Consider the following 115,918-nt stretch of genomic DNA (forward strand, 5'->3'; position numbering starts at 1 on the left):
GCGTCATTAATTGGCAATTAATTAATGCACCAACAGAATGTGATGTGAACAATCACGTAGGAGAATGCAGCACTTTGGCTTTCGCCTTTCACCACTTTAGCCGCTAAAGTTCCTCGTAATTTTAAATTAACATGTACTGACATCGAAAGTAAAGGCGCCTCTAGCATTTAAATAAACTGGTTTTTCGTCTCCATCGAAATGCGACCATGGCGGCCAGGATCGAACCCGCGCATTGGGGTCGAACCCGCGCATAACCACTGAGTCTCCACTGTGTCGTCATGGTGCCCACAAAAATGTGAGGCAATTAATGCGCCTTTCTTTTTGTTAAAGTTGGTTTTTGAGGGAAGGAAATGGCGCAGTACCTGTCTCACATATCTCGGCGCACACCTCAACCGCGCCGTAAGGGAAGGTAGGAAGGTGGGAGTGAAAGAAGAAAGAGAGAAAGAGGTGGCGCAGTGGAGGTCTCCGGAATAATTTCGAGCACCTGGGGATCTTTAACGTGCACTGACATGGTGGTGGTGGTGAAAACTTTTAATTTCTGAAATAGAGTTTGGGAGCCACAGAGTGGCCACGCTACATGGTCGGCGTCCCTAGTCCGGGACACCGCATGACAATGCCCCGTCTCTAGCCCGTTTCACCAGAGCCCTTTGGGACTCAAGCGAGGAGCAGTTGAGAAGGGCAGTCTCCCATGCCTCTCTGGAAGGGCTAGGGGAAGGGGGGAGGTGGGGATTTTGAGTACATGCCCACACCATGTGGAAGATATCACAGGTCTCCCCACAGTGTGGGCATCGCCCATCCGTGTTAGGATCGTAATGCTTTAAGATTGCAGGACAGAGTAGAGTACCTGTCTGCAGGCGCCTTAAAGTTCGCTCCTCCGTCTTACTCAGCCCCTTTGCAGGGGCCGGGAAACGGCGGTGGATGTCGCTATAATGCGTTATAATTTCCTTGAATCGCAGCAGCGGCTGGTTAGTCTCCGAGCCAGAAGAGCTGGGATTAGGAGCCCGGTGAGTAAGCGCTCGGGCAGCCGCGTCAGCGGCCTCATTACCTCGTAAGCCCTGGTGGCCAGGAGCCCAAATGATTCTTTTGGGTGTTCGATCAGTGGCAGTCCGTCTTAGAATGCAAGCAGCTAAGGGGGAGATCTCCCCTGCCAAGTAATGATCACATGCTTTTCGGGAGTCCGTAATGATGATTCTCGAATTGGCGTGGGCGGCAGCAAGCGCTATCGCTACTTCCTCGGCTCGCATTGAATTCGGGGCTCGAAAAGAGAGTCCATCAACGTGGATTTCCTGGTGAACGACAGCGGCCGTGTAAAATCCCGTGGGCGATGGGCCTGCTACGTCTACATAATATACACCGGGTCGGGAGCCGTGTTGTCTCTCAAGAGCCCGAGCCCGCGCTTGTCGCCTGTTTACGTGCATGTCGGTGTCCATGTTACGGGGGAGCGGGGAGACCCAGAGCATATGGCGCCACAGTACTGGGATACGCTCCGCCTCCTCTGGAGTGCAGTCGTGTTGGATGTGTAAGCGGTTTAGCAGGCGGCGCCCAGGGGCCGTCTGCATGAGCCGCGTGTATTGGTTCACGAGGTGGGCCTCCCGCAGCTCCTGGTAGGAGTTTAGCACCCCCAATGCCTTGAGTTTGGCATTAGAGGTAGCCACCGGGAGATCCAGGGCTCGCTTAGTTGCCTTGCGGATGACGGCGTCTATTCGCGCCTCGTCTTGCTTAGTAGTGCGGAGATATGGCACGGCGTAGAGGATCCGGCTAGTCACGAAGGCATAGACGAGCCGAAGCGCGTCCATGCCCCGCAGACCGCCCCGCTTGTTGGAAACGCGGCGGATCATGCGCCCTACCTGTTCGCCTACTCTCTTGAGTTTCAGAATTGTGGAGTCCGGTCTGAGTCTGTGGTGAATGAAAAGGCCCAGAATACGGAGCTCCTCCACCTCTCTAATAGGACCTCCTGACAGAGAGATGTGAATTGCTGTCCTATCCTTTGGGTTCGCTCTGACATGCAAAAGCTCTGATTTCGCTGGAGCACATTGGAGCCCACAGTCAATGGCATACGCATCGACTATGGAAGCGGCCTGCTGAAGGCGGGCCTCCATGTCCCCAAGGCTCCCCTCAGTGGTCCAAATTGTAATGTCATCTGCATACAACGCGTGTTGAATGCCTTCCACCCGGGCCAGTTGGCTTGGGAGGTGCATCATAGCTATGTAGAACAGGAGCGGTGATAACACCGCTCCCTGAGGGGTACCCCGTGTTCCCATCATGTAAGGGCCGTATTCCTCGCCTTCAATCCGAAGAAAGGCTTGGCGATTAGTCAAGAAATCTCTTACATACGCGTAGGCCCTAGCCCCACAATCGGTAGAACTCATTTTGGCCAGGATGCTTCCGTGTTTAACATTGTCGAAAGCTCCTTTCAGATCAAGGGCGAGGATGGCTTTGTCATTGTGTTGCATAGTTGTGGGTCGTATTACATCCCTGTGCAGCTGGAGAAGGACATCCTGTGCAGACATGCGGGGGCGAAACCCGAACATGGTAACTGCAAAGAAGCCCTTACTCTCCAGGTATGGAGAGAGGCGATCCCGAACCATCGTCTCCATAAGCTTGCCCGCACATGAGGTCAGTGATATGGGCCTCAGGTTGTCCGTATTCACGGCCTTACCTGTTTTAGGGATAAACGTCACAAGTGACGTTTTCCACTCGGGAGGGAGTGGACGCCCGTCCCAGATCTGGTTGATGTATTCTAATAAATGGAGGTAGGCTGAGTCCGGTAGGTTCGCCAACAGGTTCACTGTTATGTGATCCCGTCCCGGAGCCGTACCCCGGCGCATTTTTGCTAAGGCCGCCTTAAGGTCGTGCAACTCAAAAGGGGCATCAAGTGTTTCATTAGGCCTGCCAGAGTACATGTACTCAGGCCCAGGCGGGTCCTCCGTACGACAAAGATATCTGTCGCACAGAGTGTCCGCAAGTTGCGCCGTCGTACCTTGATACCCTTGCAGAGCCCGCCGGAGCTGCTTTTGCGTCTCCCCTCTCGTTTGAGAGGGGTCGATTAGACTGCGAAAGAGACGCCACGTCCCCTTCGAGCTCATCTGATGAGCTGCGGCGTCGCAGCGTGCTATCCAATTTGAATCTGAGAGTTCGGCAGCATACGCTGCAGCTTGCTCTGAGTTTGACTATGCGGTCGCGTAATTTGCGATTAGTTTTCTGCTTTTTCCACCGTTTAGTTAAGCTCCGGCGCGCCTCCCACAAATGCAGGAGGTGGGTGTCCACTGCGGGGATCTCTTCGGTGGTTTGTAGTGTTGTGACGTGTTGTTTCTGAATGTTGTATATGTGGTTAGCCCACTCCGCGTAGCCGCCGGAAAATAGTACGGGAGGGATAGTGTGATTTCGGAATTTGTGCCAATCGGTCAGCTTGGCCTGACCCCATTTTTTGCACGCTGCCTTCGCCATGAGTGTAATCCGGAGAAGGAGGTAATTGCTGCCTAGAGAATCTCCCAAGTTCTCCCAAGCAGCCGCTCTAGCATTTTTGACGAGAGAAAGGTCTGGACACGTGTCGCGGGTTACCGAATTCCCCACTCGGGTGGGATACGCCGGGTCCGTGAGCAACGTGAGGCTGAGGGTGGAGATGAGCTCCGCCAGCTTACGTCCTCTTGCCTGTTCGAAGTGGTAGCCCCAATGAAGGCTGGGAGCACTGAAGTCTCCAACGATCACTAGAGGCTCTTTGGCTGCCATTTTTATCGCGCGAAGGAAGATTTCATTAAAAGTTACGCCCGGCTTATGCGGAGGGCAGTATATGTTGAGGATATGTATTGACGGGTCGCGGCGTCTGAGAGGCAGTACCCGGACCATTGTATATTCTTGCTCGGTACTCAAGTCTAAGTCGACCTGAACCCCGGTGTAAGCCTTATTCACCAGGATGCACGTAGAGGGGCCCCCCTGAAAGGTGCTGTAGCCTGATAATTTAGCGTCTATGCCGGGCTCCTGCAGGGCAACGAGTGCCGGCATGTCACCTAGGGACTGCAGGTAGAGCTGGAGGTGTGACCGTTTTTTCCAAGCCCTGAAACCCCTGCAGTTCCATTGAATGATTTGGAATTTTTCAAGGTTTTTATCATTCCTATTAGATGTGCTAGCCATGTTGTTCTATTTATTTACGGGGGAGCGGTCTAGCTCTGGCCGGGAGCCAGCGCAACCCCAGCGAGAGGCCGCACCGACCCAACAGCTGCCGAGCCTGAACCGTGTTCCTTCGCTGCCTGGCGGGAGGCTGTCTTACGTTTGAGGTGAGGGGAATCGGAGCTAGTGGCGTTCTGAATTTGGGTGCTGACCCAGGGCTGCACGGCTTTAAGGACCGAGTCAGTGACCTGGGCCATAAGGTCGGGAAGTGCTTGCGTTAAAGCTGCCTTGAACATGTCCTAGAAGGACTCGCGGACTGCTGACATGATTTGATTCGGGAGGGCCGCCACTTGCTCCTCCAGTTGCTCGGTTTGGCGCTGCAGTGCCTCTAGGCCGGCGACGCGACCAGCTGATCCAAATACCGTGTCCCCGCTCTGCCGCGAGACGCTAGTGAGGCAAGATGTTACGGATGATCCATCATCCTCGTCATCTGGCTCAGCTTCTTGCATTGGTTCGGATGACCCGGCCTGTTTGGCCTCTAATTCCTGAATTTTGCGCGCTAGAATTTGGTTCTGGCGCCTGAGCTCCTCTACCTGCAGCTGTAGGGCGGTTTCGGTAGGGGAGGGACGGGTAGGGGAGGGACGGGTAGGGGGCCCAGAGACTGCCCTTCTCCAACTGCTCACCTGTGATTGGACGGGTGCCAAGGGCGGGAAGTCCCTGGCGTTGAGGACCGGGGGCACCGCCTGGGTCGCGGACTTGACAGGTTTCGATGTGCCGGGTTTGGCCTTGATTTCCTGATCGGCTGGCGCTTTCTTGGCCTTGGGCGGAGGAGCCTGCTTGGGCCCCGTCTTGGTCTTCGGTTTCGATCCGGATGAGGAGCTCGGTTTGATGGCTTTCCGGAACCGCCCAGCACAGCCAGGAGCTCCGGTAGGATGGCCGCCTCCGCAGATGAGGCAGCTCGGAACACAGTCATGTTCCGCCAGGCCGTCAGGAGTGGCATCGGGAACCTGGACTCCACAGCGTTTGCAGCGTCCCGGCTGCGGTCGCGGGCACGCATCGGCCCGATGGCCCACTGTGCCACAGCGGTGGCATGCTGGCACTGTTTTCTTGTACAGGCGAACAGGGAGCCGTTCGTAGCTGTACAACACCGTCCGTGGCACCTTGGTCCCCGCGAAGGTGATCACCACAACCGGGGTTCCCCCTAGCTTGCGCACAGACACCACATTTTGTTCCGCACTGAGTTTTCTTTTAACGCTTTCAGACGTTTCGTCTGGCGAAACAGTCACGATACCTCGACAGAACGCACCGGAGAGTTTAGGGTGTCCCCGGAACGGTAGCTCGCGTTCCCCTACCGGCAGCATAATATCCCGGAGTAGCTTCTCCGCGGCGTCGACTGATTTCAGTGCACATACAAGGACGTTTTGGTCCCAAACGGGCCACACCGCAAGTCCAGCATTTGCGTCGTCCCCGAGGATGCTGCGGACTGCAGCGCCGGCTTGACCAGGACCAAACGTTGCCTTGAGGTCGACCGTGATTCTTGGTTTCAGCACAACAACGATGTCATCTTTTTCAATGCGCGGCGTGTTCTGCGGCCGCCACCGGAGTTGCTTGGAGCTCTTCGAGGCTGCGTTCAGCGCACTCCCGCCCTGCGTATGCGCAGAGCTAGCCGGTGCCTGTTGCTGGGTGGCACCAGCACCAGCGTCCCTCGATGCCGCTGCCGCGTTCTTCTTTCCGCCCCAGACGCGGATCATATCTTGTAGGTAGTCGTCCTCCGTTGGTAGAGGATCTTCGCCTTCAGTCGTATCCTCGGATTGATGGGTATCCATTGTTACGATCTGCAAGGACTGCGGGTCGTATCCGGTGACTTGATTTGGAGCCGCCAGAGCCGAGGGATCCCCGACCGGGGCCATCGCAGGCACCGGCGCCGTTAGGCTTAGCACCACCGCGGCGTGACGAAAGCTTCAAATGACCGAAAAGTGGTCGAAAATTGGCCCCACCTTAACAAACGTGGTGTAGACGGGTGCCGCTGAGGTTCCTGGAGACGATAATACCAGGCTTGCAGGGGAAAAAGTTGGTGTATCGCAATTGATTGCGATTTGTCACGGAGCCGACGCGGTATGTGACCGCTCCCGTCACCGACGCTAGCGCCCCCCTGCACTGACATCGCACAGCACACGGGCGCCTCTTGCGTTAAAAATGATTTTCTATCATTAGTTCAGATGTGCACAAAAAGGGCATCAATTTTGTCACTAAATATGAAAGAGATTTAGTTTCTTTAGATAGACTTGTCATTCAGAATAACAACACAGTGCGATTCATGATACCCGGCTTTACGCTTATCAAATTGCGGGTACAGTCAAAGGTTTATTAAGTAAGGGGGCAAAATTTACAACCGCAACTGCTGCAGCTGCGAATGTCTGAAGACAAGAGTGAGGATGGAGTGGGAAAGTTTCTCGGCTCCGCTGTCAGTCCGGACCTTGGAGAGTGTCTCTAGATGGCGGGTGCATAACAATTTCTTCTGTGCATCGGTGGCGTCAGAAGCTTTTTCAGAACTGCAGGGGCTACCGAAAAAGCAGGCCCTCATAAAACAATATATAAATATACAACTCACACTCCAAGATGTATTGCGCGTCAGGAGACTGGCAGCAAGCCGACTTTGAAGGGGTACTACGTTAAGAGAGTCAAAACGAAGGTAAAGCGGCCGTCCTAGTCACCAAAGCCATCACCGCCATCAGTCACGATACATCGCCGACACCAACATAGAGCACGCGCTTATAGAGGTCATTCCGAAAAAAGTTGGCAGTGGATTAGCTGTAGTTAAGCCTAGATATACAATCGAAATGATTCAGTTCCGCTTCGTTTGACGTCATGGCTGTCGCAGTTCGCGCACAATGCACTGGGAGCACCACGATAACGGTGGACGCGTTCGGCCGTCCACACACTGCCTGTACGGAGGCGGAGGCGGAGGTGGTGGTGGTGGTGAAAACTTTTATATTGTAAAAAAAAAGAGTTTGGGAGCCACAGAGTGGCCCCGCTACATGGTCGGCGTCCCTAGTCCGGGACACCGCACGACGAGGCCCCGTCTCTCGCCCGTTTCACCAGAGCCCTTTGGGACTCAAGCGAGGAGCAGTTGAGGAGGGCAGTCTCCCATGCCTCTCTGGAAGGGGTAGGGGAAGGGGGGAGGTGGGGATTTTGAGTACATGCCCACACCATGTGGAAGATATCACAGGTCTCCCCACAGTGTGGGCATCGCCCATCCGTGTTAGGATCGTAATGCTTTAAGATTGCAGGACAGAGTAGAGTACCTGTCTGCAGGCGCCTTAAAGTTCGCTCCTCCGTCTTACTCAGCCCTTTTGCAGGGGCCGGGAAAAGGCGGTGGTTGTCGCTATAATGTGTTAATATTTCCCTGAATCGCAGCAGCGGCTGGTTAGTCTCCGAGCCAGAAGAGCTGGGATGAGGAGCCCGGTGAATAAGCGCTCGGGCAGCCGCGTCCGCGGCCTCATTACCTCGTAAGCCCTGGTGGCCAGGAGCCCAAATGATTCGTTTGGGTGTTGGATCAGTGGCAGTCCGTCGTAGAATACAAGCAGCTAAGGGGGAGATCTCCCCTGCCAAGTAATGTTCACATGCTTTTCGGGAGTCCGTGATGATTATTCTCGAATTGGCGTGGGCGGCAGCAAGCGCTATCGCTACTTCCTCGGCCCCCATTGAATTCGGGGCTCGAAAGGAGAGTCCATCAACGTGCATTTCCTGGTGAACGACAGCGGCCGAGTAAAATCCCGTGGGCGATGGCCCTGCTACGTCTACATAATATACACCGGGTCGGGAACCGTGTTGTCTCTCAAGAGCCCGAGCCCGCGCTTGTCGTCTGTTTTCATGCATGTCGGTGTCCATGTTACGGGGGAGCGGGGAGACCCAGAGCATATGGCGCCATAGTACTGGGAGACGCTCCGCCTCCTCTGGAGTGCAGTCGTGTTGATGTGTAAGGAGGAGACGTGCGTGTAGAGAATACGGTGCTGTCTTAGAAGATTGCTTTAGAGACATGTACTGTGGTGTCTATTCCTTTCAGGTGTACACCAAGATATGAGAGACAGGCATTTCCTTCCCTTAAAACCAATTTTCAATTCATTTAATTATCCTTAAGGCTCTTACAGCACGGTACGGGTGTCCACCTAGATATGAGAGAGACAGGGGTCGTTTCTTTTTCTTAAAACCAGTTTTCTTTTCATTTTCCTTCGCTTGAGGCGCGATTCGGGTGTCCACCGAGATATGAGAGTTTCCTGGCGCACTGTCTCTTATTTGTTTTTTTTTTTGGGATATTTTATTTCTTTCATTTACTTTTTTATCGTTTCTCTGCTTATTTTTATTATTTTTTTATTACGGAGTCGGCGGCGACTTGCTCTGCGCGTGACGTCGCTCGGTTTCGCGCATGCGCAGAAGTGGCAAATCTGGCCTCCGGCCTCCGCGCGGAAGCCCGGTATATTTTAAGTGACTCTAAAACTGCGATTTTAAATTTTGCTCGAGGCCGAGTGAAGCGGTGGTCTCGGGTTCGAACCCCGGACCAGGACGAATTTTTCTTTAACTATGGAGTTTCTGAGAAAGCTGTATAACTTTTCTTCGTAGCCGTATGGCTGTGCTCTGGTGGACGTCTATGAGTAATTGCTTCCTTGTTACAAGTCAGCAATAAAATTCCAATACGGAAAGGTTTCAGGTAGGGAGACACGATCTCGCCAATGCTTTTCACCGCCTGCTTACAGGAGGTATTCCGGGGCCTGATATGGGAAGAGTTGGGGATAGGAGTTAATGGAGAATACCTAATTTGCGATTCGCTGATGACATAGCCTTGCTAAGCCACTCAGGACAAAAACTGCAAAGCATGATCAATGAGCTAGACAAGCAGAGCAGAACGGTGGGGCTAAAAATGAACATGTTGAAAACCAAAGTAATGTTCAACTGCCTAGCAAGGGAAGAGGAGTTCGCAATTGGTAGCGAGGTGCTGGAAGTAGTAAGACAATATATCTACTTAGGGCAGGTAGTGACCGCTCATCTGGATCATGAGGGGGAATAACTAGAAGAATAAGAATGGGATGGAGCGCATATGTTAGGTTTGGTTTGGTTTATGGGGTTTAACGTCCCAAAGCGACTAAGGCTATGAGAGACGCCGTAGTGGAGGGCTCTGGAAATTTCGACCACCTGGGGTTCTTTAACGTGCACTGACATCGCACAGTACACATATGTTAGGTTCTCTCAGATCATGAATGGTAGTTCACCAATATCCCTCAAGAGAAAAGTATTCAACAGCTGTATCTTACCGGTACTCACCTATGGGGCGGAAACGTGGAGGCTAACAAAGAGGGTTCAGCTTAAGTTAAGGACAACGCAGCGAGCTATGGAAAGGAAAATGATAGGTGTAACGTTAAGAGATCGGAAGAGGGCGGAGGGGATGAGGGAACAAACGCGGATTAATGACAACCTAGTTGAAATCAAGAGGAAGAAATGGGCTGGGGCAGGGCATGTAACGCGAAGGCAAGATAACCGCTGGTCTTTATGGGTAACGGAGTGGATTCCAAGAGAAGACAAACGTAGCAGGGGACGGCAGATAGTTAGATGGGCGGATCAGATTAAGAAGTTTGCGGGGATACAGTGGCCGCAACTGGCAATGGCCGCAACAGGGTTAATTGGAGAGACATGGGAGAGGCCTTTGCCCTGTAGTGGGTGTGGTCAGGCTGATGATTATGATGATGATGACTCTTCAACATAGTTATGATAGACCTAGCTCGAAAACTAGAGAAGATCGAAGAAATCAGGCATGCCATGTACGGCGACAACTTAAGTCTGGACAAACACTGGCTTCCGCGGAGAGAAGTAAGAAAGCTTACAGGACACAGCCTCCTGTGAAGAGGAATACCTCACAGAAAGAGGACTCGCATGCTCGACCGAGAAATCGGAACTGCTGCGGGTTTGGAGATGCAAGCAAAACCAGACCGTCACAACCAAAGAGGATGTGAAACTCAATGTCTATCTGGAAGGGCCGCCCATACCGGAAATGACAACAACAAGAATCTTAGGCATGTGGATTCAATCCAACCAGCGCAGTACTCACACTTTTACCCTGCTCGGAGCAACAATGCTACAAGTAGCACGCATGATCACCCGCATCACCAACAGGCCAGACGACATGCTTGAAGAGGACACACTAAAACGGGTCAGAAACCTGGCAGTTAACCGAATTACGTACAGCCTACCATACCATTGTGTCAATAAAAGCGAAATACAACAAGCAGATGCCGTACTTTGCAAAGCGTATAAGACAGCGCTCCAACTACTACGCAAGACATCTACTGAAAAACTCATGACCGTGGGATTGCAAAACACCTTCGAGATGCTACGAGAGGCGCAGCTTGAGTCGCAAAAACTCAGGCTGTTGCAGAAAACGCTGGAAGAGCGCTCTTAGAGAGGCTCGGATACCGCGAGCAGATGGGAGAAATGACTAGGACGGAAACCATACCCGACGAGCTTCGCATGTCCCTCAAGGTAGCTCCAATACCAAGGAACATGCGCCTCAGCCTCCCAGCCGAAGCAGAAGAGAAGGCCGAATTCATGGAGAAAACATACGCTCCTCAAGACACGACCGTGTATACAGAGGCGTCGTGTAGAGGAGCAGATAACAAAATCGCTGTAGCGGCGGTGGTCGATTCGTCTTTACGAGAAATGACCAGCGCGTCTATGCGAGACTGCACAGCTGCAGAGGCCGAGGAAGTAGCCGTTGCTCTAGCGCTGGCGGAGGGCTATAGAACCGGGCGGTCGCTAACAATACTCACGTACTGTCAAACAGTCTGCCGAACTTACACGAATGGCAAGATAGGTCATCACGCGCTCCGTACTCCTAGCAGCAAGCGACAAAGTTAAAAACCAGGAAGAACAAAACGACAAGATCCCGCACAAAATTGTGTGGGTACCGGGGCACAAGGGGGTGGCAGGGAACCAAGAGGCCGACAGGATAGCTCGAGGACACATTACTTTCCGAGCATCCGACGCGACCGCGAAACTCGCGCCAGCCCCCAAGGGATAATCGGCCGTACTATAAAACTATTTAGGCCGAAGAAGGCGATATCCCCCGCCCCCCAAATCTCTCAATAGAGAGGAAGCTGGTCACTTGAAGACAATTACAGACAGGCTCTTTCCCAAACCTACCTATACTAAACAAAATGCACCTTACGATATACGCGTACAAATGTCGCTGGTGCTTTGAAAAACCCACTCTATTTCACATCACACAGGCCTCCCAAAACATAGACTTGGTCCCCAAAATACAAAACCCGATTGCGGAGCAATGCGACACTCTGCTGTCCTGCTACCGCTTTGAAGACCAACAAGGTATGGTACAGCGAGGTCAACGGGCGGCAGTGGCCAGCGGAGCCCTGGAATGAGGGCAACCGACCGCTGATTAGAGGTAGACAACGTAGACAGAGAAGACTCCTGGGGATGCAACCAAAGAGAGACCGTCTCTGAAGATGCCCCAAAACCGCAGAAAAAGCACTAGAGTAAAATAAAGATTTCCCTTCCTTCCTTCCTTCCTTCCTTCCTTCCTTCCTTCCTTCCTTCCTTCCTTCCTTCCTTCCTTCCTTCCTTCCTTCCTTCCTTCCTTCCTTCCTTCCTTCCTTCCTTCCTTCCTTCCTTCCTTCCTTCCTAGGGCTCTTAAGTCTCCTGTTTTGAGGAAAGGAAAAGGCCCAGTAGCTCTGAAATCTCGGTATCTTGATGGACACCTCAACCGCGCCTTAAAGGTGCACGGAAGAGGAATCTGAACTCGTCTTTTTGCGGCGGGAACTCAATCTACACGTTCCGAGCATTCTTAGAAACTTCGATTTATTGCCCTGTGTGGCCGATTTCCCTAATTAAATCGAATTAACGTCCGGCGCTCGCCTTTTTTTTAATTCTCCCTCGTACGGTGGGCGGAGTCGACCAACACGGGGAGTGCCTTTCACCCAGTCCCATGGCGGCTTGCCGCTTTGCCATCGGCGAAGTAATACGTAGTAGTCCGTTGAATCAAATAGTCCGCGCGTATTTTTATTTTTGTGGGCTTATTTTGCGGTTATATTATCTGCAAATGAAACTATTTATTCACCGAAACCTAAAAAACAAAATGAAGCAAAAGCAAAGCCTCTACGGAGCTGGCTGAAGGGCACTCCACGCGTTGGTCGACTCCGCTCACCGTAAGAGGGAGAATAAAAAAAAAAGGCGGGAGCTGGACGTTAATTCGATTTAATTAGGGAAATCGGCCACACAGGGCCATAAGTTGCAGTTTCTAAGAATGCTAGGAACGTGTAGATCGAGTTGCCGCGGCAAAAAGACCAGTTCAGATTCCTCTTCAGTACACCTTTAAAGGATTCAACTGAATCTGCTTAGGTCATCGGTCCGAAGCCCTGTCGCAAACTAGTTTCCAAGTTCACATCTTGACATCTGGGTGGGCACCTCAACGGCTCCTTAAGGGAAAAAAAATGCAGTCTTAGGAAGCATGCTATAGATGTAAGCCATATTCAAATAGACATTCTATGACACTACCAGGAATGCTGTAGAAGGAGGGGTTGGTAAACATTTTGGTGAATGTTTCCGGGGATACTGCCACCACACTGATGTCAACTAGAGGTAACATCGAAGGAATTTCGTCTGCTCCGGCGATATTTGCTGCTCAAACCAGCGTTGTCACTTGTGGGGACACGGTTTTGCGCTACGCGTCTCTTTCCATTCTTCCTTCTCTTTAATGACTGCACGTGGCAGCGGTTGTGAATTACCTCGAGTGTAACGTCAGCACTCTCTAAATTTTATGTCATCTTGTGACACAACTTTGGTGTTACGTTATTCGGCACTAATTAGTTACGTTCATTAGCAGTAATTCAACTAACGACTTTAATTAGTACTATTTATAATAATTAGCGCTAAATAACGACATAACTTCATCATTCCTCTCCACATACTATTTCATGACTGACGTGGCTTCTGATGTCATATGACCACTGACGCCATAATGCCCAGTGACGTCACACTTCCGGCGACACATTTTGCGGACACTTCCGGCGTCAACATACCCATCTTATGGTTTCGCATTAACAACGTGAACGGTCGGTATATCAGCACATCCCAGCTCATGCGTATTTGGACGTATTTTGGAGGATTCCGGACCAGGCCGGCGAACAGTTGCTCCTTTACGCCACGCAACAGAAAGGTGAGCTTCTTTTCTTCACCTTCGTCAGGTTTGGAGCGCTTGAAAAGGAGTTTTATTTCTTCCACATACGCAGTCAAGGCCTCGTTTGGGTGTTGAATTTGGGTCTTGAACACTCATATTTGGGGACTAAAAAACCGGGATCACAAACTTCTCCAAAGAGAGGACGCATGCCACAGCTCACAAAATCCGCAGCTCCTCTCAGCAACCCCCCCTAGGCTTATTCCTATTGTATGGGTCCCCCGCACACGGGTCATAAAGACCACGAAGCCGCCCCTTACACCACTCGAACGTATCTCAACCGAGCCGGGAAAGCCGCCTAGCCAGGGAGCGCCCATGACCGAATGATCACATACCACGAAATCTGATTCCATTAGAGAGAGCAACTACTTCACCATCTTTCTCTTCACAAATCAGTCACTAAAATAGAGCAGGAGACATGGAAGCAGCTAAAATCACGCACCTTTCTCTTCCATCCCTATTTAACACTAATTGACCAAGGGCTGTTCTCACCAGAGTGTGCTCTATCTGGAGCTACCATATACTCTACATATGATCTGAGTTCCAGCCGCCATCAGAGTGGCTACTCACGCACCTCGAGCGATGGGGGGTCGTGGTGTCAAACTCCGATTCAGCTATCCAAAAAACCGCTGATGGGCTGGGCTTCGGAAGTCGCCGAGCGTAACCTACTGCCGGCCACTTCACGAAAGCAAGAGGCAACCCTAGAGTAGTGTTACGTAAATATTAACATTTATTAAAGTATACCACCACCACCGGTCTTCTGCATACTAAGCGCGTCATGAACTTGTGTAGGTTAGAAGCGTAGAAGAATGCGACCATACTACTTATACTGATAAAAATTGATGATTATGTTACAGGGCGAAAGTTTAGAGAAAATTTCCAGATACCTTAAGAAATCATTCGCTCCTTTGAAGATACTTTCAAAACTAATTGGTCGTTCAGTCAGAGGCGCATTAAACATCACTAAGGAACGATAATAGCTTGCTTTTAGACGAAAACGCGGAATCCGATTAAAATCATTCATTAAACTAAATTGAGGAGCGTATAGTGAATTATCTCTTTATGTGGCCTTCATAGGTTTCGGAAGTACATATGACTTTGTGAAAACATCAAAATTATTTCAATCCTGCCTCTAGCCTATGAGCGACGGGAACCTCATAAATGGCTTAAAGAGTGGCTAAGTGGATTAACTACATGGCATCCTTCAGAGCCTTAGCCTGGACAAACCACGTATTGCATTCAGTTCTTTTTGCACCACTACAAGGTATTTTAATACTGGAGCCTGCATCTACCAAAGCAGCATTTCCTAATCCTTTGACTTAATCGTACGCATTCCGAAGTTAAAATCCATACTCTTGTCGATCAGCTCCACGGGGGCTAAGGGGAAGCCACATTGATTAATATTCCCTCCTTTTGGATCAAACAGATGACCTCAGCAGCTGTAGCAGATTCGGTGCCAATATTCGCGACAGCGGCGCAGTCTTTGCTTGAATGGTTGTGGTGGGACAGTGCACCAGAGACGCGTGTGAGAATCTTCTTGCTCCGGCTGTTCTTCTTTACGCGCATATTAAAACTTTTTTGCTCAAGCTTAAGTTAAAAAGAGGTCAACTCAGCCGGTTTCTGGGGTACAATATAGTGAAAATGGCATTGATGTGCAGATGTGGAACGCGCCTGAGCTTGGGTTTAAGATTGTGTAAAAGGTTGCCGGTGTATGAAGCAGTCCATTGAACGTCTGTGCAATCAGCTGAGGGCAGGCGTTGGTAACAGGTTCCCACCCTACTCAATGAAGAAAGGCTTGGAGTTTCTGAATGCTGCGATAGCACGGGTGAGCCTTTATAATTGGAGCAATAATGTGCCCCATGTTATACGAGAGAAATCGAATGGTAAAGAGGTTGGTTGCACCTCGTCTGCGTTGGAGCGAGGTTTGGAGCACGAATGGATGGATATTCGCGAAAGTCAGCCTGCGCTTTTGTGCGGTGTGTCAGAGCTAATACATCGGCACAATGCCGCACTCAGAAGGAAAAATTATTTATTTATTCAAATACCCTAAAGGCTCTCCGGGGAGGGTATTACAAAGGGGTGACACTCGAAGTAATTTGATGGCGCTTTGTTCAATATCAAAGGTGCAGAAAAGAGAGAAACAGAAAATACAGACACCATTTTTTGAAGTACAAAAATGAAGTAGTTTTTGAAGTTCTTTGAATTTGAAGTACTTTGAAGCATGAATTTTGAAGTACTTTTTGAAGTACACCACAGCTGATATAGAAAAGCGTAAAAAATTCAAACAGCTGAGATTAAGATTACGAAAACAACGCAACAAAAACAAAAATCTGAAAGTAGTGGTATTCGAGGGAGCAAAAAAAAAAGAGAAGGATTATTTACTCTATAAAAATTCAGTGGTGCACAGGGACGTCACTTTCTGATGTGAGTATGCAGCATTTTGTGAAATTTGTCTTGGTGAACCTCGGTAGCAATATCTGATGGTAGATTATTCCAGTCACTTAGGGCTCTCGGTATGAATGGTTATGCGTAAAGAGATTACTGACACACTGGGCGACTGGCTTTGTAGGGATGATAAGGGCGAAGGGAAATGAGGCTAGGTAGCTGAAAGAAGTCGTCATGCAAAACGTCGTGGTGATAAAGCTTGTTAAAAAGAGATAGGCGAGCGTGTTACATATTGTGTGCATGCAAATTTTATTCGGTTCTAATGGACCTTGAGCTGCGCACCATGGTATTTAGATTAGAAGACACCCGAAAAGGCTGGCCACAAATGCTTTTTCACATTGAGAAAGCTGCGTATATTACCAAACGGAGAAAATAACAAGTCAGGGAGGCGGGATGGGCACTGATGCCCTAACACAGCCTGTGTGCAAGATTAGCGACTAGAAAGAGGCATGTTCATGAGGGGAGTGCCTACTCAACCGCAGGCGTAGAAGTCGATTTTTGACTACTCTAGTAAGATTTAATGCATAAACAGAGCTAGATTATTCGTCCTCCTCGTTGGTGTCTTGGGCCTCTGTCCATAGCCGGCTGCTAAAATTGTGCCAATGAAACTCCTCTCCTAACCGCCACGACAGCTTTAACTATTTATAGACATCGGATGGGGTACATTCTTAGCTGTACAAGTTCTTTATAAGAGGAGCGAAATCCCTGATATCTCGCCACGCGTTAAGGCGAAAGCCTATAATGGCTCATTCTCCGTCCGTCCGTCCGGTGTTACATCCAGTGCCTGGATGACGGGTGTCCACCGAGATATGTGAGGCAATTAGTGAGTAATTTTCTTTCCTGAAATGCAATTTCAATTTTCTTCATTACGGCCCCTCTTCCTCTTTCTTCTTTCAGTCCCACTACCTCCCTTTCTGTATGGTGCGGTTCGGGTGTCCACCGATATGACAGAGAATTACTGCGCCATTTCCTTTACTCAAAAAGCGTTGCATTCAAAGGGCAAGGCATCGCGCCGAACGGGTGGTGGCGTTCCGTGGCGTTCTGTGGCGTTCCTGCAAGCGCTACAACACGCTGTCGCGTTCCATTCCTACAGGCGAAGCTTAAACGTCATTAGTTATCTCTTAATTAGCATTTAGTCATTAATAAGTAATTAACCATTGATTAGTAATTTTTCACAACTTAGTAATTAGTACTTAATTATGTGTTACGTCATCCAGTAATGACGTCACCAGTGCCAAAGAGGCAGTCAAAGCGGTGCGAAAAACGCTTTCGCCTCTATGGACTTTCAACAAAGTGTCCCCTGAATTTTTCCCCCTTCATCTACCATTTTTCAGTAACTGGCTGTCGTCGGTACAGCTGAAAAACAAGACCCCCTCCCCCCCCCCCCACCCCGCCCGCTTCTTGATCAGTGATACGCAACATTCATTAGATATACAGAAATACATTTTATTTTGAGCGTGCCTCAACAACCAAGTGGCATAAACGAGCGCTCACTAAGTCAATACAAACATTGTGACGTGAACAGACGTAATACAGAAAAATGATCACAAATACAATAACAATAATAAAAAGAAAAACGAGCATAATAAATTGAACAATGAAAACAGCAAATTAGGCAAATATATCTTTGTCATAAGAAGTTCAATTATATGTTATTTGCAAACGAGTCATTGGAGAAATGGCATGCATATAAAATGTATCACAGCATCTGGCGGTGTTTGGCTGAAGCACACAGAATCGCAGCGACATCAGTAACTGATCACAATCAATGGAGCCAAGCACAACTTTATGTGGAAAATGCATGTCACGCGCGAGTCACCTGTCATAGAGTAGACATACCAAGGTCTGCTAGAAGAGAATCGTAGTCGTAGAAACGACGCCGCCTAATATATCTACCATAAAGGATGCATGCAAACTTGCGCTGAACATTTTCGATTTCATTGCCAGAGGTAACGGAGACACTATTCCAGGCTGATGATGCAAACTCGAGATGTGGCCTCACGAGAGCTCAGTAAAGAGTGCGCAGACAATCGTATCGACAAACTTTTCATGTTAAATCAGAAATAACACCCATATGTCGGAATGCGTGAGATACAATCGACGAGACATGTAAGAGAAAATTGAGCCTTGAGTCAACAATAACACCGAGGTCTCGTACATGGGCAGCATGAGATATTTGTCCGCCAAGAAGAGTATAATTAAATATATTTGTGCCGCGTTTTCGAGTAAGAGACAGAACGAAAGTTTTCTTAATGTTCAGTTTAAGCCTATTCATCAAGCAACATTTCTCGATGTTGCTAATGTTAGCTTGCAAACGGCGACAGTCTTCCAAGGTCTCAAACTTTCGGAATAATTTTAAATCATCCCCAAATAACAGAACCCTTGAGTTGACGTGTAGAGGCAAATTATTAATAAGTTCTAAAAACAACAGCGGTCCCAAGTTGGATACCTGGGGCACTCCTGACATTGAAGCAAACTCGTCAGGCACATAGCCTGAAAATCTGACCATATTAGGGCGGCTGCGAACGTAGCTTTTGAGCCATTTGCAGTACATGGGAGAAAGTACGTATTTTTCCATATTCGACAGAAGTAGTTCATGGGAAACAGTGTCAAAAGTTTTAGTCATGTTAAAGTAGATTGTGTCCACTTGACTGCGATTAAACACGTGTGACCCACTATACCCGAGAAAGTTGCATAGATTCGATTCAATGGATCGTCCTTTTTAAAAACTGTGCTGCAGAGGTGTTATCTGTTCTTTAAAATATGAACTCATGCTTTCGTACATTATCATTTCAAAAAGCAAAACAACAAATCAGCGGCACTAGTCGAAAATTATTAACATCAGAAGCATCGCCATGTTTATATACGGGAACAATTACTGGCAGTTTCCGGAGACAAGGAAAAACACCAGTGCGCAAAGATGAGTTGAACAAATACGTTAGAGGAGGACCAACAATGTCACTGCACCCTTTGATTATGAACCTGGGAATTTCATCGACTCCTGTTGAACCTTTTGGATTACAGCTTTGAGCGGTTAATACATGCTCTTCATTGTAATAGTAATGCATTCCCATATTTGCTGAATTCATGTTGACGTTGCAATGAGTGAATTTCTACGCGTTTTGTTTCTATTTTGGTTATTTTCTGCTTTAAACGTAACCAAATTTTCATCTCTTTATAATTTAAAAGCAAACATTTGGCGCAAACCATAATCAAATCGTCATTTAAAACAACGTCTTATCCCGTAATTAACCATAATCAAATCGTCATTTAAAACAACCTCTTATTTCGTAATTAATCATAATCAAATCAACATTTAAAACAACCTCTTATTCAGTAATTAACCATAATCAAATCGGCATTTAAAACAACCTAATAACCATAATCAAATCGACATTTCAAACAACGTCTTATTTCGTAATTAACAGGAAGGAGTCATTCCGAAGCGTTAATGCTGGTTGTCCAGACAACACTATATTGCTCTTTGACGCTTTTTCATTGCCACCGAAGGCCTATAATGATTAAAGTATCTCTGCACCTAATGTGAGTCGCGTATGCGCGAAATATTCACAATTCTAAACAGTTCTCGTTGTGCGTTCCTCTGCACCACCTTTTTTCAAGACTGCCTCGAAAAGAAAAAATGTGGGATTCGACAAACGCGTCAATCACCACTGAGATTCATTGTGAAGTTAACTCGCCGATAGCGCGTTAGCAATACCGTTGCTTCTTTGTTCAATACATCATTGAACAAAAGCACGACGTCGGTATGCTGCGGACAATCCCGGTTTCATCTCGCGCTTTGTTTCCCGCTTTCCTGTATATCGCGTCCTTTGGCTCATCTCTGTGCATCGCACGAATGCAACTGTATACCGCTCCACTGCATCAGAGATGTGTTACACGCTGCGCTGATGCTGTATTCTATAAGCTGTTCACTTGCCATTATACACTGCGCATCCATTTGGTCCTCCACCATTGGTCACTGAGTGGCTTTCAAGCGTCTGTGGGAAGCGACGCGAACATTGTAGAGTTGGCGGCAGCACCTCGCGATTGGTTGCATATCGCGGCCAATGGCAGCCAATGTTGAGGTCCTGTCACCAACCACCAAATGACCGGGTCACTTGTCACAAACGCTTGAAAGCAGCCGGTATATATTAGTGACCAATGTAGGAGGAAGAAATGGATGCGAAATGGACAGTGAAAAGTGAACAGCTTGCAGAATACGGTCCAAAGTCACATTAATCATTTCTTGGCAGCTAAGAGCTTTCGAGGGAGACCTCTGCAAGATACGTGAAGTATATTTTTTCCCCCATCTCTGTTTTAGCGTTGTGCCGATTTCCCCCATTGTTGACCTGTGTGGTCGATCGAACAATCAATAATTTAGTCATGAGCCTCAGAAAGTCACGTAAGATACATGGGTTGATGCTAGATATATACGTGTTCTCTCCCTTCAGTTCAAAACTACATTCGGATTGAATTAAACTTGGAAATTTATTCGTAACAACTTTTTAAACGCAGATTTAGGCGGTGATGGCTTTTCTCACGATTGGCTCTTGTTTCAAATATGCGTCGGTGCTCGAAAAGAAAACACGCGTGCGCAACGAGTATTACTTGCGAAAACACTTAAGTTGGACCTTCATTGACCCGCACTGAAGTCAACGATGGGTCAAGAAATAGTATATTGTTGGGGCCAGTAAAGCCGTAATAAATGAGAACGTTATTAGTGGTGAAGGAGTTAATTTAATGGCTGCGGGCCCAACGCGTGACCTCCGCTCTGCACCACTGCATGATTCATAGTCTAGCTAGAAAGTCTATCACAGAGACCATATCCTTTCGCTCCATTGGCTCTCTAACCCACTCTGCAATTCCCGACAGTGAGGAGGCAGACACTCTACCTAAACAGCAAGCAGGATTACAGCCCGAGCATCCCACCAAGCACGGGAATCAACAAACATGGCTGCTCAAGGCGCCTCTTAAAACGGACCCCTTTTAGCACTGTCACGGAAGTTTTTCGAAAACATGCGCTCTGAGCCCCTAATGGGTGTGGGGTTAAGTAATTAGACCTGCTACTTTCCAATGCACCTCTTCCTGAACTTTGATCAAACGCTCCAAGGTAATCAACTTATTTTGTGTGAAGCTTTGTCACTCAGCGACAGGTGCATGTCCCTAACAAAAACGCTTCAGAGAGTCAATAGAGTGTCGATAGCCTTCTGTCTATAAAGTCTATAGACTGTCTATAGACAAATCCTAGAGAACAGTCAATAGGCAATACAAATGCCATAGACAGTCTATAGACCATCTATAGATTTATGGCCATACACAGTACACATTTGTCTATAGACAGTCTATAGACCATGAATAGACAAAAAGAATATCTATAGGAAGTCAAGAGAGTCAATAAGAAGTCTATAGACTGTCTATGGACCACTTTTATAAGGGTGGCACCTCAGCTGTTACAGCGCTCACGGAAAGCCGCAAAAAAAGGTGGGTATGTCCGACTCAAGTAGAAAAAGTGTAGAAATGAGATAACGGCCTTCAGTTGGTAGTATCTGATTGATAGGGAGCAAAACTAGTATCACTCATAAACTCAGCCTACACATAAAGGCATGGTGGTCCATGCCCCTCTAGCGGCGCCAATAATTTTCATGCTTTCGCTAATGAAGCGTTTTGAATGAATAGCTATCTTGTTCCGCGAATATACATGTAAATAAGAAGGTATTACATGAAGCAAGAGCCATAAGCCGCTCTTCAATCTCTATAGCAAAACCAAAAGGCAAAGTTCGAGAATGATCTCCTTGATAAGTTTTCTCCATTCCTCAGCCTATGAGCTGACTGAAAACTCTAATCTTTGGTTGCATATCACAAGGGCTACCGAGTAAACCAGGTGTATTCAAAGAAGCCAAAGTTAGAAGCCCGACAGGCAGGGCTTAACTGGAAAAACGATCACCGGGTCATAGTCGATTGACTGGATTGCGGAAAGCGACTGAACAAGCGCGGCATCGATATTTCTTTGTGGACAAAAGGATTATGATTTGATTTTCTATCATGCTCCTCCCTCGCTGAAATACCCTTCTTCCGAAAAAATCTCTCTAGCCCTGCCTCTCCAATTTTTATGTCTTACCGTTCCTTTTTTTTGAAGGTTACATCTATATGAAATAGATATTACGTTTGCAAACATTTCGCTGTATTGCAAAGCTTAACTTTACCCTTACTCGGAATAGCTAGTGGATGTTCTTTGCAATGCATAGGCGCGTTTTGTGCTTTTTTTCATCTTTGAATAACAGGCAACGGTGTATAAGAAACTTCGTATTTGAAAGTTAAATGCTCGCATTCTCTTTCTACCCTTTAGTCTTCTTAGGAATGGCATGCTTGCATATCAGCTTCCTGCTGGGCAATCAATTTCATCTTTGCTCTTCTGCAACCACCTCTCTATGCTCTTCTCATTTTTATTTTTTCGTTCCAATCTTAGAGTAGCGTTTTTAGAACGCTTTCGCTGCTTGTTGCAAGCTGAAGCGGACATATTTGCTGGCCAGTGGAACAGTTGTGGCCGAAAAGGCGCTTGAAGATCACCATCCTGGCGTGAGGTAATATTACCTTGTCAATAAATTTAATGAAAACTGACCACTGCGAAATAAAAACGAAGCTAGAAACCTGCTGCCTTCATCTGCAGAATCCCCTATGCAAATGACTGTGGATCGAATTATGGCTGCAAAACATAATGAGAACTAAATTCCTGTTGTGACGATGTATTACTTTATAATTAATACGAGAACATAAGAAAGCCGCAGCGTGGTTTACATGCTGGCGAAAGTGTCTTTCCTGACAGAGAAATCGTTGCCCATCAAAAAAGGGGATGACTGCAACAAGTAAGGCGAACAGAATACTAAACAGGAGGGAACACTTCAGCTCCACCCTAAGTGCATGAAGCGATAGCGTCAATACATTACTGCCCACATAGACGGAATTGGTTAAACTCGACTTTACACTCGTAGATCACTGGGAGTTCTCGTACCACTCCTGGCGCAGTGGTGCAGCAGTTAAAGGTGCAGTGAAGAGGAATCTGAACTCGTCTTTTTGACGCGGGAACTCGATCTACACGTTCCCAGCATTCTTAGAAACGTCGATTTATTGCCCCGTGTGGCCGATTTCCCTAATTAAATCGGATTAAGGTCCGGCTCCCGCCTTTTTTTTTTAATTCTCCCCGTACGGTGGGCGGAATCGACCAACGCGTGGAGTGCCTTTCACCCAGTCCCGTGGCGGCTTGCCGCTCTGCTGTCAGCGGAGTAATACGTAGTAATCCGTAGTAGGAAATAGACCGCGCGTATTCTTATTTCTGCGGGCTTATTTTGTTGCTATATTATCTGCCAATGAAAATATTTATTCACGGGAACCTAAAAAAAACAAAATAAAGCGAAAGCAAAACCTCCACGGAGCTGGCTGAAAGGAACTCCACGCGTTGGTCGACTCCGCTCACCGTACGCGGAGAATTAAAAAAAAAGGGGGGGGGGGGGGGGGAGCCGGACGTTAATCTGATTTAATTAGGGAAATCGGCCGCACAGGGCAATAAGTCGAAGTTTCTAAGAATGCTCGGAACGTGTAGGTCGAGTTCCCGCGGCAGAAAGACGAGTTCAGATTACTCTTCACTGCACCCTTAAGCGATGCTCAACTACCGTACGATGGCAGGTGCTGCCACAGGTAACCCTCTCGCGATGGGTCATTAACTTCCACCTGCCACGATAGTGGGTTTGCTCACAGTCAGGTGGGCAGGTTGCAAAGACGCCAGAGGGTCACGTGACCTAGGTGGCACAACTAGGCTGTTCCCCCGGGAATGTTTCGCTCAGAACGCCTGCGAGGACGACGGCGCCAAGTTTTCTGCTGAATCAGAGCCTGAACGCTATCGCGCTAAACCTGAGTGTTTAAAGTATATCCCTACAGCTGTGACATTCTGTTCGGTATGAAAAATGGGCTTTCTTTATTGAAGAATATGTATACGTTTCAATGGGTTAGCAAATAAGATTATGGTATATTTGGTTTGGTTTTATAGATTTAACTTTATAAAAAGAAACTCAAGCCTTGAAAGACGCCCTAGTGATATGCGTTCGAGAGAATTTCGACCCAGTGGAGTTTTCTAACGTGCACGGATATCGCACAGTACACGAAAATCATGAGTCCGATGCCACCGCGACCGCGGCGGTCGCATTTCGATGGAGACGAAATGCTAGAGGCCCGTGTACTGTGCGTCATCAGCGAACGCTGAACCCCACGTGGTCGGAATTATCGAGAGCATTCTACTACGGCGTCTCTCATGGCCTCAGTCACTCTGGAAGGCTAACCCTATAGTACAAACCAATTGTTCCATATTCCTATTTGCTTACCCATTGAAACACGTACACATTTCTTAACAGGGTTTTTTATTTATTTATTTATTTACAATACCCCTAAGGGCCCTCATGCGAGTGTATTACATAGGAAGGGGGGGGGACACAAGAATGAAAATACGGCACAGGCACTTGAAACAAAATACATGTAACAACGAAGTATGAAATAAAGCTGGTAATGTGCACAAATAACGCAACAAACAACACAGACTAAAATTGTTTAAGAGCGTACGTTGTTGGGCTAGTCGGTCAATCATAGTGAATACAAGGGGGGGTACTGCGCACAAAAAGACAAGGACAAGAAGATAACACAACAAGCGCAGACTCGCGTGCCGGTAGTTTTTACCGCCCCATGCAAGTTGGCCTCATTGTGCCCTCAGGTCATGTCCGGAGGGAAGAGGAAAGCGGACTGCGAGAAGCGTCATGCCACTCGATTTGTCAGGTGCCAGACGGGTGTCGTATACCAGATTCCCCTCACCTGTGGCAGGGTATACATCGGCCAGACAGGCCGATGTCTGAATGAGCGCTTAAGAGAGCACCAGCTTTCCATGAAATCAGGGACAGGGTCGAATTTACCCCTGCATTGTGGCGCATGCCCGGATGCTACGCGCAATAACCCTTGCCTGCCTTTGCTGACAGATACAAAAGTTTTGAGGAGGAGCCGTGACCAGGTGGCGCGTGAGTTGGCGGAGGCGTTCTGTATCAAACAGAAGGATAAAGATTGCGTAAGTGACCCGTCTATCAAACTGTATCAGAATGAAGAAAGGTTTTTGGTTTCCACTTGTGTGTGATGTGACAGTTTGAAACTATAAAAGGAGTATCGTGTTTTCAAATAAAGTTAGTCGCGAGTCTGCGCTTGTTGTGTTATCTTCTTGTCCTTGTCTTTTTGTGCGCAGTACCCCCCCTTGTATTCACAGACTAAAATACTCAGTAAATGCACATAATGCAACAAAAATACAAAATCTGTTAGTCTATGGTTTGGTTTAACGATTGCTGAAACGATTGTGAGTTAACCTCAGTACCTATGTGTGATGGCAGGTTATTCCAGTCTGTTATAATGCGAGGAATGAATGATTTCGCGTAAAGCGATGAACGGCATGTTATGCGTTTTATTTTGTTATCGTGGGCGCGGCGAGGAAAGACTGCAGGGTGTGGCAAAAAGAAGTCGTCATGTAGGGTGGGATGTTGATACAGTTTGTGAAGTAAGGTTAGGCGAGCGAAATGGCGTCGACATGATAGTGGTTCCAACTCGGCAAGCTGTTTTAATGCTGCGACACTGGTGAAGCGTGAATAATCTGAAAAGATGAAGAGAACAGCACGGTTTTCCAAGGATTCAATGTTGTTTATGATGTATGCTTGTTGAGGGTCCCATATGGCAGAAGCGTACTCAACTTTCGCGCGGATTAGCGTGATGTAAGCAAGTTTTTTTAAGTGTGAAGGCGCCTTGTCTCAGCTATATACGAGGTCTGTTAGAAAAGTATCCGACCTTTGGCCGAAGAAAAAAAACTGGCATAACTGGAGCGTTAGAAACCTAATAACCTTCAAAGTAGTCTCCTTGGGGCTCCATATACATCTCCCAGCGGTGCTGCCATTGTTGGAAGTATTCCGAAAACGCCCTTTTCGGAATAAATTTAGCTCTGCTGTCGTTGCAGCCATAACGTCCTTTCTTTTCTGAAATCGTGCTCCTTTCAATGACCTCTTGATTTTAGGAAACAGCCAGAAATCGTAGGGGGACATATCAGGAGAGTAAGGAGCCTGTTGAACGACAGGAGTCTGGTTTTGCGCCAGAAAAGTCTGAATCAAATGCGAGGAATGTGCAGGAGCAATGCCGCGAGGGATGCGCCAATTTCTTGTTGACCTCAATTCCGGTCTCTTGCGCCGCACAGCACCACGTAGGCGATGGAGGACATCCCTGTAGTACTGTTTAGTCATTTTTTGACCATGTGGGGTGCGTACTCGTGGTGTGCCACACAGAGGGAGTCAAAAAAGCAGTCAGCATCACTTTGACATTGCTGCGCACTTGTCGGGCCTTCTTTGGTCTTGGTGACGTGGAATGCGTCCTCTCTGACGACTGGGATTTGGTTTCCGGGTCGTTCCCGTACACCCAAGACTCGTCACTAGTGATTACGGCGCCGGTGAAGTCAGGGTAACTGTTTGTGGAATCCAGCATCTCCTGTGAGACTTCAACACGAAGCTGCTTTTTCCCCACCGTCAGCAGCTTCGGCACGAATTTCGCCGCAACTCTCTCGATGGCCAAATCTTCGGTGATAATAGAATGTGCAGAAAAATTGCTGATGTCCACCTCTTCCGCAATTTCTCGGATAGTCACACAACAGTCCCGCATCACCACAGCGTTCACTTCGGCAATTACCTGGTCATTTCGGCATGTTGATGGCCGACCGGAGCGTGGCTCTCTCTCCACGGATGTGCGACCGTCTTTAAACCAGTTGCACCACTGCTTAATCTGTGTGCTGCTCATAGCATCATCACCGAAAGCCGTGTGAACATTTCGAATAATTTCCACTTGGCTATCGCCAAGTTTCTGGCAAAATTTGAGGTAGTAGCGCTGCTCCTCTCGCTCCGCCATTTTCCTTGCAACGAAAAACCGACGAGAGCACTGCGCACTCACTCACTCAAACGCTGCTTCCCAGCGACTGACGCTATCGGCAGGCGGGAAAAAATTCTTGCATGCGCACGAGGGTTCAAGGTCGGCTGCTGCAAGCGCGCTTGTTTCATATCCATCAGGTGTTCGCAAAAAAAAAAAATAAAGTCGGATACTTTTCTAACAGACCTCGTATTAACTTTCCCGAGAAACAATTCCAGCGAGCTCCTACTGAGAAGCACAGCTGTCCTGATAGCTTGGCACGCATTTATTTTTATTCCGCTTTTACAATTTGATGTCCGTCCAGTTACTCGTGCTGTCTACCGGGTATGACAGGTGTTTGGAGGAAACCCGGCACTAGTTATTAAAAATAGTATGTGTGAGTAGAAGGGTATTTTTTCAGCATTGTTAGAGCAGTGCTGGCGGACGCCAGAAAATAGCTGAATCATGGTAACTGTTCAGGTGGTCATCTAATTTATTATGGCTAACTTTCTAACCATCACAGTTAGGCACTAGAAGTACTTTTATTTGGGCTAGTTGGTTCATAGCCATGTTCAAAACGGAAAAGGCGCGCGTGGGACGAGGATAAGAAGTAACGTTATAATCTGTATTCTGATTGTGGATGATTGTTACTGTCGTTGAGTGCTTTACTTGTGTTTAGCTTCTGTGACACGTCTGAGTGCTACGTATAAATGCAGGGTGGGGTGCAGGAAACTTGAGTTGATAGTTGGCGCCTCTCCTGACGCTTTGCGTTCCTTCTTTTACTCGTCTTATTCGCGCTTGTTCTGATTCAAGCATGACAGTTTGGCACCTGGTTGAAACCAGAGCTTTGTAGCTCTTCCGTTAGTAATAGCCATAGCAGTAAACGCGGATACTCTTGTCGCTTTTGAAAAGCGCGTCTTTGGCGCACCTTAAGCAGCGCCCCCCAACAGGCATCACGGCGGGGCACAGTTGTCACGTGACCTCCCCCTCACGTGTGTGCTGTAGCAGCGAGCAGCGGCGAGCACTGCAAGGGGGGGGGGGGGGGGGGGGGGGAGGGGGGTTGTACGTTTGCTCCCGGCAGAAGCGCGTGTTTTCGAAAAGCGCGTCTCTTTTGGGGCAACATGGCAAAAATTTGTTCGGCCACAACGCTGAGGTTTAAAGCTTTTACGAAATTTTAAACGCTCTTATTGCTAATACTACAACCCAGCTCCAAACTACGAATGCAACCAGGCTCCAAAATGTAATACTTAAAAAGTTAGGTATCAAAAATTAGTTAGCTTTTCATCAGTTAACCTTTAAAATGTCCATTGTTTTTGGCGCATGATAGCCACAGTTGCTTATGCGCCATAAAATCCCATATAACTAACTTTATAATGTCCCCCATGAGTGGTATCACTGTGCCACAAAAATCAGAAGCGATCTTTACACCTCGAAAAGCATGTTTTTAAAATTACTTGTGGGCTACGGTGAAACACCTTGTATATGCCAATGCTTAGCATTGCAGTAGACCCAAAGTCCCTAATTTATATTGAGGTCGGTGAACAGGAAAAATAACTTTTTGTCATACAGCATTTTCGACAGCCAGAGTATATGTTCGCATTTGGTATTTCAACGCACAACGCACTGCAAGCCTGCTCTTGATCACCCCAAGATAAGATATGAGAGATCTCAATATGCCCCTACGTGGGGTATATGAAAAGGTATGTCCAGTGTCGTTATTTTGATATGAGGCACATATCGGATATTTCCTGCTTCGGTACAACGTGCGGAGCAAGGAATGGCACAAAGGACGCTTCATCTTTCGGGCCGCAGTCACGCATCACTCCTTCAGGCCCTCGAGATGGAATGGGCTGATGAGCGCCGCGTCACGTAGGAGTGGATGTCCGAACCTTGGCCGAGGCGCACCGTTCGTAAGAACGCCTGCTTGGTGGACAGAACGTCACAAGGGCTTCGTGGCGGCGAAGGCGGCGGCAAAACTTGCTTCTCCAAAAGAAGAAGTAGATTACCGGGTTTGCAAGGCTGTTCAGTGGCGCGAGGCTCTGCACGAACGTCGCAACAGCGATGGTCGCCTGAGTCTCCGGTATGACACCGTACACTTGAAGAAGGTTAAACACGAAATACGGGCTCCAACAGAGCACGAACGCTGCAAACGAGAAGGCAAGAACAGTTCAGCGCTTCTGAAAAAACTCTTTCAGACAAGCCTAGCACTGCAAGCAAGCTTGGTCTTACATTCTTCTTCTTCTTCTTTGTTGATACTGTCAGCTCTGCGAAGGGCCATTACGGGAGTGGAAACCGCAATTCCAACAAATCAAATAAGGATAACGCCCAAAGTATGGGGCTACACGTACGAATTAACACTAAATACACACAACAGCAGCAATGTATGTAATCCATACAGCACAATATGGCACACGCACACAAAAATAAAAACAAATGCGAAACTCAAGCGCCCTTACAGACACTTGAAGTACAATGCTAAACACAGCAACAAGTGAAAAGCGTAATTTGGTTAGTACACTGCACTTCCAGAATATATAACACTGTCTAAATCATTCAAGAAAGCAGTGACGGGAATCGGGAAGCATGTTCCATTCTCTTATAGCTCTAGGAAAGAAACTATACTTAAATGCATTGTTACGGGTTACTGGAGGCGGAATGTGCATGCTAGGTGTCTAGAGGTTTCATAGATAAGAATATCGAGATACAACAAGGAGAAGCTTTGGCCCAGTTGGTCTGACATAGTCTGAGTTGGTCCTCTCCAAAATATCAAGATAGTTGGCCCTGTGGATGTTTATTTCATTGTTTATGATTAGAAACATAAATTTCAGCCTGTCATGTTGGCCCTTATTTCTAAACTTATTTGCTAACACTGGGGCTTTTCGCCAAAAAATATCTATCATCCGAGCTCCTTTGTGCGGGTAGCGTGGCTTCACAAGCGACGCTGGTGTTTTAGAGATTTTATTGGCTGTGTAATAAAGAGAGTTGGGGTTTACTGCCCCAGCGGCTAGCGCCGACGAAGGAGACGAAGAAGATAGAAGACGAAGCTGACGAAACTTCTCCTTTTCCTCTAAAGCTCCTAATCATTCCAACAGTTCACCGCCTGTATCTTGGCCACTCCCCCGTAGTGGGTATGTGCCATTCTACTTGAGGCCAACCAACCAACCAATCGGGAGCGCGCTCGCGAACGCTGGCCTGCTGAGCAGCACCGCTTGAACAAAGACCGGTCGTTCACACTAATTGTGCGAGTCGTCTCATTACAGCTGTTTTACTTTTCTGTCCTGCCGTCTTTTTTCTTTCACTGCATGCACTTTGATACTTGCGGCCAGAGTATTTAGCAGGGTTACCCAAATGGCTTAGATTTCCAAAGAAAGAAAGAATCTATTCTTTAGCCTCCACATAAGCGCAGACAGAAGATGGCAAGGAAAACTAATCAAGTTTCTCAGAAACATAGTATAACAGTGCGGAAAACGAGGACTACAAAAGAACTACACAACAGGTGCCCTCACTGCGGTGCTGCACCGGACATTTGTGATGTGCGGCACCTGTTGTGGACTTGCCCAGCGACGGCCCCTATTAGAAAACGGCTCCTCAGGGAGGTCGGCCTGTGGTGGAACCGCGAAGGGGACTATGTAAGGTGGGCTATGGACAATCACTTCACCAGCAGCCTATGCGACTACCGCGCCGAAACTGGTCTACACTCCTTCTTTTAACTTTCTGTAACCTACATTCCCCTCCCCCTTTTCTCAACTGATGCCTCATGGCAGACTTCTCGAATAAAAAAAAAAGAACTGCACAATACGAGCGCTCCCTTTCAATTAAACTTTGTTACACATTTGCGTAAACTTATACCTTTCCTGCAAAAACATTGTTAGCAAAAGAAACCAACTTATCAACATTGATAATGAGCTTCATTTCCCCATTCAAATTCGCGTTTGTCAAGTGATAATGGCCATTTAGCTGACGCATGAACTGCCCTTGTAAATAAGGTATGTCTCGACTACTGCTTCATCGCCATGTGTGAAAATGACGTTTCATGGAATAAAGGGTTAGATGCGTCATTTCGTTGCCGACAATGAAAACAGATTCGTTCACGTACCGCCGTCCAAAGATTTGTGCTCGATAATGCGGATTTTTAAATAACGACCCTTCCGTCCAACGTAATGGCCACCGAAAGAAAGGGGTATCCGGTATACGACACCTTTCGCACAACCTACCATTATATCAGCATGCTTCAGGGAGCAAACTGTTTTCTCCCTCTTGCATACGGCTGCCGCCTTCTTACATTACACTTGCGTTATGGTAGCCGGTAAAGAAAAATACCTGGGATCCCGAATTTCTCCTGCTATAAAGCGTTGCGCTGTCAGGTTGGAAAGTGCATCAAGAAACTACTGTGGCATTGTGCACTGTGAGTACTCCACTGACTCGCAAACACCATCGACCCAGAGATCCGCGGCATTCGCCTAGCACTGGGTAAGCATGACGACTTCATTTTATGGCTAGCGGTCGCAGACCTCACCACCAAGTATAACTAAGTTTTTTAATGGTATCTTTTATGAGAAATAAAAAAGAACACTTTTCTTCATTGTGGCCGCGAAAGGCTGCATTTTTCTTGTGTCAACTGAGATTAAATGTGAGAACTATAGCTGCCAATAAGCACAGCACTGAAGCTTACATCTGCGCATTCCTCACAGGGAGAGAGAGAGAGAATAAACATTATTTATAGAGTCTTTGAAGAGGAAGGCTCTCTTCTGCCGCAGGCAGGCTACTGTCGCTTGGTGGCCTTGATCTCTTGGATCTCGGCGACCTTGTCAGCTCTCTCTGTGAGAAACTTGCTGCCACAGGCCCGAGCTGCGCAGCGCGGTCTCCCACTGCTCCTCTGTGGTTATTCTGCTTAAAGGACCACATTCTGCAGGCATATTCTGCAGGCCCACCCGATGCGGTTAAGGTTAGCATACTCTCCGCAGCTTTTGCATTCTTCTGAGTGTATATCTGGATGAATTTTGTCTAGTATTGCGGGGCATGGGAATGTGTGCGTTTGGAGCTGTCTGAGAGTGGTTGCTAGCTCTTACGTGAGCGTGGGGTTGGGCGGGGGATATTCCAATCTGCTCCTTTGATAGAAAGTCGTGATGTCACTAAAAGTGTAATCCGGGCAGGACCGGACACGTTCCCAAACCACGGGGCCAGCTCAGCGAGGGTTAATCACAGGGAATTGAGTCCGAATGTCGCCTCCAGTCGGTACAAAAATTGATAAGCTCCCTTTTTTTCGTCCCGACATACAAATGTAGAAGGCATGCCAACAGGTGTACATACCTAAAACTATGATTAGCGTCATCTTCACCGTCTTGACCTTGGCTTTTGGAATGACGCCGCGAGAACTTGCCCTCCTCCAGTCGCTATCTGTGCCCTGCCCGCCTGCGCAGACATACAGAATACCGCATGTGCAGGGGGTAAGAGAACATGAGAGATAATAAAAACATTTGTAGCACAAATTTCAGAGCGGCTGCTAAATTGCCGACGAATATTCTGCCTTCGTCTCAAAATGGAGCACAGAATTAGACGGATGATGGTAATAAAGGGTTAAAAGAGAAAAAGAAAGGATAATTTCAGAAAGCGCTTGGTGGTTTTTATTACTGATCGCTGTTATATTTTTAACGCTTGTGGAGTGCAGTATCATCAGCTACTCCACTAAGAATCATGCCGTGGACCGAATTTAAAATCAAGTTAAAAGCAAGAATAAAAAGTGAGGGGACAATTAAGCTCCACCTTAAGGGTATGATATGATTGCGTAATGGCTTAATTCCCATACATGCAAAAGGTCATTCACTATTTTACGTTCTTTGAAACCTTGGGAGTCTTCCTACCTCTCCTGGCGCAGTAGTGCAGCGATCAAGCGATGCTGCACAGTCCTGCGGTGGCATGTGCTCCCAGCGGCGAGTCTTGTAGGCCCAGGTTGCTCTTCCTGAGCGACCAATCATTAATTTAACGGCCACTTGCAATGGTGGGCAGTTTGCTCACTATCCGATGGGCAGGTTGTGCGGACAGCGCACGGTCACGTGACATAGGTGGCCTGCCTGGCTCCTAGGTTGCACTCTGGGTACCAGCTGCCAGAATCTTGCCCGTGATTTTTCGCTCACAAAGCCATCGCCGACAACGCCGACACCAAATTTTCTAGGTGACGGGGCCTTTATGGCTACATCGTTAAAAGGATGGTTTACTTCATGGCTATCTGCGACAATTTTTCTGGTGCATTTTTCCACGGGCAGAGTGTAAACTGCTCCTGATACGCCAGGTGCCGAGGTTCACGGAAGGCCCGCTGACGCACGTGCCTTTGCTTCCGGATGCCGCGTCAAAGACTTCGATAATCTCTCTCTGAGTTTTTTCGTGTGTTCTGCGAGGATTGTGGCTTGCATGTACTTTGAACAGCAGTTTTCTTCTTCCTGTATGAGCATTTCCAACAGTGTACAGCCAAGTTTCTCCACAATGGAATCATACCCCATGTATTGTTGTGTTGTTTTAGTCTTTTGTCTAGGCATCGGTCCCTCTGTCTTACGAATGCTTGGCCGCATGACAATGACATGTTATAGAGGGCATTAGCGATGCACGCGACAAATTTTCTTTTGTGATTGGTGCCTCACGTTCTTCCGCACCTCTTCTTCAGCTTCGTATCAGGGCTTGAGTTGTTTACCTTCGAGCCCATTCCGTTAAGTTTGTTGGTGCTGATAACAGCAGCCTTACTTCGTTCTTGCAAGCAATCTTCTTAAGCTGAGGTGATATTCTATGAATATAGTTTGCCACCAAAACCGGTCGCTTGTCTTTTTGTTCGCCTGCGTTTTCGATTTTGTTCGCAGGCCTCAAGCTTTTGTCGGCTGCTGCAATCAGAAGCTGTTTTGGGAAATAACTTTTTGCAGGCATTCTGTCAGGACGCGCAAGCTTTCTACAGCTTGCTGCGGGAAAGTCTGCTTAATGGATTGCATTAAACTACTTTTAAAGAATTCTAAGCAATATGTGTTGACGGCATGCAAGAAGAACGTTGCTTTAATTATTGAAGTGGTTCTTTTTTTTTGGTATAAGATGCCCTTATGATGATGAGTTCATGGAAGAAAGAAAAAGAGGAAATTTGTAATTTCCGTTCGAAAGGATGCATTTTACTTTTCAAATGTCTTGTCTCCTTTACTTAAGGTATTTAACGATGTGCTGAGGGTTGTTCCACTTAACACTTTAATGCGCCCAACTGTAATGGAAACGGAAAAATGGTGTAGCGCAGAGTAATATGAATGCCCTCAGGTCCAATGCAGGTACGAATTTTCAAAGCATTCTTGCCATTGCTTATCTTTAGCAGCAGCATCATTATTTTTGCTAATATCACTGTCCACCTTAAACTACAGTCATTTTTAACTAAGCACCACGTTTGCGTTAAGAGGACGCTGGCGCTGACCCAGGAGAACGTTATCTGGTGTTCAGTGGGACAGTTCCTTGTTCTGTCGGCTGAAGCTGGTGGGATAATGATGACAACGTGGTAAGTGCAAAGTGCACAAAATTCATAACTGTCCGTTCCCTCACTTGCGCAAAGAATGCAAACAAAATATCGAGGTTTATGCCCTAAGCTAGTTAAAGGGGCACCGCAATGATTTCCTCAGTACCAGTTAATATCATTAAATAGATTCATCATGCTTTCCAGAGACCAGAGCAAAAATAATTATTGAAATCGGAGCATGCAAACGAAAGTTATTCCACTCTGAAAATTCGAAATGAAAAGCTCAGACGAAAACGCACTTCACTCGCCCATTTCACTCACCCAGTACTGAGATTGGGCGCTACCAATCAGAACCGCACCTAGCGCACACGCAGCGAAAGCGTGCATGCAGTTGTTGCTTTCTCGAAGCTGTAGATAGCCGCGCATTTTGACGGCGTCTTCCCCCCGTGTACGCGACGCCGTAGTCAGGGCAGGGGTGACTAACAACAAAGGAAGCTCCCCGAAGTTTCTTTTTTAGTCGGACTGGAAGGCAGTGGGTGGGCAGTAGACCCCCTACCCCCAAACTCGACTCCCGCCTCCTGTCCGGCCTTGGTGTGTCGACTGGCTTTTTTTTTCGCTGCCGTCTTGGTATGGTCACGGCCGGTCTCGACGCGCGCGGTTTCTGGTTTGAGCCAACGTTTTTTGAACAGCGCTGGCCGCCACGAAGGTTTGAAGCGGAATGGAAAGTGTCGCCCCTAGCTGTATTCTTGTTAGTTTTCGTTCGCTTTCCCTGCTTCTTTCCAGTTTTTGTGGCATGCAAAAAGCTTTCAGTACTCAGAGACATAATATTTTAGATTCATTTCGCATGTATAAAAAAACAATATGCAAACTGGACGCCCAACCAATGAGAAAGGCAGCGCTCTATCCGGATGCCACCTCATTTCCGCTGCCGCAAATGGCCGCCGCGTTGCGACACCATCGGCTCGAAACAAGCATTTCTGGCGAAGATTAAAATATCAAATATTACGATTTCGGTGATCTCATTGCGCGTTCGGGACTCTCAGTGTCCCTTACTCTGCATACAAAGAATAAAGACCCCATGCTTTATCTACGTCGCAGGGCACATTTAATGTGATTGGTTGGACAAAAAATCACCAAAGTAACACATAAAATAAGTGAAATAAATTTGTTTCACCTTGATAACATTGGAAGATTTTTTCATGGTTGCCTTATTTAGGCTGACGGCCAATAAACAACTATAGACACCATAATTTTGCCTCGGTGTTTTCTTCTTTCCAACGATGCGTTGGACACTGTTATGCATGGCTCACTCCGCAGTATTCGGCTACGACCGTTGAATAATTTCTCTGTGAAATTTTTATTAATCATGTTTCAGTTTCATCAACCGAGCGACTGCTGCCAGTGCATTTGAATGTTAGATCACTTGGAGGACAAAAAACGGCTATATAACTACTGATACATTTTTTATTGTCGTTCTAGCTCTTGAAGCTGGCTGGATTAAATGCTGTAGGGATTTAAAACGACGTATCTGAATTTATTTCGCAGTGTTTCCGTGCCTCATATGACTTAAAATACACGTCACCGTTACCGTTTGGCTGATGAAACCGAAACCTAAACAGCAAGGGAGAGAAAATCAATTACAAATTATTTAGCGGTCGTAGGCGAATACCAAGCGGTTATCTATGTATGTCTAATGTCTAACGCATCATTTGAAAGAAAAAAAACATGCAATTAATATAGGTGCCTGTAGTATTTTAAGGCCGTTAGAGAACAATATCTCCTACTCTTCTTTCGTTTGTAACCAAGCGCTCACCTTCCATCATCTTGGCCCTTCTTGAGACGGTGTACACGATGACGCTGAAGCAAGCAGCGATCACCAAAGCGGGCACAAAGAAGATGGAGCAGGCGACGAGCGTTATGTACAGCTGCCACTGCCACAGCTCCAGGTCGATCCAGCACTGGATGCGGCCGTGTACCAACTTCTCCGCGTTGAGGAAGAATGCAGGCAGAGACATGAACACGGACGCCGCCCAGGCCAGCGTCACCAGCCAGCGGGCACGCTTCCCTGCGACGATCACGATCGGGTCCCTTGTAGATTATTTGTGTAGATTGCGGATTATGCAGATTGTAGAATGTAGATTATTTATCTCCCACAGAATCATTATTTCCCAGGCAGAAAATTATGCCACTAAATGTTCTACACGAGTTTGGGCTTTTGCACATTTCTAAATCACAGCTTCACGATCAGGCCAATCATTTACTAAATATGACTAATCTTAGCGTCAACCCAGTGCTCCGGATAACAAGACACCACGAACACTGGCGCATACCGCTTCCGAGAGCTAATTACGGTCTGCAGTCTCTACGATACCTCCTTCCTCCTCTACTGAACAAGTTTGGGCTCACTAATGCTGCCGTTTGCTCCGTAACGGTGAACTACATAAGAAATCTATTTCCTTAGTGTGTTATTTTTGCGTGTGTGTACAGCGTAGTATGCGGAATGCTTTTGTTTCCATCCATGATTAGATGTTGTTTCCCTACAAATCATTTGTAGTTAGGTTATTTGTGTCTGGCCCTATAGTTTGTGTATTTCAATGAGCCAAAAGTGCTGGCCATTGTATTTTCTGCGCAATGTCTCGTTTTCCTTTCTTTTCTTTTCTGCTTTTTTCTTTCGTTTTTTCCCCTACCCAGCTACTACTGAAGCAACATAGGGGTTGGGAGCTTAGACAAGCGCAATTGCGGCTTTTTTTTCTCTTCTCCTCAGCCATGTACCTGACTGAAAATAAACCTTGAAGTCACGTGGCTTCCGCACGACGCCAGACATTGTCCGTTTACATTGCAACAGCATTTAATACATTGTTGTTGGGGTTCTTTCAGCAATGAAAAAAAAAGTAAACTGCAACTAGCACAGTTACGGACGCAAGCGATGGAAAATGAGTTGCTGGACAGTTTATTTTCTAAATCTTCATGTTCCATACACCTGCAAGCGAACAAACAGTTAAAGCAAGTGAACTGGTAGAAATTAACTGGGAAGGTGTGTGCAACCGCATTTACATTTAGGCTTATCTTGCGAGACACAAAACTAAATATACTGAGCGGATATTGCCCGTAAAGTGATACGGGCAGTCGTAATATCGGTATTAGTAAACACTTAGCTGGGAGAGTTCGTAACGAGTTCGTAACGAAGGCTTTTTTCTAAAAAGCTTCGCGTTGAAACGTAAGGTCTTAGAGCGCAGCTTTTAGGGGCCTGTTCCTGAATTCTCGGCCGTAGTCGTCGATGTCGTCTGCGTAGTCGGCGCAACACGCCACCTGACGACTGCGACAGGTATTAGCGGAGAGCAACCGTGGCCTCGCGAAACGTCACCTGCCACGGCGGAGCGGAGGAGACTGGAACGGAAACATCCTGGAGTGTGGCTAACAGCGTAAAACGCCACCTGCTAGCGTAATCGCCTGTCATTTTTTTTTAGATGAAGTCTCAGTTGAGAGTCACCAACCGCCTCGTGTACTCTTTTTTGGGGTCTTTGCTGCTCTCCGCGGTTTGCCACTTAGCTGAGGGGACATGCTAAAGAATAGCGCAGTGATAAAGAATAAGTTATGAGTATCTCAGCGATAACACAGGTGCCTGATTTAGGCATGTCAGGGACGGCAGCTAAAACTCCACCCCGTCGCGGTGGCTCAGTGTCCTTGACGTTCAGCTGCTTGTCCAAACACGTGGCTATGTTCTGCGTAGACGAAACGCAAAAACATCCTTGTACTGTGCGATGTCAGCGCATGTTAAAAAAAAAACTTAATTGGGGTCGCTGTGGTCGGCGTCGGACATGCAGGCGTTCCCCAGAGAGCAGCCTAGGTGGCAGGTGGGCCACGTAGGTCACGTGACCTTGAGGCGTCATGGAAACCTGCGCACAGGATAGTGAGCAAACTGCCCACCACGGCAGGTGGCAGTTAAACTAATGATTGGTCACTCCGGAAGAGCAACCTGGGCCGCACAAGACCAACCGCCGAGCCCCTGCCATCACAGGGCAATAGCATATCGCTTAACAGCTACACTTCTGGGACACGAGGGCTATGAGGGCACACTAGGGATCTGTTAATGTAAAGTAGTGATTGACCTTCTGCCTATATGGGAATTAACCCCTTACACTATCGCATAATACCATTAAGGCTGAGCTTACGTGTGCCAAAATTTTTGAGTACTATCATATAGAGCCAGTACGTTTACATATTACGCACTACTCAGCAACAAGGCCTCATATGGCAGTAGCTGCCCGCATCATGCGGCCGCCATTCACAGGGAAGAGTTGAAGAAATGGCAAAGCACGTTACTTCGTAGCTAAGCGTTTGTCCGTGGGTTGTCATTTGTTCGTAACTGAATTTATAAATCGCTTAACAGGCTTCGGCAAAAATTTCTGATGGGGCCCGATGAAGCATCCTAAATGAATTCCACATCGCGGCAGCAAAAGTGGTGCTGCCTAAATCCAAGAAATTGGGGATGTGATTTAAGAGGGAGATATGTGGGAGAAAAGGAACCTGGGCAACTTTTTCTTCCTTGTAAACCAGTGCGTTATGTTCTCTCAGGAACACCCTGGCTACAGTACAGAAATATTTTAACGACAGGCAGTTACGATCTTGAAAAGTGCACATAGTGTTTTTGCGACAGTATTATTGCCGATAGAAGAGATGTGCCATAGAGATACTCACAGCTTCCGGAAAAGTTCATGGGCCTAATGATGGCGTGGAATCGGTCGATGCTCAAGGCCACCAGGACATATGTGGACGAGTAGGTCACCAGCTCCTGAGCAGTTAGCAGAGTGGAGAGGGCAAATAAGGGACGCTCCTTTTTACGCTTGCCTTCTCTTGAAATCCACTCCGTTGCCTTTAAGGAGCATCGGCATAAGCTTGTTGTTGTTGTCCTCAAAATAACACGCTTTCTCTATCCCATGACCTGCTGCCGATCACTTCATCAACTTCGTTATCCCTGGGATATGATTAACTCGCCACTTTTCCCTGAGCCACTCGACTAATTTCATTTTCCTCCGTCTATCTTCATGCTGCGGCGTGAATTTATTTTGAAGCCATTCTTAGCCTTCAAGATTTCTGCACCTGTTTAACGCACCGGTAAACAACTAATCAAAAAGAAAGTAGTCTGCCAGCGAGCACACTGAGTTGCTCACCTGTGTCTGCGCAGACTCGTCTTTCTTCTTTCCTGTTCCATTAGCGAGTTCTTCATCCAAGAGAAGCGGCACCCTAGGAAGGAGCTAATCATTGCGCGGTACGGGTGCTGTCCCGTTTCTCTTCTTTTTAGAAAGCCTAAACCTGTGCTAATTGTTTGCGCGCATAATGACCCCGCGACCAAAAAGAAATGGTGCACAACCACGTTGGTGTGTGCGTCAGGGCTGCGAGGGAATCGCACTCGGGAAGAGAACTAAACTTGAAGTAAGGTGTTTATTAAAGGGAAAAGATGCTTGCAGGACTGCTTTCACTAATCCAAAATGGGTTAGTGATCTTCCCTTTTTTCCTGCACCAGGAAAGTAAAGAGCTTCTCTTCGTGACCAAAAAAGAATGAACGCTCAAGACGAAGACACAACGCGGCCGCAGTGATATGCCAAGTGTTAGTGCAAACTAAAATTGAAATTATGTGACATCAGACTATCATTGATCACGTCCCAGACCCATGAAGCGAGCAGGCTGAGTACTTATTAACGCAAAACTGCGTTTGTGCTAAACTCTTTGCCCTATTCAAAGCGAATGAATGCGCCATGGACAGTTGGGCTTGCATCTTTGTCACCGCCTTAATGAAACGTTCCACGCCAGTTGCGCGTATCGAGTTAAGAAAATACTTTGGTTTGTTTATTTCAAATACACCTGAAGACCGTTGGTGCGGGGAATTACACGAAGCGTGGCAACGCATCTACAGGTGTTTTTGTTTTTAAGGTGAAATTCCTGAATTACTGTGCGTTGAAGTGCGGTATGGCTTCAGTGGTAAGATCATTCCAGTCTTTGTCAGGCTGAGTGTAAAACGAGAAGAGATACTCAACATTGTGAGCATGCAGCCATTAAACAATTTAGTTGTGGATGATGCGTTGGGATATCGGGTAAGAGGGAAATATGACGGAGCTGGATAGTTGTGAATGACAAATATTTTGCAATACACAAAGTCTTAAACTTACACGCCGCAAAAAAGAGAGCAGGAAGGTGAGCTCGAGACTTCAAAATGGATACACTAGTGTCTTAGCTAGAGATAGAGCAAATAGTCCGGGTAGCTGGCTATGTATTGATTCGCGAGTGTTCAAAAAGTAATTACTTAGAAGCGAATGAAATGCCGTGCTCATGTAATATAAAAACAATATCTGGTAGTCTATATGCTTCCAACATCGTTTTGGCATGCACCGTTATGCATTCAGCTTAGGACCCAAATAGTTTTCAAACGAAATTTCATTATTTATTTATTCTTTACCGACAGCGCCTGTTTGACATTACAGTGGGGTGGTTGATACACATAACATAGCATATAAATACAGCTAAATGGTTTGGTTTAGGTTTGGTTTGGTTTATGGGGTTTAACGTCACAAAGCGACTAAGGCTATGAGAGACGCCGTATTGGAGGGCTCCGGAAATTTCGACCACCTGGGGTTCTTTAACGTGCACTGACATCGCACAGTACACGGGCCTCGAATTTCTGCTCCAAAGAAATTCAGCCGCCGCGGCCGGGATCGAACCCAGCTAAATGACAAAAACCATAAAACAAAAGAGCAGCAACGTCATCCACCAAATAACAAACAACACCAAACATTGATGCAGTTCACACGTATATGCAAAATTAATGGTAAATAGAGCCTTCAACTGTGTTATTCATCCAACAATTGTACTTTAACGCAAAAATAAAACATCAACTCAGTACACATGTAATGCGATGTCACTGCTCGTTAAAGAACCCCGGGTGGTCGTCCGGAACCATTAATTACGGCGTCCCTCAACGTCCGAGTAGCTTTGGGATGTTAAAACCCCATATACCAAACCAAACCAAACTATACAACTTGAAATGTGTATTTCATGCAAGCATGCTGTTAAAAGAAACAAATTGGAATACGCTGTGACACACACGAAACACGGCAGCTCGGCATAGATAATAGCTCCGAATATAGCGGTGAAGTGCCATGAACTGACACATAGCATATATATGAGGGCATGCGGCGTCCATAGGTATTTCTACTTTTATTTTTCCTTTCCATGTCATTTGGATAAGCCATATGTAAAAGACAAGGAACTATAATAAGGAAGTAATTACTGACTGACATCCACTCGAGCGCAGCCATATGGCTACAAAGGAAAGCTGTATAGCTTTCTCAGAAACATCGTAATTAAAGAAAAATTCTTCCTGGTTCGAGGTTCGAACCCGGGACCACCGCTTCACCGGAACAGTTGCTCTACCAATTGAGCTAACCGGGACGGCAAGCATATGGTAGGGCGAGAGCGAATTGATCCATAACTCGAAGTGGGAACTGCGTTGGTCAAATATTTAGGGGAATCCCCCAAGGTGCAGTAGATTTGCAATAAGGGAGTAATTACTCATTCACATCCACCCGACCATTTGAACAACACAGTTCCACTTTGAGTTATTGACCAATTCGCTCTCGCCCTACCATTAGCTTGCCGTCCCGGTTAGCTAAATTGGTAGAGCGACTGCTCCGCTGGAGCGGTGGTCCCGGGTTCGAACCTCGGACCAGCAAGAATTTTTCTTTAACTGCGAAGTTCCTGAGAAAGCTGCATAGCTTTCCTTTGTAGCAGTATGGCTGCGCTTGGGTGGATGGAAATGAATAACTCCTCCCTTATTAGAAACCTGCTTCACCTTGGGGGGATTCCCCTAAATATTTGACCAACAAGGAACTATGGAACTCACACAAGAAATGTTTCACTACGGCGTGAGAATGCCACTTGTAAAGGAAAGCTTTCGTGTCATCTGGACAAAAATTTGCACTCATGTCCGCGCATGGCGGAAAAAGCTGCTGCGGAATTGCATGCGCTTTCCTGCTTTGTATGACTAAAATCAGTGCTCATGGAAAGCGTGCATGTCATGGGCGCACCTTCATGTGCCCACCGGTGAAGATGGATTGTTCACCTATGAACCTCCACACACTGCGCACTTTCCGCTCACCAATTTTTACCTCCCAAAAGGCCCCTCTCTCTCGTACAAAATCATTAATTTCCGGTGTCCAGCCTATACTGCTAGCGTACGCTGGTCGCATTTCATCGCGTGATATCGCTTGCGTACCTTCTTATTGTGATACTAATACTCTCATTTCGTCCTTTCTTTTGGCGTTTGGCAATTTTAGATTCTTTGAGGCTGAGACCACTGTTCTTCAGGAATGATCTTCAGTTTTTATCACTTGACGCCAGGCGCTGTGTCTTCAGACTTCATCTCTCTTATTGTTATTGTTAGTCATGTTTTTTCCGCATTATTGTATATCATCTATCTTTCTCACGCGGTTTTATCACATAGTCGTTCGAGTATTGCTTTTTTTTTCGCCTTCATCACGCGTTCCATACTTCGTTAGTGTAGACTTGTCATGCCCCAGTGCCTTGTTTTTTTGTTTTGTTTTGTTGCCTTGGTTGATGTTGTTATTGTTTCTGCTGGCCAGAAAAGAAGGTGGCATCCCAAGCTCTGTTTAGACTTTGTTGCCAGTGTTCGCATGAATTGCCGTTTGATATGTACAAATTGAATGCATTTGTTGATACGGCCTGGTTGTGGTACAAAAGGCAGGCTTGGTGCAATAAACCCCTAGTTGCAAGTTGGCGTCAGACCTGTCTTTTGTGTGCCTTCTGAGTCCCTGTTTCTTGCGCCATTACCAGTTTTTCCTTTCAACATTAACCAACTCGCCCAAACTAGAGTTTTGCTTGACCATACTAATGGAACTGTCAAGTCGGAAAAATTAGCCACAGTTCAACTCCGCTTAAACCGATGTGTGAAGTGCGAAGGCGTGGTGACATAAATGGTGACGGCAAATCATAGCATTGAAATCGAGCCAATTTCAAAATACAGAACAACTTTTTCGGCGGTGACCCGAGCGAAATTTTTAGAAACGACCCGGGTTAAATTTGGAGGTCGCCATCGTGTCTTGCACGGTCAATTATGGTTGGGCATAGATACTGGTCCAAGTCGGCCAAGGTCAAATTTCGCCTGTGGCCCTGGCCAAGTTCTGAGAAGAATATTTCGAGAAGAAAACTGAGGAAGAATTTCTGTAACGGCTTGGACAGCAGCTTGCCTATTCAGGCATAAGAAGGCAAGGATATCATGAAATTATCTTTATCGCCCACAAGTTAAAGGTCTCGTAGGGATACGCATTTCCTTGTTTACTGGAAAAACTAATCTACAGTCGTCACGCTTCAACACTGCCACTTACAAGACGAACTCGTACTTTACGCCGCCTGCATAACAATCTGAGCTCTCAAGGCGCAACACTCGCTCTTTAAGTCTTCTGCATTGCCTTGTGCTATAAACTGTTGGAATAGCCTTCCGGATCACATTGCTAATACATGTGGCTCATTAAGATTTAAAAACGGCATGAGCACCTTCCTGAAATCTGAAATCGAAATATGTCATTGTATTATGGGTTCACGATGTGCAAGTTTTGTCGGCGCATTCCCGCTAACTACAGTATACGGTCATTTTTTTGTGTTTGAATATAGTAGGTTTTTCTTACACGCTTTAATAGTTGCTTGTAGTCTAAAATGTATATGAATGCTTGATTTGTTTATTATCATACGTTGCACCATTTCCTCTCTCCAAATTACTCCACCGTTTTCCTACCAAAATGTTCCAACTTCGGAACTTTTGAGGTACTTGAATAAATAAATAAAAACTTAAAAATTTTAAAATAAAAATTTGGAGAAAGAATCTGTTGAAAAACACGTATCCTCTTGTCATCACTGCGGCGAGAGCCGCTGTTTTTCCATATCCTGCGGCAGCCCGAAAGGAGTGTGGTCTTTTGCATATCTTAACTGTAACTCAGTACAGTCACCCCTTCGAACTGCAAACACGCCTTCACATGCCTATTCGTGCCATCATGCAGTTAGTGATACAAAAAACTTGCTAATCTCTGCCGATACAATTATGTTGCCGTAGTAGTCCTAGTCGCTGTTGATCGAATATTCCTTGATGTTCAAGCACCTCGAAAATGACTGGGGGCGAAGAAGCAACTCAACCCCCCCCCCCCCCCCACGCGCAAGAAATTGCGTTTCTGTGTTTCACAAGAGCCCTCTCAACACGCACCATCATCATTATCATCACGAGCTTAACTTCGTTCCCTGCTGAACAAAGGCCTCACCCATATCTCTTATCTTACCTTTCAATCCACAATGCGCACATATGCAAACAAACGCCAATTTATCCCGCTCTGCACCATGTTCCCGCAAAACGCTCCTGCATCTAGTTGACGAGGCGTTTAATAATAAGAGGAAGCTTTCCACTGCAAGAGTCGCACTGAAAGAAAATTAATATCGATGGGAACAGTCTTTCTGCTGCTTGCTACTTCACTTCCGGGTAATGGGGAAATGCTTTAAAAATAACTGCTCCTTTCTTGGCAGTATGAAGTAAGTGTATTTTCTATGTGTATTACAAACACTGCGATGCAAGATAGGAACGCGTTACCGCTCCCTGTTTAGATTATGCAAACAGAGTATTTAGCCCACATTCCGTCATTACGCAAAAGAATGTTATTGTTTAATTACCTCAAATTAGGTAATCTCAGTCATCTGTTCGGGCAGTTGGAGTGACGTGCCACTCATACTCGCCACTGGTCTTAACCCCCCCCTCCGCAGGAAGTGTCTCACCTGTGCGAACTTCACCAGCTTGCAGCCGACGTCACCGCCGTACCAGTCGACAGTCGTCTTCCATACAATATCTGTGAGCACACTAACCAGCCCTACTCCGATGTCTGCATGTAGAAACAGAGGGAAAAGTACTAGACTGTCATGCAGGTGCTGGTTACACTATCTGGTAGAAATATAACACAGCATCAATCGGGGACCAGTCAGCCACAAAACTGTTTTTCGATGTCGTGCATCAGCACTTTTGACAATTCAAAACTTCCGACGATGTTCGTTGCCTGACCTATTGCAATAAATAAAAACGTTCCTTAAATGTGAAATGTCTTACCTTGGGGAACTGCATGCGTCTGAAGCGTGGAACTTTTATTTTTACCTTTTAGATACGCTCTCTATGCAGGTAACTATGTTTCAAAACTCTTTTCCAAGTCTCTAAGCATTACTAGGTTCAATAAATCTGGGATTTAAAGCCATTCATTCCATCACAAAGAACGCACCAGAAGTCCAGCCGCAGTTCCCCTGGTGCCTTTATTTGGGCCAGCGGCTTCTGATGCGTTCATTTCGGAAGAGGTGCGGTTTGCTAGGTAGGACAATTCTTCAGTTCCTGTTACAGGGTGATTGAAACGATTTTTTGCTCACCAATAATAGAGTGTATACACTCATACAGCACCGTGGCCGACAACCTATTTTATCCAGACGTTCAAAAGAAAGTACCTAACCAATGTATCTATTTGTCCGACGTGCACTTCAGTGGTTTCGGCCGAATGATAAGATGCAGAACATCAAATACCTGCAATGGCTTAAATACTCCTTTGGAACTGCAGTAACGCCTGTTCATTCATTGCACAGGCTGCACACATGTGATGTGCTACGTATATTACGCACTTCGGGGAAAAAAAAATCTTAGGAAAACATGAAATTAGCGACTTGCAAAGAACGCCAGAAAAATAAACAGGGAGGAACATTGTGAAGAAAGAAAACAAAAAGTAAAAATCCCCCCCCCCCCCCCCCCCCAAAAAAAAAAGCACTGCTAAACGCGGAGCCCATTGTGGGCATTTGCTCTTCATTTTCAACATAAGGGTCTCAAGAAAGCATCGTGAAATCCACAAAAGCCCTTCCTTTTGAAAGTGTAAGTTCGCATTACCCTGAGCAAATCGCGTATATATTTATAGTTGTATATTAATTCGTTGTGACGAAATATTTTGTGACGATTATTTCTTATGAGATGCAACAACAGGTATGGTTTCCGCAAGTTTGAGAATGCTCATGATGAAGCTGAAGAAAACACTCCATATACGATGAAATTTTGAGATGAAGATTTAAGCGAATCCTTCGAGACCTAGCGACAAAAACAATCAATGAAGCCAGCGCATGCTGCATGCATAGCACCTTCATATTTAGTTCATACATCTTGAAGATGCCGTATAAGAAAACAGCAAAAAAAGATGGCGCGTGTTGGATGTGGTCTTTAAAACGAGTTCCTAGAAGACTCATTGATTTCATCGTCGGTGTAGAAGCGGCACGAAGCGCTAAAAAAAATAAATAAAACAGGAACTTGTTGGCTTCTTTTTACTAGGAGAATTAAAAGTCCGTTTCGTTAAAAGACCTATGGACTATTTAGGCGCAAAATGTCTGCTTGTTCAATAATTTACATTTCTGTACAACACTGCCTTTAGTGGGAAAATAATTACTGGGAGAACTGTAGTAACCTTAATCCCAAAGAAAGTATTTTCATTGCAGAAAGCATGAATTCACCCGTCTAGCGTTGCATTTTGGCAGGCTTCTGAAACAACGGGCCTCTACATATATTTTGTTCGTGTTTCAAGCTTCACGTTCCCTAATATTGGTAACAAATGAGGGTGCCTTCTAAATGTTAACGAGATAAAAGCCATTTCCCGGGCAACTTTGTCGAAAATATGAAATAAATACTAGTTAACGAAGCCTTCTTCTTTTTGAATTTTTCTCGCTCGTCTGGCTTCGCACCGTTCTACGCTAGTGCTAGTTTGCCGAAAACCCACTTAGTGGCCTTACCTGCGATGGCAAGGTGCTGAATGAAAAAATTCATGCGTGACTTTCGCCTTTTGGGCAATGTGGCCAGTACGGCACTGTTCCCGAGCACGATGCAGACGAACAGAATCCACAGGAAGATTAGTGTCTCGACCTGCAGGAACGCATGAAGAGAAGTTTATTTGGACCCTGGAGCATACAAAGGACAGCCGTCACTCTACAAAACAAAAGAAACACTACGGCGACCGATGTCGCCCGATGCAACACACACATTTACACTCACAAGCAACGGAAGTGTCCGAAACACAGTGTCCAAAGTAAAAAGTTCAGGAGAGTCCAAACGCGCGGGGGAAGCACGCGGGAGGAAGACCGCGCACCAATTCCGCGCACAAACATCGCGCACCACACTGGCGCGCAACACTTAGTTTGGCAGGAGCCGCACTGTCACACGGCCCCTGCTTGCGTCGATGAAGCGGGTGCTCCACCGTCGCAGGAACCCTTCTTCCGGCAGCGTCACCCTGTCCAAGCACGCCTGCTGAAACAGGCGTGCTCGCACTCGCAGCAACATCAGGAACATGGCCCGCTGGGGCCGACCCTGTAAGGAAGCGGCGCCTCTCCGGCGACACAAAACAAAGGCGCCTACACACAGCAATAGCCGCACAAGCGTATCGCGCGGCCTGGTGCGGGCGTCGCGAGAAACAAAGAACATACGCGACATCAGTCGCCAAAACGTGCTTGCCACTATACACTCAAACATGGCGTGCTCGAGAGTCTCGGTCTCGCCGCACTGCGGACACCGCGAAGAGGGCGCGATGCCCCAGGCTGCGACGCGGACTCCCGTCGGCAACACCCACCAGCCGCCTCGCAGCCAGCCGAATTCACGGACGTCTGGTGGAAGCGTGTGAGACGTCAAGTCTCGCCACCGCACCCGCCTGCTCCGCTCTAGCTGTTCAGGTGTAGCCTCCTGGATGGCAAGGAGCTCGCAGAATGGAAGAGAGAATTTCTTGTAGACCTCTAATACTAGCATTATTCAAGGTCGCGTTAGTATGAGACACAAGGTCATTGAAGTGGAACCAGTGGGTGGTGCCACTGGTGCACACATTGCCTATTTGGCCTAGAATGTTCGCAGTGGTATCAAACATTCCAACGCGTCACGGAGCATAAGATTACTAGTCGAATCAAAGCGTAGCGAGCCATAGGGATTCGCAACGACGACCTTTGGTTCCCCAAACCGTGACTTGAAACTTCAGACGTTCATTACGTCCAAACAAAACGTAGGAGATTCGAACTTGTGTCAAACGATTTGTCCTCTTGTGCTGTATTCGTTGCCATGAAAAAGTAGATATCCGGATATAACGAAAAATTTGCACCTGGTATTTCGACGATGGCTAATGACGAAATATTCGTTCGATGTTGCTAACGCTCGATACTCATACGTTGCTTCAGCGTTCGGCTCTTTATGACCCGGTTTGTTTTACCCATTTGCCTAGGTGATCATGAGCTGCGTTTTCAGATGCACATTAGTCACTAACGCTGGGTACGAACGTAGCTTTCAAAATCCATGTACTGATTTCTGAAAGTGTGCTACTCCGGGAAATGAGCTCCTTGCTTCGGACGCAGTCAGCACGCCTGTAAAGGTAACTGAGGCGCTTTTTATGACACTACCAAATGCGGCAAATACTATTTCTGAATGCGTAGGACTTCACATTATCACTGAAGCATACTTTGCAAGCCCTAATGTTGCTATATTCGTGGCTTGTAGGGCCGTGCGCTACTTCAAGAAAGATTTAATTACAGCTGCAACTGATTAGCCTACAGCAGGAATGCATGCGTTCTGCTCAGTGTTTTGATCTCATATATACACAGCCAAAAAGTGGTCCCTAAACTAATCTTTATGCTCTTACTTTTTTATAATAGGGCAGTCGCCAGCACCCAGCGATGACGTAGCGTGAATGACCGATATGTTTCGTATCATCGCGTTATCGGCGTCTAAGCAGAAACAGTTGTTTTTAATTTCAATTATTTTCCCATTGTGCCACCTGTCTGCTGGTGGTGGTGAAAAGCCTTAATCTTGTCCGAAAATAGGAGAGACTTTTTAAGAGCTCCGCAAAGGCAGGAGTCCTTATTCCGGGACCCGATTGGTCGAAGCCACCAGCTGAGCCTTCCTGAACAAAGCCTTTTGGGCCTGAAGGTCCGAGCAACCAAGCAGGGCCGCCTCCCATTCCTCTCCGGTAGGGTTGGGATGGAGGGAGAGAGCTGAATTGCGCTGACAAGCCCAAACCATGTGGTAGGTGTCAGCCACCTCCCCACAGTGTTTGCACCTGGCAGTGAACGCCGGATCGAAGTGTGTTAGTACTGCCGGCCACAGCATTGTACTGGTGAATAATCACAGCAAGAACGCGTTTGTTTGCTTTCCCCAATAAATTTGCAGGGGCTGGGTACTGACGACGCCTATCCTTATAATAGGATGGGATATCGTTGAAAAAGAGTAAGTAACTACTTTCAGGTTCCAGGTGATCAGGAGCTAATGGGAACGCCCGGTGAATGAGTGCTCAGGCCGCCGCGTCTTCAGCTTCGTTTCCTGCTTGGCCCTGATGGCCCGGAGTCCAAACTATGCAGCGGGGAGCAGGATCGGTATCCCCGCTACAGTTCCTTAGCATTCGTTCAACTAGTGGAGTTATCCAGCCCGCCTCGTATTTGCGACACGATCAACGCGAGTGTGCTATGACGTATTTGGATTTTGTATCAGAGGCAGCAAGGGCGATGGCAGCCTCTTCAGCTTGCGTTGTGCCTGGGGCTCGAAAGGAGAGCCTACCCGCCTGTATTTCTTGATGTATGAGCACGGCCATGTACCACCCCCCATGGTTCTACATAATAGATGCCATGTTTGTTGCCATAGTAGCGCACCAAGGCTTGCGCTTTAGCCTGGCGACGACCACTATGTTCTTTCTTAGACATCTTAGTAGGGAGACGTTGAACTTTGCCGGCACGTCTCCGGAATTCGGGCACTCCAACCCACTACTGAATGTGAAAATCATATTGCATGTCAAGCCGGGCTCGAATTTGAGACCCGACTTCGTTTTGGCTATCCTCGTGTAACGTGCACGGACGTGGTTAAGGGATACAGATGTGGTCGGTCGGGCGGATGCAAGGAGCCAAGACACTAGCGTTGGCGCAAGCGTATTTAAACATATCATATATATACATTTTTCTATAGACAGAAAAAAAACACGTTCGAAGAGAGAAAAACTGACACAACAAGCACGAGCGAGGAATGCTGCGAATTCGTGTTCGAGCGGAACAAAGAACGCTTTGAACGGAAAGACGCCAAAAGCATAAAAAGTTGAGCTGAACCCTTTTTCACCCGCCGCGTTAGCTCAGTGGTTAAGGCAATCGTCTACCGAGCCGGAGTACCCGGGTTCAAACACGGCCGCGGCGGCCACGTTTTGATGGAGGTGATGGATGGAATGAACTTTAATGTCCAACGAATAAGGTCATCTACCCTTCCCCCGACACGCAGGTCAGGTGGCGGATTCCGCCGCCTCAGATGCAGGCTTGTAGGTCTTGGGTCCCAGCAGCCTCTTCAGCCAGTTGGACCAGCAGGAGCTGGAGCTCAGGGTCCGAGCTGTGCAGCAGGGTCTGCCAGGTGTCTCTACTGTCCATATTGTGCGTCTCCCCGGGAGAGTACAGGCATTCTCATATTATGTGGTCGTGGGTGATAAATATTAAATATTAGTGATAAATATTACATTTATCACTTCTGGCCTCGGGGAACATGTAGTTTGCCATAACCGGGCGCGGATACGCATAAGTTTGCTGTCGCCTCCACGCGAATGCTTGCCTGTTGTCTAATTTTGGGTCTGGCGGGGGTACCACTCTACGCTTCAATCTATAATGGTGCGTGATCTCCCCATATTTTAGCAAGCGCTCTCCGCTCCCTCGGTCATCGAGGGGCCCTGGGACGCAATAGGCGCCCGTGTGCTGTGCGATGTCAGTGCACGTTAAAGATCCTCAGGTGGTAGAAGTTATTTCGGAGACCTCCACTATGGCACCTCTTTCTCTCTTTCCACTTTCATTCCCACCTTCCTCCCTTCGCTTTCGGCGCGGTTCATGTGTTCACCGAGATATGTGAGACAGATACTCTTCCATTTTCTTTCCTCAAAAACCAATTTACCTGCACCGTTTTCACAGAGCATTTCTGTGGTTATCTCGTGAGGACAATGTCCATTCATAACCGCCTAAATTTACCGCTCATACGTACGGTGTCTACATATATAAATCCTTGCATTTCTTCTTTTATTCGCTGGCTACGATGTTAGAATCAGAATTATATGCGACGCTGTTGTTAATGCCACTCTAATTGCAAGCTAACTATTGCATGAGCAAGTGCCCTACGTGCACACGATTTGTGCACGGAAATTTTGCGGCGGCCCCCTTATTTTTCCAATTATTGTCTTCGCGTCTAGTTTATCAGCTTCCTTCTATTGGCTCGTAGCAGTGATTGCGGCTACCAGTTATTTTCATGTGCTATGGACGGACAGATGGATGGAGCCACAAAAATTTGCGGTCAAAGAGAGGTGGAAATGTAGTCATTTATTTATTTATTTATTCAAAGTACCTACAGCGCCCATGAGGCATTATTGTAGGGGGGTTATTACTGTATACAATAACAAATGCAAAGAAGATATTGGAAAACATGTCAGCAAGAATAACACAACGTATTAAAAGAAGACTAAATGAGTTTACAACTAGTATGAGTGATGGCACAGTGCTGGTAAACACACGAGACCTGGAAAAAACAAAAAAAAAACATCAGACTATCGCTTCAACAGCACTTTCGAAATCAGGTGCACAAACTACGTCATTCGGAAGCTTATTCCAGCCCAGGATTGTGTTAGGGAAAAACGAATACTTAAATACATTAATGCGGCATTGATAACTATTAATCTTTTTCGTGTTATCGAGTCCCTCCGAAATGTAATATGGCTGCTTTAGATAAGTGTTTTTAGCAATACCGGTACAATCATTGTAAATACTGTGCGAGAACTTCAGCCTGAAGATTTTTCTTCGGGTTGCTAAAGTCTTCCAACCAATACTGTCGCGAAGTTCGGAGCTCTTTATATGAAAATTAAAATTTCCAGTCACAAACCTTGCAGCGCGTTTCTGTACCCTTTCTAACTTGTCAATGAGTGTACCCGTGAAAGGGTCCCATGCTACACATGCATATTCTAATACTGGCCTGACATTTGTCAAATATAATGTTTCTTTTAGTACCTGGGGAGAGCTTTTGAAATTTCGTTGGAAAAAATACAAAAGACGAGAAGCTTTGGCAGTTATCATGTCAACATGAGCTGTCCAGTCGAGGGATGCTGTGAGTATAACACCAAGATATTTAACCTTATCAGTAGTTTGGATAGTGTCATGGTTTAAAAGGTACGATCCAAGAATTTTCTTGTTTTTGTTTGTAAATTGCACATGGAAACACTTAGATACATTCAATTCCATGCCCCACTTCAAGCACCACTCGCAAACTCTGTCAAGGTCAGCCTGTAATACACAAAGATCATCAAGGCACGTGACAGGGGAATACAAAACGCAATCGTCAGCATACAGTCTGACAGTGGATCTGAGGCCGACAGGTATGTCATTGATGAATATGAGGAACAGTAATGGTCCGAGCACCGAACCCTGTGGCACTCCAGATAAAACATCGACAGGCGAGGATGATGCACCATTGATTACCACCTGCTGCTGGCGTGCCCTTAAATAATCTTGTAGCCAACCGAACAGATAGTCAGGGAGACCAAGGCATGACATTTTTTTTAAAAGAAGGTGGTGCGGCACAACGTCAAAAGCCTTCTTAAAATCTAGAAAATTAGCATCTATCTGAAAACAGTCGTTCATCCCGGATGCAATGTCATGAATGAACTCAGTTAGCTGCGTTGCACATGACAGCCCTGATCGAAAGCCATGCTGCGCTGATGTGAAAAAACAGCTGTCTTGAAGGTGTTTTACAAGTCCAGAATAGATTATGTGCTCCAGGGTTTTGCAACACACAGATGTCAAAGATATGGGGCGGTAATTGGAAACCTGGCTACGATCACCCTTTTTGTGAACTGGTGTAACATTGGCTATTTTCCAGTCTATAGGTAGTTTCGCGGTCTGTAGTGACTTGTTGAATAAAGTAACCAAAAAGGGACTGATATGTTCTGCACAGTGTTTTAGAATATAGTTAGGAATGCCGTCAGGACCTGGTGCAGAATGCGCATTTAGGTTTTGTAGCAATGATTTGACACCTTGATCGGTTACAACCATATCTGGCATTGCATTAAGCTGTTCCTGCTGTTCCGTAATTGCGTCTGAGCACCAAGCTGAGAAGACGGAGTGAAAATATGCATTGAAACACTCTGCTCGGGCTATGTCGTCTTTGAACATATTGTCGCCATTCCTAATGGCCGGAATACCAACAATGCATCCTTTTTGTTGCATTTGATAAAGCGCCACACTTCTTTTGGGTTCGTTTTTAGTTTGTCTGCCAATGAGGATAGGTACAAGCTCTTTGCTGCCTTTAATTCGCTCTTAAGGTTTGCAGTCAGGATTCTGAGTCGCGCGTACATCCCTTCCTTAACAAAAAAAACAAAAAAATGCCGCCACCGTCTGGTAGATGTTGAAGTAAAGATAGCTGTTCGGAAGCGCCATCTATCGTCCATGTGATGTATTGCACGTGATTAGGCTACTTTTCCATACCTTAAGGCGCCTACCGCCTTAAGGTATGGGCCATTTTTCCTTACTTCAAGACGATAGGTGCTCGGTCGCCATGAGGTGTGAAATTGTGAGCTGCCGAGTGCTGACGACATGGCCGCCGTACTAAGCTTAACCAAAGGAAATATTAACCGAATTAGACAATACTGGTGTCTAACATGTCCTACTCATCGAGCCCGTTACGAATATTCATTAGTTAGATCATGACGTTATCGTTTAGTTAATTATAAGCAATAAAACATAAGCATCACCATAACCTGATACTAACCTCGTTAGTTGATTTTGGTGTCTAACCTGTTCTACTGATATAGAGGATTCCAAATATCTAATTCGTTTTAAGATGCCTCATTAATTACTGAGTTAAAAGCGAATAAACATACTACTGTGACTAGTTAAATATTACGTCACCAGTCACCAATTTGATATACTAATTACGTCACCAATCAATCATTTATTGGGTTGCTATATTGATTTACAATGAGGGCCGTGATCTGGAATTCCTCGGACTTAGAATTCTAATTTCACGCTGAAGGGAGGTGGTAGAATCCCCCAGAATTCCCCAGAATCCCCAAGAAATCGAGATTCGAGAAACGTGGTGTATAAGAGTTAACGCTCTAAAAAACTTAAGATCTCTCGAAGGTTCATTTCAGAAATCCTGGTGATTTGAATATGGCCATGCCTCGTCATTTGGATTATTCGTATACCCAAGTCTGAGCAAGCACAGTTTAGTTTATTTGGAGTCAGTACCAATTGTTAGCTTTCTGTAAGTATGCATACACAATACTGGGGCGCGATTACGAGTTTTTGTCTCAATTTTGAGACTCTGACGTCCAAATGACGACACCGCGAGATGCGAACGCGAAGACAACCAATCAGCGGTTGCCAGTGAAGTCCCTAGCTAGGGGCTTTAGCGGCTAGTAGCAGGGCTCCACCCAGGAAGCATTTAGTTGCGCAATAGGGGACCGTATGCAAACGTTTTGCTGTAAAGAAGCCGTTAATAAAATGAACAATGTTTTATTTTCCCAACAAACTATGTTTCAAACCTAACAACATTAAGCAAAACAAGAAGCGTTCTCAGTTCTGCAATTAAATTTGCTCTTCAGTCACTTTTGCTGCCGCGAGAGCGCACTGATGCTGGAAAAGCGTCGGCTAGGTGGCGTGAGCTGCCGCCTGATTCAAAGGATTCAGCCTTATCCCTCCACCCACATTTTCACCCATCGTAAACATGGCAGCCAGAAAAAAATCAGCTGATTCGACGGCTGTCCTCTTTTTTTACACATTACGTAGAATCAAAGTACTGCGCAGACGTCTTAAGTGCGCGGAAAAATCTGTTAAAAGGCAGTGATTGCTACGAGTCTGCCGAGATCAATTTGGAAGGAGCGCTTGGCTCGAAAACCGGCGAAGGCAGCTTCAAGGCAAGTTCACACTGGCGAGTTGCAAACGTCGCGCTAGTATTCTAGGCGACCGATTTCGGTCAATTAGTTACGGTTTCCGAAGTACATGTAAAGCGGGGAGGGAGCGTAATAAATCGATTTAAGCCTGTCGCGCGACCTCCGCGACTCGCCAGTGCGAACTCACCTAGCCTGCTATCGACGGCAAATGGGCTCAAAGGGCGATGCGTGGTTCTATTTATTTTTGTTCAGAAAATACCAGGCGACCATGAATAATCACACTGCAGCAACTGCCGACACACGGGAGCAGACCGGTGCAGCTGCTGGGAGCTTGCAATCTCACTGCGGGAAGCCGGCACGCGCCCGGTCACTGCGCCAACAATCACTCACGACGCCTCGTAACCAACTCATGCCGCCCGCTTCGGGTTAAGCACTTGACATTCGTGTTGATGTTGTTGCCGTTCCGTTCGGATGATGCTCGGATGACGCCGCCGGGGATACTGCGGTGGCGAAAGTTTATGCGAAGGAAGTCGTTCTTCGCCGCCGCCTTGTCTTGGGGGTCTCTCCGGAAAGCGCGCACCTGCTGCGACTTAACTTTGAAAGTGGTCTCCGCAACTCACCGCAAACACTTGCTCACAGTCTTGCTCACTTGCTACGCCGACGTTTACTTCATTTCCGACGGTGTCTTGAAACCCACCGGCGGCGAAGGCGCGCACAGCACTTGCCGCTCTACTGACCGCGCACTCACCCGCACACCTCCAAGTTCAACGCCGACTTCGTCGCACAGCCATTGTGCTCCTCCCTATGTCAAAACGTCGAAACAACTCGTCCGGCACGTCAAAACCGTCTTCATGCACCCTCTTACACCGTTGCTCGCGCGGCCACCGGCCATGTAAACAACCACCATTTTCTGTCTCAAGCGGTTTGAGGCCACTCGTTCCAATCCCGAAAAATCGTCTCAATCGGCTCGCATAATTAGGTAAGCAACGTCAACACTTCTGCCCGTTTTATGACGTCGGCCGGTGACGCAAAAAAACAATATGGCCGCTGGTCACGACCGACCAATAGGAACGGGGCAAATGAGACATTTTTTGAGACACTTTCCGATTAAGACGATTTCGAGCGACTCGTAATCGCGCCCCTGGTGATTTTCACGGTGTCTACGCCACGCTGCGGCTGCGCCACGAGCTATGTCAATAATGATTGACAATTGCGCAATTCGCAAAAATGAATGGTTCGCCAAAACATTGATGGTTTATGGTTAGTTTATGGGGTTTAACGTCCCAAAGCGACTAAGGCTATGAGAGACGCTGTAGTGGAGGGCTCCGGAAATTTCGACCACCTGGGGTTCTTTAACGTGTACTGACATCGCACAGTACACGGGCCTCGAATTTCTCCTCCAAAGAAATTCAACCACCGCGGCCGGGATCGAACCCGCGTCTTTCGGGACAGCAGCCGAGCACCATAACCACTGAGCCACCGGGGCGGCTAAGCCAAAACATTGAGACGCTGTTGTCAGAGCTTTGATGTAAAAATATATCTTTGGAGCGCAGTTAGATGAACGTTTGCAGGGTAGCGAGGTAGCAGAGCCATTAGTTGCATGAGGTTTGTGGTGGTAACAGTACAGAGAGCTAATGGGTTCAGTATGTTTCCAAGCTGGAGCGGAATGCTTGCAGGACCATGCAACTCATTTCCAGCCAGGGACCCAACCTATATTCCTAAAAAGGATGATTTGCATGGACTAAAAGGACAAGTTTTAGTGACAGGCGCTGCTGGCTCACACCGCCAACGCGAAGACACGAAGAGTTTTTTGTAGCGAGAGCTACACTACGCTACCCAGTCGAGCATTTCGTTGTGAGCCGAGGAGGCGGATAGTGCGCATTTGCGAAACCAGAGAGGAGCAGCCGATGCGCGGCGCATGACGTCAGAGTTCGCCTCTCCGCCGCGCGAGGAATCGCGCCGGTCCGACTACGCCCGCCGGCGGCAACCGGAGAAGGGCAGCAGAAAAGCGGCGCTGAAGCCATAGTTCGTCGGCGTTCATTGTGTTCACTGGCATTGGCGCTGACAGCGCTTTACACTCCGATCGTTTTAAGGAAAGTGCGCATAACTGGCTTCCCGGGTCAGTGGACGCCTGATTCGTGCTTTTAGGTACGTGGGGTGATGATTAACTATTATTAACATATACAGCAATCCTAAAGACAAAGGCAGAGTTATTCCGGGCATCCTGGGCTCCTTCCGTTCCTTAAAGCTCCTTGCGGTGGGTGATTTTAATGCACGTCACACGCACTGGGGATACACCTCGGATACCCCCAAATGTAACCTGATTTCTACCGCAATGGCTGATTACAACCTTAGCCTGATCACAAACCCCACCGTACCCACTTGCATTGGCACAAGCGTCACCCGCGACACCACACCCGATCTCACATGGGCCACACCGAACATAATCGTTAAATCTCACACGGTGCTCCAAGACAGCCTTGGAAGTGACCACTTTCCAGTCTGCACTATTATAGCTTATGATTCCAAGATTTTCAACCCTCGTTCGCAGCTTCTCACTGACTGGGATAAATTGCGCTTATATTTGGCAGCTGATTATACAGAACCCCGTACTGTTACTGACTGGACTGACCGTCTGGTGAAGGCCATCCAGGCGAACAGCAAAAGCATTAAAAATACCCCTGCAGATTGATCCGCATCTTGCTCATCTATGGGAGGCCCGACAGGGACTTCTCAAGCGCTGGCGTCACCAGCAACACAATCGTAATTTGAGACTCCGCATAGCCGCTCTCACTCGCGAGGCAGAAGAATATGCGAACACGCTAGCCCGCGCAAACTGGGGAACATTTTGTAACGACCTCAAGGGTACATTAAGCACTAAACGCACGTGGTCCCTCCTACGTGCTCTCTTGGATCCAACAACCACTAAATCTCAGAGACAAGTAAACACACAACGTCTAATACAACTAGAGCTCCAAAAGGGCACCGACGTAATTGGCCAACTACGGGACACTTATATACCCACATCTCTTCAGTCGGCAGATCCACCCAATCTACCTCCACCTAACCAAGAACTTGATGCCGACATCACCTTAAACGAAGTCCGCCGAGCACTCTTCAGTATTCGCCGCTCTACGGCGCCGGGGCCGGATGGCATAACGTACAAGGCACTACTCAATCTGGACGAAGTCTCCCTCCAGGAACTCACGGAGCTCTTTAATAACCACTGGCAAGCTGGGACGCTCTCATCAGCCTGGACCCATGCCAGCATGCGATTTATACCCCAACCGGGCAAACCCCTTACTCTTCAAAATTTGCGCCCCATCTCCTTAACGAGCTGTTACGGCAAGCTCTTCGAGCATGTCATTCTCATCCCCTGCAACCGTTTCTAGAAACAACAGGCTTTCTATCCAACGTTCAATTCGGCTTCCGCCCAAACATCTCGGCGCAAGACGTACTTATTTCCCTTAAAGAGTCCCTCTTTTGCACCAGGCGACGTTCAGCCAGCACGCGAGCCATACTGGCCCTGGATATTCATAAGGCTTTCGACACAATAAGCCATGACCATATCCTCACGACATTAGCCACCACGGGATGCGGCACCCGCATATGGCAATATATTCGGGCCTTCCTTCAGGAACGCACGGCAGAACTCCACCTTGGGGATATTGCCTCCCAGCCTTTCCCCCTGTCTGACCGGGATACCTCACAAGGGGCGGTTCTGTCACCTTTACTTTTTAACATTGCCCTAGCGCCACTGGCAAAGGCCCTTGCTGCTATCCCAGGGCTGCGCACAGCCATATACGCAGATGATATAACCCTCTGGACAACGGGAGGGTCCCTTGGAACAGCCCAGGATATCCTGCAATCTGCCATAGACATCATTACCACTCATTTAGCAAACACAGGCCTCCGTTGCTCTCCAAATAAGTCGGAACTCCTGCAACTGAAGCCCCTCCCCAGTGACCCCCAGATGGAACTGCACATGTACGGGAATCCAGTGCCCATTGTGCCTCAGGTGAAGATTCTCAGCCTCCTCATTAGCATCAAACTCGATGCAACCGCCACCCTTCAGCTCTTCCAAAGACAGACCAAACAGGTCGCTGCACTTATCAGGCGGGTGGCCGCACGCAATCATGGGCTGTCTGAACGGGAGCCCCTCAATATGACAAATGCACTAGTCATTAGCCGCATTATATACCACCTCCCATACCACATACTCACTCAGCGGCAAACACAACATGCAGACATCCTAATACGCACGGCTGTCACCTCCGCCCTACGTCTTCCACGGACGGTTAGCCCGAAACCTCTCCTGGCCACTGGTACCCACAACACAGTGACCGAATTAATAGAGGCTCAACGCACCAAGCAATTAGTCCGCCTGAGTCGCACAGAAACAGGACAACGCCTACTGCGACAGCTACGTCTCAATCCACCCATTCCCACCCCAACAAGTCCTACACCTTACATGATCTCTCTGCGCACTCAGGATCACATATATCAGAAGCCCCTACCGCGCAATATGAGCGCTAGTCTCCATCAGGGTAGGCGGCAGGCACGAGCGAGCTATTACACGAAAACATACAGCAACCGCTCCGATATCCTTCATGTCGACGCGGCAGAAAATTCGAAACCAGGATATATCACGGCAGTCGCAGCCTGTGAAGACGGCACAGTGGGGGCCGCCGCCACTATCCGGACTAATTCGCCTGCAGAAGCGGAAGGAGCCGCCATCGCACTTGCTCTGGCCCACTCCACCATTGAGAAAAAAGTAACCGAAATTTGCACAGATTCCCAGGCCGCGTACCGCCACTACCTAAAGAGCGTGGCGACGCCGGCAACACATCGTATTCTTGCCATAGTCACCTCTCTCGACCGAACGGTTACTCCGTCGTGGGTCCCTGAGCATGCCTCGATCCCCGGTAATGAGCGCGTTCATGCGCTGGCCCGAGAACTCTCCTCCCGGACCCCGGATGATCAGGCACCCAACCCTGCGAAGGAGGCTACATCGGTCCTGTATACATATCACCAAATTACAACATTCTACAAACTCAGCCGCATGACACTGCCACCACGCCACAGTACCTTGTCGCCCTCATTCAGCGCCACATGGCGACAATTACAGACAGGCTGTTTTATTTCCCCCCACCGTCTCTCATGCTTTCACCCCACCTTTCTTCCTGATTGTACCACCTGTGGCGTGCCCAGATCCACACTTTTCCACTACCTTTGGGAATGTCTTTCGCCAAAGGCAGTACCCCCCATCCCCAATCCCACTCATTCTTCCTGGGAGGCTGCTTTACGGACCGCTCAGCCCGCCGGCCAGAAATGGCTGGTGGATCGGGCTTTACGTGAAGCGCAAGCCCGTGGACTCCTGGACCAGTAGGGGATCACCCTGGAAGATTTTTTTTTGTGTAATAAAGTTGTTTCCATCCATAGCTGAGGTAGCTGCCATTTTTTTCTTCGAGTCTGTGTAACTGCGGGCCTTATCACACCATACGTGAAAGGTGGTGCGGTGCTTTGTTACTCACGGATATATAACAAAACGAGCGGGACCATTTATCTTTTAATGCGAAAGCAATACTGCGCAAGGTTTTGATCCTTCAGCGTCGTCCCGGCGGATCCATGTTTGGCCTTTAGCTTGACCTCTGTTGTGGCGTTCATTGATCCGTTTTGACATAGACAGCGTTGTAGACTGCGTTGATTTGGACGAAAGCAAAGGCGCCTTACCAACTCTGTGGTTTAGTGGACACCTCAACAGCACTTTAAGCTAATTGCGGCGTTCCGTGCAGCACTCAGGCTCTCGTCTTTCACTACTGTTGTCGCTAAACTTGCTGGTAATTTGCTTTCGCAACCTTCCGGGCTTAAGCAAGCTAAGCCTCTGCCAATTTTTGCTCTCACACGGAACGTTTTGATTTGTCAGACACCAATCTATTATTTGTTTCTTTTCTATTCCTTGACACCATCAAGAAAAAAGAGCTGACACTCACGAGGCTGCATCTGTCGTCGAACAAGCACAAGTTGAACGCGAGATGGCAAAATAAGCGCGATTGAACCGAGACTGAGTTCGTAAGCGATCATCCGCAATGCCACCATATTGAATAAACTGAGGTGCTCGCTCTAGGTCCTGAAAATCTGAAATAAACGTAATTTTTATCAGGGTTTCGAAGAGGCATCTGACAGAGGTACATCGTGCTGTTTCCTCGACATGTACCCAGTGAAGTTCGCGGTGCCGTATGTTGTTTGCTGCATCCGGTCGCTTTATGGGAATGCCCATTACGTTCTGTTTCTTGGGCCCTCCGCACAACCACACAGGAAGGGGTCAGTCAACCCGGCGGGAAAAGAGGGGGCGCCGAATGGCGGGGGATTACAGGAGACCTCAAACTCCCCTCATGGACTGAGTCGTTAGGCGGCATCCTGTGTGCACGTGTGTACGGCGAGGCTGACCCGCGCCACAGTGCGTGGCTCTTTGTACCATGTCTGCAGCGGCATGCTTTGACATATTGTCACGCTAGCTGCAGGCATGAGGAGCGACGACGGGAAACAGATGAGTTGAAATGGCGTTCCTCGAACTTGGCGGCAACCGGACCTTGGGAAAGCGAGTGTTCGCGAAGCTCGCAGCGGGAAAGCATAATTATCCGAAATCGTGATGGTGGAAAGTGTGCATATGTGTACAGTGTCGCGATGAGTTAGCTTCTTTCCCCAATCATTCATTGGTTGTGTTATTCTTTCCCCGACTGCTGATTTGTGGTATTTTCCTTTCCCCAATAAGTTATTGGGTGGATGTTTGTATAGTACGTGATTGGTTATTCTCCCACCGAGGGCGGGGACATTGGTTTTAAAACCAGCTGCTTCGGCAGGACCGAGGGCTGGTTTCGTCACCTAGAACTGCGAGCCAGTCAAGTGTAAATATGTTTTCTCCTTGCTTGTATCCTCCTTGGTGCTTTTAATTGTTATAAAAAGTTTAACCTCTCCAGAAGTGTCCTCTTGCAATGTGATTGAGCAAAACGAATCTGTAAGACGTCAAGAATCCTTCAATCATCATCATTAACTAAATTTCCCTCTACGAGATCAAGAGGGGGAATTCAACTGGCGCAGTCGACAGGATTTGCTACGTCTTCCTGCTCGAGGTATCTGACGGAGGGGCGGAGGATCAAGTCGGTGGACAAGCTGCAGAGCGGTACGTCCTAAAGGAGGAACGTCAGCGTCGTAGAGCGACGTTGAAAGCTTCAGAGACTGCTGGTCATTGTCAACGGGACGTAGGAGGCTCAAGTCGGCGAGGAGCTGAAGGAGCCAGGCGACCGACGTGTCGTGGAGGTGCCTAATCCGTGAGCTGCGGAAGGAACCAAGCGTCCCCGTTGAGGTTCAAGAGAAGAACCAGGAGACCAGCAAGTCAAACGAGGCAGGACAAGTCAGCGAGCTGCGGTGAGAGCCGGGGCTCAACTCAACTCATCCGCATCAAGGAGCCCGCTGTCGTCACTCAGGGCGACGAGAGTACCGTGGCAGAGGAAAGCAACCTGCGAGGTAGGATACCTTTCTGCTTCCTCCGAATTCACCATGTCGGTGTAGTGTTTTCGTGCTATAAATGATAGCACGGAAAAGGGAGATGGCTGCCGTACGGTATAGTTGGGAGGGCAAGATGCGATGTTTGGAGATTGAGGAGGCAGAAAAGCTGCTTGAAATTGAGAATTTGAACTTCAAATTGAGCAAGAAAAAACAAAACTTGCACAGATGCAGTTGAAAGTAGGGCAGGGAACGAAAGCCGATAGCGGGATGTTATTTGCAGCAGTTCAATGTTTTGACTGCATGGAATTTGGGCATCTAATGATTGACTGTCCGAAATCGAAGCGAGAACAGCATGTTCCCGTATCGAGAATGACCTGTGTGCCAGTGGCTATAGGTGTGAAAGCTGCAGCGGTTAGGCAGCAGGGCCCAACCGTGTGTGCCGTGCCAGGAGAGATGGCTGAGGGCATAGGGGCGTTAGTCGCGCCTTTGAAGCGCTGCTTGTCAGAGCAAGCTGAGACAGAGGAGACCCAGGAGGCACACGAGTGTTTTGTTTGTGAACAGGAGTTCAGCATTGAGCCAGAACAGGTTGGCGCAAACTCTGGGGCAGCTGTAACGAAAGGCGAAGGTAAGCTGGCTGTCAAAGATGAATTGGTAAGCCAGCCGGAGCTGACACCCTGCGCACTGACAGCCCATGTAGCGGAAGGTGTAGAGAAGCTGGTAACACCTGAGACGCACCCGCTGCTAGAGCAGCGAGAAAAAGAGCGGCTGCATGAAGAAACGGAGCGAGCTGATTTTGAAGAACATTTCAAAATTCGAGACAAACCTAAGACGCCGGTAGAGCTTGAGGCCAATCCGGTAGCTGCAAAAGTTTCTGCAGCAGATTGTGAGCTATCAACGAGCGATGAGGCTGCATTTGATGCCGAGAAAGGAAGGAATGCGCGTTTGTTCGCTGCAATGGTTTTCGAAGCTGATAAGGAACTGCAGGATTGGGATAATGCATCTGTCCCTGTGGGTATCAGCGTGGAGGAGACACAGTATGTTTCATTGCCAGAAGTGCGGCAGCAAGCTGGTGAAGGCAGTTGTCAGAAAAGGCGTGACGGCACGATTTTCTTTGAAGCGAACGTCTCTGGGCAGTTGTACGAAGAGCTAGGGCTACATGAATCTCGTTGCAAAACTGCATGCGAAGTAGCCAATGAGAGGCCTGAGCGAACTGTAAAATTGAAAGAAGTGGAGAATGCAGATGCGAGGGCAGCAACAATCTTCGTAGCCCTCGGGGAGCAGGTGAGCTCTATTGCTCCGACGGTGGCGGCAGCCTTTAGAACCCGTGTTTTCCCGGATAATTCGGAAGTTGGGTCCAGTCTTCTGGGCAAGGCTCAAAAGAAACAAGTGCTGTTTCGAGATGTAGGTGGCTAGAATTTATTTCTGCCAGTTTGGGGCACCGATCTGACATGGTGAATTCTGGAATGTGCAGATTGGTCTCCAGCCTTGTGTGTGCGGGTTGAAATATCCGCTGTGTGCGCGAATGTGTGCGTGCTGGTGTATTGACCGGACAGCCGGCGCATGTGTGCGTGTTGGTGGACTGACCGGACAGCCGACGTACGTGTGTGTGCGTGCGTATGTACTTTTGTTGTTGGACACCGTGGCTGAACTTTAATGTCCCACTGACAACAAGTGTCTGTGTGACATTCTTGGTTGGGAGGAGTGAAGTTCGCGGTGCCGTATGTTGTTTGCTGCATCCGGTCGCTTTATGGGAATGCCCATTACGTTCTGTTTCTTGGGCCCTCCGCACAACCACACAGGAAGGGGTCAGTCAACCCGGCGGGAAAAGAGGGGGCGCCGAATGGCGGGGGATTACAGGAGACCTCAAACTCCCCTCATGGACTGAGTCGTTAGGCGGCATCCTGTGTGCACGTGTGTACGGCGAGGCTGACCCGCGCCACAGTGCGTGGCTCTTTGTACCATGTCTGCAGCGGCATGCTTTGACATATTGTCACGCTAGCTGCAGGCATGAGGAGCGACGACGGGAAACAGATGAGTTGAAATGGCGTTCCTCGAACTTGGCGGCAACCGGACCTTGGGAAAGCGAGTGTTCGCGAAGCTCGCAGCGGGAAAGCATAATTATCCGAAATCGTGATGGTGGAAAGTGTGCATATGTGTACAGTGTCGCGATGAGTTAGCTTCTTTCCCCAATCATTCATTGGTTGTGTTATTCTTTCCCCAACTGCTGATTTGTGGTATTTTCCTTTCCCCAATAAGTTATTGGGTGGATGTTTGTATAGTACGTGATTGGTTATTCTCCCACCGAGGGCGGGGACATTGGTTTTAAAACCAGCTGCTTCGGCAGGACCGAGGGCTGGTTTCGTCACCTAGAACTGCGAGCCAGTCAAGTGTAAATATGTTTTCTCCTTGCTTGTATCCTCCTTGGTGCTTTTAATTGTTATAAAAAGTTTAACCTCTCCAGAAGTGTCCTCTTGCAATGTGATTGAGCAAAACGAATCTGTAAGACGTCAAGAATCCTTCAATCATCATCATTAACTAAATTTCCCTCTACGAGATCAAGAGGGGGAATTCAACTTACCCGATATTTCATTTTGTAGCGAGAGCTACGCTGCTGTTGTCGCCGTGTTCGCGCCGTTGTGGCCGGTGGCCACACCGCGTGCTGAGCCGTTGCCTTGCAGCCGCTGCAGCTGGCAGCGCCGCTCGCCGCGCCATCTGGCATGACGTCATAGGAGGAGCCGGTGAAACCGCATTGGAACAACAGAGGAGGAGCCGGGGTTGCATCGTATATTTAGAAGGGGAGGCTCGGTGGGATTTTTCGGCAGATATGGAATGTGAGTCGGGGAGATTGAAAGAAGCCAGGCCTCGTGTGAGTGGAGGAGACAATGGAAGAATGTGTCGCACGCCTCGAGAAGCGTCGTAAGTACAAAGCGGCCAGGCGAGTGGATTCAGGTGAGGATGGTTCGTCGTCTAGTTCGTCATGTCGTGCCAGGGCCAACGCCAGTACTGTGTCGGAGCCATTGAGACGGCTGCTTGCTACTTCACCGACCATCGGGTCATTTTTGTGGCAATTGAGAAACAATAAATAGAAATGTGTTACACTTTAACAATGTCTAGTCTTTAATGTAGGTAACAACAAAACATAAACACTAAGACGTACCAAGCAAAACGATAAAGATGCTAATCTTATTGTTTAGCTTGGTTATCTCCACGTTTTAGGTTTATGGATGTTAAACCCCAATAAACCTAAACCGTAGAGATAACCAAGCTAATCAACAAGATTAACTGTACCTCTCGCTGCGCACATTCAGGCATAAGTGAGTTAAGCCACAGGCAATTTTTCGTCCTAGTCGCAAATGAGACTAAAGTTAAACCTGGATATAACGAAGTTGAAAAAGTCAGGAATTTTTAGTTACATGAAGTTTTCGCGACGAGACCGGAGAGGGCAATGCAGAAATAATGCAGAATAAGAAATAAATGTAAGAAATGGAGAATAAGAAATAAATTTAGGGGAAATCACCTTGAAAATGTTCACAGGAAACCCCATTATTCGATGTCTGATAGCGGGACTGCCGCTTGCTGCTCCGCCGCGGTTGCGTAAGGCCGGTATACATGGAGCGTTTTTATGGCTGCAAGTCGGCGATTTTCGCCCGATGACGCGCACTTGACGCCCGGCGTCGAGATAAACGCCCGCCGTCTCCGATCTGCTTCCGGCAGATATTCACGCGCTGCGTCCGGTGAGACCGGAAGCGGCAGCGGAAGCAAGCTTTCAGCAGCTCAGAAAGCCCGTTCTCCCGGTTTGACTGCCTCTTTCCAGCCAAATTTCGTAACTCAGCACAAGCTAACATGCAGTTGGCCTAGCGAGGTCGTTACATCAAGGTCAACTGCCTCTAGGCGTTTTTACATGGAGGTCTCAAATACACGCGCTTCAATGAAGGCGGCGTTGGGGAATTGAAAAACTTCGCTATTTATTTTATTTATTTATTTTATTTTTTCCTCAGGCTCTTGCAGGCATGGCAGAGGGGATTGGGCAGAAAATATAGAGCTGGCAATGGAGAAAAAGTAAACATGTACATAAAAGAATAATCCTGTTTATACAATGTTAGGGAAGACAAAAATACATTAGTGCAGAGCAAAACCGTCACAGTTTATACAACACCAGCCAAAGCTTTGCGAACGTTATTTACGTCAGTAATAGATACAATTTCATGCATACAATAATAGATACAATTTCATATCGAGGAATTCGCTATATGGAGGTTCGTTACATCAAGGTTAAGCCGTAAATCATCATCGATAAATTCCACTGAATAAGCAGTACCATGGAACGCCCGATACGTTTCAAAGTAGCTGTTCACAGGGCCCAATTGGTAGCACATGCTTATGGACACTGTACACTTTGGAACACGAAGCGCTTTAACGAAAAAAAAAACGCATGTCGTAGGGAAAAATTGTAGGGGACATCTAGGTTTGGCTTATTGCGGTTTAACGTCCCAAAGCGACTCAAGCTATGAGAGACGCCGTAGTGGAGGGCTCGGGAAATTTTGACTAACTGGGGTTGTTTAACGTGCAGTGATATAGCACAGTACACGGGCGTTTAGAATTTCGCCTCTATCGAAATTCGACCACCGCGGCCGGGATCGAACCCGCGTCTTTCGGGCCAGCAGCCGAGCGCCGTAACCACTGAGCCACCACGGCGGGGTGTAGGGACATTTGTACGCCCTAAAGGGACAGTGAGGAGAGCTCTATTAACATTTTTTTACAGCAAAATCCGATAGTTCGTCATTTCATGGCTTTGTTGCCACTTGGCCGGCATTTATTTTTAAGAAATTTGAATTTGAAGTTGAAAAAGTTTTTCCCACCGCTCTGATTCACTTGGGATTCTCTTATGACGGCACAAGACTAAGTGACGTGAAACATGACGGAGACATGACGTAACGCAGGCTCCGTGATTTCTGGCGGCCAACAGTGCGGCCTGGCAGCAGCCGAAAAGAAAGCTACCGCCGGCCGCACGTTGAAGGCATCTATCGGTTATTGCGGCCGTCGCTACCGTCGCTTCGTTTACGTTTGCACCGGCGTTTTGCCAGCGTTACGATGTATCCCGTTCTCGAAGTCGTCAACTAAGTTCTAGGAAATAGACACCTTTAGCATAATGTGTACCTAGTTACCGTTAGCGGAATGCCGGGATACCGGGAGCCCGCCTACCGCCGGTGATCAGGCGCTGATATGTCCCGATGCTGCAGGCGCGCGCGTAGCTGCCGGGTACGTGGCGCCATCTGGCGATGTCAAGGAGATTTGCGCATGCATTGGCTGCGCCTCAGTGAGCCGTAGCTTCTCGTGTCCCAGCGTTACTAGAAGCATTGGTTCTAGCAACACTGTTTTGTCCTATGACGACATCACGCTTGTTCTTGCGAGTTTGGCCTGTGGCGGCGATACCTGTATTTTGGTTCTTGCTCTTTTCTACGTTACAAGAGCTTTGTCGCCAGTATGAGTGGCGTTTTTGTAATCAGGAGCTGGTATTGTGTCGATGCAAGCCAACTTCAATTTCTCCTCAGTGTCCCTTTAAGGGTATGACGCGATAGCGTAATGGGTCAATTTCCATGTATGCGGAAGGTCGTACTCTACGTTCACAGTTTCCTAGAAGTCCTCATAACTTTCCCTGGCACAGTGGTGCAGCGGTTAAGTGATGCTCCACTACCCTGCGATGGCAGGTGCTCGCAGCCATGGGCCTTGTATGGCCCAGGTTGCACTTCCCGAGCGACCAATCATTAATTTAACTGCCACCTGCCCCGGTGGCAAGTTTCCTCACTATCCGGTGGGCTGGTTGTGGTGACACGGCAAGGTCACGTCACCCACGTGTTCCACCTGCCTCCTAGGTTACTCTCTGGGCACCTCCTGCCAGAGTCATTCTCGTAACTTTTTGTTCACACGGTCACCGCCAACAACGCCGACACCGGATTTTCTGAGTAACGGGGCCTTTCACGCCCTCACGTTCACTTCAATTCAAGTAGGCGGAGTAAATGTTCGTGCATAAGCAACAGCAATACCTTTGGCTTTCTAAATCATCCCGAGCACTTTGTACAGGCATCTTTTGTAAATGAGCTAAAATATTCTTGGCAGCATTGCTTTTTAGCGCCTCATTTGCTTTAATTTTTCTCTTGAATTCCCTCAAACTGATTAGTGCAGTATGCACGCCAGAATAAGGCTTGTCGATACTTCTGCATATGAGGCCAGAACAAAACTTTAGCCCAGCTTGTAGATATCGCGAACTACTTCGTCTTCTTACAGTCAGCTATAAGGGAGAATTGAAATGCAGCTTCTTATGCAGATGAGTTGAGCGAAGTATATATGCACCGCTAACCCATCACTGCAGCGCACATACTCACGCTTCCAGTAAAGAAGACGCACACATTCAGGGAGGCTGCACTAGGATTTTGTTTCAGAAGGCATGCCTGGATATACACCTACTTTACCCGTGAGAGATCTGACTAGACAAACAAAAACATAAACCGCGCGCTGCACATGCTTTAACGGAGTAAAGAAAAGCAAACACGCTTATATCCGCAGCTTTAACTTTTTGACGCGATCAGTGAAAACACTTTAAAAGCAAGGTTTTGCTGCATATAAAAAGAATACACCGTTACAATCGATATTTCCATAACTGTATCTTACAATTTTGCAATTTTCAAAAATTTTGAGCCAGAATGTTGGACGTGAAACAAATCCGACAAAATGGGTAAATAACATAGCGCACAGTTCAGAGAGCTTGAACTATAATTAGGCCGCCGCGGTGGCTCAGCGGTTATGGTGCTTGGCTGCTGACCCAAAAGACGCGGGTTCGACCCCGGCCGCGGCGGCTAGAATTTCTTTGGAGGAGAAATTCTAGAGGCCCGTGTACTGTGCGATGTCAGTGCACGTTAAAGAACCCCAGGTGGTCGAAATTTCCGGAGCCCTCCACTACGGCGTCTCTCATAGCCTCAGTCGCTTTGGGACGTTAAACACCAAAAACCCAACCAAACCAGCTATAATTAGGGACTCAAAATATTCAGGGGGCACTTTGACTGTCTAAAGTGTGTAGAGGCGAAAGCGTTTTCCCCCCTTTGGCTGCGTCTGTGCCACTGGTGACGTCACCACTGGATGACGTCGCACGTTATTAATGACTAATCACTACGTAAGAAAAAATTGCTAATTAATGATTAAATATAAATGATAATTATTGATGCTTAAGCTTTGCCTTTAGGAGTGGAATGCGACAGCGTGTTGTAGCGCTGCCATGGGATCCACGGAACGCCATCATCAGTTCGGCGCGATGCTTTGCCGGTTGGAAACACCTTTAATGCAGCGCTTTTTTCAGGAAAGGAAATGGCGCAGTAATTCTCTGTCATCTCGGTGGACGTCCGAACCGCACCGTACAGGAAGGGAGGAAGAGTGAAAGAAGAAAGAGGAAGAGGGGCCGCAATGAAGAAAATGGGCATTGTATTTGTTGAAAGGAAATCACGCAGTAACTGTCTCGCATACCTCGGTGGACACCCTTAAACCGTTTGTAGAGGAAGGGAGGAAGAGGGAGTGAAATAAGAAAGAGAAAGAGGGGCCGTAATGAACAAAATGAAAATTGTATTTGAGGAAAGGAATTTACGCAGTAGCTGTCTCACATATCTCGGTGGAGACCCGTCATCCACTTGTAGAGAAAGGAAGGAATTGGGAGTGAAAGAAGAAAGAGGGGCCGTAATGAAGAAAAAGAAAATTGTATTCGAGGAAAGGAAATTACGCAGTAGCTGTCTCACATATCTCGGTGGACACCCGTCGTCGACGATGAGTCATCCCAGGGGCTGGATGTAACGCCGACGGACGACAAGGAGTATGATCCATTAAAGGCTTTCGCCTTAATCTATGGTGCGTGCAATCATATTGAACGTGAACGCGGCCAACTGCGGCTAGAAAACATTCCATTACATAACACAATTTCTTACAGACCGTCAAGCCTACATATGTGCATACGAGATGCGGAACCCGGGCCATACACCATCGGCTCGAGGGGAACACCTCAAGGCGCGGTCCTGTCTCCCTTCGTCTTCAGTTTGGCAATGCTTCATCTCCCTTCCGAATTGTCTTCTCTGCCCGGGATACATCACGCTCTTTATGCGGATGACATTACAATCTGGGCCACGAAAGGTAACCTGGGCCACATGGAGACCTGCCTGCAAGCAGCGGCAACCCTATTCGACGACTACGCGGTACCTCGGACTCCAGTGCACCCCAGCTAAATCGGAATTTGTGCACATACGTCCCTCCCCTCGTGGCACAACTCCGCTTCGCATCAATCGCCCCTCAGGACCGATTCGGGAGGCCAAGGAGATCGGCGTTCTTGGCCTCTTCATACAAAACCAACGCAGGGCCGACACCAGCCTGGCCAAACTTCGCACGCTGGGAGACCAGGTGGGCCACATGGTCGGTCGGGTCTCCAAAAAGCGGGACGGATTACGAAGCAAGAATGCACTGCGGCTTGCCCATGTGTTCGTATCGAGTAGAATCCTCTACTCCACCCTCTACTTGCACCTGCGCAAACACAATGCTCACCAACTGGAGGTCATCCACCGGAGAGTCATGAAGCGGGCTCTCGACCTCCCGATTGTCACATCCTACCAGAGACTTCTGGCCTTGGGCGTGGTGAACACATTCCAGGAGCTTCGAGAAGCCCCCATAGTCAACCAAAACATGCGTTTTGCAGAGACCACGTCCGGTCGCCGCCTCTTGGACCAGCTACACATCAAACTCGACTACCACATTGAGGAAAGGGAGAGAGTGCCAGAAGCCAGGAGACGCGCCCTCCGGCTCCGACCCCTTCCCAGAAACATGTCCAGAGAAGACCATAGCGATCGTCGCCGGGTGCGCGCGGAAGCGTTGGCGCGATACTATGGTAACCAAAAACAAGTGTATTACGTGGACGTTGCCGGCCCACACCACGGGGGGCGGGGGGGGGGGGAGGGGGTATACAGATGCAGTCGTACACAACACAAACACAGTTAACGGGCTCACTTTGAAAGCCTACAGCGCTATACACGCGGAGGAGATTGCCATCGCTCTGGCTCTCACTAAACCCAAGTCGAAACACATCCCCGACTCACTTGCGGCCTGTCGGAACTATGAGCTGGGCTGGTCTCCCCCGTTTGCCTGGCACATACTGCAATATAGCTGCCGATGCCAAGATCCAACTCCATGAAACATGATTTGGGCCCCCGGTCACCAGGGACTCCAAGGAAATGAACAGGCCGATCAGTCCGCTAACGCACTCTCGACCCGGGCTATCTCCCGGTCCTTGGAAGCCTATTGCCAATCAGGCAATCTGGCCCTTACATTCAAACCCATCCCCCATTACTACAAGTAGGAGCACTGGCGCTACCCGGTCCCTTGTAAGGGACTGTATTGTGCTGACGAGCGCCTTCTCACCAAAATTCTTACTGTACTGTGCCCGGCGGTGCTTAAACACTTCAACACATACTTTGATGGCGCGTGCATGTTCTGTGGGGAGGTGGCTGACACATTCCACATGGTTTGGGCGTGCTAATCAAACCCATCTAACCCCCCCAACCCCCACCCCACCAGAGAGGACTGGGAGGCGGCCCTGCTCGGCTGTCACGACTTAAAAACCCAAAAGGCCGTGGTTCAACTGACGCGGGCGGCGTTGCTTGCTATGGGGCTCCGGAATAGGGGCTCCACCTAGTATTGTGAGAGGGAAGGGCCAATACGGCCATATCCTAATCACCTCTCTAAAGATAGACGATAAATGTTTTTTTTACCACTACCACTTCGCAGCCTTCTTTCAACCCTGAAATTAAAAAAAAATAACTTGTACAAACAACGCAACACCTTTCTTTAATCACCATATAACCATCGGGTGCCGGCTGCGCTCGTCTAGCACTGCTACTTCAAACAGATGGCTTTCACAAGTCTTCCAATCCAGGAGAGGCAGGGATCACGCGACAACTGTGCGGACTTTCGTGTCGCCTGTAAGGCATGCCGACACACTCTCAAAACAAACAACCGAATCGTACTCCACATTCATGATGTCACAAAAAGTCGGCGATGTGAGCACAGAAATTGTAGTTCACCATAAGTAGATGACGTCATAGCGTTCATGGGTATGTGGAAGGGGTCATTCCCTACTTTGCATTCATAGATCCCTCGGAGTCCTCATACGCTTCCTGGCGCAGTAGTGTCGCAGTTAAACGATGTGCCATTGCCCTGCGATGGCAGGTGCTGTCGCCGACGGAGGCTGTACGACCCAGGCTGCTGTTCCTGAGCTAGAAATCATGAATTAAACTACCACCTGCCACAGTGGTCAATTTGCGCATAATCCGATGACCACATTGTCATGACGCCACAAGGTCAAGTGACCTACGTGGCCTCCTAGGTTTGTTCACAGGGGATTTTTCGCTCACAACACCGACGATGACGCTGGGTATTCTGCACAACGGGAGCCTTAAAGCTATCGCTGTAATATTACACTACGGATCGCCTGGGTACAAGCGAACAAAGGCGTCGCGGGTAATGACCCAGCCCACAGTGCGCAGGTTCCTGCGCTTGATGATCGTGACTTCCCGCACAGCACCGACGGCGCCCTCTACAGCATTTCCGACAACACCACACAAAGCTATTCCGGCGAAACGATAACGAAAGGAAAGCACGATAGACGGAAAATTCTACACTTCCGTCAGGATGATGCGACCCTGGCAGAGCAAGTTATTGCACCCGCCCTGTCCCCGGACCTTAACCTAAAGGAGAGCAGACGGGAATCGGCGCCGTCTTACAAATGACACGCTATGACCTGCTCTTTGCGCTACAATTTTTCGATACGACCCAGCTGGAGGACGTTGCATAACATGCCACGAACCCGCCATGGCAAAGGATCATGTTTAGAAAGGTCCAAACTGCGTTACAGCTAGGGCCAGGACACATGAGTACCACTGGCTGGTTGGTTCATTGGGTTTAACGCCCCAAATCGGCTCGGGCTATGAGAGACGCTGTAGTGGAGGGCTCCGGAAATTCCGAGAATCTGGGGTTCTTTAACGTGCCCTGACATCGCACAGTAGATACGCTTCTAGAATTTCGCCTCCATCGAAATTCAACCGCCGCGGCCGGGATCGAACCCGCGTCCTTCGGGTCAGCAGCCGAGCACCAATACCACTGAGCCACGGTGGCAGGACTACTCCTGGGAGCATATTAGACAAATCTCGAACAGCGCCTGGCTAATTCCCCAAACAAAAACACACAGAGACATTGACTTCTTGTAGATGTCATTATAACAATTTTAGTCATGGATAACGGCCCCAGAAAGGTATACCTTCTGGAGTTCCGGCCTCCCGCCAGACAATCCAAGGATGATGATGATGATGTCTTCAAGCTAAATGGCACATACCTACGGCGGGGGATTGGATGGGTATGTGCCATTAAGCCTGAGGACTTCAATCCAAGGCCTATGCGTGTTCTTCATCCTCAACGTCCAGCTGATGCAGAAATAAAGAGCCGCTGTCTATTCTTTCTTTTCGTGCAAATAAAGACGTTAGCAGCAACCACCACAGATAGGCAAGTATTGAGACAGATGCACTTTAATGCACCCAACTCATCTAATGCCGTCCTCAGTATGTGATTTGAGGGCAAACTTCTGAGATGCTCGTTTTCATAATGCGTGCTTTCTTCCAATGTGACCAGAAATTGCGCCTCACTTATTCCGTGAGAGTGATGAATATGCAACGATGACGCGCATGCACTGAAGTTTCTCGTGTTGGTCGCAAACTTTCCGCACAGTAGCGGAAACGTCGCACTTACGTTGCCTCGAGGCGATTGTATTCAGTGTCTATACATGGGAGTTGCAAGCCGCGGTCCGCGCGTGTATAGGCCATACAGAACAAAGGCGAATGAGCACACGTGCACTTTCGCTAACATTGGGCTCTTCCTGAAGGTGGGGGAAAGAGAGAAAGAGAGAGAGAGAAAACTTTATTTGAAGAGGAATTTGTGGCACGCCTGACTGCTCAACGGCCTAGAACATTTTCCCCCAACGCGCACGGCGGAAATTAGGAGTTACAGCGAATTCTGACACCCACGCACTAACCATGGTATCAGCTTGACCAACTTGATGTGTAGGAGGTGCACACAATTTGAAACTGAACGCTTAGTTGTCATGAGACAGATAAATTGTTTTTACTTCAGCGTTAAACATGGAAGCGCAGACCGAAGGGGCTATTCGCCCTCGGACAAAAAAAAATTAAGATATCTCCCCTCTCTTCCTGAGGCACGGAAAATGAACAGGGAATTATATCTCAACCATTCCTTCGCGCCAAAAATTTGTCCACTCAGGCTCTTGCATGCGGTGACTGATTTTACTGTCGACATATCGAGAACATATTAAGGCGCAATTTACAATATGCTTTGAAATATTGCGGATATTTTTTTATGAAGTGCATGCGCTCAAACGCAAACGGACGTCTATTCTTGTAACCACCGACAAGACAGGAGAAAGCCAGATCTATTTGCTTGCCTTAGAAAGCATCAATGCTTTCGGAGCGTAATTTTTGTTATGTTTAATTACAGCATAATGTGATGTGCACACGAAACCGTCGGGGGATTTTCGAACGCGGCGCGTCGACAGTGGTGCGTCGGACAGCGAGGCGCCGCGCGTGCCAGCCCAGCGTTGCGCGAGCTAGTGCACGTGGAAATGGTGCGTGCGAGGCGACGACAACGGAGAGCGCGGCGAGCACGAGGAACGGAGAGCTGACATGTCACAAAACAGAGGTGTCAAGGAATACAGGGCAGCGAAGGTCGGGTCATTCAAGTGTGGAGGTGGGAGACGTCTGACGTTGAGTCCGTGCTGCCGGGGGTCTGCCTTGATCACGGGCTCAAGACTACTGCGGCCCTTTCAAGTTTGAAGATGGCAGCCGATCGATTGAGGGTGCGTGCTGCCGAGAGGCTTCCTTGGATAGTCTGCAAAAGCTTTCAGCCTTTCGGGACGCCATCGACGGGTCTTGGCTACGCTTTTTCTGCTGCTGCTGCTGCCAAGTTCTTGGGGCCGCTGACTGGCGTCTATCGGCGTCTTCCTGAGTTCCTCTCCGCTCCTTACCACCTGGCTCTCTACCGCAGCTTCCTTCCACACAACGCTAGCGACGCATCGGAGTTCATTAACCTGAGCCCTTGCTACCAGCAAGTCATTCCCGCCTCACCTGCGACGCTCCATATCTGGTTAACTCTGCTTTATTCTGTAGTGTTGTACGCGTGTTGGGCGTGTCTTTCTTGGCGTTTTCGTTTTTAAAGGCTCTTTTCCTCTAAATGATAAGTAGGCTTCGTTTTGTTTTTTGTTCGATCTGTTTGTTGTCTTGCCCGAACCAGCACGCGATAGCGTTCCCTTTCGGCAGTCGAGGACGCGTTACAAATTCGTGACGATAGTTGCGCTGAAATGCCACATCGAAACCCAGTTAAATGAATCTACTGTTTAACGACGTATGTTTTAAAAAAGACAGTTTAGAAATGCATTGAAGGTAAGGAATTGAAGACTCTAAATGTTCATAATTATCTCCTTTGCCATGAACAAAACATTTAAAGTTCTCCTGCGTATAAAATGCTGCTGTATTTACTACGTAAACTACCTAGCAGGTGCAAAACTCTAGTCAGTTAGTTTGAGTTACCAAAAATTTTTCCCTCCTCATTGATTGTCTTGTTGTTTTTAAGATATTACAGCAGATTTATTTTTCTTGAAATATATGCATTGGAACGCAGCAGCAACTTTAAACATAAGAACTGCAGCAAATACCGAACTGAAGTATGTCAAAATGAAGAATAAATGACGAGCAGTAATAGGCGCTGAAAATCTTAAAAAACTTTCTGCCTCTCCCGTAACCGAGATGTATTCATGTCATAAAAGAAATAAAAATATCAATAATGTTCAAGGGCCACAAACTTTACCAATTTCCATGAGCGCAATTTGCCTATGAATATTTAGTTTTATGTGAAGACTTTTTGTGCTAAAAACTGAAATCTTTTAAGAGCCAATGCTTGCACCCCTACGAAAAATTCTTTCTTAAATCTAGGAACGCACATGGACTTCAAACTTGCCCAGATGCGATGGAGGATGCCTTGTCTACATTCTCCTGAGAAGATAAAAAATCTTTCTTCAGTGCAACTAAGCCGCCGTGGTGGCTCTGTGGTTATGGCGCTCCTCGGCTGACCCGAAGGACGGGGTTCGATCCCGGCCGCGGTGGTGTAATTTCGATGGCGGTGAAATACTGGAGGCCCGTGTACTGCTGTCAGTGCACATGCAGTGCAGAACCCTAGTGCAGAACTCCAGGTGCCCAACCCCAGGTGGTTGAAGTTTCCGGACTTCTTCACTACGGCGTTCCTCCTGATAGCCTGAGTGTCTGAGTGACGTTAAACCCCCATAAACCAAACCATCCCAGGGCAACACTGGGAGCTCGGCACATGCAAATGGCCAAGGCGTTCAATGACTTGCCACTGCATTTGCGAGTGTTGAACTTTTGATCGCGGTGTCCCTTGTCTTCAGCGCTCAGCGAGGAGAAAAACGCGGATGAAGAGGGCGAGGCGAGTATGAGCAGGGGCCTTTTTGTCTCTCTTGGCAACTGCAGTGCGCATCATTCGACGGGACGACGCGACGGGCTAGAAATAACTAAGAAAAAGGAAGGGTGTCAGGTGTTTGATGACATCGGTGGTTCTGTGCTGTTCTAGGGCGAAAGTACTTGGGTGGGTAGGTATACCGGCCGGTTGTGTGAGTGCTAGTTGTAGAGAGGGAAGAGTGGAGGACGATGTCTCCTGTAGAGCCCACAGTTTCTGCGAGGCAGGCGTCTGTGTGGGCCACGGTCAAGGTTGGTTTGTGGCTGTATGCTCAGCCTTGGCGGCGGCCTGCGTGCGTGTGTGCGGACATGTGGCGTAGAATGGATGTAAGGCGGAGGTCAGAGGGGGGGGGGGGTAGTTCGGAGACTGCGGTGGGAACTAGAAGGAGATGGGCGCGTGTAGGGGGCCAGGAATATATCCATCGTTCAGCTGGTGAGCTGGACAGACCGATGATTTGTCTCTCCCGTTGTAGATTGAGGAGGACTTGAAGGGGATGAAACCGCCCTGTTCTGTACAAGGTGCCTGTGGAAACCGGAGGGGGACCCCTAGAGTTGCTCTCAATATACTATAGAGCGCTGAAGGCCCGGTTAGGTTCATGCTTTCCCTGTGCCAGTGAGGGGGAGTAAGCAATGTAATATAAGAATTTATTCAGTGTCAGCGATTCAGCAGAGCAATCAAAATTAATAAATGAGCGCAAGGTAGCCGACATAAGGAAGTTTAACATGCAAAAACACCGAGCGTGCTCTAAAGAGTGGAGGTAGCCTAAAAGCAGTGAAAAGAAAACTATGCATAGGTAAAAACCATATGTATGTGCTAAGAGACAAGAATGGCAACGTCATTAGCAATGTAGATAAGATAGTTAAAGTAGCTGGAGTTCTACAGAAATCTATACAGTAGCGAATGTAATCAGAACGTTAATGATAGTGGTAACAGAGCACAGCCATACGAAATCCCGGCAGTAATGAAAGAAGATGTAAAGAAAGACTGTGCTAGAAAAACTAACTACCATGTATACGCAATGTCTTATGACCTCGAGCGTACCAGAAGCTTGAAAAAACGCTAACATTATCTTAATTCTTAAGAAAGGAGACGTCAAGACTTGAAAAATTACAGACCGATCAGCTTGCTCTCTGCTGCCTACAAGGTATTGACTAAGGTAATCGCAAATAGAATAAGGACAACCTTAGACTTCAGTCAGCCAATGCAGGCATTACAGAATCAGGGTTTAGAAGAAACTAATGTGAAAATACTGTAAGATATAGAAAGGGTGTTTTTTTAAGCATTTACAGATTAAAAAAAAAAGATGCTGACAGTATCGTGAATGCAGCCTTCATGGAATGTATATTCGGCTCAGCGGACACAAGATGAGAACATAGCGGTCAAATTTATTTAATCAATTAGCCAAATTGTCGTAATTATCTTCTTAACTCTTCACTTTAAGCTGCATATTTGAGTAGTAATATTGAAGACAGTAAAGATTCAAAGCTAATACATTTTGCGGCGTGTTTCTCAGTGTAGCAGATATTGAGATATTGGCGTTGAATTTTCAGCCTTTTCGGATTCGATTCGGGAACTGAACGCTCAGAGTGCGCCGGAAATCCCGCCCATGATACTACTGACGAAATGATGGCGACAACCGACGGCACCAAGGCTAGCTCCGACTGCGGCAGGCAAGCGCTCGAGAAGAGCGCATAGTCACTGCCTCCTTGAGCAACACGCGCTCTTTTATCATTGGCATTGAACTTAGAGGCATGTATCCGGCCGTCAACGGCTACGAAAAAGCAGCATGGTGATAACGCGCAACATTTCCCTTTCCGCTCTGGCTCGTACAAGAGGACCGGAGGCGTATCGGCTTGCGATTTATTATTTTTCACTGCAATGTCCACTGGTCCGCTGCCGGTTGTAGATTCTGTTAACAGAACGAACAAGGCTTCTGCAATACTATACATATGAAGTCCGAGCGCGGGTTCGAATGGCAGGGCAGCTGCAACCGCGATACTCTTGGACCAAGAAGGTGCAGATGGTTGTCGCCTGTGTAAAAACGAATCGTAACGATCGCCTCGCCTCAAGGCTCTATGCCTCCGAGAATCCTGACCGTCCGGTTTTGTCACATACGATGTTCGCTAAAATGAGCAAACTGTTCCGGACCGCAGGATCTGTGCTTCATTCAAAGAAGGCAAAGGGAGTTATCCTGAGTGAAGAATTCCAGATAAATGTTCTCGCCTACGTTCGTGCAAACCCCAAAGCCAGCATGCGTCAAATCGTCGAGGCCGTTGGATTATCCCGCTATTCAGTCTATGGAGTGCTGAAGAAGCATAGTTTTTATCCTTACCACATATCGCTGCATTGGAATCTCCGTGAAGACGATTATAAAAAGCGGTATGAATTCAGCAAGTGGGCGTTGATCACATGTGACGAAGACGCATACTTTTTTAGGAGAGTTCTGTGGACGGACGAGGCTCACTTCTGCCGTAATGGAGAAGTCAATGCAGACAACGCCCACTACTGGTGTGATCAGAACCCGCACTGGCTCAGGGAACACCACCACCAAGTCCGGTGGTCAGTTTATGTCTGGGGTGGCATTTACTTATATCGAGTAGAGGGGCCCTACTTTCTGAAAGAAAATCTAACAGAAAAGTTATGCACAACAGGCATTTAAGTGGTGCTGTCAGCGACTTCATATCTGAGATCCCGTTAAGTCAATTCCACGCTTTGTGATTTCAACACGACGGGGAGCCTGCGCACTTCTCGTCGCGTGTAAGGTTTGTTTGGTTTGGTTTATTGGGGTTTAACGTCCCAAAGCGACTGAGGCTATGAGAGACGCCGTAGTGGAGGGCTCCGGAAATTTCGACCACCTGGGGTTTTTAACGTGCACTGACATCGCACAGTACACGGGCCTCTCTCCTCCAAAGAAATTCAACCGCCGCGGCCGGGATCGAACCCGCGTCTTTCGGGCCAGCAGCCGAGCACCATAGCCACTGAGCCACCGCGGCGGCCGTCGCGTGCAAGGGATTGGCTCGGCAGCAACTTCCAAGGTCAGTGGATAGGGCGCCGTGGAATGAGGATCTAGCCACCTAGGTCACCCGACCTAACTTCTTTAGACATCTTTCTTTGGGGTTACGTCAAGAAAGAAGTCTACGAAACTGAACCCGAAGACATGGCAGACCTGAAACAAAGAATCATCAAAGTATGCGCGAATTGAGCCCCTTAGGTTGTGAAACGATTACTGCAGTCCCTGAAGGAGAGATTCGTGGCATGCGTGGCGGTTGAAGGCGAGCACTTTGAGGATTACTGATGCATAAAACCAAGCCACCGAGATACGAAGGGGCAACAATCAGTTCACGCCTTTTGAAATTATTTTGGATGGAAAATAATAAAGCATAAGCAAACAACTTGCACACCGTTCCTTTCTTGGCCGAGCAAGAGCGGGAAGGGAAATTTTGCGCATTATCATCGTGCTGATTTTTCGAAGCTGCTAATGCCTCCAAGTTCAATGCCAATGACAAAAAAAAAAGAGCGCGTGCTGCTCAGGGAAGCAGCGACTATGCGCTCCTCTCGAGCGCCTGCCTGCCGCAGTCGCAGCTATAACCTTGGTGCCATCGGTTGTCGTCATCATTTCGTCAATCTCTTACGTAGTATCGTGGCCGGCATTTGCGGCGCACTCTGAGTGTTTTCCCGAATCTGATCCGGAAAGGCTGAAAATTCAATCGCGAATATTTCAGCACCTGTTGCACTTAGGGACATGCAGCAAATTGTAGTTGCTGTGAATCGTTACTGCCTCCAAAACCGTTACTGCCTCCATTGCAATATGCAGCGTAAAGTGAAAAGCAAAAAAAATAAATAACAAAATTTGGCTAATTAATTAATTAAATTTGACTACTAATTCCTTCTTGTGTCCGCCGAGCCGAATATACGTTCCGTGTAGGCGGCATTCACGATACTATCAGCGCCTGTTTGTTAAAAATCTGTAAACGGTTAAAAAACCACCCTGTATAACGACTGCATAGCTATCATAGTGCTTCATAAAGTGAGAAATAAAATTTTAATGAGGAATGGTGTCGGCAGGGAGACACAATCTGGCCAATGCCATTCACCGCCTTTTACAGGCAGTGTTCCGAGGCCTGGATCGGGAACATTTGGGCTAAGAGTTAAGGAGAATGCCTAAGTAATTTGCGATTCGCTAATAGCATTACCTAGCTAAGTCACTCAGGAGATGAGCTGCAAAGCATGATCACTGAGTTACACACACAAAGTCGAACGGTAGGCCTTAAGACCAACATACAGAAAAGCAAAGTAATGTTCAACAGTCTCGCAAAGGAAACAGGAGTTCACAGTTGGTAGTGAGGTGCTGGAAGTGATAAGGGAATACGTCTACTTAGGGCAGGTAGTGGGCGCTGAACCGGATCATGAGAGGGAACTAGCAAAAGAATAAAAAAAGGGGGTGGAGCGCATATGGGAGGTTCTCTCGGATCATGAATGGCAGTTTACCAATATCTCTAAGTACCGGTAAGGCACAGCTGTTGTGCCTTACCGGTACTCACCTATGGGGCAGAAACGTCGATGCTAACAAAGAGGGTTCAACTTAAGGACAACGCAGCGAGCTATTGAAAGAAAATTGACTGGTGTAACGTTAAGAGACCGGAAGCGGGCACAGTGGGGTGAGGAAACAGACGCGGGTTAATAACATCTTAGTCGAAATGAAGAGGAAGAAATGGGCTTGGGCAGGGCATGTAATGCGGCGGCAAGATAACTGGTGGTCCTTAAGGGGTAACGGAGTGGATTCCAAGAGAAGGAAAGAGTAGCAGGGGCGGGAGAAAGTTATAGGGGCGCATGAGATTAAGAAGTTTGCTGGGATACGGGAGCTGCAGCTGGCAAAGGACAGGGTTAATTGGAGAGACATGGGAGAGGCCTTTGCCCTGCAGTGAGTGTAGTCAGGCTGCTGCTGATGATGATGATTAAGCAAGGCGAATGACGTGTGTCTCGGAGAACTCGGCATGCTTTAGGACTAAGCGGCGAAGTAAGGGCGTGATTGAGCGGCATATGTGTATGGCACGACTGATGGCATACGTCAAACTGTTGGAGGTCTGCGGCATTCCTAAAACGCGACAAAAGTCGACGCGAGGTACGCGCTGTCCGGTCTGGGTGAGGGAGATTGAGGGGTTCATTGTCCGTTGATCTTTACTGCGTGTTATAAGTAGAAGTTCCGATTTCTGCGGAGGGGTTTGTAGGTCCGCCTAAGAGATGTGCGTGGAAATGATGTTAAGTGCGGGTTACGGTGTCGTTTGGAGCTATCCCTGTTGGCCAGAGGTGCAACACTGGGCCAGATCGTCTGCATAGAAGAGGGAATGAAGGCCGGTAATGCCGGCTAGGACTCCAGTGAGTGGGACCATGCCTACGGTAAACAGAGCCTCGATGCGCTGGCGCTTGTTAGAGCTCACTGATTACATGCAGCGTCCAGAACGCAGCGCTGGATTTCGGCGGCATCCGTAGTTTACTAGCACTGACACTCGCTCATCGTAATGATACTGCTCATGTAAGGGCAAGCGAGTTCTCAGAGATGAGATAAAAGGATGATGTTGTCGAATAATGCTCTCGATCTTGATGTTCAGCGTGTTTCAAGACTCGTAGATTTGCACCCTGTCTTTGCGCTTTTTTGCACGACCAACTGGGTTTTCCCGAAATCCGCGTTTTGATTCGCTAACTCTTGCCCGCCGCAAGGCCCGTGCATCCATAGAGTTAGGTGTATTCATGGCTTCTGAAGCACTCACTGGAAGATTTTATTAGTCAAGCGGTTTTTTTCTTTATCTGCCGTGGTGGTGCATTGCTTAGAAAATTCGGCTACTGAGTCCCAGGGTGCAGGATCAGATTCTGCCCACGGCGGCCACGTTTCGATGGAGGTGAAGAGCAAAAGACGCCAACTCCTTGTTTATTGTAATTGCAGGTTGAAGAGCTGCAGAGAATAGAAACGATACCCAAGATCTCTAGCACGGAGCCTCTACTGTCCTTGTTCTTTCCCTCCCTAGCGTATGGCGACTGTTAATAATGCTTACGCAGCGGAGTGAATGAATCGAGTAGGCGCTCCATGGTAGAGGGCATGGGTGTAATTTCGACCGCCTGTGTTCTTCAACGTGCAATTGCATTACACAACGAATTCGGGTCTTTTGCCTTTCACCTCCTGCAACCGACAGCAACCCCCTTGACCAACAAAATCCTCCAGCGACTACTTCAGAAGTCACGAAAGTATCCAGCCCTGTAGTCAGGTTAGCGAACCGGAGCGCGGAGTTCATGAAAACCCTGCTGGTCGTGCAAAAAAGTGCGACCACAAGGTGCAAATGTACGAGTTCTTAAACACGCTGCGCCTCAAGCTCAAGGGCATTATTCGACATCACCTCTTGAATCGCGTTTCGCAGAAAACGCTTGCGCTTACATGCGCAGCGCCATTAGAATGAGCGAGTGTCAGCGCTAGGAAACCATGAATGCAGCCGCAAAGTAACGTCGTGCTCGGGACTCTGCACGTAAGCGTGAAGGCAGTAAGTAATAGGCCTTTAGTAGACCATTATCTATAGACTGCCGGTAGACAGACAGTCTACAACCGTTTGTCTACAGACTGCCTGTAGAAAGATAGTCTACACAAGGTCCCCAGAGTTCACAAATGACATAATCAATATACTTACAAATTTAGTTTGTCTCCAAGCTATCCAGGCTGTGAATATGCAATACATGCACTATAAGGTTGCTCCGCATTAAAATCTTGAAAATAATGACACGGCTAGTTTCCTCAGAAGCATTCTTGCAGCCTGTTGTCGGCAGTCATTCATGCAGGCATGTTGAACTCTACAGCGCAGAGGAAAAAAAAAATAATATGAGGGACTGAAAAAAAAAGTCCCATTACATCTCTACAAATGTGCATTACAGCGCAAGGCCTAACCTGGCTATGCCGTTCTATAAAGGTAATCTTGATTTTCTGGTTTGGTTTTATGGGCTTCAAGGACTGCAAGGCGATACAGGCTATGAGAGGCGCTGTAGTGAAAGGCTGCGGAATAATTTCAGCCACCTGCGCTAGAGTACACAAGCCTTTTTTAGCACCTTCACTCTATTAAAATGCGACCGCCTAGGCCGGCATCGAACCTACATCATTCAGGTCACCAGACAAACATGATAACCACTGAACTACCACGCCAGCTTCATCATTGCAGTAAATACGCATGACTACTAAGTGTCTTCAGAAAACATTGTAACTAAGAGCTATAATCCTTGGAGCACTCTAGCCAGAATCCAGCACTGACACTGATTTCTGCATGCAATACTGATGCGGCCAGTACTGATGCTGCCAGTACTGATCTCTGTATGACATTTCTTTTACATTATTTGTAAGAGAAGACTTTGAAGAATTGTGCCACATATCCTCATTGACTCACTACGTCCTGTTGAGAATGCCACCCCCTCAAAATGCGCTTTCAGTGCGCCTTACACACGGATCCAAAAAGGAGAATATGGCAACATTGATTCGTGTACCCGCTGTTGAAGAAGCGCTTAAAAATACCCTGCGTGAAGCCTCGTACGTAAGCCGATGCTCAAACGGGCACAGGCTATGCAACACCAGCAGGCAGAAACTAAGCAGTCTACCACAGATTTGCGCCTACAATTTGAAGCACAAATCCTCAACAGCATACTCATACATCAGCGCGCGCTCTTAGCAACAAGCGGGTTGCAGCGCTTCTATGCCGCGCTCATTATTCAGAAAACTCATACAGCACACAGTGGCTGCAGCTGCGCCGTTTCAAAAGCATTCGCGAGCTTGGGACAACATATTACTGTCACGATAGAATACCGCCTGAAACTCACTTAGTTTTTCCTTAAGTGCAGCCCCAACAGAGCAGTAAAGAGGTGTGTTTCTTGCATGGAGGTAGCCTAACCTAACGCTGCTAGAAAAATCAGCGACAGCATTGAACGCGCTCAAAGTAGGAAGTATTTCAATGAAACAATAAACGTCTTCATCAACACGCACAGCTATAATAACACAGCGAAAGGTGAATTGCATTTGTGGCGCAAATAAGCACCGAGTTACATCGGCGATTTCGTAATGTAGCAGTCTCAAATCAGAAACACATGCTTTGCCTTTCGCACAAATGCTATTCCAGAAATCTTTGCACGCGTGAGTGGGGTTCATAAACGAGCCTCTCGGAACGAAAAGGAAGCCATCGCTTATCGAGGCGACCTTTAGCCAGCCTTCAAAAGGAAGTGCCCGCTGGCCAGCGGGGGTGACCAACTGCTCGGATGACAGGGATGGACGAATCCGTAATATCGCGATGAAAAGAAACGTGAACAGCGGAATGCGTGGCCGTCCGCACAATCATCCCAGCATAGCGCCAGCCCGCTGATACGGGGATCCGTGTCCAACTGCGATATGTCTTGGCTGTCACTAGGCAAATCGGCGCTTTCAGTCGGCGCCTCCGTAGCGCTCGAATCTTGTTCCGGCCGGGGCTATCACACTGCGCATATGTTTCTTGTCACTTTCCTTGTAACTTTCTTTATCATTGTGCCAAGCAAGTGAAATACGGCACGCTTTCATGATGTCACGATGATTGCGGACACAAGAGAACTGAAGCGTGAATGTCTTCGAGGCCATATAGAATTTATTTTTCTGAGAAAGATATGAAGAACAATTCGAACGAAAGTGTAAGCTGGTAAAAAGTTCGAGCTTATCAGAAAGCAGGATTGCTCGACGAAACCATACTTTGCATTAATTAATAATATCTGCTCAAATCTCCTTCGGAAAGAATGCGCCTTGACATGGAGGCGAACAGTTCTGTGGCTACAGTTCAGTGCTCCGAATCCTGTCCCTCTAGGCGTGAACAGCAGCCCAAGGGAGTCCTTGCTCATTTTATAATGCTGCAGTCGTGACAAGCGTCATTTAAGAAATCTCCAGACATTTTCAATTCGATTTTTGTTTGCTCCTTTTGCTGGCCACGAAAGTTTACAGATGGCAAGGTTGTCTAGCAAGGCTTCCACGGAGCGTGTAGTACGAATTGGAGAAAGGTCGTGCTGATAAGAAAACAGTCCATTCTGGAATAGTCCATCCAAAACACAAGGCAGGACAACCAGCTCAATTACGTTACAGTATTTTGCTGCAGTGAGCCGTTCATATAGTCGTGTAAGCGGACGCAACCAATCGGCTGTAATGGCTCCCCACACAGTCAGGAGCAGCGCCTGCTGAGGCGTGTTCGCTTATAGCAGGTGGTATCAAAGCTGCATAAAGCAAAAAAAAAGTTAAGAGTATTCACCCGCTTCAAAGTTCTATAAGACGCTTAGCCCAATCGATGCTGTATCTAAAGCCTGTTCTTGGATATATTAGCTAAATAGGCACCTGTCACTAAAACAGGCACCGCGTTGTGACTGTAGCATGTTTCTTTTGTTCGTTCGCTTCGAATGCACCTGGAGCCGTAAACTTATAGCATGCAGCAGCCAAATGTAGCCAAGCCAGCCGAGAACTTTTATTAAAAACTATAATTTGATATATTATGTCCGTTAAAACTCCGAGGTCACACCCTCATTTAACACTCGTCGTCGGGCTATGCTCGTTAAATTTTAACGGCAGCACTAACAGCTGCACTAACTGAACAAATTCGAGACCACATCTTTATAAAGATCATCGCAATTTTGGACCACTAGGGTGCAAAGGCTTACCACTGATTGCCTTGACACCACACTTTGTTTATCGTGACCCTTTGTCGTGCTCTCATCTGTGAACATCATCTGGCCAAAGGATCAAAATACTCCACAGTGCAACCCTTATGCAATTCTCCGAAATGTAGACGGGCGGCTTTGTGGTGATCTGAAAGTAAAGGCTGTCCTGCTTTGAAGGTCCGCTTCATGGAGGCGCTGTCGAACCAGTTGAACATCAACGTTTAGCCCGAGCGCATTTTGATCTGTTGGGCTATTAAAAAATGGTTGTGTACGGAGGCTGCAATAGTCAGGAGGTCTTTTTCCGCAGTCGCGGAACTTGGCCGCGAACCGTGAGGAAGGCCCTAGAGTGTACTTTGTTTTGTAGGCTTTCAAAACTCCGTTCACTGTCGAAAGCAGTCTTCGGGTATTCTGCACAATTCTTCTCAGGGCAATTTTCCTTGGCAGTACAAAGCGATCACTCCGACACATCGGTTTCCAACGCTCGCGGCATGATCTTCTTCTCAAGCTAAAAATGCTCAAGCCATGCTCAAGCCGGTAGCTTAGCTCCTACGCCGTAGAATCTAACGCGCATCTGTAGTACCTTTTTCAATTATCGTTTTTATTTCTTGAAACTTTTTTTTTCGATGCAGACCTAGGGAGCAGCGACGATCAGGTTCGCACTTTATCGCTCAGTTATCTTTTGCACGCAATCATCGTGACAGCATGAAAGTGTGCCGTATTTTACTTCCTTGACATAATGAGAAGGAAAACTTGTCCGCCAGTCACGCCTGGCACTCGGAACACACACGCGTTGCGATAGCGCCGGTAGGCGCTAGATTCTAGCGAGTCGGCGGCGATTCGCCTGGCGACAGCCAAGACATATCGCAGCTGGGCACGGATACCCGTAGCAGCGGGCCGGCGCTACGCTGCGCTGATAGCGCGGAAGGCCACGCTCCCCGCTGTTCGCGTTTCTCTTCATCGCGATAGTACGCGCGCGACGAAACGGGAGACGGGATGCAGCTCGTAGGTTCTTCACGGGGTTTTTGCACGCCGGCCGTACTCGCCGGCAAGGAATTTTATTGAGCCATCACACTGTAAGCATTCCTCCAGCGCAGCTTGACTACAACTTTGACAAACGTCCCATGCTCCCGTCTATAGCGTTACAAAACAGCTTTGCTGAAACGTCGGCGTCCACGACGCGCACCGAGCGAGCGTCCACCTGTAACAAGCAATGCGCATCTCTCAAAGAACAGCACTCCTTGGTCCGGAGAGGCGATAACATAAAGATTAAAAAATAAATGTAATCCACCACAGAACGCGAGTGTGCCTTTTTGGAGGTTCCAATTGAGCTCACACGGCGCTAACTCACAGTTCCATTTCGGCCGTCATACGTAGGCTAAGCAATATTTCTGGCAGCGCATCTACCTTTTAACACAAAATATTCAGTAGACATGTCGCGAGGAGCGGCTTACCATGACGGGTTTACACCGACTGCCTTTCCACGCGTTAGGAAAGACAGTGGCAGAGACATAAGCGGCATTAGTCGAGAACCTCATGGCTTCCGCTGCTTATAACGCCGTTCACAAAGGAGGACAGAAGTTTGTCGCTGCGCATATAACCTATTCTGCAGATAAAGCTCTGCTTAGAGTCGTTTAGGAGACCAAATAAATAAAATATAATCGTGTAGACTTACGGTAAACGGGCGATTAAGTTGGATTTAAATGAAAACTTAACCCGCGAGAGAACAAGCGGATGCTAGGGTTGCCAGGTCCTAAACTCGGAAGAGAGCCACAGGCATCACAAAAGTGGCCAAAGAGTAGCCATCGTGTCGCCGATGTGTCAAAATTAGCCAAAAAAGCTCCAAACTTGCAGAAAAGCGGCACGAGAAGAATAAATGACGCTCGGTTTGGTTTTGGTTTTTTGAGGTTTAACGTCGCAAAGCTACTCAGGCTTTGAGGAAATCCGTAGTAAAGGTCTCGGGAAATATCGACCACCTGGGGTTCTTTAACGTGCACTAACATTGCACAATAGAGCGGCCTCTAGAAATTCACCTTCATCGAAATTCGGCCGCCGCGGCCGGGACCGACCCCGCATCTTTGGGGTCAGCAGCCGAGCGCCGTAACCACTGAGCCACCGCGGCGGGTCCGCAAAAAGTTCACAACTCTTGCAGGATGCTGGCTAACAGTGAATGCGAATAACTTTAAAATGTAAAAGCATGGAGGAAATATTTGAACTTTAAAGGATAGAGCATGAAAACGCGCGGGAAATTTCTGAAGCGAGTGAAAGTGTGGGAAAAGTAACCGGAGGAGTTTTTCTTCTCTGCAGAGGAGAAATTTTTTGTTTTCCGAAGCCACTAGCATAACAGTTTGAATTCCCATATAAGTAGGGCACGCATGGCATTCTTTTTTTGCGCGAAATTTCTCCACTGTTTTGTAACCAGGAGCGTGAGTTCATGCGCCTATTCCTTTTTCTGTTTTTCTCCTGTAATCTTTTTTCAGCTGTCTATTGCAAAAACATTATCGCCCCTTGCAGTTCCTACGTATTGAAGGCTGTGGGCGATTCCTCTGCGCGGGGACGCACAGGCAGTCACTCGAGGCAGGTCTTTGTACGAAAAGGTTTATTCTCACATCAGGGTCGGTCGTCGTTGGGGCAGCGAGGTCAGGTGGTCCTCTGGCAGGGCTGGTCCAAGAGAGAGAGAGCGAGCCTTCGCGGTCGCGCCTTAAGAAGGCTTTCTCCTAGCCTCGCTCCCCCCGCTCCACCACTCGGGAAGAAGGGGTCGAGGCTACCCGCGGTGAGCGGCGCGGGATTTGACCTGCCCGCGAGCAGACCCTACAAGGCATAAAAAGCATAGCCTTGGCCAAAGTTTTTCATGTCACAATGGTTACTGTTCAGGCACTTATGGCTCCCCTCAAGCTCTATATCGCTGTACGATACGAAGATCCTTTAGCATCACGTTTCAAAACTTTTTGAACTTCCCCGTTCCCCACTAATCGGCTAAAAAGAAACTATGTGCCCTGCAAAATTTTAACTAGAACTGTAATTCTCAATCTCAGCGGGCTGGCATGTGTGACCAATCACCACGCTTTGAACCAGTAGTTAACTCAGGACACAAGTAATATCAGTTAAGCAGCAAGTCACTTCCCTATTTACCTAAAGCGCATTCAGTGAATAGAGATAGGACATTTCTTATTACTAGTTCTACCTACTTATCAGCACTGCATAGCGGAGCAGGAATTTCGGAGTCTCGGCTGGGAGAACAAGCCCGGCGAGCATTAAACGAACACAGGAGCGAGAAGTATTTTAAGTCTAGGACAAGATTACAGGTAAATTTTCAACCCTATAATAATAATTTTCACGTGTGGCATGCTAACGCACTCAGGCAAATGTCCAATCGGACCGCTGGCGAAAAAACAGGTCCATTATTAAGTCCTAGCTTTTAATTGAAATGTAGCCAAAAAGTGGCCAAGTAGCCAGGTTCAAATTTTTGTCGCCAAGAGGTAACAAAAGTAACCAATTTGGCGCAAAGTAGCCAAACCTGGCAACCCTGACCGACGCCACCGACACATCCACGCACACGATTGTTTGCAGCCCGAATGATTTACCGCCGTCTCGCAGTAAAATAGGTGCAACGTGGAACAGAAATCCATTTCACGGTCGTATCTTCACCGCTCGCACTCTTGCCGTGTGCGGCGTGATCTGGTATCCAAGACCACGGAGGGCAATTGGTTTATAAGCTTAAATTATTCACTCGCCCTTTAAAAACCCCATTGTTTTCGCGAAAAGAAAACCGAAATCTAACTGCTTGTCCATACGCGCGGCATCTCCCACCGAATAGTGCGTGGCACACTGTTCCAATATAATTATTATTTTGCGTAGTTTAGCGTCTTTCTTGCATGTGTTCATGTTTAGTAAACTGGTATGCGCAACGTCAGCGTGTCATAGGCTCCGAAGCAACAGGTGCAAGGCGAGGAATGAAAAATTCTGGCTTTGCGATTATTGCGTCGCAGCACTGTGTATCACTATATATCAGAGCGTCACGAAATTCATGCGGGCTGCTCTTTTCCACAGATATGCCTTTACTCAGGAGATTCTTTAATAAATGTTCAACAGCATAGCGCAACATCGAGTGTCCGCTTTCTGTGCGGGAAAAGAGAATGCACCAAAATAATTTATTGCGAAATGCATACGCTGGAATGATTGCTTTGAGGCAGGATATTTCTAGAAACTTACTTTGGTGGTAATGGCGCGCTGGCGCTTCTGCACTTTTGTTTCCACTTCGGTTTCTGTGTCAGGCGCGGCTTTCAGGCAATGAAAGTTTCAGGCGAAAATCAGTGAAATGATTATTGAGGGCATTAGTGCAAGGGCCTGAAACTCGATGGGACATTTAAGCTCCGCCTTAGGAGTGTGACGCGATAGTATTACTGAAGAAAAGCCCACATATGTGGAATTGGTCATTCTTTACATTCATAGATCCCTGGGAGTCCTCGTACCACTTACTGCGCAGTAGTGCTGAGGGTAAGCGATGGGCCATTGCCATGCGATGACAGGTGCTGCCTGGGGGTTGTGAAACCCAGGTAGCTCTTACCTAACAGCCTCTCGCGAGCAATGAAACTGCCACCTGCCACGGTGGGCAGTTTGAACTGTGGTCAGTATATACAGGACGTTTCACCTGAAACTTTACACAGTTTTTAAAAATAAGCCTTTTGAAGTAGAAGAGCCTTTTTTTTGCTATATCACTGCCAGCTGTATAGTACATCAGAATACAGCTAAGGTGAGCTAACTAGCCGGTTAACTGATATTGAATTGTTAAATTTTTAACTGTTAACCTTAGGCTACTTAATTAATGGGAAGCGTGTAGCCCACCGTAAGTTATATCCGTATCACTTTTTAGAATTTCGAAAACTCTGTTCACCTTGGCGCTGTGGCCCAACAAATTCAGCCCACATCGCGCCAAAACACATGCCCTTTCGAAGCGACTGCAGGCAAAGCAATCTCTCCAGTGCCCGTAACTCGTCTAAATAGCCATGATTTGGTGGGCAGATTGGTACGTTGGTCGATTTGATAAAATTAGGTGTTAAAAAGAAGCGTTGCAATTGAAGATCAGTGGCGAACGCCTTCCGCGTGCAGTGCACGTATTTAAGCTTATGGTGGAGCATTACTGTTACTTAAATGAATCTTAGTAACTTCCATTTTATTTCATCTCATGGAGTGCTAACAGAAGTTGGAAAATACTGACACCAATAATAGCTCGAAGTAGATGTTTTGTTGGTGTCAGTATTTCTCAATTTTTTTCAGAGCCCAACCAGATGGACTTTCGTCGAAGAGGTTTTCACTGAAACCTTTAGTGTTAAATAATTTATTGGAAGAACCGCAACAAATGATGAAGGACATAAACGAGCAAAACGCTACGGCGTAGACCTCAGGGAACAACAATGAGCACATAGACTTATAAAAGCAGCACATATTCAACAATCTCAGATGTCCGGGGAACTTTAATTTATGTGTAACGTAATGGATGCTTTAAGAGGCGGCAGCTCTCTAAATCAAAAAGCAGCCAGTGACGCGAAGCTTGATACCCGAATAACTAATAGATATATAAGAGATATCTCTGCGAAGTCTTGAAAGGAGATGCGGATATCCCCAGGAAGTGCGAAGAAACTCCTGCGGACATCTCTCACATATCTTTTTGGCCGCGTTTTGTGTATCCGAGAGAGATCCGAAGGAAGTCCCGGAGGATTTGTCCCTGTCTTTTTCGCTGGTTTTCTTCAGTATGTACCAACTAACCCAGATTTCAACTCTTCTGCAATTCTTCTGCAAAATTTTTATAGGCCTTAACGAGGACATGTTTAGTATTGGCCAATTAACGGTATATTTCCTTGGTGATTTTTACTGGCGCAAGAGAAAAGCTTGCTCAGCCAACGTGAACAATATTCGCAAGCCTAATTTACATTTTCTGTGATTTAGGCATAACGAAAGAATTAACTGCAGCCAATTACAGCGGTGGAGTTGCTTGGCCCAGTGCTGATATTTTAACGGATAACATCCGCACTTCGTCACATGCTGTCACGGCAAACATGTCAACACTAAAGCGAAAAACAGATCAGGATGCAGAAATGCTACAAATCAGAAGTCATGCAGCCCCAACACATTGGGCATACTTCTACTGATGGAAAAATTTCCACGAGCTTATCTACCCTAAACCCACCATCCTTTTAGGGCCAGTGGTTCTTTCACGCTAAGCAACATTATTTCATTCAGTTATGCATCTGTGATGAAAAAACAAGAAATGAAAATGAGTGGACCATGTTGCCGATATCTTCTATTACAAAAAAATATAAGCGTCCACTTTGCTACCTTGGTCGTGAACATTATGCAAACGTCATGAGACACGATTGAAATATATTGTTACGACGCAGTGGAAGTGGAAGACGAAGTGGACTCCCGCGTGAAAGGGACGAACGAAGAAGAAGAGGTTGATGGTGCTTCCTGTTCGCGCTGGTGCTCCCGGCTAGGAACTATTCACCTACGGCTTGTAAATAAATGTAAATAGCATTTCCCCGTAACATCTTTGGTGGAGGTGCGACAAGACGGAACTACGCAGCGGACGCTACCTTCCACCCCCGACCTACCTTTCACGCCGCCGCTACCTTCCACGGCCGACAATGACGGAAACAACTCCTCCAGATTCGGCAGCATCGGTGTCCTCCGTCGTCCTCACTCACCCTCGTGATCCTGGACCCTTCTCTGGGGACGACGACGTTGACGTCGAGGCTTGGCTTCGCAAGTATGAACGGTGCAGCGCTAACAACCGGTGGGACCAAACTTTCATGCTTGCGAACGTCGTTTTTTACCTTAAGGGCATGGCGCTCAAGTGGTACGATACCAACGAAGAGACATTGACCAGTTGGGATGACTGTAAGCAGAAACTTATCGACCTTTTCGGCAAACCACTCGGTCGGCAGCTTGCCGCAAAAAGAGATCTCGCAAGTCGCGCCCAGTCATCCACGGAGTCCTACGTCTCTTATATTCAGGATGTGTTGGCTCTTTGCTACACCGTGGATACAGAGATGAGCGAGGCTGACAAAGTCGGCCATGTGCTCAAGGGCATCGCAGACGACGCCTTCAATCTGCTCGTTTAAAAAACTTTGACAAGATTGCAGACATCATAAAAGAGTGCCGCCGCTTCGAGGACGCCAAAAGCCGACGGATCACCCAGCATATCGCACGCCTGCCCAACACGGCTGCGTCTTCGTCGTGCCAAGATCTTTGTTCTCGGAACCAGCCGACCTCACCTGAGAACGTGACCCGTATTGTACGCCGTGAGCTTGAAGCCATTGCTCCGGCTTCCTTAGCAACACCCGTAGCCAACCAGCCCCTGTCCCTTCCACTTATTCAAGCCGTCGTGCGACAGGAAATTGCTAACTTAGGTTTAAACTCTGTTGCTGCTCTTCATCCCTCCCAAGTGCCTGAAGTCCCTCCTCTCTACCCTGTCCGGCCTGTTTACACCGCCCCTCGACCGCGCAAGCCCTCTGAGTGGCCTACACCTGACGACAGGCCCATCTGCTTCAACTGTTCTCGTGTCGGCCACATCGCCCGTACTCGGCTACAAGCGTCCTAGCAAGCACAGAAGTATCTGTATGATCATCACCATCGCCATGTCACTTACGAGCCGGGGTCGCTCGTTCTTCTGTGGTCCTTCTGTGGTTCTTTTTGGCGTAGCTAATATATTCATTACGCATTGTGTTTACGACACGCCTGTTTGGAGTGCTCGTCTGCAGCAGTCAAAAATAAATAGAAAAAAGCTTTTGTTGGTTCGTCTTCTATAACAACTCAAAGCTTTCGCCTTCAGTTGCTGGATAATAAAAACTGGCTACTCCCTGCGCGATATCTAGGGCTCTGCAGACATAGTTGAGAGGATATCATGTACTACGTTCTACAGTTGAACCTCGCAACAACGAAACTGACGGGGTGCGCGAAAAATTGCTTCGAAGCGAAAACGTGCGAGGCCGCGAGCACCATGGTCTCGCACCTTTGCCGATCACCAGTTGGCCGCGCTTGTCAGACCCGTCCATGTTGCAGAACAGGAGAACAGTCACACGTTTTTGCTATGCTTCCCTCCGCTGCATGGCTGGCCCTTCATGTGCAGCGTCTTGAAGGGGAGGAGCTCCTAGAAAAGTCCCGTTTCATCGGCACTGTAGATGTCTGATGGGGTATACTTCTCCATTAATTCCGGCACAGCAGTTGTCGTCCAAGCAGATCCAGCGTCGGCGTCTGAAGTACCAACGATTTCATGCCTGGCCTTAAAACAGGTCAGCCACCCTGAGCTGTCCTTGAAATCACCGATGCCCAGCATACAGACATAGCCAAGCGCCTTTTTCTGCAGCATGTTTCCGCTGATCGGCATCTTCATTGCGCGCACGCCGAGGAAGCACGTGTAGAGAGCCTTCTCAAGGTCCTCGTGAGCCGTTTGAGTCAGCTTTTCCGCTTCGCGGATGTCGCCATAGGAAGAGCTCGGCAATCTTTTTGACAGCGTCCTCTGTGATATGCCAAGTTCCGCTGGAAGATCTCTCTTTTTCCTGCCGCTAAATGCCGCGTTGATAATTCGTGCCTTCTCTTCAATAGAGAGGAACTTTCGCTTCCTAGACAAAGTCCATTGAAGCGCACAACCCCGAGTGAGAAAAACTAGGCTAATGCGCTGCGCCTGTTGCCAGGCTGCTGAGTCCTTCGGCGGCGGATTGGTTGCGGCTATGGCTTGGAAGATAGCGGGAGAGTACACCCGCGCCTCCTCTTAAGGCAGCCAGCCCGACTGTCATCACCACCAAGCAATGGCGGTCTTCATGCGCATTTGAATGAGTCGAATGAATGACTTTCTTTCGAGAAATGTACTTAACAGACTTCCCAGTATCATATCAGTCAACACAGAGCAAAGACTTCTAAGAACTGGATATTTTTTCCAGAATACGCACTTAAAATTGTTTCTTAAACGATGGAAGGAAGGGAAAAGCTCGTCAATCACTGAAAGAAAAAGGAAAACTAAATGAATAAATAATTTGCCGCACCCCAAAATGAAGCTTGAGCTGTCAGAAAGCGCTGTTTGAGGTCTCCTCCGCGTTACGTCCTACCCACTTCGCGTTTAATATGAATAAGCGATTCCAACGTAAGCGCGGCAACTTGATGTGACCAGTGTATTGCTACAGTAGCGAAAAATCACGATACTAGAAAAAAGGGGCTCAAATAAGATATCCAGGTATCAATGTAAGCACTTAATTATCAATGAACGTTGCACCCCAGCTGCATCTCCCACCTTATTTTATGTCCGTTGCCTTCAAAAAATAAAGAACCTTACTAATTCTATTGCTAGGTGCCTCACTTTTCTCCACAAGCAATACCACGCCACCGTGTCAAAATAGATGGTCTTTAAGTTTTTATGCCATTTACTGCGCCAAAACGAAAACGAACAAGGTATCAAGTAGACGACCACCAAATTTAAATGGCACCGATATCCCTGTGTAAATAGGCGTGGCTAAAAGTAGCGAAAGACGCTGACATGCAGCAACAAAATTGGCCTCTGTCTGTAGTCTCCGACGTCCTTCAGTCTTGTGTCAGCGCGTCTCCCTTTCTGTCTTAACTTGTTTGCACTTTGGCTGATTTACGAACATCCGCTTTCCCACGTACCGAAGTTGCGCCTTACTTTTTATTACAACATTATTTTGTATACATTTTGCTAATGTGCTTTAGATAGTGTACTTTGGGAAAATATTTGGTTCAAAAGGCGAAAGCAAACTTGGGTATAAAGAAAAACACCAAAAAATAATTCTCGCGCATTCTTCTCTAATCAAGCTAAACTAAAAGCCAGCATAATGACGTGAAATTTCGCATCACTAAACAGTCAGCCACATTCCTGTGGAACAAATGAATGAAATAATTTATGTTCACACAACAGAACACGAATATGTATGGTCGCTTCGACTAAAAGCTGCGATTTGCAACTTTACTAACATCCACAGCCTGTTGTGCAATGCAGTGGTAATCGCAGGTTTTAGCATCAGCACACAAGAATAACTATTGGTGCAGTGCTGCGAACCTCCAGAGCCGCTTCTCCCCCAATTTGCAACCAAAAATTCCCTAGATTTCTCTAGATACGAAAAATAGTGTTCAGTTGTGTATTGTAAAATTGTATATTTATGCATAGTTCAGCAGGAAAGTTTTATCATGCAGCTACGCTATTACCAGATGCTGGTAAGCAAATTAGCTGTAAATTTAGAATGAAGGATGTAAAATGAAGAACTTCTAAATGAAGCTGTAAGATAAACCATAGCGCTCTGTGGAAATTAAAAATTAAAGGCTGTATACCGTATATGTCTTTTTTTTTTCACTGTACGCAAGATATTATTAAACATGTATCGGCATGTGGAATTAACTGAATTTTTTTTCCCTCATGTTGCGTCGGTTTAGACTTCAGCTGAAGGATACCGTGTACAAAATGCCTGAAGGCCGCTGGAGGAGTGTATGGAAACTGCGATATGAAAGCTGCTTGTTCCTTTGCTGCGATTGCTCTAGAGGGTGGCTGACGTAACAGTTTGAGTCAATTAAAACAATGAAGCAGTGATCGGCTTTTGTATGCCTCTTATGACCTCATCTCACTTTGTTCGTCGTCATGGAACTTGAAATTATGGTTTATTATTTGGAGGGTCTAACGTCCCAAAGCGACCCAGGCTATGAGGAATGAAATAGTGAAGGGCTCCGGAAATTTCGACCACCAGGGGTTCTTTAACATGCACTCACATTTCACAGTACACGGGCCTCTAGAATTTCGCCTCCATCGAAATTCGACCGCCGAAGCCGGGATCGAAGCCTCGTCTTTCAGGTCAACAGCCGAGCGCCACAACCACTGAGCCACCGCGGCGGGTGAACCGGCAATTGTTCCCTTAGTTAGACTAGCTCCGATTTCCAACACGGCACTCCTAAAAAAAATGGCGCCCTTGCTCTTTTCTAGTTATCAAAACAAACATGCAGATATGCTTACTAAATAGAAATTTCACGTCGTGCAGCGAGCTCCCAATGCAGCGTGAGGAAGGGGCGCGAGTGTTGAGGGAAGACGGTGGCGCGCCAGATCACATCAGCGGGTGCCACATCAGGGATCGTACACGTCCGACTACGTCCGTGTAAAGGCTGGTTCACATGCATGCAAGCGACTGAAAATTGAGCAGCGCACCGCCGAAAAATTTTTTTAACTTGTTGGAACATCGCCGCTCTTACTGCTGGAGCCGCGGCGATGGCTCTAAACAGCTTTTGCGCTGCAGCAACAAAGCGTTTTCACCTCCACGTGAAACAGGTTTTACTTGAGCGCGCGGCGGTGTTGCGCGGGCCGCCGTCAGTTGTAGAGAAAAAACAACGAAAAGCTTGTACTGTCTTCAGTTCAGTTCAGTTCAGTTTTATTCCTTAAAGGCCCCCTTTCCAGGGGGTGTTACATACGGGGGGGGGGGGGGGGGGGATACACTTAAAAATGTGAAACAAAAAACAGCAATGATTAGCATTGAAGATGATCTGTTACACGCGCTTGAAAAACAGATGACGAAGCGATGACGACGATGTCATAGGGAAGGTCGTTCCAGTCTGAAGCTGTTCGAGAAAAGAGCGATGCAGAAAAAGTAGTAGTGCGCGATGGTGGGCGTGCAACTTGCAGTGGATGACTGGTGCGGTGAGATATGCGTGCTGCGGCTGTGATGTACGGTGCTTGATTCAGAGAAGAATAAAAAAACTTGTGAAAAAGAGCAAGGCTAGCGATGCGGCGACGAAATGAAAGTAGTGACAATCCGGATTTCACTTTAAAAGTTGAAACACTGGTGTCGTACGAGTATCAGGAATGAATGAACCGGACGGCACGATTTTGAACAGATTCCAATGCACTGATTAGATATACTTGATGTGAGTTCCAGATGGCAGATGCATATTCTAATTTTGGTCTTAGCAATGATTTGTACGCGAGCAGCTTTACCTCAGGAGGGGCAAGACGGAGGCGACGCTTCAGGAAACCTAGTGTTTTATTTGATGCTGAAATGATGTTACTAATATGAGCGCGCCATGAGAGATCAGGAGAGACGGTGATTCCCAGATATTTATACGATTCTTTCAGCTCAATCGGTCGAGGGAGAAAGAAAAGAATTCTCCGAGCAAATGAAATTTCTCTATATTATATAAAAATCCCCTTTCTCTTAAACGACGTTCATTTTCCCTAGATCCAGGGAAAAATCCCTAGGGTTGGCAGCACTGTATTGGTGGAAGCCAGGCAGCTGTTGGGCTGTGTCCGCTCGTCTCTGCCAATCTTTGTGGTGGATTTCTCATCGGTGCTGAACATTTGTGTCCATATAACTTGCGCTGCATTACATTCTGGCATGATTCCGGCGGTGGGTGCGGCTCCACCGGTGCCGCACCCGGATTCAACACCTGAATGTTCCCCTGGCATTTTGTCAGGCATAACTCAACAGCCTGCTGTGCAAGGCCTACCGCTGCCTCAAACCTGGTACCTTGCAGTCACCCTTCTGCTCCAGCTGCACCAGGACTAGCATATCCAGATCCTCATGGACATCGCACCCCTGAAGCTTACAACTTGAGCAGTGATCTGCCGCTACCTTCAGGTAACGACGATTTTTCTGATTCGCGAGATGCTTGTAGTATCATTTACATGGACACTACTGCGAAGTCCGGAGAAGGGTCTGAGAGATTTATTTATGTGCCTTCAAAGCGTCGCCGCAGCTCAAAGCGGTCACTGTGGACTGTAGACACTCCGAACGTGACTCAAACACCTAAACACAACCTTACAATTGTCATCAAGCCAGTGGGTTCCGGGCACCGAATTACCCGCTTCAATCCACTGACATTGAGGCAAGGGTTCGAATATATGGCTCCAGATGGCGTTCTTCAAGTTCGTCCTAACGAGCGCCTAAGCCTTCTGACAGCTGACACCCGTACAGTGCACGCCGCTGAACGCCTCTTGCAAATGAGAAGCATAGCTGGAGTTGCAGTTCAAGCCTATGAGCCCCGTCCGAGCAACTGCGGTATGGGTGCCATTAAGGGCGTCCCCCTGGAGCTTCCTTAGTCAGACATCTACTCGGCTGATCTACAGAGAGTTCCGATCAAATCTGTCTGCCGCCTTTGTAATTCAGAAAACAATCGCATTGTATTGGCGAGAGAATCTGCGCCGCAATACGTTATTCTCGGCAATACAAGGTACCATGTACGAGTACGTCCAGGAACCCCGCCAATGCACCAAATGTCAGCGCTTCGGCCATGTTGCTAGCGGTTGCCGACTTGCCTTGCGCTGCTTCCGTTGTGGTGGCAGCCATGACCGAAATGAATGTGCAAGTGATAACCCCCTTTGTCCTAACTGCGCTAAGCATCATGAGGCGACATTTATCCTCTGCACTGCCTACCAAAAGGAGGAGATCATCTATAAGTACAAGAACTCTAATAATACAGATTACAAGTTAGCAAAAATTTCTTTAATTGAGCAAAATCGAATCCGGAGAAGTCGCCGTAGAAAAAATTCATCGCCAGTTAATAAAGCTTCTCAATCATCGGGGCATAGATAAAGCAAGTTAACTGCGCATTGAGGACGAGGCTGAGTTCCCTCCTCATCAATCGCGTTAAAACGTTGAGCCACCTCCAGTAGTGAGTACACATGTGAACACTCCACGGCAACCGCAGTATGCAGCCTCGAACCACTCGCGCGAAGGGTCTATTTGCCAAAACTTCGAGAGTACCAGCTCCCTACTGGGCTCGCTTGTTCACGCTGCCCGCGCTTTTCTTACACCACATTCCTTGCCGGTGGTGCAGGCCATCCTTACAAATCCTTCACTTCATTTCACCTCTACTTGCACAATGGCGGTAGCAGTCAATAGACTAGCTACTCTCCCTAGCGTGCAAAGCAACCGTAACAAGGCCGCCATCTTCCAATGGAATGCCGGCACCGTTTGTGCACGACTGCCTGATTTCCGACTGTTTGTCTCAAAACACCGTTTCCCGATCATTGCCATTTCAGAATCCCGTCTGCGTACTACTATTCGTCTTTAAGACTATGTAGTTCAGAACTCCATGACCAGCACTGACATCAACAAAGTTCTTTTGGCTGTCCGGAAAGACGTCACCTCCATCCCACAACCGGTAACTGCCGACTCATGAAATTAATATCTTGCAGCCACCGTCAAGATCATGAACCTGTCCACAGTGATGGTCGGGTACATACCCCCGCGGGCCACCTTTGACGTGACCACCTTTAGCATATTGTACTCAGTACTCCAGCATATTGTACTCAGTACTCCAGCATTTTGTACTCGTACATCATAACAGGAGACTGCAGTGCACACCACCCTGCATGGGGAGGCACGAGATCAACAGCCAGAGGGCAACAGGTATTTTATTTTGCACAGCATAAAAAGTTAACATTACTCAACAACGGTCTGTACACTTTTTATCAAGGTGCAAGATCCAGTGCCCTTGACATTTCTATGATCTCTGCGAATCTCTTGTCTTCAACAACTTGGAATGTCGACATAGAATCTCATGGCAGTGATCATCTACCTACGTGCATTATTAAGGTTGGTGTATTTCAAGTTCCCAGCGGCGTGAGGTACGCTACGCGAATTCGGACGTTTTCACTGACACAGTAGAATAATTGGAGCTCTCACACCTTGATTATGAAAACTTCATTCATGCTGTAGCACGTGCTAAAACGTCCAGCACTTAAAGCTATGACCCTACCAAAACTGTACTCAACTATCGATGCTGAATATTAGCGACTTCGAGCAATTCACCGCAGAGCAGAGAGACGAGCACGCAGGACGAATAAAAGTGAAGACATCAGCGCTGCTAGGCGCGCACCGAAACATGTTCAGTGCCATTTGGACAAACTCGCAAGACGGGAATGGCGATCCTTCAGCGCAAAGCTTGATCCCAGAAAGACTTTCTCTAAGGTATAGAGCAGTGTAGTCAGCCCGTGCTATTAAATCCTATTGAGTGCGTAGCTGTGAATGCGAATTTTTCTCGTCTCGACGCAGCGAAGACTTGCTGTTCTGAGATCATTACTCAATTAACAGTCATATCTGTGCCATTACCTCCCCAAAGCTTTAGCCCTTCACCTAACACCGCCCTCATTGACGACCAGTTCGCCATGGATAAGCTTCATGCGGCTCTGGCAGCTACCAGTAATTGATCCTATCCAGGACCGGACTGTGTACGCTACACTACCCTTTCTCACCTGATAACTAGGGCCAAGGTTCAGCTGCTCGCAGTTTATAACAACTCCTGGGAGTCCAGCTGCCTTGAAACGTGCTGGAAACGTGCGCGTGTCATACCTCTTCTCAAGCCTGGAAAACCATAAACTGACTTAAACGTCTACTGTCCCATTACGCTTTTAAGGTTCGTCGGAAAACTAATGGAGAAAATAGAGCACTCCCGCCCAACCTGGGACCTGACAAATATAGGAATTTATCCTTCGGCCATGTCTGGTTTCTGAAAGGGACGCAGCAGCATTTGCAACGTTATTGCCCTAGCCAATTGTGTCAAATGCAGCAAAACAGAGTGGTCTCTGTCTATTCCTGTGTTTCTTGGCGTGAAGGGAGCCTTTGATAGCGTCACACATGAGGCAATTTAACAAAAGTTCTGTTCGGGCTAGATGGTCCGTAGTTTTTTTTTAAAATGAATTTAAGCGCATTCAGCCTTACAATCAGTTGGCATTTGTGGACGAATGTATGACTTGTGCGTGAGTGTCTTCACGAAATATCGATTTTTATCTGAACAAGTGAAGGTGACACAGCTCTGCATCAAACTTCTCGCGGAGTGCCTCAGGGAGGGGGGGGGGAGATATTATGTCTCACCCTTTTCAATATCTCACTTGTTGGCTTGGAAAAATGCTTGCCACCGACAGTTGAAATCTCCCTTTATGCAGATGACATCTGTATATGGTGTTCAGGACGCAATAGGCGTATTGTGCATTCCCGACTACAGAGGGCAATAGGCAGCATTGAAGCATTCTTAAGTAAGCGCGGTCTCGCCGTGTCGCCAGATAAAAGCTCAGCAATCGTATTCTCGAGGCGCACTCTTTCGTGCTACGTGCTGAAAGTTGCTGGCGCCCCAATACAGTACGTCACAAGCCATGAATTTCTGAGGGTGACGACTGACAGGTCACTGTCATGGTCCTCACATGTGCAACATCTGAAAATCAAGCTCTGCTCTTACCCGCCTATCTTTTGTATTCTCTCCACCATCAGAAAATGGTTCTTCTAGAACTTCATTACTACGACTGTATGAAGCGCTCTGTTAAGGTCTTTTGCGCTCCAGTTCCCAATCGAATTAAAATCAAAGCACATCTGCGCTGCACAAAAATATCTGCGTCCATAACCACAGTGGCCCAGAACCGGATAATAAAAATCTCTTTCAATGAAATGATATCCTACTACAAAAGAACAGAGGTGACTGGTGTCACAATGTGCCGAGCAATTAACCAAGGCGCGTCTCAGCTCAAGCGTGTTATAGATTTCTCAAAAACAAAGGAAAAACGTTTTAATGGAATATTTAAACATGCTTTCTTAATCAAAGATAGGGAAGACACGAGATGACAAAAACGGGTCCCATCTTATTTCTGCAGGACTACATTACTGTCCAAGAACTCAGACGTATTGAAAATTTCTGAATGTCGAATAAGGAGTCCGTGTCTAAGCAGCTGGCATTAATGCAAAGAAGGACTTCACTGCGCTGTCAGCCTCTACTTCAAAGGAAGCCATTTTCTCTAGAATGAAGGAGGAGAACAGAAGGCTAAAAAGGGGTGCAAGATGTTCTTTAAGCCTACTGTTCGAAGCAAATAGCGCCAACTAGCACCATGAAAGCTCTTGTATTAGCAGTACAAAAGCATTTTGTGCTGTTTGCGCGAAAGGCCTAACTGTTTTCTGTGCTAAAAGTACCGCTGTTAATCAGCATTATCATCGTCAGCCTGGCTACGCCGACTGCAGCGCAAAGGCTTCTCCCATGTCTCTCCAATTAACCCTGTCCTTCGCCAGTTGCGGCCACCGTATTCCCGCAAATTTCTTAATCTCCTCCGCCCACCTATCTACTGCCGCCCCCTGCTACGCTTGCCTTCTCTTGGAATCTACTCCGTTACCTTTAAGGACCAGCAGTTATCTTGCCTTCGCATTGCATGCCCTGCCCAAGCCCACTTCTTCCTCTTGATTTCAACCTGGATGTTACTAACCCGCGTTTGTTCTCTCACCCACTCCGCCCGCTTCCGATCTCTTAACGTTACACCTATCATTTTTCTTTCCATAGCTCGCTGCGTTGTCCCTAACTTAAGCTGAACCCTCTTTGTTAGCCTCAACGTTTCTGCCCTATAGGTGAATACCGGTAAGACACAGCTGTTGTAAACTTTTCTCTTGAGGGATATTGGTAAACTGCCATTCATGATCTGAGAGAACCTGCGCGCTCCACCTCATTTTTATTCTTCTACTTATTTTCCTCTCATGATCCGGATCAGCGGTCACTACCTGACCTAAGTAGGCATATTGTCTTACTACTTCCAGCACCACGCCATCAGTTGCGAAATGCCGTTCTGTTGCGAGACTGCTGAACTTTGGTTTTCTGCATGTTAATTTTTAGCCACAGCGTTCTGCTCTAAATGTCTAATTCATTGATCATGCTTTGCAGTTCACGTCGTGAGGCAATGCCATCGCGAATCGCAGATTAGTTAGGTATTCTCTATTAACTCTTATCCCCAACTGTTTCCATTTCAGGCTCCGGAATACCTCCCGTAAACAGGCAGTGAATAGCATAGGCAATATCGTGCCTCTCTGGCGGACACCTTTCCTTATTGGAATTTTATTGCTAATTTTATGGAGAACTATAGTAACTGTGCAATCGTTATAAATATCTTCTAATATTTTCACATACCACTCTTCTACACCGTGATTCCGTAATGCCTGCATAACTGCTCAGGTTTTTATTGACACGAATGCTTTCTCTTAATCAATGAACGCTATATATAGGGGCTGGTTATATTCTGAACATTTCTCTATCACCTGATTGTTAGCGTGAATATGGTCTATTGTTGAGTATCCTTTACGAAAGCCTGGCTGATCATTTGGTTGATTGAAGTCTTTGATTGTCCTGACCCTATTAGCGATTACCTTTGTAAATACCTTGTAGGCAACAGACAATAAGCTGATCGGTTTGTGATTCTTCAAGTCCTTGACGTCTCTTTTCTTATGAATGATGATAATGTTAGCGTTTTTTCAGGCTCTGCGTAAACTCGAGGTCAGAAGGCATTGCGTATAGAGTGTGGCCAGTTTTTCGAGCCCAACCTCTCCTCCATCCTTCAACAAATCTGCTGTTATATTATCCTCACCAGCTGCTTTCGCCTTTTGCATTGCTCGTAAGGCTTTCTTTACTGTTTCCTTCGTTACTGGCGGGATGTCCCATTGCTGTGCTCGACTGCCTCTCTCACTAATATTCTGATTGCAATCGCCGTTTGTGTAAAACTCTTCGGCTACTTTAACTATCTTATCCATATTGCCAACGACATTGCCCTCTTTGTCTCTTATCGCATACATCTGGGTTTTACCTAAGCCTAGTTTTTTCTTCACTGCTTTTAGGCTAGCTCCCCTCTTTAGAGCACGCCAGATTTTCTCCATGTCAAACTACTGATGTCGGCTACCTTGCGCTTATTTATTAACTTCGACAGCTCTGCGAGCTCTATTCTCTCTATGGAGTTAAACGTCCTCATGCTTTGTCGTTTCTTAATCAGATCTTTATTTTCCTAAGATAGCTTCCTTGTATCCTATCGAACAATCCTATCGCCTACTTCTACGGCGCACTCCGTAATAATATCTGTGAGGCGATCGTTCATTGTTTCAACATTACGGTCGTCATCTTCAGGCAAAGCGGAAAATCTGTTGTGCAGCGAAATCCTGAATTCCTCTGCTTTCCCTCTTGATGCTGTCTCGTTGATGGAATCCTCCATTCCCTTTTCAAATTTAAGCTAAAACGAGACCTTACCATTCTGTGGTCGCTACAACGGACCTTTCCGAGGACCACCACATTCTTTACGATGCCAAGCTGAGCGCGCAGTGTGAAGTCTATTTCATTTTTAGTCTCACCATTGGGGCTCTTCCACGTCCACTTCCTGTTGGGTCGCTTCCGGAAGAAGGTATTCATGATCCGTAAATTATTTCTATCTGCGAACTCTACTAATAACTCTCCCCTGCTATTCCTAGAACCTATGGCATGTCACCTACCGCCTGACCTCCAGCTTGATAATACAGTCTGCTTTTGTTTCCCAGCGTCAAAGTTTTTCTTTAAAAGAGCTAAAGGAAAGCGCCCCTTTTATGATACCCCGCGAAAAGGAGGACTTTAAAGCAAATAAAGTGGCGCGAAAAGATCGCCGTGTGATGTTGCGCTTAGGGAGCCTGAAATAATTTCAGGCTAAGTCTTTATATTTCAGGCTTATAGAGCCTGAAATAATCTGCGCAAAAGCGCGGAGAAAACCATTTCCTAAAACGCAGCTTGAAAATAGCCCCAAAGAATTCACAATTACAGCGTTGGTTAGACCACTTTCTGAATATGCCTCGGCCGTTTGGTCACCCTATCACCAGTGCGAGATAAAACTGCTTGAATCCGTTGAAAAAAAAAGAGGAATCAGATTTATTGATCGCCGTTATGACCGCAATTTGTCGCCCTCGACACATGCCACCAACTTATATCTTATCTTGCTGACAGGCGCATGCACGACGGTATCATTCTCCGCCACAAGATTATACTTGGCACTTGATCTGCTCAAGCTCCAATTCAGTTCTCCCATTCTTGTGCACCACACACGCGACGCAATAGACCGCTCAACTTAGTTCCATTACAGGCATCCATTTATGCTTACAAATACTCTGTTTTTTCGCGCACTATAAAAATGGAAAATTAACTGGATAGTTGACTTGATGCATTGCCGCATGACGAATTTGCCAATCAACTACAACACCATATGTGATAGTGTGTTATTTTCTTTGCTTCATGTTGCACACTTATTGCTACATTGTGATCATTGTTTGTGTATACACCCACTCCTGTAATGTCTTGCTCTGTGAGGCAAGAGTATATGTAAATAAATAAATAAACAAATAAATATAGTTCCCAATACTTAGGGCTTATCTCAATTCAGCAATGATGCTGACGCTTTTATTGACTAGCTGGAAAATCAATTCCAGGTACATTTATTTAACGTGTACTTGGCGCCTAAACAAAAATCGTGTAATACGCTTCAGCCGAAAAAATCATTTTCTCATGCGCCTTTTCCAGTATGCTAAAGAAGTTTCAGAACATCATTTTTTGCAGGCAAGTAAAAGAGATGGAAGAGGCTTGTGAAATAATGTCTGGTATCGAGTTAGAAGAGAAAGTAGCGGATTTCGACATAAAAAGTCAGTCACTTAGAAAAATTGGTGAAAAAAGATAAAGGTACTGTGATTAATCGAAGAAAGCCTCAGCCACTTCATTCCTCCTCCCCGGCCGAGATGGAGACGAGCCACTAACAAAATAAGGATGAAGATCCTCCCCGAACCTGGCGCTTAATTTTTTTTAAATTTCAGCCCCGCAGAGAAAGTGCCAACTCTATGCCTGCTTATACAGTGTAAAGTGCAGGCATGTAGGCTTTTGTCAGACAGGGAAAAGTCGGAACATGAGAAACATAGCGTACATCCCACCTGATAAAAGTAGTAAGGATCCAAATCGGTGTCCTGTCCAGAGGTGATGCTCGCATTGAAATCCATAGCTGAGTAGTCTTCTGTCCAGGTCAACGCGACAACAAGGTAGCCGAATCGCCGATTCAGAATGTTCCGCACCCGTTAACAGAAACACAGTAACAAAGGCTTGCTGTGCCTCAAGAAAAAAAAAATGAATAAAACAGGTAGTAGAAGACCAGTCGCCTCAACGCACTGTTTTTTTCCCCCCAAGGCAACCGCTCGGCTTGAGACGCTAACAATGAGTTCAAGTTGGAGCTTCGGACTGACGCCTCCACGGCGCGCTTTGTATGCGTAGGCCGCCAGACAACGCACCACTGCCAGCTCCGCTGCCTCCGTAACGCGTCACGGAGAAGGCCGAGCGAGTTGGCGGAATTAAAGTCCCTCAATAGGCTGAACTCTTACCGGGGTTTTCGGCTTCTGAATCCGGCGCTTTCCCTCTTTCGTTTTAACTTCTTTTCTCGCCCTTCCTCTCGATTCGCCTGAATTGGTAGAAGGGAAGAGGTACTGCGTTGTTTCCGCCTGCGCGCGCCGAACTTATGCCGTAGTGCTGCCATCTCTCGGTTCGGTGAGCAGACTGCGCAATAGCCTGCGCTGCAACACGCGTTGTTTACCCGCACTTTTGACCCGCGAGCGCTTGCCTCAGAAATCGCAATGGAAGGGAATTTCTTCAGGAGACCGACGTGTTGACGAAGCGACTTTAAGTGGCAGTATACAAAACAATGAGGAATACACGCTCTCATTGCAATGCATTGGGCACGACATGTGCTCCAGAAATGCAACGCAGAAAGTGACAGCATCACGAAATTTTCCTGCACTTTTTTTTTTTTACAGGATACGTGCTAAACGCATGATATACAAAAAACTAAGGGGTCGGAAAGTAATTTCAGGCTGTATATAAGCTTGATAATTGGCCTGTTAGGGCTTTATATATTTCGTTACGACTGCTCGATACCTAGCTAAAGAAAAGGGTGTGTACAGCACCTATTTTGGAATAGAGAAGCTTGTTGCATGAAACAATCCACAGCACAGATTTGCAAACGAATTTTGCTCGATCCGAGAAATCACAAGTAAAGATGACAGCCATCGACGCTAAAGCTTGGATACTTGAACAGGCTAAACCTGAATCGGCGGTGTTATGGAAGAATGAAAATTTTGGAGAGCGTAACTATACCGAAACAAAATTCGCTTTTATTCGAGACTTACAGCGTGAAGTCTCATTTCGTTCTGCCAAAAAATTCAGTTTTATCGCCTCTCGTGATAGAAGTTTTGCTCTCACCTACAAACTTTAGGGCGTAAAATGAACGCTTTGTTTCTTCCTGTTGAAAAATAATGTGAATAGAACAGAACCAATAAAATTATAGAGCGCATTTAAGACTACTTACGTGCTTTAAATGCGAAAGCATTGTCTCATCGGGAGCTCTGTTTTGAGGTTAATTAAAAATTCCTTCATTTCCAATTACACGCGTACTCATTAGCTTACAGTGGTAAGGAAACCTTACATTACAGTCACATTTATTCCCAATGAAGCAACGCGATTTTCTGTAAACCGCGTTCTCCTTCTTTAAACAGCACACATCGACTCTGCCTATCGCGGCATGGCTTCAAGCTAAGAAGATTTTTGTGCCATGGACGATGAATTACCCTGAGCTTAAGTGCCAGCAACAAAGCCATTATTGTTACTTTATGCCATGGAGAGTACACAGTGTTGCGTTTTGCCCCATGCGTAGCCTGCTACTAAAATTGTTTTGTCGCTACAACTGGCGGGAAAAATTCTGAAACGTAGCATAAATAAAGAAGGAAAACCAATTTCAAGCAAGAAATACTTGTTTAAATCTAGAACTGTAAGAATGTAGCGTGCAGAAATAAGCGCCTTTTTGAGCGTTTTCTATTTCACCAAGGCTCACTTCTGAATTTCTAGTTCTCTTCCAGGAAAACCAATCACATCAGTCATTAAAGCAGTTGCAGTTGACATACGACGGCGCATGTAGGCTAAATAATAAACCATTATGACCTTATATCTGAAAGGTAGAGGGCGCTAAGTGCTAAGGTGTCGTATTTTGCCTCGTTCAATGAAAAAAATAAAAATGCTTAATAGAAGGCTCACTTGAATATGCCAATCAGCTATACGACAAAAGCAAAAACAAAACTTCTGTTTAACTGGCAATGTATGAGGTGAGCAGAGCGGATTTTTCATCCTATATCCAGTGCCTGAAAAGCCTTATTCCAAAATTTCTACCGGAGATGCTGGGGCGACAGCCCGTTATGTCAAGGAGCTACCTCAAAGATATGGTGTATTGCAGCTTATGTGCAATGCTTCCCCGGCTAAATCCGACGCCCGTGACTGCAAGTTTGTCGTCCTCCTTTTGTTAGATTCAAAGAGTGCCCTCACCACACATTGGCTTTCTTTTTTGCTATATAAATGATGACGCCTTGAACTGAGCTCTCAATGCAACATTAAGAATTTGTAAAAAGCCTTCTCGAAGGTTTAAGATTATGTATTTTTGTACACACTTTTATCAGGCATTCTAATTGATTTTTGCTATCACGTTACTAGGCAATGACGTATTCGACGACCACATCCGTTCCTGTAGTGACCGAGATGGTAAGGTTAGCGCTGGGTGTCGTCTCATTCTCATTACTTCTTGTTCACGAAAACAGTACCCCCGAAAAGAACAGGAAGAGATTTAATATAACACTATTTCATTCTGAATAGCCGCCGCGGTCGCTCAGTGGTTATGGTGCTCTGCTGCTGACCGAAAAGACGCGGGTTCGATCCCGGCCGCGGCGGCTGGAATTTCGTTGGAGGAGAAATTCTAGAGGCCCGTGTACTGTGCGATGTCAGTGCACGTTAAAGAACCCCAGGTGGTCGAAATTTCCGGAGCCCTCCACTACGGTCTCTCGTAGCCTTAGTCGCTTCGGGACGTTAAACCCCATAAACCAAACCAAACCAAACCGATTCTGAATGATTGCAGAAAAGCGCCATTTACAGCTAGGGTGAACAACCTTCATATCGCTTTGCTCTGCTGCCTATGCCGTAAAGTGGTTCTGCCGCTGGACACTCACCTCATCCGGACATTCACCAATAACTGAGTTGTCGGCTTTTGTTTCAATGCATGCGTCCTGGAGAGCTTTGTTTTCAATAGAACATGCAGGTTAATTACCGAAGCCAGATGACGCGAACCTGCCAGTGGGTGCATTTTCTTGCGTACGTTTAATGAGATCTAGCAGGAAGCAACGCATCGTTTAACTGCTATATTTACTGACGTTCAAGAATATAAGTGAAGTAGAAAATAAAGTTCGCTCTTCGACATCGGGTGTGGACTCCTTCAGTTTACCCGCCTTAAATCGAGACAGGTCTCTCAAAGTAAACGAAAACCGCTCTAACCACAACCATAACAATGGACAGATTGCAAAGACATCTGTAAACCACAGTGATCGCAAGCACTTTAAAGACGAATACACCTATACAGGAGTAGAAAGGAAGTAAACTGTCTTGTAACATGTTCCTTTCTATAAATTCAAGCGGGCTAGAGGTCAACTTACTTCATTTTTACTCCCTTCTGTTTAGAGCGACGCAACCCTTACTTCAGAAGACACAAAAAGGGAATAAGCTCAGTGGAGGAAGCCTTTCTCTAAGCCGCCGCGGAGGTTCAGTGGTTATGGCGCTCAACTGCTGACCCCAAAGACGCGGATTCGATCCCGACCACCGCGGCTGAATTTGGATGGAGGTGAACTTTTAGAGGCCCGTGTACTGTGCGATGTCAGTGCACGTTAAAGAACCCCAGGTGGTCGAAATTTTCTGAGTCCTTCACTACGGCGTCCCTCATAGCATGAGCCGCTTTGGGACGTTACACCTCCACAAACTCATAAAAACCCTTTCTTCGCTTACCGCTGCATGCGGGGCGAAGATCGTCATTTTCCTCTGGCATTCAGTAAAGGTATGAAGAATAAACTGTCGCGGAAACCATTAGGCTTTTCTTCTCACAAGAGAAAAGTAGTTCACGTACAACCACTGTGCATCAAACTGATACTCTCAATAAAATGATGCTCTCAATAAACGATTAAGCGGTGTTTATTTCCGCCGAATGCACGACAACGGTCGCTTCATGTTTTGTTCTTCCGTCATCGAGCACTCCTTGTACGCAAACTGCTGTCATAGCTTAGCTTTAAATTGTTTAAGCGGACATTTTGCGTATCGCTTGAAAAAATTTCCCGTCATTTTAAATTAGAGTGTTTGTCTCCCCGGAAATAATTTTCAGGTGCTTTTTCTTTTTGATGGAATTGAGGTATTTTTTTAAGGTTATTTTGTCTCCTTGATTCGGCAAAATCACCACTAGTAGCAAAGACAAGGAGAAACAGAAATGGGGGGAGGGTGGGGAGGGGACGCCGTGCGCTATATTCAGCTATTTGCAACATTTGCTACTCAGCAGCACACTATCCCTGTGAAAGACATGAGAGCGCAAAACGGGGACACGGACGAGGAAGGGAAGAGGACGAGCGCTGCTCTGTCAACAGCAGCGCTCGTCCTCTTCCCTTCCTCGTCCGTGTCCCCGTTTTGCGCTCTCATGTCTTTCACGAATATGCACCAACAAGCCCAGCTACAAGTACTTCTTACTCTATCCCTGATTTGAATACATTCTAGTTGTTGCCTCAAGTTTCAGCGTGATTTCATACTTCTCTGCGCCTAGCTCCGGAATACGAGCGCTAGATTTTTTTAGAGTGGGCTTTATTACCTGTCAGGTAACGAAAGTTAGCTGATCTAATGGCTAAATGATTCCCGGCTCACATGAAACAGACGAATGAAAAGAAAACACTGCACAAAGCCTACCGTATGCTGGTGGGCTTTTTTGCTTAGCTTTTTTGCTTAGCTTCTTTGCTTAAGTTTTATAGTATAAGAGAGGCGCTTTTCGATATTAGCATGTTTACAGAGGTGTGTAGCTCTTGTTTTCATGTCTTTTGTATTGTTCGCCGTCACCGCCTTGATGGCACACTTGGGTTTCGCAGCCAGGCCTGTGTCTGCATCATCGTGGCGTTTTTAATAACTTGTTCATTTTAATGACCAGGTTCTTTAACTCGTGCCTATCTGGACCAAACTATTAGACCCAGTTGCCGTTCACATACATTTCAAAGTTCATATTAAGCGAGATATTAGCCCCAGCGTGCGCAACGTAGCCGCTTAAGCTGACAAGGTGAACTTGCCAGTTTTTTTTTAATCTAGCAAGTTCAAAAAAAGGGTAAAAAAAAGGCTGCACTATTCCATTGCGTCACGGCTCATTCTACGCAACGCATCTGCAAGTCGTATGAGATAAGCGACTGTTCAGGAACTAAACTATCCACATCAGCAGCGTACTACGTTTTATGTTGATGAGAAGTGTGAATATCTATAACCCAGAAACTGGTGCTAAAACGAGCACTGCCGTTTCTTCACGTCAGTGGCCGCAAAATAAATGCGTGTCATCGTCTGCGTAAGAGCACGCATAAGGTGCTGCTTTGTTGACAAATTCTGGAAGGAGAAACTCTCGCCAATTGGAATAAGCGTTTAAGTTACTGCATTGCAAGTGCTGTAACCGCCAAGGCGAAATCAGTTCCAGGCAGGCGTTCTAGCAAGGTAATCTTTACCCTGAAAAGAAACGCGGCTTTATTCGCTCTACCAATAATGTTTGGCTAATCTGTCAAGGAATTCCATCGAGATACGGCTAGTTTCGCGTTAGGTTTTGCTTGAAACACTAGTTCTATTAATATAAGCAACTGTTGTCAGTTTCTCATATTAGATCCATTTGCTCCTCAGTGTTAGGTCACGGCTGTTCGTTGACTCAGGAATTTTTCAAGCGTTCGTCTGAAGCGATTGAGCTATTTGCTCACTGAAGACCGGATCTCATCATTGGCTACGTTTCGTAGCCAATGGCGAGGAGGTTCGCGCGGATCGTCGAAGTAGGATTCCGCTCTCTTGTGATCTCTGTGAAGGTTCGCTTGCTGCTTTTGTCTGATGCAGTCGTCACACCCAGGTCACGCCAAATGAAAATGAAAAATGGATAATGGATCCTTAGGTAACATGGACCCAGGCATGGTAATTTGTGCCTTCACTACCGTCGCTGGTAGTGAAGGTTACTTCAGGGAACAGGGTAGGCAAAAATTTTGAAAAAAATTGATTTTTTGTTTTTTCAATATTTGGAATTCCCACTGTTTCCTCCACGATTCTCCATGGGTCACTTGCGTGTGCACGAATTATTTATCCCAAAAATTGGCTTTTTCTAAAACCTAGGTGGTGACCAACCACGCCTCCTTTCACACATATGCGCGATCTGTACGTCTCGTGTGTTAAAAAAAAAATGGAAAAAAACGCGTGTTTTCTCCATGTTTAGCAGAATAGTTATTGCTCGTCTGGCGACAGCAATAAATACCTATCGTTCCGTTTTTAGCCAAAACAATCCTCAGACGCTGCCGGTATCTCTCGCGACGCGGGTTGTTTTGGTTCCCTATCGGCTTGATTTCACGGCTAAAATCAGTTTTTTATTGCTTTGAGGATAGATTCTAAGTGTTCATGATATGGCGAAGACGAAGAAACTATTTTAAAAGGGTCGCTTTCACCGGAATCAGCATAAGTTCGTTCCTTATGGCACCAAGTCCCCGCAACGCATTCCGACGCTGGACGCAGCGGACGCCACGTGCGCGCCTTCTACAAAGCTGTCGTACTCGGCAGCATGCATGGAGGACCAAAACGCAAATTTTTGTGACCGTGGCTATGCTCTGTTTGACACTGACATGCTGTCGTGTGGCATCGTTGAAAGCTGTGCGTGTAAAGTGTGCGGTGGGGACTTGCAGCTGCTCGAAAACGCAGCACACAGAGCTGGCGTTCCTTGCCCCTACTCTCTAAACTGCGGAAGATGCTCGTCTTCACATCAATTCTAGACGTCAAAAAAGAGAACGTCGGGCCTTTATGAAGTGAACGTGAGGATTGCGTATCCCTTACGATACATAATAAAAGGTGCAGCTGCTGGGAGCGACGACTGTACTTTGCATACAGGGCTGCACAGCTGGTTACAAGAGGCCCGAAAAGCAAGGCAGCAAGCGAAAAAGAGAAAGATTGACTCTAGAAGTGACTACGAGGATGCCGGTTATTGATCTGATACATCCGCTTGCATTTATACCGTGAAGGGTTGGAATAAAGTGCTTTTAGTTACTTCCAAGCTAGTTATCTCGAAATGTCAATTTTCGCTACGTTTGCCCTTTTTTCTCTGGAACCACAGCAGCTAGAAACATCGTTGTTTGCCATTAATATTGCAGCGTAAGGGGCGATCTACTGAACCAGAATTATAAAAATTAGTGCAATGGATATTGTTTTACAAGCTATTTATTAGCCATTTTGGCCTGAAAAGTTAGTGGGTTCACTAAAAAGAAGAATAAAAAAAATCCACTTTTTATTACATAATACTTCTGGTTCAGTAAAGAGAACTTAGAGAGCTGATTTCAACGATACTAGTATAATTGTTCTAACATTAACAGATCCTGAGAAAACGGGTCACAAACATAGGCTAAAATACATGGGAGGTATACGGCCTACCCTGTCCCCTTAAGTTTTCTGAAGGGCTGAAGAATGGACTAAGTGATATGAAATTTATTTGCGGGAAATTCCAATAACAGTCGAACCTCTCCTACAAGAGGAATACAGAAGAGATGTTTTATATGGAGGCATTACCTTGGGCAAAGGCGTAGGGCCCTTGCGTTCGTGCCTTGATCCGTCTGGGGAAGACGTAACCGTTATGGCTTCTTTTTCATTGCTTGCTATTGGAGGATGTCAATGGATTCGGAGGAGAAATCATGAGAATGCAGTGCGGAATACTCTTCAGAAGCAGATGCGTCCTCTACATTGCAATCTTACCAGTTTTGCTCCTGATTTATCTGCAGGCCCCAAGGCTAACATGGCATAAGGACAATTTCCCTTCCGTGATCAGATAAGGTGTTTCTATGTGGAAGGAAATCAATGCCAAATATCAGAGCGCTGAATGAAATATCGTCGGAATCTCGAGAACATTGTGGGCTTCTCGGGAACGTTTCTTCAAATTCCGGCAGTAAAAAAAAAGAGCATTGAGGACAGGAGACTGAGCAATAGGAAATATAAGCACAAATCCGATTTGAACATTATTCTCTTGTGTTC

At 47.2% G+C, this 115,918-nt stretch overlaps 1 protein-coding gene across 1 annotated transcript; it reads right to left on the minus strand.

Moving 5' to 3' along the window:
* Positions 1-27,811: 27,811 nt before the first annotated feature.
* Positions 27,812-108,192, minus strand: LOC149346425 (cardioacceleratory peptide receptor-like). The gene is made up of 7 exons (XM_089586430.1): positions 107,725-108,192; positions 47,076-47,205; positions 45,051-45,154; positions 38,922-39,015; positions 36,037-36,288; positions 32,060-32,161; positions 27,812-28,892 (listed from the first exon to the last, which is right to left on the minus strand). The coding sequence occupies exons 1-7, from the start codon at positions 107,788-107,790 to the stop codon at positions 28,615-28,617; spliced, it is 1,026 nt and encodes a 341-aa protein (XP_089442556.1). The 5' UTR covers positions 107,791-108,192; the 3' UTR covers positions 27,812-28,614.
* Between the last annotated feature and the right edge of the window lie 7,726 nt (positions 108,193-115,918).

The sequence above is a fragment of the Amblyomma mixtum genome, chromosome 4, assembly GCF_055824585.1.
Source record: "Amblyomma mixtum isolate Tamu chromosome 4, ASM5582458v1, whole genome shotgun sequence".
In the NCBI taxonomy this organism is placed as follows: domain Eukaryota; kingdom Metazoa; phylum Arthropoda; class Arachnida; order Ixodida; family Ixodidae; genus Amblyomma; species Amblyomma mixtum.

Excerpts from the sequence above, each read along its gene's own strand:
- LOC149346425 (XM_089586430.1), bottom strand. The coding sequence starts at position 107,790 with ATGGATTTCAATGCGAGCATCACCTCTGGACAGGACACCGATTTGGAT. Across the intron at positions 47,206-107,724 it reads ATCCTTACTACTTTTATCAG|GTCGAGACACTAATCTTCCT; the intron begins GTGGGATGTACG and ends GCGTTCCTGCAG. Across the intron at positions 32,162-36,036 it reads AAGGGCCAAGATGATGGAAG|GCGGGCAGGGCACAGATAGC; the intron begins GTGAGCGCTTGG and ends ATGTCTGCGCAG.